This window comes from Tamandua tetradactyla, chromosome 1, assembly GCF_023851605.1.
Source record: "Tamandua tetradactyla isolate mTamTet1 chromosome 1, mTamTet1.pri, whole genome shotgun sequence".
NCBI classification, from domain to species: Eukaryota; Metazoa; Chordata; class Mammalia; order Pilosa; family Myrmecophagidae; genus Tamandua; species Tamandua tetradactyla.
The window spans coordinates 23,886,469-24,030,647 of record NC_135327.1 but is presented as its reverse complement, the minus strand read 5'-3'; the positions used below and the strand labels follow the sequence as shown (position 1 = coordinate 24,030,647).

General features: G+C 42.8%; 1 protein-coding gene across 2 annotated transcripts; it reads right to left on the bottom strand.

Moving 5' to 3' along the window:
- Positions 1-70,367: 70,367 nt before the first annotated feature.
- STK35 (serine/threonine kinase 35) lies at positions 70,368-129,508 on the bottom strand. 2 transcript variants are annotated; one of them, XM_077112294.1, is made up of 4 exons: positions 129,167-129,508; positions 127,989-128,589; positions 114,766-115,515; positions 70,368-72,299 (listed from the first exon to the last, which is right to left on the bottom strand). In XM_077112294.1, the coding sequence occupies exons 1-3, from the start codon at positions 129,470-129,472 to the stop codon at positions 114,803-114,805; spliced, it is 1,620 nt and encodes a 539-aa protein (XP_076968409.1). In that variant the 5' UTR covers positions 129,473-129,508; the 3' UTR covers positions 70,368-72,299; positions 114,766-114,802. The 2 variants fall into 2 exon arrangements, with proteins under 2 accessions (XP_076968409.1, XP_076968408.1); XM_077112293.1 differs by lacking the exon at positions 70,368-72,299 and adding an exon at positions 90,852-92,414.
- Between the last annotated feature and the right edge of the window lie 14,671 nt (positions 129,509-144,179).

Here is a 144,179-nt window from a genome sequence, read left to right as displayed (position 1 = left end):
TGCTGTTAGGTACATACATATTTTAATTGTTACATCTTCCTGTTGACTTGTCCCCTTTCAGTATATAATGACCATCTTTGTCCCTTGTAACTTTTTAAATTAAAGTCTGTTTTATCCAACATTAGTATAGCTACCCCAGCTCTCTTTTGGTTACCACTTGCATGTTATATATTTTTTCCATCCTTTCACTCTCAATCTATTTGTATCTTTGAATTTAAGGTGAATCTCTTGCAGACAGCATATAGTTGGTTATACTTTTTTATCCATTCTGCCAATCTCTGCCTTTTGACCACAGATTTTAATCAATTTATATTTAAAATCACCACACTATAATACAGGATTTTCTTAAGCCATTTTGCTATTTAGCTTTTGTAAATATTATACCTTTTCTTTTTTCCTCATTTTCATTAATGCCTAATTCATATTTATTAACTGTTTTGTGTGTTGTACCATGCTGAGTGACTTCTCATTTCTAGCTGGATATATTTTTCTTCTATTTTCCTTGTGATTATTATGGGGTTAAAATTAAACATCCTAAATATATAACAATCATATTTGGTTTGACATCAACTTAACTTCAACAGCATGCACATATACTTCTTCTCTATCCCTCTGTTCCCCATGATTTTTTATACTTGTTACCACTTATATCTTTGTATACTGTACATTGTGTTTCCCAAAACATAGATTTATCAGTACTTTTCATGCATTTTCATTTGAGCACCATAGCAAGTAAGAAGTGGATTTATATACCAAAGAATACAACAGACATCCCTAAATCTTAATTTTTTGATAGAATTGTCTGAATCTAGCCTTACCTAATCTGGGTCTTTCCCTTGACAATCCACTAGGAAATCGTAGTTCTACCCAAATTGGAATATTTCCCTTACTTTTCACTATCCTGAAGAAACAATGATAATTTCCTGAGTTGTTAAGAATGGGACTTTCGAGGCAGACTTTTGACAGATTACCCAATCTCTCTGAGCTTCAGTTTCCTAGGCTGTAAAACAGGGTGGCTGTGAGAAGTAAAGATAATAATACACATGACATACTTAATCTGTGCTTTTCACATAGCAAACACTGAATAAAATGTAGCTATTATTATTATTATATTTCTCATCACAGCTAAGGCTTTCTGAGCCTCTAGTTCTCCTTAATCTCTAAACTCAAGATTTAGAGGTTCCCACACCAATAGTAGTTATAAATTTCTCCCCCATTTCCTTCTTGTCTTTTATTAACTTGCTACTTGTTTTCCCTTTTCCTCTTAGAGATCATTCTCTAAGATATCTAGTCTTATAGGTCATTTTGCCTTTGGTTGAATAACCTTGATCCTAAATACATTCTTCATAATTCCTCCTCACCCACGTACTCTTAACACTTCTATTTTAGTCAATCAGGACATGCATGTGGAAGATTTTACAGTCTATAAACAGTATTTTCATGTCAGATAGGACACATTGAATTTTTTTTCATATGACACTAGAAGTTAATGAGAGCTTCCAGAAAAATAGCTCATTTCTTGTTTTAGTGCTGAGCTTTGTAACAACTCTAATTAGGGTATATGGTTAGTTGAGATATCTAAACAACCAATTATCTTTTTTGGATATGAGTCACATGCATTCTAGATGCTTCATTCATTCTGAGATTCTGCTTGGATCCTACCCCTCCTGCCAGAACAAAAAATGGTCATACAGCAAAATTCCTAGTTGTGTGGATTTCTGGAATTTGCAGAGAAAAAATTAAGTATGAGACCCCTATCACAATTCCAGCCACAGTAATTCTAAAAAGAGGCAAAAGAAGGCACTTATATGTTAGATTTAAGAAGCAATATAGGTGTAGCCATCAGGGAAATGCAAATCAAAACCAAATGAGCTATCCTTTCACATGACTAGGAGGGTTATAATTAAATTGTCGAGGGTGTGGAGAAACTGGAGCTCTCATACACTGCTGATGGAAATGTAAAATGGTGTAACCACTTTGGAGAATAATTGGGTATATCTTCAAAAGGTTAAACATAGAGTTACTACATGTATAAACCCAGGTATATACCCTTGAAAACTAAAAGCATATGTTCAGACAAAAATGTGCACATGAATGTTCACAGCAGCATTATTCATAATAGACAAAAAGGGGGGGGGAACCCAAATGTCCATCAACTGATGAATGGACAAACAAAATACTGGGTGTCCATACAGTGGAATATTATTCATCAATAAAAAGAAATGGAATACTGATACAGGCTTCAAAATGGATGAGCCCTAAAAATATGGTTAAGCAAAAGAAGCCAGTCACAAAAGCTCACATATTCTATTATTTCATTTACATGAATGTCAAAAAAATATAAATCTATAGAAAAAGAAAGTAAGTAAATGGTTGACTAAGGCTGGGTGGCGGGTGGGGGGAGGATTTGGGTAGTAAATGAGGAATGACCTCTAATGAGTGTGGGGTTTATTCCGGAGTTTGTTCTAATTTGCTAGCTGCCGGAATGCAATATACCAGAATCAGAATGGCTTTTAAAAAGGGGAATTTAATAGGTTGCTAGTTTATAGTTCTAAGGCCGAGAAAATATTCCAATTACAACAAGTCTATAGAAATGTCCAATCAAAGGCATCCAAGGAAAGACACCTTGGTTCAACAAGGCCGATGGAGTTCAGGGTTTCTCTCTCAAGTGAGAAGGTACAAGGCAAACACAGTCACAGTTTCTCTTTCATCTGGAAAGGCACATGGCAGACATAACATCATCTGCTAGCTTCTTCTCCTGGCTTCCTATTTCATGAAGCTCCCTGGGAGACATTTTCCTTCTTCATCTCCAAAGGTCACTGGCTGGTGGACTCTGCTTCTCGTGGCTAAGTCATTCTGCTTTGCTCTCTCTGAATCTCCTTCATTCTCCAAAATGTTTCCTCTTTTATAGAACTCCAGAAACTTATCGAGATCCACCCAAATGGGTGGAGACGTGCCGTCACCTAATCCAGCTTAACAACCACTCTTGATTAAATTACATCTCCAGGGAGATGATCTGATTACAGTTTCAAACATACAGTATTGAATAGGGATTATTCTGCCTTTACAAAATGGGATTTTAATTAAAACATGGCTTTTCTAGGGTCCATACATCCTTTCAAACCAGTACAGAGGTGAACAAGTTCTAAAATTGATTGTAGTGATGGTTGCAGGACATTGTGAATATACTAAAAACTATTGAATTGTACACTTTAAGTGGGTGAATTGTATGGTATGTGAATTATATCTTAATTTTTTCAATGTTTTCCATTGTAAAATATAACATGTATACAAAGTAAAGAAAAAAAAAAGCAATAATTCTCAAAGTACACTCCAACAAGTAATTATAGAACAGATTTCAGAGTTTGTTATGGGTTACTATTCCACTAGGTCAGATTTTTCCTTCTAACTGTTCCAAAACACTGGAACCTAGAAGGAATATTAATTATTAATACAATGATTCAGCAGTCATACTCGTTTGTAAGTCCTAATTTCTCTGTTATACCTCCTCCTTCTCCTTTGATCCTTCTCCCAATCTACAGGGATCTTTAGGCAATGCCTGAACCGACTTCTTCATGTTGAGAAGGGGTGTTGACACTAAAGGATAAAGGAATGTAACCAAATGACAATCTTGGAGAGGCTGGTTCCTCTGGGCTTCAAGAACCCTCTGGGAATTACAGGTTCCAGGAAAGCAAACTTAGTGCATGAAACTTCCATAGAGTCTCAGTTTGAGCCCTAGGTGTTCTTAAGTGTTAACGGGAGTGATGTTGGTTGGGGCTTAGTACACCATGGCAACTAGCACTATCCAACTGAAGCTTGCACACAAGTACCCTCCAGAATAGCCTCTTGACTCCATTTGAACTCTATGATGCCTTACTTTATTACAGTTCTTTTCCCCTCTTTAGGTCCAGAAGGTGTTGTCAATCCCATAGCATCAGTGCCAGACTCATCCCTGGGAGACACACCCCAAGTTTTCAGGGAAATTTTCACCCCTGAATGTCATGTCCCAATGTAAGGGGGGAGGATAATGATTTTCCTTGCAGAGTTAGGCTGAGAGAGAGAGAGAGAGAGAGAGAGAGAGAGAGAGAGATCACATCTGAGCAACAAAAGAGGTTTCCTGGAAGCAAGTCTTAGGCTTCTTTATGGGTAGTCTTAGGTTTGCCCCCACAGAAATAAGTTTCATAAGGGCAAGTCTCAAAATCAAGGGATTGGCCTATTTTCTTGGGAGTCCCCAGTGGCTGAAAGGGTACCCAGGCTTTCCGAATGGGAAAGTTTAATAGTTCCATAAATATTTTTTTCCCTTCAGACTCTCAAGGGACTCTACCAGTACTTTTGAATTATCAGACCACCATAGTCTAAAATGTACACTGGTATTACATTAAGCTATACAGAATTACAAGGCCTTGTACTGTTCTGGACTCCAGGAGTTTAGGTGTGTGAGCTATCCAGACAGGTTGATTTAGATTATGTGTTACAGAAAATTTGGATTCTAGATATAATAAACCTCTCTGCTTTTGGTCTTATGCGGTAGGTAAAGGTCTAGAGTACATATACTATCATCTTTTACCCTAAATTCTGATTTATCTCAGTCCCAGCCAGACTGGCTTCATTTTTGGTTACTTTAACTGTGATTATATATATAGCTATGCTAACTTTCAGGGCTGCAGCATTGCATTTCTGGGTCTTAGGTATCATAGTTACTCAAAGTTTCAGGGAAATACCAGCTGATAGGCATATAGTTCAGTGTCTCAGAATCTAGAAATATACTCACAACTTCAGTATAAATGTGGCTGCTATAAGGCTTACAATCTAGGCTCCAATTTTCTTACATGTATTTTCTGAAAGAAAATTGTTCTTTTGTTTCTGGCTTAATTTGCACAACACATTATTACCAGGGTTTATTTAATTTGTTGTGCACCTCTCCACATGTTTCCTTTTGCAGCCATGCCATATGCCATCATATAAATGTATTACAGCTCACCATTCTGCTTCTCAGTCACTGTACCCTTCGTATCGTTCCATCTATTGGGCATCATGGATAACGTCCATAATAAACAAACCATGTCTTAGAGTATCCTCACTTGGTTGCACAATCAGCAGCACAAAATTGAGATAATTTTGGACAATTTTCATTGGTCTGCAGCAACAAAGAATTAACAGTGTCACCAACTATCAAATCAAAACTATCCCTTATCACAGCTTAATTGAACACCATACGTACATGAAACCTTGAGTAGGGCATGAGATTTTGTAGGTTTGTCCAGAGTAATGCCCCAATAAATCACAGAGTGATTTGAACAGTGAATAAAAAAAGTATTTGCAGACTTTCGGAGAAGATGGCGGCTTAGTAAGACGCGCGGGTCTTAGTTCCTCCTCCAGAACAGCAACTAAAGAAACAGAAACAATACGAAACAGTTCCCGGAGCCACGACAGAGACCAAAAAGACAGCGTACCCCATTCTGGAACGGCTGAACGGGCAGGGAGAATCCGCTGCGGTGAGATACCCGAGGGGCGTGCGCTTTCCCGGCCGGGGTGGCTGGCGACTGGGGTCCCCTCCACGCACGTGGCTCCCCGGTCTGACTGGGAACGTTGGATAGCGGGGCCCTCCTGCCACGCTTGGCGTCTCGGGCCAACTGGGCAATTTGGACCGGCACTCCCCCAAGCCGTGGCGGCCGGCGACCCCCCCTCCACGCGCAGTTTCCCGGGCCGACTGCGAGATTCGGATTGGCAAGTTAAAGGAGCCACAGCATCTTTTACTGGTGGGACCCGCAGACAGACGAGCGCCACAAGCGCCACCTACTGGGCAGGAAAAGAAAAACAGAGCCCAGAGATTTCACAGAAAAACCTTTCAACCAGTCGGGTCCCACACCCAGGGAAATCTGATCAAATGCCCAGACACCAGCAGAAAATAATGGATGCCGCTCGGAAAATTGAAGATATGGCCCAGTCAAAGGAACAAACCAACAGTTCAAATGAGATACAGGAGCTGAGACAACTAATGCTGAACAGAAATGGAAAAACTCTTCAAAAACCAAATCAATAAATTGAGGGAAGACATGAAGAAGACATGGGCTGAACAAAAAGAAGAAATAGAAAATCTGAAAAAACAAATCACAGAACTTATGGGAGTGAAGGACAAAGAAGAAAAAATGGAAAAAACAATGGATACCTACAATGGTAGATCTAAAGAGACAGAAGCTACAATTAGTGAACTGGAGGATGGAACATCTGAATTCCAAAAAGAAACAGAAACTATAGGGAAAAGAATGGAAAAACTTGAGCAGGGGATCAGGGAACTGAATGACAATATGAAGCGCACAAATATATGTGTTGTGGGTGTCCCAGAAGGAGAAGAGAAGGGAAAAGGAAGAGAAAAACTAATGGAAGAAATTATCACTGAAAATTTCCCAACTCTTATGAAAGACTTAAATTTACAGATCCAAGAAGTGCAGCGCACCCCAAAGAGAATAGACCCAAATAGGTGTTCTCCAAGACACTTACTAGTTAGAATGTCAGAGGTCAAAGAGAAAGAGAGGATCTTGAAAGCAGCAAGAGAAAAACAATCTGTCACATACAAGGGAAACCCAATAAGACTATGTGTAGATTTCTCAGCAGAAACCATGGAAGTTAGAAGACAGTGGGATGATATATTTAAATTACTAAAAGAGAAAAACTGCCAACCAAGACTTCTATATCCAGCAAAATTGTCCTTCAAAAATGAAGGAGAAATTAAAACATTTATAGACAAAAAGTCACTGAGAGAATTTGTGACCAAGAGACCAGCTTTGCAAGAAATACTAAAGGGAGCACTAGAGTCAGATACGAAAAGACAGAAGAGAGAGGTATGGAGTAAAGTGTAGAAAGAAGGAAAATCAGATATGATATATATAATACAAAAGCCAAAATGGTAGAGGAAAATATTATCCAAACAGTAATAACACTAAAAGTTAATGGACTGAATTCCCCAATCAAAAGACATAGACTGGCAGAATGGATTACGACCCAGCAATACCACTGCTAGGTATCTACTCAAAGGACTTAAGGGCAAAGACACAGACGGACATTTGCACACCAGTGTTTATGGCAGCATTATCTACAATTGCAAAGAGATAGAAACAGCCAAAATGTCCATCAACAGACGAGTGGCTAAACAAACTGTGGCGTATACCTACGATGGAATATTATGCAGCTTTAAGACAGACTAAACTTATGAAGCATGTAATAACATGGATGGACCTAGAGAACAGTATGCTGAGTGAGTCCAGCCAAAAACTAAAGGACAAATACTGTATGGTCCCACTGATGTGAACCGACATTCGAGAATCAACTTGGAATATATCATTGGTAACAGAGACCAGCAGGAGTTAGAAACAGGGTAAGATAATGGGTAATTGGAGCTGAAGGGATACAGACTGTGCAACCGGACTAGATACAAAAACTCAAAAATGGACAGCACAATAATACCTAAGTGTAATGTAACTATGTTAAAACACTGAATGAAGCTGCACCTGAAATATAGTTTTTTGTTTGTTTGTTGTTTGTATCTTTTGTTTTTGTTTTTTCTTTTTCCTTTATATATATATTTTTATTATTATTATTATTATTATTTTAATTCTCTTCTCTATATTAACATTCTATATCTTTTTCCGCTGTTTTGCTAGTTCTTTTCCTAAATCGATGCAAATGTACTAAGAAATGATGATCATACATCTATGTGATGATACTAAGAATTACTGAGTGCATATGTAGAATGGAATGATTTCTAAATGTTGTGTTAATTTCTTTTCTTTTTTTTGATTAATAAAAAAAAAATTAAAAAAAAAAAAAGTATTTGCAAAGCCCCCTTGGGGGAATGGCAAGAAAGGAGGAAAACTCAACTTCCCCAAGTGGAAAATTCTTGATACTCTCACAAGCAATGGGGACAACCAAAGCAATACACAGAGTCCTCAATCTGGGGGTTGTTATATGAAACTTACTCCTGCAAAAAACAGGCTAAGCCTACTTAAAATTAGGCCTAAGAGTCACCCCCAGAGAACCTCTTTTGTTGCTCAGATGTGGCTTCTCTCTCAGCCAACACAACAAGCAAACTCACTGCCCTCCCCATCTCTACATGGTACCAGACTCTCAGGGGTGAGGACCTTCCTGGCAATGTGGGACAGAAATCCCAGAATGAGCTGGGACTCAGCACCAAGCATCTGAGAAAACCTTCTCAACCAAAAGGGGGAAGAGAGAAATGAGACAAAATAAAGGGTCAATGGCCGAGAGCCTTCAAACAGAGTTAAGAAGTTATCCTAGAGGTTATTCTTATGCATTATACAGATATCCCATTTTTAGTTTAAGGTGTATTAGAGAGGCTGAAGGGAACTGCCTGAAAATGTAGAGTTGTGTTCCAGTAGCCATGTTTCTTGAAGATGATCGTATAATGACATAGCTTTCACAATGTGACCGTGTGATTGTGAAAACCTTGTGTCTGATGCTCCTTTTATCTACCTTATCAACAGACGAGTAAAACATATGAATTAAAAATAAATAAATAATAGGGGGAACAAATGTTAAAATAAATTTAGTAGATTGAAATGCTAGTGATCAACAAAAGGGAAGGGTAAGGGGTATGGTATGTATGAATTTTTTGTTTTCCTTTTATTTGTTTTTCTGAATTGATGCAAATGTTCTAAGAAATGATCATGATGATGATAAATAACTACGTGATGATATTGTGAGTTACTGATTATATATCAAGAATAGAATGATCATATGGTAAGAATGTTTGTGTTTGCATATTTTTATGTTGAATTAAAAAAAAATTATCCCTTATCACTTGACCTCCCCCCAGTTAGTTGCCCCTGGTAGTGCTGTGGCACTGTTAATGTCTCCCTGTTAACTATTGGCCATTGCATGCATTTTTAGTTTTCCCCTATACCCCTCTACTATTGACTCTTTGTCCAAAGTCAAACCTTTGAAATAGTTCATGTGAGAATTTATTTATAATTGTAGATTTAATCAGTGGGATACATGACACTATACATCCCCTTTCAGTCATATTCACCTTCAGTATGGCAATGTTACTTATAACCCCACTACTTAGTAACCATCATTTCTATCTGTTCCCTTGCATTTAAATTCAACCTCATTGGGTAGTCTTTCCCCATCTCTGGCTTTTGTGTACCTCTAAGTCTGCTAAATTCTAGAGTAACCTATGAGATTACCTTTACCAAGGTCCTAATAGCGAAATCATAAAATATCTGTCCTTTCGTGTCTGACTTATTTCACTCAGCATTATGTCCTCAAGGTTCATCCACATTATCATATGCTTCGAGACCTCATTTCATCTTACTGCTGCATAATATTACATCATATGTGTGTATCACATTTTGTTTATCCACTTGTCTTTTGATGGGCACTTGGACTGTTTCCATCTTTTGGCAATTGTGAATAGTGCTGCTATGAACATCGGTGTGCAAATGTCTGTTTGTGTCACTGGTTTTAGCTCTTCTGGGTATATACTGAGTAGTGGTATTGCCAAGTTATAGGGCAATTCAATATATAGTTTTCTGAGGAATTGCTAAACTATTTTCCACAGCAACTGCACCATTATACATTCCCACCAACAGTGAATAAGTACTCCAATTTCACCATATCCTCTCTAATAGTTGTAGTTTTCTGTTTAATAGCAGTCATTCTTATAGGTATGAGGTGATAGCTCATTGTTACCTTAATTTGGATTTTGCTTATAGCTAATGAAAATGAGCATATCTTCAAGTGATTTTCAGTCTTCTGTATTTGCTCTTCATAAAAGTCTATTCATATCCTCTGTCCATTTTATAATTGGGTTGCTTGTTCATTTGTTGTTGAGCTGTATGATTTCTTTATGTTCAGGATATCAAGCCTTTATTCGATATGTGGTTTCCAATTATTTTCTCTCATTGAGTTGGCTGCCTCCTCACCTTTTTGACAAAGTCCTTTGAGGCACAGAAGCTCTTGATCTTAAGGAGTTCCCATTAATCTATTTTTTTTCACTGCTTGTGCTTTAGGTGTAAAGTTTAAGAAGCCACTTTTTATTACTAGATCTTGAAGATGTTTCCCTGCATTTTCTTCTAGAAGTTTTATGGCAGTAGCTCTTACATTTAGGTCTCCAATCCATTTGGAATCAATTTTACTATCGGGTGTAAAGTAGGAGTTCTCTTTTATTCTTTTGGCTATTGACATCCAAGTCTCCTATGTCCTTATATTGAAAAGACTATTCTGTCCCATTCTGGTGGATTTGTAGGCCTTATCAAAGATCAACTGTTCATAGATTTCATGGTCTATCTGTACACCCTAGAGTCAATGCCATTGGTTAATACTTCTATCTTTGCACTACTACCATGCTGTTTTGACCACTGTGGCTTTATAGAAAGCTTTAAAGTCAGAAAGTGATAGTTTTCCCACTTTGTTCTCCTTTTTTAGGATATCTTTAGCTATTCAGGGTCTCTTTCCCTTCCAAACAAATTTGATAACTAGTTTTCCAAGTCTTCAAAGTAGATTGCTGTGATTTAATTGGTATTGCATTGAAGCTGTAAATCAATTTGGGTAGAACTGACATCTTGACAACTTTCAACCTTCCTCTCCATGAGCATGGAATGTCTTTCCATCTATGTAGGTCATTTTTTATTTCTTTTAGCAATGTTTTGTAGTCTTTGTGTACAAGTCCTTGAAATCCCTTAAAATGGTTAGGCTTATTCCTAGATACCTGATTCTTTTGGTCACTATTTTGAGTGGAATTTTTTCCTTAATTGTTTCCTCAGATAGGTCATTGCTTGTGTATAGAAATATACTGATTTTAGTACATTCATCTTTTATTCTGCCACTTTGCTGAATTTGTTTATTAGCTCAAGTAGCTTTAGCATAGATTTCTCAGGGTTTTCTAAGTATGGGATCAAATGACAGTTTTACTTCTTCCTTTCCTATTTGGATGCCTTGTCTTTCTTTTTCCTGTCTAATAATTCCAGTTAGGACTTCTAGTACAATGTTGAATAACAGTGGTGACAATGGGCATCCTTGTCTCAACCCTGATCTTAGTGGGAATGCTTTCAATCTCTCACCATTATATGATGCTGGCCATGGGTTTTTATAGATGCCCTTTATGATACTGAGGAAGTTTCTTTTGATTCCTACCTTCTGAAGTGGTTTTATCAGGAAAGGATGCTGAATTTTGTTAAATGCTTTTTCAGCATGAATCGATATGATCATGTGGTTTTTCCCTTTTGATTTGTTAATGTGCTGTATTACACTGACTGATTATCTTGCATTGAACCACCCTTGCATTCCTGGTATAAAGCTCACTTGGTCATGATGCATAATATTTTAAATGTTATTAGAGTCTATTTGTTCATATTTTGTTGAGAATTTTGTTGAGAAACATCTATGTTTGTGCTGGTTTGAAAAGGTGTATGTACCCTAGAAAAGCCATGTCTTATTCCTAATCTCATTTTGTAAAGGCAGTCATTTCTTCTAATTCCTATTCAGTATTAATGTTTGAAACTGTAATTAGATCATCTCCCTGGAGATGTGATTTAATCAAGAGTGGTTGTTAAGCTGGATTAGGTGGAGGTGTGTCTCCACTTATTTGGGTGGGTCTTGATTAGTTTCTGAAGTCCTATAAAAGAGGAAGCATTTTGGAGAAAGTGAGAGATTCGGAGAAAGCAGAAAATGCTGTAGCACCACGAAGCAGAGTCCACCAGCCAGAGACCTTTGGAAATAAAGAAGGAAAACGCCTCCTAGAGAGCTTCATGAAAGGAAGCCAGGAGAGAAAGCTAACAGATGACAACATGTTCACCATATGCCTTTTCAGATAAGAGAGAGAAACCTGACCATGTTCACCATGTGCCTTTCCAGATGAGAGAGAAACGCTGACCATATTCACCATGTGCCTTCTCACTTGAGAGAAAAACCCTGAATTTCATCGGCCTTCTTGAACCAAGGTATCTTTCCCTGGATGCCTTAGATTGGACATTTCTATAGACTTGTTTTAACTGGGACATTTTCTCGGACTTAGAACTGTAAACGAGCAACTTATTAAATTCCCCTTTTAAAAAGCCATTCTGTTTCTGGTATATTGCATTCCAGCAGTTAGCAAACTAGAACAATGTTCATTAGGGAGATTGGCCTGTAGTTTTCTTTTCTTGCAATGTCTTTATCTGGTTTGGGTATTAGAGTGATGTTAGCTTCATAAAATGATTAGATGGCATTCCCTTTTCCTCAAATTTTTTTGAAGAATTTGAGCAAAATTGGTGTTAGTTCTTTTTGGAATGTTGGATATAATTTCCCTGTGAAGCCATGTGGTCCTGGGCTTTTCTCTGTGGGAAAATTTTTGATGAGTGGTTGAGTCTCTTTACTTATTATTGGTTTGTTGAGATCTTCTATTTCTTCTTGAGTAGGTAGTTTGCATGTTTCTAGGAATTTGTCCATTTCATCTAAGTTGTCTAGTTTGGTGGCATATAACTGTTCATAACATTATCTTATGATTTTTAAAATTTCTTCAGGATCCATGATAATGATCCCCCCCCCAATTTTTTATTTTGTTTGTGTCAGCTCTCTCTTTTTTATTTGTTAATCTAGTTAGGGTTCCATCAATTTTATTGATTTTCTCAATGAACCAACTTTTGGTTTTGTTGATTTTTTAATCGTTTTATTGTTCTCCTGTTTCTTTATTTCTGTTTTAATCTTTATTATTTCTCTTCTTTTATTTGCTTTGGGGTTAGTGTGCTGTTCTTTCTTTAAATTCTCCAGGTGAGCAGTAAAGTCCTTGATTTTTGCTTGTTCTTGTTTTTTAATATAGGTATTTAGGGCAATAAATTTTCCTCTCCACACTGCCTTTGCTGCATCCCATCAGTTGTTGTATTCTCATCATCATTCATCTCCAGATATTTACCAAACTCTCTAGCACTTTCTTCTCTGACCCAGTGATTGTTTAAGAATGTTATTTAATCTCCATATATTTGTGAAAGCTCTGGTCCTTTGGTGATTATTAATTTCCAACTTTATTCCATTATGGCCAGAGAAAATACTTGAATAATTTCAATGTTATTAAATTTATAAAGACTCATTTTATGTCCCAGCATATGATCTATCCTGGAGAACATTCCATATGCACTAAGGAAGAATGTATATCCTAGTTTTGGGGGTGTAATTATCTATATATGTCTATTAGGTCTATCCCATTGTTTAGTTCTCTATTTCCTTGTTGATCCTCTCTGTCTGGTTGTTCTATCTATAGTGCAAAATGGTGTACTGAAGTCTTCCACTACTATTGTTGAAACATCTATAACTGCTTTCTGTTTTGTCAATGTTTGCCTTGTACTTTAGAGCTCCTTGATTGGGAGCATAAACATTTATGATTAGTATTTCCTCTTAGTGAATTGTTCCTTTTATTACTATGTAGTGTCCTTCTTTGTCTCTTATGATGCCTTTATAGTTAGAGTCTACTTTATCTGATATTAGTATAGCTACTTCTGCTTTCTTTTGGTTACAGCTTGCATAGAACATCTTTTTCCATCCTTTCACTTTCAGTCTATTTGTGTCCTTGGGTCTAAGATGAGTCTCTTGTAAACAGCATGTAGATGGATAATATATTTTAATCCATTCTGTCAATCTGTATCTTTTAATTGGTGAGTTTAGTTCATTAACATTCAAAGTAATTACTGTAAAAGCAGTTTTTTAATCTACCATCTTGTCCTTTGGTTTTGTATTGGTCAGATCTATATACTCTTTTTTCTCACTCTCTTTTTATCCTTTAAATTAGCTTTATTGGTTTTCTTCAATTCTGGCCCTTCTCCAGACCTTCTTCTTCTTTTTTTCTTTTTAGCTGGAAGGACTCCTTGCAGTATTTCTTGTAGGGCAGGTCTACTGTTGACTAGTGTTCTCAGTCTTTGTCTGTCTTTGAAGATTTTAATCTCTCTCTCAATTTTGAAGGACAACTTGGCTGGATAAAGAATTCTTGGCTGGAAGTCTTTTTTGTTCAAGATCTTAATTATATTAGACCACTGCCTTCTTGCTTTCATGGTGCCTGCTGAGTAGTTCAAACTCAGGCTTATGTGTTTTCCCTTGTATGTAGTAGTTCGCTTTTCTCATGCTTTTATCAGGACTTTCTGTTTCTCTTCAACCCCTGGAAGTTTGGTTAGTATGTGTCTTGCAGTAGGGCTATTTGAATTTATTCTGTTTGGAGTCCATTGGGCCTTGCTGATTTACATATCTACGTCTTCTACAAAGGTTGAGAAATTTTCCCTCATTATATCTTCAACTAACCTTCCCAGCCCTTTACTCTTCTCTTCTCCTATGGGACACTATTGATTCTTTAATTTGTACACACTCTTGTTGGCTATCATTTCCCTAAGATCCAGTACCATTTTTTTCCATCTTTCTTGCCATTGTTATTTTATGCACTCTAGTTCAATTGCTCTTTCTTCAAGCTCACATATCTTCCTTCTGCTTCTTCAAATCTGCTATTGTGTCTAATATATTTCTAATTTGGTATCCTTCCTCTCTACAAGATCTGCCATTTTTCTATTTAATCTTTTGAATTTTTCTTTATGCTCTTCCAGTGTCTTCCTAATATCCTTTATTTCTTTATAAATATTCTTGAGTAGTTGTTCCATATTATTCCCTCTGGAGTTTTGCTTTGGTCATTTGGCTGGGCCATTTCTGCTTGGATTTTCATGTGCTTTGTGATTTTGTTGTGTTTAAGGTATTTGATTATCTTAGTAAAGTTATTGCGCATGTTGGTTTCCTTCACTCATCTAAAGTTTTGTATTTACTTGGTTTTGCATTGAAGGTTCCCTTTTGCCCTTTGTCAGTAATTCCCTGCCAAACCAAGACCTGGATCTCATGTAGGGGGTACAATTCTATTTGAGGGTCTATTAAAAGCTAGGCAGGGGTGAACGGGTACTTCAGTGGCAGAAAACCCACCCACCATGAGGGAGACCTGGGCTCAATTCCTGGCCCATGCACACAAAATAATAATAATAATAATAACAATAATATAATAAAACAAAAAATATATACAATAAAAATATGAAAAAATATACCTCAACAGTAGTAGGCCCTAAAGTGAGGAGACACCCCAAGACGTATTGGGAATGAATTCAGACTAGTGTCCACAGAAGGGAGAGAAAATTTTAAAAATAAACAAATAAATAGTAAAAATAAAAAATAAAATCAATATATAAAATATATAAATAAAAATAATAAAAAATATAAAAATTTAAAAATAATATAAATAAAAAAATAGTATTGCTAGTAATAAAAAATAGAGAGAGAAAAATATTTTTTAAAAAGAAAGCGGTAAGATGGCTGATCCCGGTGAATGTGCTGGGGGAGCTGACCATAGTAGCTGGCAGAGCAGCCAATCTGCAGCACCCGGCACCCAGCGGATCTGCCACTTACCACACCCACTGGGATGGTCATCCATGGCACCCAACGGGTGACCACCCCCAGCACCTTGGGGCACGGCTCTTTGCAGTGGACAGCCAGGCCTCTGGGCTCCCTGCAGGTACTGCTGGCTGTAGAACTGTTTGGAGAGGTTTCCCTAGCTAGCAGTCAGGGCATCCTGGAGTGGGGGGGTAGTCAGTTCCCTCCAATCTGTACCTCCCTGTCCACCACCCTCCACTACCAGTGGAGATCAGTGCCGATCTGACCCACCCTGCTCTCCTCATCCTGATCTCCCCTGCCTCTCTCCTCCTCACAAAACAGTGAAGACCCTCTTCAATTACTCACTCCCCCTATGTCCCAGTCATTCTCTCCCCATCCCCTATCCTGCACCACGGAGAAGAACTGAATTCACCCCACTCTGCCATCTTCCTGGAAGCTGTGAATTATATCTTAATAAAACAGTTATATTAAAAATAATAAATGAATTAATAGAAGCATTACAGGATCTTATATTGAAAATAGAGACCAAAAGTAAAAAATTGTTTGAGTAATGACAAATCCCTAGTAAAACTGGTAATGCAGGCTGTAAGAAAGGCATTCTAAGGAAATTAAACATTAACAATAAAGAGATAAAAATGGATTATTCAAGAAGATAATTCAGTACCACCTTCTTTATGTGCTCTTAAATGACTGTGTAAGCCAACCTGCATTGTTCAGGAATAAGATTCATGAAGTAAAAGATAAACCTGTATCCAAAGTTTTATAGCAAACAAATCAAGTAAAGATGTTATTGACAAATTATGTACTCCGCACCCTGTGCAAAGCCCCAAGGTCATTCTGATCCCTGCCCAGCACTTGTTTACTGAGTCTTATTTAACACTCTGCCTGTAACATGGCAACTAAAATCTGTTCAGCCTTCTGTCTTAGACATTCTCACTTCACCTTTTATCACGAGTAGCAAAAGTGAAAGATGGTGCTCCCATATACAGCAATAACCAACTAATCAACAACTTAAATATAAGAGCTGAAACTATAAACCTCTTAGAAGAAAGCATAAGGAAATATCTGCAGGACCTCGTATTAAATAATGGATTCTTAGACTCTGTACTGAAAGCATGAGCAACTAAAGAAAAATAGATAAAATTGACTTTATCAAAATTAAACACTTTTGTGCACAAAAAGGACAACAAGAATGGGAGAAAATATTTGGAAACTATATATTTGATAAGGATTTAATATCCAGAATATGTAAAGAACTCCTACAACTCAACAACGCAAAGACAAACAACCCAATTTAAAAATGGGCAAGGAATTTGTATAGACATTTCTCCAAAGAAAATATACAAACAGCCAATAGCACATGAAGAGATGCTCAACATCATTAGCCATTGGGAAATGCAAATAAAAAATCAATGAGGGGGGGCCAAGATGGCGGCTTAGTAAGGTACATGCGTCTTAGTTCCTCCTCCTCCAGAGCAACTACTAGGTGAACGGAAACAGTGCAGAACAGCTCCCGGGGCCACGGCAGGGAATGGACACACAGCATACCCCAGTCTGGACTGGCTAATCTGACTGCGAGACTCTGCTGTGGTGAGATCCCCGAGCGGCGCGCGATCCCCCGAGCCGCGGCAGCTGTGGCGGCCGGAGCTCCTCCCTCCCTCCTTTCCAGGCTGGCTGAGAGTCTCAGAGAGGCAAGTTTCCCAAGCCGCGGCGGCCGGTGCCCCTCTTTTGCGGGTGGCTTACTGGACCGGCTATGAGTCTCGGATCAGAGGGCTACCCAAGCCGCAGCGCCTGGCGCCCCTCTTTTGCAGGCGGCTTCCTGGTCAGGCTACGAGTCTCGGATCAGAGGGCTACCCAAGCCGCGGCGGCCGGCGCCCCTCTTTTGCGGGCGGCTTCCTGGACCGGCTACAAGTCTTGGATCAGAGGGCTACCCAAGCCGCGGCGCCCGGCGCCCCTCTTTTGCGGGCAGCTTCCTGGCTGGCGCCCCTCTTTTGCGGGCGGCTTCCTGGTCCGGCTACGAGTCTTCGATCAGAGGGCTACCCAAGCCGCGGCAGCCGGCGACCGACGCCCCTCCCCCGCGGGTGGCTTCCTGGTCCGGTGGCGAATTCCCCGGACCGCTGCGGCCAGCGACCGACACCCCTCCAGGGAGAGGAGGGAATTTCTGACAGTGGCAGGGACTGGGTCCAACCAAACACCAATAGGGGAATTAATAAAGGAGACACAGGGTCCCCTCAAGCCGGGGCGGCTGACGCCCCCACCACGCGCGGCCCCCTGAACCAACTGAGAGAATTAGATCGGAAACCCCCAGGCCGCGGAGAACGGTGACTGGAGGGATCCCTTCCAAACACGTGAGACAAACATGTGCCACGAGCGCCACCTACTGGGCAGGATAAGAAAAACAGAACCCAGAGATTTCACAGAAAAATCTTACAACCTTGTTGGGTCCGACACCCAGGGAAATCTGACTGACTAAGTGCCCAGACGCCAACAGAAGATAACGGTCCATGCTCAGAAGACTGAGAATATGGCCCAGTCAAAGGAACAAACCAATAGTTCAAATGAGATACAGGATCTGAGACAACTAATGCTGAATATACGAACAGAAATGGAAAACCTCTTCAAAAATGAAATCGATAAATTGAGGGAGGACATGAAGAAGACATGGGCCGAACAAAAAGAAGAAATAGAAAAACTGAAAAAACAAATCACAGAACTTATGGAAGTGAAGGATAAAGTAAAAAAGATGGAAAAAACAATGGATACCTACAATGATAGATTTAAAGAGACAGAAGATAGAATTAGTGATTTGGAGGATGGAACATCTGAATTCCAAAAAGAAACAGAAACTATCGGGAAAAGAATGGAAAAATTTGAACAGGGTATCAGGGAACTCAAGGACAATATGAACCGCACAAATATAGATGTTGTGGGTGTCCCAGAAGGAGAAGAGAAGGGAAAAGGAGGAGAAAAACTAATGGAAGAAATTATCACTGAAAATTTCCCAACTCTTACGAAAGACCTAAAATTACAGATCCAAGAAGTGCAGCGCACCCCAAAGAGATTAGACCCAAATAGGCGTTCTCCAAGACACTTACTAGTTAGAATGTCAGAGGTCAAAGAGAAAGAGAGGATCTTGAAAGCAGCAAGAGAAAAACAATCCATCACATACAAGGGAAACCCAATAAGACTATGTGTAGATTTCTCAGCAGAAACCATGGAAGCTAGAAGACAGTGGGATGATATATTTAAATTACTAAAAGAGAAAAACTGCCAACCAAGACTCCTATATCCAGCAAAATTATCCTTCAAAAATGAGGGAGAAATTAAAACATTCTCAGACAAAAAGTCACTGAAAGAATTTGTGACCAAGAGACCAGCTCTGCAAGAAATACTAAAGGGAGCACTAGAGTCAGATACAAAAAGACAGAAGAGAGAGATATGGAAAAGAGTGTAGAAAGAAGGAAAATCAGATATGATATATATAATACAAAAGGCAAAATGTTAGAGGAAAATATTATCGAAACAGTAATAACACTAAATGTCAATGGACTGAATTCCCCAATCAAAAGACATAGATTGGCAGAATGGATTAAAAAACAGGATTCTTCTATATGCTGTCTACAGGAAATACATCTTAGACCCAAAGATAAACATAGGTTGAAAGTGAAAGGTTGGGAAAAGATATTTCATGCAAATAACAACCAGAAAAGAGCAGGAGTGGCTATACTAATATCCAACAAATTAGACTTCAAATGTAAAACAGTTAAAAGAGACAAAGAAGGACACTATATACTAATAAAAGGAACAATTAAACAAGAAGACATAACAATCATAAATATTTATGCACCGAACCAGAATGCCCCAAAATACATGAGGAATACACTGCAAACACTGAAAAGGGAAATAGATTCATATACCATAATAGTTGGAGACTTCAATTCACCACTCTCATCAATGGACAGAACATCTAGACAGAGGATCAATAAAGAAATAGAGAATCTGAATATTACTATAAATGAGCTAGACTTAACAGACATTTATAGGACATTACATCCCACAACAGCAGGATACACCTTTTTCTCAAGTGCTCATGGATCATTCTCAAAGATAGACCATATGCTGGGTCACAAAGCAAGTCTTAACAAATTTAAAAAGATTGAAATCATACACAACACTTTCTTGGATCATAAAGGAATGAAGTTGGAAATCAATAATAGGCAGAGTGCCAGAAAATTCACAAATACATGGAGGCTCAACAACACACTCTTAAACAACGAGTGGGTCAAAGAAGAAATTGCAAGAGAAATTAGCAAATACCTCGAGGCGAATGAAAATGAAAACACAACATATCAAAACTTATGGGACGCAGCAAAGGCAGTGCTAAGAGGGAAATTTATTGCCCTAAATGCCTTTATCAGAAAAGAAGAAAAGGCAAAAATGCAGGAATTAACTGTCCACTTGGAAGAACTGGAGAAAGAACAGCAAACTAATCCCAAAGCAAGCAAAAGGAAAGAAATAACAAAGATCAGAGCAGAAATAAATGAAATCGAAAACATGAAAACAATAGAGAAAACCAATAAGGCCAGAAGTTGGTTCTATGAGAAAATCAATAAGATTGATGGGCCCTTAGCAAGATTGACAAAAAGAAGAAGACAGAGGATGCAAATAAATAAGATCAGAAATGGAAGAGGAGACATAACTACTGATCTCACAGAAATAAAGGAGGTAATAACAGGATACTATGAACAACTTTACGTTAATAAATACAACAATTTAGATGAAATGGACGGGTTCCTGGAAAGACATGAACAACCAACTTTGACTCAAGAAGACATAGATGACCTCAACAAACCAATCACAAGTAAAGAAATTGAATTAGTCATTCAAAAACTTCCTAAAAAAAAAAATTCCAGGACCAGACGGCTTCACATGCGAATTCTATCAAACATTCCAGAAAGAATTAGTGCCAACTCTCCTCAAACTGTTCAAAAAAATTGAAGCGGAGGGAAAACTACCTAATTCATTCTATGAAGCCAACATCACCCTCATACCAAAACCAGGCAAAGATATCACAAAAAAAGAAAACTACAGACCAATCTCTCTAATGAATACAGATGCAAAAATCCTCAATAAAATTCTAGCAAATTGTATCCAACAACACATTAAAAGAATTATACATCATGACCAAGTAGGATTCATCCCAGGTATGCAAGGATGGTTCAACATAAGAAAATCAATTAATGTAATACACCATATCAACAAATCAAAGCAGAAAAATCACATGATCATCTCAATTGATGCAGAGAAGGCATTTGACAAGATTCAACATCCTTTCCTGTTGAAAACACTTCAAAAGATAGGAATACAAGGGAACTTCCTTAAAATGATAGAGGGAATATATGAAAAACCCACAGCTAATATCATCCTCAATGGGGAAAAATTGAAAACTTTCCCCCTAAGATCAGGAACAAGACAAGGATGTCCACTATCACCACTATTATTCAACATTGTGTTGGAGGTTCTAGTCAGAGCAATTAGACAAGAAAAAAAATACAAGGCATCAAAATTGAAAAGGAAGAAGTAAAACTATCACTGTTTGCAGACGATATGATACTATACGTCGAAAACCCGGAAAAATCCACAACAAAACTACTAGAGCTAATAAATGAGTACAGCAAAGTAGCAGGTTACAAGATCAACATTCAAAAATCTGTAGCATTTCTATACACTAGTAATGAACAAGCTGAGGGGGAAATCAAGAAACGAATCCCATTTACAATTGCAACTAAAAGAATAAAATACCTAGGAATAAATTTAACTAAAGAGACAAAAAACCTATATAAAGAAAACTACAAAAAACTGCTAAAAGAAATCACAGAAGACCTAAATAGATGGAAGGGCATACCGTGTTCATGGATTGGAAGACTAAATATAGTTAAGATGTCAATCCTACCTAAATTGATTTACAGATTCAATGCAATACCAATCAAAATCCCAACAACTTATTTTTCAGAAATAGAAAAACCAATAAGCAAATTTATCTGGAAGGGCAGGGTGCCCCGAATTGCTAAAAACATCTTGAGGAAAAAAAACGAAGCTGGAGGTCTCGCGTTGCCTGACTTTAAGGCATATTATGAAGCCACAGTGGTCAAAACAGCATGGTATTGGCATAAAGATAGATATATTGACCAATGGAATCGAATAGAGTGCTCAGATATAGACCCTCTCATCTATGGACATTTGATCTTTGATAAGGCAGTCAAGCCAACTCACCTGGGACAGAACAGTCTCTTCAATAAATGGTGCCTAGAGAACTGGATATCCATATGCAAAAGAATGAAAGAAGACCCATATCTCACACCCTATACAAAAGTTAACTCAAAATGGATCAAAGATCGAAACATTAGGTCTAAGACCATAAAACAGTTAGAGGAAAATGTAGGGAGATATCTTATGAATCTTACAATTGGAGGCGGTTTTATGGACCTTAAACCTAAAGCAAGAGCACTGAAGAAGGAAATAAATAAACGAGAACTCCTCAAAATTAAACACTTTTGTGCATCAAAGAACTTCATCAAGAAAGTAGAAAGACAGCCTACACAATGGGAGACAATATTTGGAAATGACATATCAGATAAAGGTCTAGTATCCAGAATTTATAAAGAGATTGTTCAACTCAACAACAAAAAGACAGCCAACCCAATTACAAAATGGGAAAAAGACTTGAATAGACACCTCTCAGAGGAGGAAATACAAATGGCCAAAAGGCACATGAAGAAATGCTCAATGTCCCTGGCCATTAGAGAAATGCAAATCAAAACCACAATGAGATATCATCTCATACCCACCAGAATGGCCATTATCAACAAAACAGAAAATGACAAGTGCTGAAGAGGATGCGGTGAAAGAGGCACACTTATCCACTGTTGGTGGGAATGTCAAATGGTACAACCACTGTGGAAGGCAGTTTGGCGGTTCCTCAAAAAGCTGAATATAGAATTGCCATACGACCCAGCAATACCACTGCTGGGAATCTACTCAAAGGAATTAAGGGCAAAAATTCAAACGGACATTTGCACAGCAATGTTTATAGCAGCGTTATTTACAATTGCAAAGAGATGGAAACAGCCAAAATGTCCATCATCAGACGAGTGGCTAAACAAACTGTGGTATATACATACGATGGAATATTATGCAGCTTTAAGGCAGGATAAACTTATGAAGCATGTAATAACATGGATGGACCTAGAGAACATTATGCTGAGTGAGTCTAGCCAAAAACTAAAGGACAAATACTGTATGGTCCCACTGATGTGAACCGACATTCGAGAATCAACTTGGAATATGTCATTGGTAACAGAGTTCAGCAGGAGTTAGAAACAGGGTAAGATAATGGGTAATTGGAGCTGATGGGATACAGACTGTGCAATAGGACTAGATACAAAAACTCAAAAATGGACAGCACAATAATACCTAATTGTAAAGTAATCATGTTAAAGCAATGAATGAAGCTGCATCCGAGCTATAGGTTTTTTTGTTTTGTTTTGTTTTGTTTTGTTCTTACTATTATTACTTTTATTTTTTTCTCTATATTAACATTCTATATCTTTTTCGGTTATATTGCTAGTTCTTCTAAACCGATGCAAATGTACTAAGAAACGATGATCATGCATCTATGTGATGATGTTAAGAATTACTGATTACATTTGTAGAATGGTATGATTTCTAAAAAAAAAAAAAATGGACAGCACAATACTACCTAATTGTAATGTAATTATGTTAAAACACTGAATGAAGCTGCATCTGAGCTATAGTTGTTTTTTTCTTATATATTTTTGTATTTTTATTTTTATTTTTATTTTTTCTCTATATTATCATTTTATTTCTTTTTCTGTTGTCTTGCTATTTCTTTTTCTAAATCGATGCATATGTACTAAGAAATGATGATCATACATCTATGTGATGATATTTAGAATTACTGATTGCATATGTAGAATGGAATGATTTCTAAATGTTGTGTTAGTTAATTTTTTTTAATTAATAAAAAAAAAAATCAGGGGCGGGCCGCGGTGGCTCAGCGGGCAAAGTGCTTGCCTGCTATGCCGGAGGACCTCGGTTCGATTCCCGGCCCCAGCCCATGTAACAAAAAACGGAAAAACAAAATACAATAAAACAAGAAAATGTTTAAAGATGTTTCCCTTTCTTCCTTCCTTCCTTCCTTCTATCCTTCCTTCCTTCTCTCTGTCTTTCCTTTAAAAAAAAAAAAAAAAAAAAAAAAAATCAATGAGATACCACCTCACATCCACTTGGATAGCTATTATTTTAAAAACAGAAAACAAAAAGCACTGACAAGGACATAGAGAAATAGTAACCCTTGTATATTGTAAAATGGTTCGGCCTTTATGGAAAACAAAATTAGGCATAGAACTACTATATACCAAGTAATCTCACTTCTAGGTACATATCCAAAGAACCGAAAGCAGGGATTCAGACAGTTATTTGTACACCAATGTTCATAATAGCATTATTCACAAGCCTTAAAAAGTCGAAGCAACCCAAGTGTCTATGAATAGATGAATGGATAAATAAAATGTGATATATCCCTTAAATGGAATATTATTCATTCTTAAAAAGGAACGAAGTTCTGATAAATGCTAGTGCATGGGAAAACCTTGAAGACTGTATGTTGAGTGAGACGTCAGACACAATGAGCAAGATATATGATTTTACTTATATGAAATAGCTAGAATATGTAAATTCATAGAGAAAGTAGAACATAGGTTACCAGGGATGTGGGAGATGGGAAATGGGAAGTTAATGAACTATGGATGTAGGGTTTCTACTTATGAGGTGATGGGAAATTTCTGGTAACAGATGATGGTGAGGAGAGCACAACATTGCGAAAATGACTCATCCCACTGAATGGTATGCTTGGGAATGGTTGAGATAGAAAAATTTATGTTGTATATATGTTTTTACAATTTATAAAAAGAGAGAGAGCAACTAAAGAGACAGTGACAAATCAATGCAATATATAATCCTGGATGGGATCTAATAATGGAGGAGAAAAGACCCAAAAGGACATTATTGAGACATATGAAAAGAACTGAATATAGACTGTTAAGTATTATATTATACTACACTATACTAGTATATAATATTATATTATATTCTTGAACATGATGACTGCACTTAAGGTGGTTATATAAGTGAATATCCTTGCTCCTAGGAAAGATACATGGAAGCATTATGTATTCAAGAAGCATGATACATACAACCTATGCTCAAATGTTTAGAAAATAGAAAGAGAAAACAATAGGCAGAAAGACAGGCAGATAGAATAATACAGCAAATTTGGCAAAATGTTAAAATTGGTGGCTCTCGGTATCTGAGATGGGGTGTGTGTTGAAGTTCTCTGTATAGGTTTTATATTATTTTTGCAACAGCTCTGTAAGTTTGAAATTATTTTAAAATTAAAGGTTTAAGAAACGGGTTGTAGGTGTGGGGGGGAACGGAAAAGAGACTTTTCCTTTCAATAATTATTCTTTTAACTCAAATAATTTACATTCAGCCACAGTATAGCTGATCATCTTCTGAATTATTCTTCGGAAGTTAAAAATGAAACTTAGAAATTACACATACACACACACACACAAAAGAACCAACTGAACAAATAGGACTCCATTGACGATGGCAATAAGGAATAAACATGTGTGAGACCTATATACAAGAATTATGAAACTTTACTGAAGAACATAAGAGAAAAGACCTGAATGAAAGGAATAATATTCCTTGCTCTAGGATGGGAAGACTTGTTATTGGAAAGTAAGTCTCCAGAGTATTCCATAGATTCAATATAATTCCAATAAAATCCCAGGGGAAGTGTGCATATGAGAGTGTGTATGTGTGTGCATGGTGCACATGTACGCAGATAAGCAGAAAGCAGAGGTTGGGGCACAGTTTGGACAAGTTGATTCTCAGGCTTTCTTGTATGAGATTATAGTAAGAAAAATTTTGAAAAACAAAAATAACAAGGGTGGAATGAGAGAACATTTCTTAAAGACCTAGAGGAACAGAGTTCAGAAATTGTCACAAATTTATAAGAAATTAGAAAATGGTTTGGGGACAACTGGCTAGTGTGAGAGGCCATGGCCAGGTCTGCTGCTGTGAAGGCCCTAGACTGGAAAGCTTCTCCACTGCATGGCAAGTCATGATGTTAAATTGAAAAGCCCTGTGCCTATGGCGTAGCTAAAATCCTGATAACAAGAACTCAGACAATAAGTCTAGACTAGAAGGTACTTACAGAGCAAACCGTTGTGGTAAGGCAGAGATGGGAGCTATTGTATTTATGACAGGACCCTCCACATTATTGGTAATAAAATCTCAAGCATGGGGAGATACTGATCCCTCAGATTCAGTCCGTACTGCTTAATCCCTGCAACCCAAAGTGAGCCCCAGGGGCATAAAGTGGTCAAAAGGGAGCTGAGACAACTTTCCATCAGGGTCTCCTCTAATGGAGTTAAAGGAATGCTTGCCACCTCTGAACACATGCCCAAGTGTCTAATTGCTGCAGATCCTGAAACCAACAGGATGTCAGCCTCCCTAAACCCTTCATTTTAAAAAGCACAAAATTAGATGCCTCCATCACACTATACACAAAAATTATTTACAAATAAATTAGCCTTCTGATGCAACAATTCAATTTTTAGGAATCTGACCTATCTAAATGTGTATGAAAGAGTATCAAAATAATCATTACAGCAGTATTTCTATGAACCAAAAAAAACACAGAAAATGTTAGTCATAATAACAGCTTATATATGTTGAGGATTTACTATAGTCTGGCTTTGTTTGAAGCTCTTCATACAGAGTACTTCATTTGATCGTCATAACAACACTATGAGATAGGAAGTATTATCATTCCCATTTTATGGAGAGGGAAACAGAGACACAGAAAGCATCCAAGGTCAAAGAGCTCAGTTCAAATCCTGGATGACTGGCTCCAAAGCTCACGCTCTTAACCAGTACTCTTTATTGCATCAATTTTAGTGTCCATTATTCATTCATTCATCCAAAACATATCAATTGAGCAGTTATCATGTTCTAGGCACTGTGCCAAGCACCTGAGACACAGTAAGAAAAATTAGACATGGTCTCTGCCCTCCTTGAGATCACAGCTTAATGGAGAGCAAAGATACCCAAAATGTGTAACCCTAAACTGTGGTGAGTACAATGAAGAAAAGGTATACAGTACTTTGCTATGAAAATATTTACCAGGCAACATGACAGAATACACGGTAAAGGGAAGACTTACCTGAAGTAATAATATTTGAATTGAGATCTGATGGGATAGAATGAGGCAGGGGTGTGTATGTGAGAGAGAGAGAAATGCATCAGGGAAGGAACAGCTTGGGTAAGGACTCTGTGAGTAGGGAGTATGGTGTAATCACTTCTGCCAGTAACTCCACACATGATCTTAAGGACCTGGCTTCTGAGAAACCCACATGTGTCATCCTTTTTGCAATCTCCCAGCCAGAGAATCCTGGAGCTTGGTAGGGTGGAGGGTGGAGGATTATGGCAGTTTTGGACAAGTGAGAAGCGCATGCCTCTAGGGCTTGCGAGGGAAGAAGGAGACAATACATCCTAGTTGTTGGGCGGGGATTTAGCACTCTTCTCATGCAAAGAGCTCCTTTGGTCAGTATTCATCTGCAGTATGGAATGAGTCTGAACTGGTCTAGAGGGAAGCCACTCCTTGTGACCAGGCCTTCAAACATGTTCCCTTCCAGAAAGGAGAGAAAAAGACAGATGATTATGAACAAACCACTAAAGACATAACTAAGTTACAAAGGCACTATGCCACCAAGACAGCTGGGAGGTACTAGCTGTTTCCTAGTCAGATACAATCATGGAGCCATCAGGCCTCCACTGGGAAGCCAGCTTCCCCAGGCTTGCTCATTCACTCCATCAGCACTTAGTAGGAGTAAGATACAATCCTGCATGCTGGAGGCAACTTGCAATCATATATCCCACAGGGCTTCTGATCCTGCACATAAAAAGATCAAATTCTACACAAAATATATTGTGAACCTAACCATATAAAACAAAGCATCCAGAATACCATAAATAATAAAAAGACTGGGAGGAACTACAAAAAGCAAACAAAAAATGTAAATTGTGTTTTGCCTCTCAAATGTAGAATTATGTAAGCTCTTTTTTATTCTACTTTATATTCCCCAAAGTTCTAAAATAAACAGAATACATTTTGATGGCAACATAATAGATTTTATTTAGATTCATTTATTAATTTAATAAACATTCAGTGAGCGCCTATTAGGCCAGGCACTCTTCTAGGCCCTAGAGATTCAATAGTGCATGTGCTTGGCATCTTAAGGGCAGGAAAGGACAATATGATTGAGGTGGAGGAAAGGAAGGAGTATAGGAGATCAGAAGGTAGCAGGTCTCACGGGGCCTTGTAGAGCATGACAAATATTTTAGATTTTAATCTAAATGGAGTTAAATAAAACACTAAGCAATAATTAAATGCCCTGCAGGAGAGAGGCCAACACAGCATATAATTGCATGATTCAGATATTACAGTTAGGACTGGAGAAAGGCAAGAATGCTGGGCAGGAGCAGTTAGGGATGGCTTCAAAGGAGCAGAAACATGGAGGTTGGACCAGAAGGATGGGGAGAATTCAAAGAAGGAAGGCTATAGTAGGCAGGGGATGCCTGTTCGGCCACAACACTTTCTCAAAGTCAAAACCAAATCTTCGCCTTAAAAGTACATTAAAAAAATTATTATTTTTAATTGTAGTGAATATATATAACATAAAAATCATTTTAGGTAGACAGTCCTTTGACATTAAGTACATTGACAATACTGTGTAACTTCTACCACCAGCTATTTCCAGACTAAGTTTAATCCCAAACCAACACTCATACTCACTTAGCAGTAACTCTCCATTTCCCCCTCCCTTCCCCATCCCTGGTAGCCACTTTTCTGTATTCTGTCTTTATGAGTCTACTTATTCTAAGAATTTCACATAAGAAAATAGTATGATATTTTTGTCTTTGTGTCTGGCTTATTTCACCCACCATGACATCTTCAAGGTCTGTCCATATTGTAGCGTGTACCAGCAGTGCACTCCTTTTTACAGCTGAGTAATATTCCACTGTATGAATATACCACATTTTCTTTATCTAGTCATCCATTAAGGGACACCTGGATTATAAAAGTAAGTATTTTTACGGGGAAGAACCTCTATGTTGATACCAAAGGAAAATAATGGGCAACTAGACCTTTTATTTGAGATAAAAATATGTTAAAAATCATGGCAGGAATCTGTCAAGATGTTGTGTGACACACCCCTATTTACTTCCATAAGAAGCCAGAATATTCTTAAGAAACATTCACACTCGGGAGAAAAAGGGGATCCCACTCAGAGAGCTGCTCAGAATTTTTGTGAACCTAGGGGATGATGAGGAAGAAGCTTTCAGTCACAATTTTTTTCTGCTTTTTTGCTATGCTTTCAAGTGGGAACTGCCTAGCTATCAAATACAGGCTTTTGACTGAACACAGCACAACCATCAGCCACGAGTTCTGAAAAGAGTAATGGGGCTTGGCTCTCCAACCCATCATAAGAAAGTGCAGTTGACAGTACACAAAGGAAAGGTAAAGTGCTAGACACAATATCAAGTCAACTGTGAGGGTCACTTAGGAAGCAATTACCACACAAGGGGCAACGAAAGGGAAGAGGGACAAGGCCAGGGCATTATTACAAAAAGTAACAAGACATGGATGAACCTTGAGGACATTATGTTAGGTGAAATAAGTCAGACACAAAAGGACAAATATTGTATGATCTCACTAATACGAACTACCTATAATCTGTAAACTCATAGACATAAAATATAGAATATAGGTTACCAGGATATAGAATGAGGCTAAATAATGGGGATTATTTACTTATATGTGCAGTATGTTTAACTAGCTCTAACTTAACACATTTGGAAATGGATGGGGGTGATGGTGGCACATTATTGTGAGAATAATTAACAGAACTAATTTATGGGCGAATGTGGTGGAAAGGGGAAAATTTTAATTATATAGGTCACCAGAAGGAAAATTGGAGGTTAAAACATGGGAATGTATAACATAATCAATCTTGTGGTGGATGATGACTGTGATTAACTGTACAGATAAAAAAAAGTTATCTTATGAACTAGAATAAATGCACAACACTATTATAAGGAGTTAATGGTAAAGTGGTATATGGTAAAAAATGTACCTATTGTAAACTATGGACTATATTTAACAGTAATATCTTAATATTCTCTAATCAACAACAGTAACTATACCACACTAATACTATGGGTCAATAATAGTGGGGGATAAGAGGTATGGGATGTTCTGGGTTTTCTTTTTTATTTTTATTTCTTTTCCAAATAATGAAAATGTTCTAAAATTGATCATGGTGATGTATGCACAACTATATGATGATACCGTGAGCCACTGGCTGTATACTTCAGATGGTTTGTAGTTGTATGACTATATCTCAATAATACTGCATAAAAAAAAAGTAACTGAAGAGAGCTCTTGTTTTAAGTCCATCTACCACACAGAAGGTGGCACAGGCACAGTGCTTCCTGACCCCCAGCCTAGTAGAGAAGGCAGCCCAAGTAGCCTCAGTTGTCTTCTGGATCTGCGAGCCTGGCAGTACAGCAAGGGGGATCTCTTGGGAGCCTACTAAAAATAAGCAGCAAGGGAACATGCTCGCCTTATTCAGTAGGCCTGAGACTTCCTTTCCCACAAAGAGATTCTAGGGTAACAGGGTGGGGCACTGGTAAGCAGGACCCCGACATAACAAGCCACCTGGCCCAGGAAGCCTGTTTGTACCCATGGTCCTGAGACTCCCTCAGGAAACACCAGCAGAGACCTGTGCTGCCTTAAAAGCATCAGCTAAACCCAACAGAGCAATATAACAATACAAAGCTCTGGAAATTAGAGAGTCATTGAAACTGCAGCCCACAAGAAAAATAAGCGACAGGGTATGTGCTAAACCTAAGTACCATTATGAAGTCCTGCTAAAAGAAAAGATTTAGGTAGGACTTGATTCTCCTAAAGTAATAGACAAAATGTCCAGAATACAATTTAAAAACCACCCATCATAACAAGAACCAAGAAAATCACAACTTGAATTATAAAGGACAAACCAACTGACACCAACACAAAGATAAATTAGATATTGGAATATCTGACATAATAATTTTAAACCAGTTCTCAAAATTGTTTCAACAATCATTTATGAAAATTCTCTTGAAACAAATTTTGAAAATTAGAAAAATCTTAGCAAATGAATGGAAGTTATTTTAAAAAGAAGCAATGGAAATTACAGAACTGAAAAATAAAATAATAAAAATGAAAACTTGCTGGTGGGCTTAAAATTAGAATAACAGGATAGAGTCAGTGAACTTGAGAACAGATCAAAAAAATTTAATGGATTTAAACAACAGAGAAATTAGACTGCGAAAAAAAAAAAGAAGAGAGCCTCAGGGACTTACGGGAAAATAAAAAAAAAATCCAATAATCATAGCATCAGAGTCTTAGTAGGAGAGGAGAGAATGGGACTGAAAGAGTATTCAAAGAAATAATGGCTGAAAAGTTCCCAAATTTGGTCAAAGACACAAATGTGCAGTTAAAGAAGGTAAGCAAACCCCAAACAAGATAAACTCAAAGAAATCCATGCCAACACATACATCATAATTAAGCTTCTGAAATATAGAAATGAACACAAAATCTTGAAAGCAGCCAAGGAGGAACCATGAATTACCTTATGGGACACAGTAATTTGAATGGTAGAAGATTTCTCATCTGCAGCCATGGAGGCCAGAAGAAAGTGGCACAACATTTTTCAAGTACTGAAAGAAAAGAACTGTCAAGCACATCTATATTTGACAAAATTACCCTTCATCAATAAACAGGAATAAAGTTATTCTCAGACAAAAAGAAAACTAAAAAAATTTGACATGAGCAGACCTACCCTTAAAGACTGGCTAAAAGAAGTTCTCCAAATAGAAAAGAAATGATAAAAGAAGGAAACTTGGCAAATTAAGATAAATGTACCTACATAGAAGGAAGTTTTAACACCTGAAGTGGTAAAGTCACATGTATGTAGGGTAATGCCAACAATAATCACTAAGAACACTATTCAAAGAAATACACATAAAAAACACTACAAAAAAATCAAGATGGAAGGCTTAAATATGTTCAAGTAACCCAAAGGAAGGGAAGAAAGGAGAAACAAAGGAATGAGAAACAACAGAAAAAAATAATAAAATATCAGGCTTAAGCTCTAAAATAACTGCTTTAAATGCAAATGGTCAAAATATAACAAAGGGCAAAAATTGGAAGAACAGATTTTTTAAAAAAAAAATCATTCTCCAAATATCTAACGCTTATAAGAAACTCACTTCCAATTCAATGACGTAAGCAAGCTGAAAGTAAAAGGTGTAAAAAGATATTCCATGTAAATGGTAATCAAAAAAAAGCAGAAGTGGCTATATTGCTATCATATAAACTAGACTTCAGAGCAGTGAAAATTACTAGACACACAGAGGGACAATACATGATGAATAAAAGGATCAGTCCATCAAGCCAACATAATGATCCTAAATGTGTATACACCAAACCACAGAGCCTCATAATACACAAAGAAGATCTAAACGACATGATGCTGATTTTAGCATACAACTTCCATCCTTTGGAAGAAATTCTTCTACCTCAAAAGGATTCATACCTCGGGAAAAGCTCTCAAGGGAATCACCATATCCATTTTTCTCTTGACAGCACACGCAAGCAAAATATAGACTACATTTTAGAACCAGCACAGTAACTTCATATGGACAACTGCTCTGAAAATGAAAAGTATCATACATAGGTCCTTAGAATTGAAAGAAACCTTAAAGGTCATTTACCCCAGTCCTGACCCCAATACAGTATCTCTTTCTACAGAATTTCCTCCACCAAAAAAAAAAAAACTAGCTCTGTGATTGTCCAGCCAGGAGACAAGAGCCACTTGTCCCTTTTACTTTTTATAAGCCACTGTAATTGCTACTGAGTGTTGGTGAGGAAAAGAACTGAGATCACTGTTTTAGTCTGTGCTCCAACAGGCCTTAGGATGGAGAATCCATTGCCTCCTATTCTTTATTTGGGTGACCCCATTAGAAAGTTCTTTTTCCCAAAATGAGCACTGCACTGTCATTAGTACTAACAATTAGTACAAACTCTCTAGGTGATAATAGGCATTGATTGCCTTAAAAAAGCAATATGCCCTAAACTATAAAATAAGAAATGTGCACCAAGATTTATGTACAGATATTAAAGTAACATTGTCTATAAACACCAAACTTTACAACCTAAATGGCCAAGACTAGGGGACTGGTTAAATCAAATTATGATACAGTCATACAATGGAACTAGGCAATCATAATTATTAAGTATCCTTTTTTAGAAGAATATTTAATGATATAGGGAAGAGTACATATTTTAAAATGAAAATAGGTTATAAAATATTATACAAAGAATGATTTTGATTTGTTTCAAAACTACATTTATAGGTGTTTATGTATGTGTATATATGTGTAAGGATGGAAAAGTTAACAAAATAAAATCTATTAACAGGAGATATCTCTGGCATTATGAGTACCTTTTATTTTGGATGCTCTGGCTTTCCTCGTTTTCTATAAAAATTTTATTTCTGCAATCAGAAAAAAAGAGTTTTGACTTTCCCTTGGGAGTTTTCCTATCCACCACTCTAGCAATCAGCCTATTTCTTGCTGTGCCTTTCCTCCTATCCATCCATGATATCCTCCCCTGGGTTCTCAACATACGAATTCCATTGCTCTCACCTTTGCCTGGCCCCAAGATGTTTCTGCCCCCACTTTACTACCCTAGCCCTAACACGAATTGAAATCCCCTTTTCTTGTTTTTCTTCAGCAGGCTGAGACAAGGAAGTATTTTCCAAATTCATTGGGAGAATAAGACAAAAATTACAGAAAACACTAAAAGCAACAAAGTAGCTGCAGCAAGGCATTGTGGGCTAGCTCACCCCACATGCTGTCTACCCTTGGACTGTCTAATTCGGCAGCTCTGAGCAACATGTGGCGACTGAGCATTTGAAATTTGACTGGTCCAAACTGAGATGTGCTCTATGTGTAAACACACATCGGATTCTGATGACTTTATACCAGAACAAAAGTAAAATATTAACAACTTTATACTGATTACATGCTCCAGTAATTTTTAGATGTATTGGGTTAAACAAAATACATCAAACATTAATATCACCAGTTTCTTTCTACATATTTTTTAATGTGGCTACTAGAAAATGTAAAATTACACACACGGTTCACATTACATTTCTATTGGACAGAGCTGCCCTACCCTTTTCTCCCTTATCTGCCTCCACTGGAGAGATTGTGCTCTCTCCTTCAACTAGGGATGGTCATGGGATACAGTTCTGAACAAGTTGAAGGCTGCTGGGGGTGGGATGAGGGTGGGGGTTCTATGAAAGTTTTTGCTCCCCTGATAAAAAAAGAGACCCAGCTGGCACTGACCATTTCCCCCTTCCCTTTCCTCCTGTCTTGAATAAAGGTTCCTTGGCAGGAGCTGAAGCAGATGCTTTGTGGTTACGAGAACCTGCCAAGGAAGAAGAGAAAGGATGTAAGGACCTGAGTTCCTGATGGTATTACGTAGTAGCTGAATTAATAGCAGCAAAGACCTAATTCAAATCTCTTGTCATGCGAGAAAAATAAACCTTTGATTAAAAAAAAAAAAAGGCATCTTAGGTAGTCTTCTATTACCTGCAGCTATATATGTTGCTAACTGACAGAACCATCCAAAGGACAGATGTTGCCCTAAGCCACACCAAGCATGGGGTCTCCGTAGTTGGCATAAGCTTTCTAAGCACCTCATCTAGCTCTCTTCCCTCTCAACTCTTCTCCAAGCCCTGCAAGATCCCCCGTCTTATTTTATGCTCACATGGGAACAATCTCATCCCCTGGTAAGTCAAGTCCCAAAACACCCAGCTTAAAACTTTTTGATTTTCAAGTTTCGATTTTCAGTCTGGGAACCTATCAATCAGATACTGGTAAAACTGTGGGAAGAAGGAATGTTGACCTCATCCCAGGTCAGATGCCTCCCTCCTCCAAAGGGAAATAATCAAACCCCTCAAGAGCCACAGGATAATACTTTAATTATAGGGCAACCACAAATCCTATGTAATTGGAACTGGCAGACACAGCACCAGGAAGATATTCTCACAGAGCCCTTCAGTCATCAGAGGACAACACTCAAGTCCCACCTGAGCTTTTCCAGGTAAACACCCCCAGTTCTATCCACTGTCTCTGTTTAAGGTATTATTTTCAGTTCCCTGGACATTCTGAGCATCCTCTTCCAAACAGACTCCAGTGTCTAATTCTGCTTCCAGTATGCTACTGGCATAAAAGGAAAAGCTCACTCACTTGCTCATCTGCATGGCACAAACTCTCCTCACAGCATTAGAACCACCTGGGCATCAAAGAACACTACTGGCAGTCCAGTGTCTCTGGCCACAGCTAACTGGATCTAAAGAGGGGACAAAAGAAATGAAAGACAGTTGAAGTTTGCAGGCACTAGGGGGTTCATGGCACTGGAGATCTGTTGATCTAGATTTGAGATTCAGCTTGTGTGACCTTGGACAAATCACCATTATAGGAAAATTTCAGCTGTAATACCCTTCCAGTCTCAGACCCTCCAACATCATCATTATCAATTCCTCCTCTCCTGAAAAGTAGATGGTCTGGCAAACTGACTAATATCTGCTGCTGCTCCTCTCACCTTCCCTATCTCAGTAAATAGCATCTTTCATCCAGGTGCTCAGGCCCTAAACCTTAGTGCTATTTTTGATTCCTCTTTCTCTCCCAGCCAGTATGGAACCCTGTAGCAAAACTTCTAAGTACAGAGAAATTTACCCCAAACCCAACTGCTTCTTTTACTCAACCATCTCAGTCCAAGCTATTGTCATCTTATACCTGGACTCTTTCAACAGCTCTTGATTGGTCTCTGCTGCCGCTCTTGCTCCCCCAAATCTGTTCTCTACCCCGTAGCCAGAATGTTCTATCAGTCAGGTCATGCCATTCTGCTCATACTGCTCCGATGTCTTCCCAACTCACTCAGAACAAAATCTACAATCCTTAACAGGCTTTTAAGATCCTATTAATCTAGTTCCCACCACCTCTTCTCTGCATCCTCTGACTCCATCGTTTCTTCCTCTCTAGTCTACTCTCTTGACAACTCCCTCTGCATAGAAAGCCCTTCCATCATTTATTGCCCACTTCCTCCAGGTCCCTGCCAAATGTCACCTTCTCAGAGAGGCACTATACGGTTTGTGTTTTTTACTGTCGACAGTAAAATAGAATGTAAGCTGCTTCTGTGTGCTCTTCTTTTGTTCATTGCTGTATCCCAGTGCCTAGTACAGTGTCAGGGAATATGCTGAATGAGTGAGTGAACAAATAAGTGTATAAATGTCTTCCTCAAAACCTCTGTCTGAAGATCATGTTAACTTGCTTTCAAAGTTTCTACTGTAGAAGAGAAAGAAACATGCCCATTGGCATTCCAAAGATGTTCCAGAGTGTACTGGTTGAGCCAGAGGTAGGATGCTCCAAGTTTTCCCTGTTCAGGTACTTCTCCCCAAATAGTGCCCTTGGGGTTTGCTTTGAATCCTAAAATCCCCATAGAACAGTATGAAAAACACTAGATTAGATGACCCTTACAGGCTTCTTTAGCCCAAACCTCAAATACAGTGAAGGGATCAGAAGCAACAAAAAGATCTTCCCTGGCCTGTGTCTTGCCTAGAGCTGCTGAACTCCTCTGAAAGTGGCCATAGAGAGAGAAGAAGGAATCCAGTGTGACATTATCACTATGATAAACGGGGCCTTTTCAAACTGTGGGGCTGCAGCACTAAACTCTCATTTAGCCCTGCTATCTCTGGAATGTAATGTCAAGCAATCCACTAATAAGGGATGAGGAAATTGCATCAAAGAAGCCAGCTCATCCTTGGGGAGTTAAGAGCACAGGGCCTGACGTCAACATGACACTAGACTCTCATCTTTTAGCAGAGGCTACAGAAATGACGCTGCTGTCATCCTAATTATGGAAATAAGATGTAAATTTGCAGCAGGCACCACTCTCAGCTATTGGACTGTGAATCTGTGACACCAATGCTTCAGAAATCAAATCCAATCAGACTTGAGTATTATACGAGGTAATGAGACAGCATACAATTTCCGGCACATGGTAAGTGTTCAATAAATGTTAGCTGCTATTAGTCAGGTCAATATGAAATTCACTTTTACTCTGTTTCCTGCACGGAGTCATTCATTCATTCAACATATATTTTCTGGGTGCCTAGATGTGCCAGATAACACAGAGAAGATAAAATTACAAAAGATTACCCTGCTTTCAGTGAGCTAATAGTATGATATCAGCAATGATGATAAAAAAACCGAACTGCTAACATTTCTGGAGCACTTTCTGTGCACCAAGTGCTGCTGAACCCTTTGCATACATTTCACATAATCCTCACAATGGCCATGGGTATTACTAACCTTTTTCAAAGATGAGGAAACTGAGGCTTTGAGACTTATTCAAGGTCACACAGAGGTTCAAATCCCCTCTTTCAGAGCAAATGCTTGTAATCTCCATGAAATACTGCTCCCCTTGAACCTAGTGGATTAACACACTGGAGGATAAGAAGGGACCTCATCCACTGCTGAGTTAGGGGTGGGTTTCTGGAAACAAAGTAAAATGAAAATGACTATTACCAGATGCTCCTGCTCCAGCTGGTGGAAGAAGTCAGTCCAGGAGTCCAGGTCTGGGAATCCGTAGCAGCAGCCAGCAATGCATTTAGCTGCATGCCATCCACCTAGAAAAAGGAAGGCAAATTTCATCTTTCCGGACTTTTTGTTAGAAGGGAAGGGTTGTAACTATTCTTATTTCACCTCCAAACTTCTTGGCAATTCTACCTATTACAAACATAAAATATAAGTGAGAAAACTTCCTCTACTTTCTCAGAATCCCTATAGCATCTCATCTATAACTTCCTCACAGCATATGTCATTATCTCTTACTATTTCAGAGACTTGTTGACATAGTCAGTACTAATTAACTTTTACTGAATACATTACTAGGAAAGGCTAAACATATATAAATAGATAACTATACCAGGCAGCCTTTGTTAAAAGAGCCCTAAAGATAGGTGAAGGAGGTGGTGCAAGGGTGTTCAGGGACAGAATTCTCACATGCCATGCGGGACACCCAGGTATGATTCCCGGCCCATGCACTTCTCCAAAAAACAAACAAACAAACAAACAAAAATCCAACCAAACAAAAATTCAACAAATGGTGCTGCAATAACAGGATACTCACGTAGAAAAAAATGAAATGTGACCCCACCATACAAAAAAGAAAGATAGATGAGGGAACTGAGTGACTTGCCCAAGGTCACACAAAGAACTAGTAGCATACCCAAGACCAAAAGCTTCCGCATCCCAACCCAGTGATCTTGTAAGTAAACCATGCTGCCTCTTTTAACGACGTGAAAAGCTGAAAAACTTTTCAGGGAGAGGGAGCCATGTGCAAACATACCTGCAATCCAGTCAGAGGCTAAAAGTCCTTGCGGTAGCAGGACAAAAGCAATCCTCTCCAATCTCACAAGCAAGAGGTGATAATAGTGATAACAGAATCATGATCACAAGAGAAAGCACTTAAATCCTAAGTGGCCAACACCTTTCTAGGTCCTTTACAGATATTAATTCCTATAATCCCAACAACTGTGTTAAGTGGGTGTTATGCCTATCTCCATTTTCAATGAAGAAACTGAGGCACTGGGATGTTTAAGTAACTTGCCCAAGGTCTTCTAATAGCAGCTAACATTTATTGAGCACTTACCATACACCAGAAACTTAGTCCAAAAACTGAACTAAGTCCATTACCTCGTTGAATATTCAAACGAACCTAAAACAATGACTATAATTACGGCCATTTTCAGATGAGGCCGGTGAAGCTTGGAGCGGGGTAACTTGCCCAAGAAGTCTGAACCCAGCGCCCGTGTTCTTCCGCAGTACTACGCGGCCACGTTCAGGGTTTGCTGAAACAGCCTGGGTGTGAGGTGGACCAGAACCTGGGCGCTGATACTTTCGCAAGGAGTGTCACGGCGGAGCACTCAGAAAGGGTCGCTCCGGACACCAGATCTACCGCGTGCAAGACCCTTCGCCTCTCCACACGTCGGCGCCCCAGCCCGGGGTTTCCGCGCCAGGATCCCCCACGCAACACGAGCCGCTACTGCCCCCTGCTGCCGGCGGGACAGAGAGCCCGACCTCGCGTCCGGCCCGGTCCTCTCCAGGGAAGGGCTCTGCCCCAGCTGAGGGCGCTCGGCCGCCAGGGCCAGCCCCACACAGCCGCGACCACCACACACGCGTCCCCATCAAACCCCCACCGCTAGAGAAAACAGAGGTTGTCCTCACAGTACTTCCTCTTCTCTCAGCCTTTACTTCCCTCCTCACACCTCTGGCATTGCACATCCCACCTCCCGTGGTTGCCATGGTGAAGGACCCGGGGAGGGGTGCGACAAGCGCCGGAAGGGGCGGGGTCCTGCTGCTGTCGGCGTGCGTCGTGCGCCCAGAGAGCGGGCCTCTAGCCACCAGGTTGCTATGGTAATACCGCGCCAAGGGAAGCGCGGGAAAAGGAGGCTGAGTGGGTCTTTACCTTGGCCAAAGAACTTCCGGTCTCGTAGGACTCCCGAGAAAAGACCTTGCAGCCTGCGCCGCGGGTTTGTGGCCACGGACCAGCAAATGGAGCGGGGCCTCGGGAAGGCGAACGCCCCTGGGCGCTCCGACTTGCAAGAGTGGACTGGGCAGAAGCTGCTCAGCTCCTGTCTCCATTTTCTTTCCACAGGTGCGGGGTAGCCCCTGGTTGCCATGGTGATGCCAAACGCAGAGGAGGGCCAGGGAACGAGTGTGTAGACTGCGACGAAGGAGTTACACCAGGGCGCTAGGAGACTTAGGGCAGTCGGAGTGGGGGACCGCTTTCGGCAATGGGCACGCTTCTTGGGGCCCCTTATGATTTCACCCTGCTGTCCTCGTTGAAGCAGTGAGGGTGTTCGAGGGTCACTGAGGGTCTTTTCTCCATAGCCGCCTAGTTTTCGGTAGCATGGGCATGCCATAATATGCCGTACTGTATTTAACCAGTCCTCTTCTGGAAAACATTATTTTTGCTCCCAATCTTTTGGTATTACAAACAATGCTGTCTTAATAGTAATAACCTTATATATACCCCTATGTACTTGTGCAGTTTTCCTTATAGAATAAATCCCTAAAAATAAAATTGCTGAGTCAAAAGCCAAATGCAATTTTAATTTTCATGGATGTGACCAAATTGTCCTCCAGAGACACCAGTAATTTGTGTCCCCAGCAAAGCTGGACTCCAATCATTTTAATTAGGATTCTATCAACAGCGATGAATAGCTGCAAAAGAATTTTCCAGAGCAAATGCCATTAAGCCAGTTTAATTCTTTCATCAATTTTAAAATAAACTTTATAAAATAAAAATTTTTATTTCATGGAAATTATTTTCTTTGAGTGTTTCTTTGACATGTAAATTTCATAATAAAATTTGACTTATTTAATTTTTTTATGTTGAATTTTACTTTGGTTTCTGTTGTGAGGTTTCTTAGATCAGCATTTTACTGAAAAAGAAAAAAATCAGCCTCTGACATCTAGAAGCTGGCCTAGCACTCAAGACAAGGCCATGTTATTCTCTGACATAATCTCACAGAATCTCTCTGAGAGCATTATAAAATGAGACAAAGCCAGCCTATTTCTTAATTTTATCTAAAACAAAGAGAAGGTCATTGTGTCACCCACAAAATCTCTATCTCTTGACTAAAATGAGTGACTGCTACTTTACCATTTACAGTTTTATCCTCATTCTAGTCTGCCCTCCCTATAGATTAGATTTAATAAGATGTCCAATCATAGACTTGCCCTGACAGCAGTCCAAACAGGGTGAACACTTGCTTCCATAGACCCTCCCCAAACCACCAAACCAAAGCTCAAATCTTGTAGGAACGGGTTCTTTCCAACACCCTCTTACTGAAACACCCTGGTTCCCTCATGGTGTGTGTTCTTCCTTTGCTGCAATGAATAATAAACCAGCGTGTTCCAATTACAGAGGTGGTCCTGGGGGTATTTTACTGGAGGAACTTGACACTACCAAGTTCAATTCTGTTTGGTAAAGTTTTGCAGATCTAACATTTACCAGTTGCAGTCCTCCATAAATGATTTTTAAGAAAGAAAAAAAATTATATGGACAATGTGTTTCAGTTTGTATTGTTTATTTCATCCACATCTGATGAGTCCTACCTAGTTCTTGCAGTTTTCAATGTTACCCTTAAGATGTGCTTCTTCTGTTTTTTTTTTATTGTTTGTTTGTTTGTGTGTTTGTTTTGTTTTGTTCTTGTCATGGGCAGGCTCCAGGAATTGAACCTGGATCTCCGGGCATGGCAGGCGAGAATTCTGCCACTAAAGCCACCATTTCCCACTCCTGATTTTTTTTTGAAATAGCAAATTTAGAAGGTGCCATCTTAACTATCATCAGTTTTATTTGTATTACTTGTTTCTATAGTAATAGTCATTATGCATGGACAGAAGATTGATAATTTGTATCTATTTCTTACTCAAGAACCATAGGGCAACAAGGTAGAACTTGGATACGTGGCAAAGCAAAAATGTGCTGCTTCAAACAGTAGATTTGTGATATGCTTGTGGTGTGCTTGTGTCCTTGTTGTGTCCTTTACTGAGCACTGGGAAGATAAGCCCTGCCATTAAGGTATTCATGGTCTAATCAGAGAGATCTGGGAGCTGGATGGCTTCAATCTGACAGATGGACGAGAATGAAAAAAGATCTTCCAGATGGAGGGAACAGCCAAATGCAAGGTGTTTATTCGTTCAGTAATTGTTTATTGAGCGCCAACTCTGTGCCACGGACTGGGCTGGGCATTGGGGGTGCAGGGGTGAATAAATTCCACTTGGCCCCTTCCTGGAGCTCTCGAGCTAAGGGGAGGATGCATATAAGACGATGACACCAATGACTACAATGAGTGATGACCACTGAAAAGAAAACCCCAGCGTTCTGCTTGGACAACGCGTGGGAATCATGGAGGAGGGCTTCTTTGAGAGAATGATTTCTAGTCTGAGATGTGAAGGATGAATTGGAGGTTGCCAGGCCAAGAGGAGGAAAGGTGTTCCTGGCAGATACATCAATCCATGCTTGGAAGTGAGAAAAGGCTTGGCCTCTTGTGAGGGAATGAAAGCAGGCCAGTATGCCTGGAATCAAGTGGCTTATGGGAGAATGTTGGTGGATGTATGAGGCAGGCAGATGCCTGGTCCTGCAAGGCCTTGCTGTCTATGCTAAGGAGTTTGCTTTGTAACTTAGAAGTAACAAGCCAGGGAAGAGTACTAAGATAAGCAGGAAATGATTAGATTAGAAATATACCTTACAGGGTCTGCATGGAGAATGGATTGGAGGGGGGATTATGAATGCCAAGAAACCAGTTAAAGGCTATCACAGGTGACCAAGGAGCAAAGATCATGTTGAAATTCAGAGGAAGAAAAGCCTTGAGTGCTGAAGGTGGAAATGAGATGGGTGTGGATGGAGGAGTATGCAAGAAAATATCTAGCAAAAAATGTGGAAGAAATCAATTGCCCAAATAATGGGGCAGTTGGAAAATAAATTATAATACATCCATATTGTGGAAAGGAGAGTTACCCCAAGACATGCTCAAACAAGTTCAAGATTTTGACTTTATGAAGAGTTGCATTTAATGCCCTTTCTTTGGTTTCCAAGGAATTCCATTGCATTGACAAGGAGCAGTTTTGAGCCTTGGAGCAGCCATCACAGTCATCTCCACAGAGGTGTAGTTGATGCGGGTTGCAGTTAAGTTTCTAGTTGATAGCAGAGACATCCCAGGCAAATCTCTTGCATTCAGGTTCCTTTCTCTCTCTTCTGTTTTTTTCTTTCATTTAAAACTGTTTCGTGACTTTGAGAGTCTTAGATATGTTTTGTGTGTTAACTCTTGCAGTAACTGTGAATCCCCATTTAAATAATAGTTTTTTCATTTATGAAAATTCACCCTGTGAATTTTTTAGGAACAAATTACTTTTAAAACATTTCTATGCAGGTATTTAAAAGAATAGGTAGGAAAAATGAGGTAGAGCGCTATACTCTAGCACGAAAAGGTGTACAAACCATATGGTTAAGTGAAAAAAAATAGTGTATGTAGATTATAAACTTATTCTTGTTTTTTAATATACCCACTTGATAGTGGATAGTAGTGATGCTTTGGGAAAAAAATGGACGCATAAACAGCCAACTTTTAAAGGATGGCAAAAAAATATTCTGCCATTTAAATATCTAAGTTCCACCAAATTAACTCTGTTGATGGGGGTCTAGAATAGGAAACTGTAATACCTGACAATATGTTGAAGATCAAGAAATAGATGAGAGGGAGCTCTCCATTTATTGCACATGACATGTGACTTCGGGTCAAGCCACCTAGAAAATATTAGCAAAGCTTAATGTCTGTCTTATTTTCACGTAAACATAACCATAAATATAAATCCTAATATTCTCCTCTCCCACCCAGTGGATCATCTGCATACCCCACGTACCCTACTTTAGAGAACACTGATATTTGTATGATTATACAGGCAGAGCACTCTACAAATGGAGTAGATGAGTCATTAGAACAGTATGCTTATGCAATTAGCATACAACTTTATGTATAATATGCAACATGCATGAGTCAAGGAGCATAACTGTCCTGAGAAGGGAGACGCTGTGCCAACACTGTGGGTGTTTGTCTTCTTATCTGGCAAAGGAGGAAGATGGATTTTGATGCGCTCTAAGATGTCTTCCTCCTGACACCACATCTGAACAACCCTTGGCTGTTGATAAGGAGTTGAAGTGGCAGTACTGAAATGCAATGGTATTCATTTTATTCTGTGAAACTATCCAACATTTGATATGTGGTAGTTTTTAAAGTCACTTAGTGTGGTTCTGCGTAGTTCTTCCACGTCAAAGAGGATCTGTTTTTAAAAACATGAATTTGATAAAAGAATTTAATTTTTAACTATCCCCTTAGAATACATTGAAAAATTGTTTTTCAGCCTTTTAGCTACCTCTGCTGGAGGTAGAGTCTGCATGCTATCACAAAATGGAGAAATAAAGATGACATATCACCAAAGCGATCGTGTACACTTGGAGGGAATTATTTCGTTTATCAAAATGAAGTTTGTGGCACTTTTCTCGTAAATGACATTGAATTAGAAAAAGTTATTGAGTCAATCAGGCAATCTCTATTGAAACCCTCTGTGAAGGAAATAAAATAAAAGTGGCTGACATTTATCATGACATTTATTGTGTGTGTGCCAAGCAGAATCAGATCAAAGCAGTAATCTATAAGTGGATTAAAACAGCAAGGGAAAAAATGGAAACTATGGTGCCAATTGCTTCAGAATATCATGCAGGACTGATTGCCTCAGAGTTGGCAAACTGTAGAGTGGCCCACTCCCACCAGTGTAGGAGGCATATTTGAGTGATGTGACAGAGCGTATGGGGGTCAGAGGGGAAGCTTTAAATCAAGTTGAGACTACCTGAAGGTTAAGAATGAGCCAGCCATGTGAGGAGCTAAGAGAAGCGCCTTCCAGGCAGAGGAAACAACAAGTGCAAACACCCCAGGACAGGGACCCAGTAACATTTTTGGGAAAGGAAAGGGAGGTCCCTGTGGCTGGAGCACAGAGAGCCCAGGAGAGAGATGTTAATGCATTGGGAGGTGGTTAGGAGCCATAAGAAAGACTTTTAATAGCATTTGAGCTGTGATGGGAAGACGTTGAAGCTTTCACCAGGAAAGTGGCTTGAGCTGTTGTAACTTAGAAAAGACCCATTTGGTTGATGCGTGCAGAGTAGCTCAAGGAAGGCAAGAAAGATGGCAGAGAGAGAAGCTAAGAGGCTATTGGGGTAGCCTCATCCAACAAGAAGTGATTGAGATTTGGAATAGGTATGGACAGTGAGGCTGAAGAGAGATGGCTGGATTTGAGATGATACTTCTAGTGAGAACTAACAGGATTTGCTGAAGAGAAGGAGGGAGAGCAAACGTGTTACCTAGGATTGCAGTGTGCAGTTGGGTGGATGGTGGCTGGGGTTGCCATTTACTGACATTCAGCAGACCCAGGAAAGACAGACTTGTGAGTGGAGGAACATGTTAAGTGCGAGATGTCCATTAAACATCCAAGTGATGAATCGAGTTGGATGTAGAAGTCTCCAGCGAGACCTCACGGAAGAGGTCTGGCTGAAGATGGGAATCTGTGGCTCAGCAAATAGATGCATTGAAAACCACAGGGCCCGGTGATGGTAGCCTAACACTGTGAATGTAATGAACATGACTCAATCAAGTACTAGAAAGTGGTTAAAATGGGAAATGTCATGCTGTAGATAAATTACCACAATAAGAATTTTAAAACAGCCACCACAACAATAAAAAACCACAGAGCAGAATGAGAACCCCCCCCCCCCCCCGGAGACACTGTGGGTGGGGAGGACCAGGGGTTCAGGGCTGATTCCTGAGAATATGGGTGTTCAGACTTCAGGTAGAGGAAGCCCTGCAAAGGAGACTGAGAAAGAGCAGCTGGTGAGATCCGAGGAAACTCCTAGTCAGTATGAGGGACTGACTCCATTCAAAATTCCAAATAAGTGTTGTATTTACTGCATATATTGCAGTTGTCGTCGTCTTTGTTGTTATTATTATTTTGGCCACATAAAGGAAGAGTCTCATGCAATGGATCCACATTTTACTGCTGTTTCCTTGCCTTTACCAATTGCTCTGTTTGCAGAAGTCAGACATGAAATGCTATTGAGAGAATAAGGGATTCTCACCATCCCCCCAATAGCTGAAGCCCAAATGTTGTCCTCAATCTCATTTTAACTCCCCATATGCAATCCATCAGCTAGTACTGTTGGTTCTACCTTCTAAACATCCCACATCCACTCACTTCTCAAACCCTCACTGCCATCAGCCTGCTTCAAACCAGTCTTCCCTCTCTTGAACAAAGGCAGTCACTTCCTAACTGGCTTCTGCTTTCACTTTGCTCTCCTCCAGTAGTAGGACAACTTCCTAAAATATAGTCAAAACGTTACTTCTTTTAAAACCCTCAAAAAAAAAAAAATAACCTAAATGACTATCAGTAGGGGACTGGTTAAATAAACAGAACACCATGCAATGCAATATTATGCAGACATACAAAAAAGATTGTAATGAGACATTCTCCCAGTACAGATGGAAATGATCTCCAGGAAAGGCAGAGAAAAAGCAAAGCGTAGAGCAGTTTTGAATATCATGCTGCCATTTATAAAAGAAAAGAGGGAGGAAGTATGTGTGCATGCCTGTGTGTGTGTCTGTGTGTGTGTAAGATGGTATATGCATGCAATGTTTCAAGAAAACAAAAGAAACGAGTAACTAGAGCGAGAGGAGCTGGGCAGGTGGGGGATAGGATGGCAAGGAGGCAGTACACCTTTCAGTACTTCTGAATTTTGAATTGTATGATTATATTATCTCTTCAACAACAAATCAATTAAACTTTAGAATTCACATGATATAAAGAGTTAACCCTCTCACTCCTGACCTCCCTTAGCAGAAATGTAGTCTGCTCACCCAGCCCTGAAAGACCTCACACCTAGCCCTCCCTCCAAATCTGCTCTCTCTCCATCTCCTGCTCTCTAAGGTCCAACCACGCTGGCCTCCTCTTGTCCTCAGCAAGCCAAGTGTAGTCCCTTCTTGGAGGTTTTGCTCTTGCTGTGCCTTGACCGCTCCAGAGAGGCCTGCTTGGTTCATTCCCTGAGACGCTACTCAGAAGTCACTTCCTCAGACAGGTCTTTCCTGGCCTCAGTTGAAATTTGCTCCCCCTCACTCCCATCACTGAAAATTCATGGTTTACCTTCTTCATAGCAACCACCCCTCTCTAAAATGGTTTTATTTACTTGCTTAGTGTACATCTCCTCCACTCTGCTCATATTTCACCATGATCCTGATGCCTAGAACAGTGGCCGGCTCGTACTATACAAGAAAGATTTATTAATGAGTGAATTAAAAATATGTTTCTCTTTTTCACTCCAACCTCATGATAGCCACCTACGGCCATGATATTTATACTATTCTGTTTCTTTGCAGTTCATGGTGACAGCACGGAGACTAGAATTCTTATCCTGGCTTCATTTTTCCTTAGCTTTGTGGCCTTGGGCAAGTCACAAACTCCACTGGGGTTTATGGAGATTAAACAGGCCCACTCCCCTCGATAGGACCCTTGCCACAAGAGAAGAATGACTGCTCCCCATTTAGGGATGAGGAGATGGGCCCGGGCAGGCGAGGAGACCGGCCCTAGGGCGTGCAACAAGTGGGCGGTGGAAGCGGGTCTTGACATCGGGGCTTTTGAGTTCATGTTCAGCATCTGAGCAGAAGAGGCTTTTCTCTTTAGGGTTCTCTTTGGGTTCTGCGCCCTTCTCCACTGGGAACGGAAACTGTGCTTATAATCAACCACCACCATAGCATCCTTCTTTCCTGGCAACTGGTAGTTTGTCTTTTGGTTTGCTTCTCATAAACGGGTGATATGTTTTGGCTCCTGACACAGCACGCAGAGTCTCTAAGCAACATCATCAAATTCAGTGCTGGGCCACACTGAATTAGGGAGGCTATTTGTGTCGTCGTTTCTTAAAAGGAATGAAACGGTCGATCAGCTCTTGTCTCAGCATGTTTATTTGTTATCACTGATGGAAACACCAGCATTTAAAGCCAGAGAATCGAACCCACATTCTGAGTGCCTTAATACAAAGTCATTTTCCAGACATCGTGATCATAATTTATTTTCTCAATTTAGAGCGCAGACTGCAGGAACAAAGCCTAGATTTATAATGACCTGGAGGAACTGGCGAGCCTGAAATTTGACAGCAGATGTCACCAGTGCTGCGTTGCTCCCCAAGCCACTGGCATTAGTTGGTATTTCAGTGCTCGGGCATTTTCTCTGGTGTGATAAAAATGCTTGTGAGAATGCAGGGGGTTATTGTGAAAAAATTCTGCCTCCAAAGGCAGCCACTGTTGTAGATACTGCACACACCTGACCTTGTTTATACCTGCAATGGCCTTAGGAAATTACAGGCATAATCCCCATTTTATAGGCAGGAAGACTGAAGCTTGGAGTGGCCCATGTTGCCCAAGATCATGCAAAGAATGACCCATGCCTGCCTATCTCTAAAACTGTACTCCTTCTATACTATCCCTGATTCACGTCCAGAGTCATAAACAGTCCCCAAACCATGCTTGAAGAGTTTCTACCTTGCACCCATCCATCTGAGCCAATTAGAGCTACTGGGATTAGGAATGACAGGCTGAAGCAGATCAATAAAGGCACAGTGTGTTGAAATGCAGGATTTAAGTGAGCAAAATGACAGCACAGAAGCTCCCAGAAGCAGACTCCCAATAGGCCTCCTACCCTGCAGCTCCATGACGCTAAGTCATCCCGGCACTAACATTCAAAGAGCCTTTTCCTTAACAAAATTAAGTCCCATTTTTCCTTTTCTGCTCCTCTCAGTCAAGTAGCAATCAGCTTTGTCATTCATTGTGCAGGAAATCAGCCAGGGCATGCCAGGGAGCCTGCAACTGAGAAATTAAGATGTCTCTTGCAAAATTTAGAGAACAAAGAAGCTGTATTATGCTCTTTGATTCCTGTCACTGTCTTCAATATGGTGTAGAGACTATGTTCATTGCACCACCAAAGCCCAGGTGAGGTTGGCGAGGGCAGGGATGAGGCTCGGAGGATGTCCTTGGTCTCTTGGGGGGGGGGGCACTAACATGTACCAGCTCCTATTGCAGGCCAAAGGCTTTATATATGTGGTCTCGTCTAATCCAAATGGCCCTGCTTGTTAGCTATGATACCACTACCCCCCACCTCCACACACACACACTTTACATATGGGTAATGAGAAGCATAGAGGTTCCATGGCTTAGCTGGAGGCCAGAGCCTGGATTTAATGCAAGTCCCCTGACTAAAACCATCTCATTCTACTGCAAAGCCCCACTTTTTGGGTTCCCAGTGCCAGTCCCCAGCTCCACACCCTTTTCCAGGGTGGGTCATCAGCGATACAACTTCCACATTCACTTTCTGACCTAGACTATGCCAGGGTCTGGCTGGGCAACCTTGGACAAGCCCCTTTTATCTCTCCATCTTCAGTTTCCGACTATAAAAGTAGGATGACAGTCATCGTTACAGGCTCCCTTCCCACCATGTTCCATCTAGCACCAGCAGAGCCTTCCTTGTTCTGGGTGGGTGCTGAGTGAGCCAGGGCTCTCACACTGGTGCATAGGTTTCTAATCTATAAAGCACAATTCAAAGGTCAGTGAGTATAATTATCTCACCAAAACGTGGCAAGCCCTCTTTTTAGAATAGCCTGAGACTATGTTGCAATGTTTGCTATAAAGCATCAACTCAAATTAAAGAACAAAAATCATTTCCAAAACAACACAGAAATAAGAGGGCTTATCAGAGGCAGATTTTGGTTCCCATCTTTTAAAGGCCTTTAAGCCTGGTAGACAGTTAGGTGGCCGATGGGTCAGTGAACACAGGCGAAAGAGAGCTTTTATCCCCATCACTGGTCCAGGGGGGCTTCTGGGTCACTGCAGACCCCTTAGAAGCACTTCCACCTCTTCCTCCACCAACATTATCCAATACTTCACTCGCTCATTCCAACCATTTCTTTTATACCCAGCACTTGTGTTCAAATAGGAAGAAAGCATGCTTTCTCTTCAGAAGGCACTTAAAATGGGAGGTTACATGTGCTAAACTTCGGTGTGATTCAGTGTCCTGCACTTGACCAGCTCTGTCCCCCCATTTGGTCCCCATCCCAGCTCCTCCCATGAGGCCTCACACACAGGGTGCTCAATTACCTGAGCTGAGGGAAGGAAGGGAGGGAACAGAGCCACAGGACACAGAAGGGAAGCAAAACATGGGGAGCCAGCCCATTGGAGTCTGGGCAAAGCTGACCCAGTTCTGATTGAACAGAGGAGGTTTCTGGTGCCAACAGGCTGGGGGCTCAGCCTTTGGGCGGAGGGGACACAGAGTAGCAACGCACACAGCACAGCCACTGTCACTGAGCACTCAGGAGGTGCCAGGTCCTGGGCTCTGGGCTTTGGACACCACCTTTATCGGGGTGGCACCACAGGCTCCTTTGCTTGAGGTTTTGCTGGAACCGAGTGCTTCAGGTGGATTTGCACTCAGGATCTCCTGACTCCAAAGTGCCTGCTCTCCAGCTTTCCTGTGCCTTCGGAGTCACACGGGTGATGGTGGTGATGGCAGCACAACATGGTGAATGCAGCTACACACCACTGAATTGTATACTTGAAAGTGGCTAAAATTGGAAATTTTAGGTTGTATATATGTTACCGCCATAATAAAAAAAAGAAAGAAAACTGAAACAACATCGAACTGTACAACACAAAGAATTAACACAAATGTAAACCTAGTGTTTAGTTAATAACATAATAATATGGGTTCATCCATTGTAACAAATGAATCACACTAATGCAAAATGCTAATAATAAGAAAAACCAGTGGAGGGGGGCACATATATAGGAATCGTATTTTCTGCATGACGTTTCTGTAAATCTACAACTGCTCTAAAATGTTTTAAAAATCACCCGGGGACATGAGTGGAAAATGGGGTTTCTGGAGCCTCACCTGCACCCTCAGACGGTGGTCCAGGAGGTCTGGGGTGGGGAGCAGAAATCCTCCCTTGTATCAGCTGTCCCGTGCTGCGGGAGGCTTAGAACTCTTGAGCAAGCCCCAGAGTGATTCCCCAGCAAGCAAAGCCGAGACTGATTCAACGTCTCTTCTGTATGGGGCACAGGTCTCACTGCAGATTAACTCATGGAACCCTCCTAGGCAGTCACCCAGGTGGGAGCTATCAATACCTACATATTAGAAACAAGGAAACCAGGCCCTAGAGAGGATGCATAACTTGCCCAATGCTGCAGTGGTTTTTCAGGGGTGAAGTCTGGCTCTGGACCTCTGGAACCAGGCCTCTTAGAGTGTACTGAAGGCAGCGAAATGTGCTGCCTGGGGGTCCAGCTCAGGAGGGGAGGAGGTGGTCAGAAAGAGCTTCGGGAAGAAAGATGAGTCAGGACTCCCAAGGGCAGGCGGCTCCATAGAGGAGGTGGACAGGCCTTGCAGTAGTAGCAATACTAGACGGGTGTGCAAGTGCACTTGGGAGTGAGCTGTGGGAGTGGCTGCAGGAGGGGCTGGAGAAGAGGGCTGGGGCCTGGGTGGCCAGGCCCCAGGTCTGTGCTGGGCGGTGTGCTAGCCAAAGTGACAACTACACATAGTTGCTGTGAGTTCAGATTCTCTGAAAAGAGGCTTTGGGGAAATCAGGCCCAGCTACCTTGTTTTTCCCATGAAAACTCTAAGGTCTGGAGAAAAGTGGCTCATTGGAGCCCATACCAATGCTGAATCCCAGTTCAGTCCTTTCCATCCATGAAACAAGGGGAAAAGGAATTAATATTTAGTGAGCCAGGCCCTGAATCAAACATCTGACTCCTGTATTCTCGTCTCTCTGCTTTAATCCAACGTGGAAAGGAAGAAACTCCTGAAAACTGGTCCAAAGTGCTGAGGCATGCCCAGGAAAGGAAACCGGCTCCAGTGAAGGGTCCAGGAAGACCCTGCTGGAGGCAGCCATTTGCAGTAGAATAGCACTTTTCAAAGCATGGCACTGGCCTTACCTGGTCACTTATAAGAAATGCAGTGTCCCAGTGCAGAGTCAGACACTCTGGCGGGTGGGGCCCAACAATCTGTGTTTCAGCAAGTCAGCCAGGTGATGCTAGCCCTGGCTCAGGCTTGAGAGCCACTGAGCTAGAGCATCCCAAGGGTAGGTGTAGAGACCTGGAACACCCAGCGCAGACTCCACCATGTCCATTTGACCTCAAGGTTTCTGGGGAATCTTCTTCATCTGCTAGTTGAGTTCTCCAGTTCATCCCAACCACACAATCAACGGGTTGGCATAGGGCAGTGGAGGAGGAGAAAGGCTGGATTCAAAAAGTGCTTCTGTTTTGAAAACAATGATTCTGAAGCCAGAAGCGTTTCCAAAGAGATGAGTCCTAAGTGAGGATGCTGTGGGTCTGCTTGACCCATCCTGAGGGTGCTGATGAGTGGGCGCACGTGGCCTCTTAAACACACTCATTTCCATCCCCTTTGTCTTCAAGTGCAGGCTTCTGGCAGTACCTTAAAGGGATGGACTCCAAACCAATTTACGTGCGGGGACAAAGGCGTACAGCTGTCAACCTCCTGGTCCTCAGCAGCCCTCACCTTCTCTGCCACCCCCTACCCTCTGCTCCAGCCACACAACCCTTCCTGCCCCGCTCCCGGCTCAGGGCCAGAGCAGCAGCTTCCCTCTGCCCAGAGCGCTCGTCCTCAAGGCTTTGTAAGGGCTTGTTCTGTCACTTTATACGGGGCTCTGCTCAAAGGCCACCCCATCAGAGAAGCCCCCCTGGCCACTCTAGCTGAAGTGGCTGCCCACCCCCACCCCATTCAACTCTTATCCAGTTTTAATTTCCTTCCATTTGACATTATTCAACACACTTATCTATTTATTATATGCTCCTAACCAAACAGAATATAAGTTCCAGGAAGCAAAGACCCTGTTTTGTTTGCCACTGAATTCCCAGCTGCTAAAACAATGCCAAGCACATGGGAGGAGCTAAATAAATCTTTATTGAATTAATCCAATGAATGAGGGCTTCATGACATATTTGGCTGAAGAAACCAGCTGCATTGGGTAGGTCTAGACACAGCTTTGGGATTCTTGCCATTAGGCCAAGGATGACGTCTGGGACTATAGTCTAGGTCAGAAGCATTTACTAATCATTCATTCAAAAAAAAAAAAAAGGTTAAGTGGGTCCCTACTAGGTGCCAAGGCTCTAAATTGGCTGCTAGGGTTACAATGATTAGCCAAAACAAGCAATGTCCCTTATCTATCCTGGAGCTTAAAGTCCAAGTACTACCAAATCACACAAACAAAATAATGTGTGAAAAGGAGAGCTACCTGATGCTCCAAATTCCTCTAATGGAGGGACATGATCTAGTCTGGGGTGGTGGGGAGAGCCTCCCCGAGGAAGTGAAGAATGAGCAGGAGTTAAATGGAGGAAGGGAGGAAAGATGATGGGGGAGAACATTCTAGAGAGGGGGAATGGCATGTGCAAAGGTTCTGTGGGAGGCCAGAGAAGCCTGGTGATGACAACAGAAGGGAAGAAGGTAAGAGAGCTTAGAGCAGGGAGAGAAAAACAGGGAATGTGACCTGAGAGAGCCTGGCAGGTGGGGGGACTTGATCTTAAGAGCAGAGTAGAAAAACCAAGGCATTTTAAAACAAGTGGTTAGGTGACACGGTCAGATTTTGTTTCAGAAATGTCTCTCTATCAAACCATTTTGGAGTGCATATATAGAACTAAAATTTTATATGTATGTAAAATTGTGGTGGATAAGAATTCTAGAGCTGGAATGCCTATGTTCAAATCTTGACTCTACCATTTAGCTCCTGTGTGACCTCAGGAAAATTGCATCACCACTCTATGCCTCAGTAAGATGAGGCTAATGGCAGTGCTTACCTCATAGAGTTGCTGTAAGGATTAAAGTGGTTAATTCATGTAAAGAACTTAAAGCAGTGTCTGACTCGCAGTATGTATTCAATAATGTTAGCTATTATTATTATTATTATAAAATTTAAGGTATTGGTAATCCCTCATTAAACTAATAAAAAACTAAAGTACAGAGAAATTATGCCTGTGCCAACGGTTATTAGGCAAACTGGGGAAAAAAAAGATTCAAAAAAAAGAAGAAAAATTTAACCCCTATATTATCAGACATAAGTAAGACTGGCTGGGTAGGTCAGTTTTTGGTGTAAAGTTCCAAAATGAGTCTGGGAAGTTTGTGGAAGACAGGCTAAAGGATGTATAGTCCTTATGTATTTAAACTGCCCTGACAATAGCCATTCATTCATTTGCTAAATTTCCATGCCTATATTAAGCACCAGGCTCAGTGCCGGATAATAGAAATGCAAAAATAAATTAGATATGGATCCTGTCTTAAAGAGATCACAATCTAGTGGAAAAGATTTGCCAGTAAACAGAAAAAAAGAAGTGTTATAGGCGTGGTGTTCACTGCCTCTGCAGTTAGGCATTGCTTGTTGTTTGTTACCTTTCTATATGGAAATAAGCTCTGCTAACCTTGGTTTAAGCTTCAAGTTCAGGGAAATCAGAATGCTGTTGGCGACAAGTAATAGAAGCATACAGCATTAAGGATTTTTTTTTTTAACCTCACATAAAAGAAGTCAAGGAAGTTGGGAAGGGGGGAAGGGAGAAAAGGGGAGAAAAACAAACAAAAAAAGGCACTGAAATCTCTTTCTAGGGCTTCTAGAAGGAGGAGGGGGAGGAGAAGAGAAGGAAGGAGAGTAGGATAGTCCTAAGAAGGGAATCTCCAGGGTTGACTAATTAAAAAATCCATGTTCCATCTTGGGTGGTATGAGGAGTTTTGCAGACCTTCTCCCCAGTGAAACAACTGTAATGGGCAACAATTATTTTTCATAAACCAACCATTTAAAGACTGTGTAAACTGTCTTATGGACATACAGCAAATGAAGAAACATTTCATGGGAAGGGAAGGACCGTGAAAGCCCCCAGTCTTGGGGCCATGGCCCACTCTGTCCCCACTTCCCAGCTCAGCACAATGAAGCTTTGCCCCAGATGGGTGCAGCCAAGAACACAGGGCTCCTTCTTCCCACAGATTACAGCTTAGGACCACAGAATCTCCCAGGAAAGGCAGTGCACTACCTTTTCACACCCAACCCACCCCCACAAGCTCCATATTGTAGAGGCTAAATTCCAGGCAAGAGCAGCTGAGAGGACTGGCTGACTCTTTGGTTACATGGTCCTGTAAATCCTCTTTTCTTCTGAAGCCACTTTCAATCTATTTTTTGAACGTGTCCGGACAAGTAGAAGGAGTCAGTGTAGAGTTGTGGATTGAGCCTGGATTGGGATTCAGAACTACCTGGGTTCAAATCCTGACTTAGCACTCTTGTGAAGCTTTGGGCAATACTTCCCCTCTCTGGGTCTCAGTCCTTGTCCGGAAAATGGTATTAACCTCCCTACCCAGACACCAAACAGGCCCAACACAGTGCTTCTCAGACACCGTCGGTGCCTAATAAATGTTAGTTGGTAACACATTCTAGGTTTGGGTTCACCTCATAGTGCCCCCAAATAATTGCCAAAGTGAATTGAATCATTTCCTCCCATCCTTTGGAAGTGCAAAGTCAAAGTTACTATTTTCCCCAAGAATCCTGAGCAGTTTGTTCCTCTATCAAGGCTGCCAGAATCCCTTTGGCTTATTTTGTAGTTATTTGCATCCATGGTTCATTGTCCTCACTCGACTCAGAGCATCTCACTGGCAACAAGCATGGCACTGGGTACACAGTAGGTACTTAGTAGTATTTGATGAATGAATCAATTAATTTAAGCACAAGTAAAGCCCTTAGAACTCTCCTCCTGTGCATTTTCTCATAGATAAAATAAGAACAATACTCTTCAGCTCTTGGTTAATTTTTCTTGCTTGTGAATGCCTGCTCCTGTTTCTACAAGCAAGAGGCAGCACACCCTTTCCTGTGCTCTCATCTCTTGTTTGATGGTCCATGTCTCCAGTGGGGTTCCGAAGCTGCTGGTGATTAAGGGACTAAAACCATAGCAAGCAACAGCTGATGTGGTGGCATCCATCACTGGCTTCATCTTGCTGCCTTGGCTGTGCTGGTGGATGAGACTGAGACACACCATTAACTTTGATGCTTCACTGGAGGGTTGTTCTGTGCCTTTGGTAATGAGATTTGGCAGTTCCATCCTATTCTCCACCAGGACCGGAGCTGAACCTGTTGGTTCCAGGCATCTGATTAAATTGTCCTCTGAATTTGTCTTTAATTCTCAAACATGAGTGAAACCAAGTCATTTGAGGAGTAGTTTTCTTCATCCACCTGTGTACCAGTTAGAAATGTGTTCAGTTGCAAGAAAGAGAATCTGACCATAGTGGCTATAAACCAAATAAGAGTTTAGATTTCTAATATAATAAGACCAGAGATAGGCAGTTGCTGGTTTTGGTTCAGTAGCTCAATGGTGTCAGGAGACAGGACTCTGTGATTCTTTCGACTTTTCCCTCATGGTACTAGGATGGCTGCACCACACCATCCAGCATATTGTGTTAATGGCAGAAGAAAGGAGAAAAGAAATTCTCTCAGAACCCCCACTCCCACCCTACACCCAACTCAACAGGTTTTTGTTAGAGCTCATTAGCCAGCACTGGGTTGCAAGGCCTCCATTAGCCGGGCAAGTGGGATAAGAGAACTATTGAGATTGGCTAAGTCGAACTGTGATCTGTGCCATGGGTCTGGGCACACAGGCTTCCCAGGTGTGCTGGTTTGAAATGGTGTATGTACTCTAGAAAAGTCATGTCTTAATTCGAATCCCATTTTGTAAAGGCAGCCATTTCTTCTAATCCCTATTCAGTTTCGTATGTTTGAAACTGTAGTTAGATCATCTTCCTGGAGATGTGATTTAATCAAGAGTGATTGTTAAACCAGATTAGGTGGAGGCGTGTCTCCACCTATTTGGGTGGGTCTTGATTAGTTTACTGGAATCTTATAAAAGAGGAAACATTTTGGAGAAAAGAGATTCAGAGAGAGCTGAGCAGAATGACATAGCCACGAGAAGCAGAGAGTCCACCAGTCAGAGACCTTTGGAGATGAAGAAGGAAAATGCCTCCTGGGGAGCTTCATGGAACAGGAAGCCAGGAGAAGAAGCTAGCAGATGATGTTATGTCTGCCATGTGCCCTTGCAGATGAGAGAGGCACCCTGACTGTGTTCACCATGTGCCTTTGCAGATGCGAGAGAAACTGTAACTGTGTTCACCAGGTGCCCTTCCACTTGCAAGAGAACCCCTGAACTTCATCAGCCTTCCTGAACCAAGGTATCTGTCCCTGGATGCCTTAGATTGGACATTTCTATAGACTTGTTTTAAGTGGGACATTTTCTTAGCCTTAGAACTGTAAACTAGCAATTTATTAAATTCTCCTTTTTAAAAAGCCATTCTTTTTCTGGTATATTGCATTCCAGCAGCTAGCAAGCTAGAACACTGGGCATTTGTACCCCAACCTTCTTCCAGATGCTACAGCTGTTTTGTTTGGAGAATGGGGCTTGGAGTTGTTATTTATGTTTTTATTCAACTCCTATGTCAGCTGGGGCCTCCCTGTTTCTTCAGACCTAAATAAGGTTGACTAGAACCCTTGACTCCAAGCCCTATTAAAGATTTCCTTAAGGAATCTGTGATTTTCCAGGGCAGGGCAAGGGGATGGCCAGAGCCCTCAAAGTCAATTCTGGCTTAGCTCTCCTATTCCCCCAAGTGGTATCCCTGCTATGCATGAATCCTCTCAAATAGGACATGCAGCCTCTTCCTCTTCTAATGCTCCCCCCACCCCCGACTGCTCTGTCCTCTCCATCACCACCACCATCACCCCCTGCCAAAGAAAAGAAAATCAATTCGCTCAAAGCCTTTGTGGAATGGCAGACTTACCTGAAGTGTGGGAGTCTCTGGGAGGAGTTGCCATGTATGCCATCTTGCAGGCAACATCAAATTACATAACTCCTCCCTGCTCTTAAAATCCAGCAGCCTCACAGCACCAGGGGTTTCCTACAAGCCCTCTGCCTCATACTGTCCAGGCCCACCATCTCTCTGCCCCCACATTCCCTTCCCATCTCTGCTTTCTTCCCCCTTCTCTCCTGCCCCTTCCCTGGAGCAAAGCAAAATTCCCAGCAAAATGAATGTGTAAGACAGAGCCCATTTGGGTTTTTCTCTTTGGTGCTCTGACCCTTGTTAACACTGGAGCCCTCATCTTCCACCCTTAAAGACTCTGCAAGGTATTTTTCCCAAGAGAGAGTTCGCCACTTCTACTTCCCATTGGAGAAATCCTGGTGCCAAATAGTAATACAATATGTTCTCACCTTAAGTGCACATTTGGTTGTGGATTGATGGAGGTCTTGATTAATTCTTGAGTTTGGGTACTTGATTGGGGGTGCAGTGAGGATAGACTATAATATAATAATTTAAGGCTATTTAATCCTGACTAGCCTGAGAGAAAAGTAGCTCAGTATGGTCCAACATCACTTACCAGATTGTCTGCATTGATATTTGGTGCTAAGCCCAGCCAACTGTGAAATCTTGCCATGCCTCCTCTTTGTCAATCCCTTCTTTTATGTATATACCTACTCAGGGTGAGAGTGCAGATGATTTTCATCTTCGTTTTGCTTATCTATAACAAGCATACATAAATGAGTACATTTATTTGAAAAAATATATATATTATTTAACTTCACACCAGCTTCCATGTCTGTCCTCTCACTGGATTGCCCAATAATCCCATGAAGTAGGTATGAGAAGTTTCTCTCTGCATCCAGATCTGCCTGCCTCTGAGTCTCTCCTCTATGAAAACCTCTCAATCGCTCACACTTTGGGACAAATGACCTGCTTTTCAACCCAGCCCCCACTCACTATATGACTTTTGCCATTTCACCTCTCTGAGTCTCAGTTTCCTCTTCACCAAATTGAAGACTAATCCATAACCATCAAGGCTGGATTAATGTGGTGGTTCCATACGATGTCAACCTCATTTCCCAGCATTTCCTTCCCTTCACAGTTGTAGGGTTAAGATTGGCCACAGTTAGTGCGAGATCTCAAGGGTGGACATGAAGCCATGGCCAAGTTCATGCTTGAGAGGTTGGTATAAGCTTGGGTGCTGTGCAGCTCACGCTGGGTGAGTGGATCTGCCAGCTGCCGTTTTGGTGGGGTACCAGCTGGGTCCACTTCCACTGGATCTCCTTGGGAAGTAGCCAAGCCTGCAGCTCTTCTTGGATCTCCTCCTTCGGTTTCTGTGAATCCAGGGTTAGGTTCTTGGGCAGCTCTGTGGCAAAGTGACTAGTTTCTCCTGTGGATTGCCTGCATCACTGAAGTTGGAGGCCTGGAGATGATGAGAGACTGATGTGGACTCCAACTCATCCTTGTGCATTACAGTTTTTCCTTGTTCTCCTCCCCACTTCATGATTATCTTTCCTTCCCAACTGCCTACCCTGCTCACTTCAGGCCCAATATTGGAAGCAAAAGGAACAATTATATAGAAGCTGGGCCAACTTCCACAATTGTGTAAGGTCAACTCCTTATAGTAAATCCCTGTTGTGTATCATTTCTAGTAGATCTATTTTCACCTTGAACTCTGACTGATAAATTAATATGATAACAAATGTGAAAGTGCTCAGCAGCCCTTTGGCTTCAACAAAAAGTTCTTGTCCTTTCTCTCTCTGCCATGATTCTCATTTGCATTTAATTCTAATATCTGAATAAGGAAGGTGATGAGGGTGGTTTGGGAGTCCCATATGCATTTGAGTTGCAAACCCTCTGTCTTACAGTTTCTCATTACAATAGTTGAGATTCTTGGTTGCAAATAACAGAGACCCCTCACAAAGTAGCTTAAAGGAGAAAGGAATTATAGGGATACAAATGTTTCGTCTGTATGTCTCTGCCAGTCTACTTCTGTCCTCTTCTTTCTCTGCAGATAGGCTTTCTCTGATTCTCTGCCATGGCCCACCCAGTGCTATAAAGTTTTTCTATAGCTCCTTTATTTGAGAGACAAGCCCAAACTAAATTCTCAGTCCCAAGTCAATATCCCCAGGAAAGAATTTGATTGGTTCATCCAGGATAAGGTGGTCCAAACAGCTGTGGGGGGTGGGATGGGGTCACATTGCTTAAACATAACAACCTGAGTCCACCACACCCAAGAAACAGGCCCTTCAACACATCAGACAGGTTAGCTTCTGGAGTTGTGAATGGATAGATATAGGGAACCGGTACTGGTCCAGGAAGCCACAGACATGCCTCTGGCTTGTCCCCTTCTCCCTCTGTATCTTGCTTGGCAGCTGACCTAGTTTGTTCCAAACCTGTGAAAACCATCCAGCATCTCTCAGCAGTGAGGAGAACATAGTTTACTCCTGTGTAGTGGACACAGGCGATTGGATTGATTACAGTCTTGACTAGCTAACAAATTAAACGATTTAGACAGAATGAACAAAGTCCTTGGAGAATACAATTTTCCAAATTGACATAAGGTGAAACAGAAAATTTGAATAGTGCTCTATCTATTGAAGACTTTGAATTTGTTATTAAAAACCTCTATCAGTGTCTAGTTGAACATACTTCCAGTGTGCCTTTCTGTACTACAGAGAATGGAGAGATAGAAACACATTTTCCAGACTTCCCTGCAGCAAGGAATTTGAATGCAATTTTCCTGTGAGCAATCAGACGCACTTGGCCAGACACAGTTAATACTAAGTGGGGAGAGGGGCAGGACACAGTATTCACTTTGCCCTTGCAGGTCACAGCAGAGGCAAGTAGAGCAGCTGCTTTTCACTTTGGCAGACATCCTAATTGTGGTCGAGACGGTAACCAATTTATTCAGTGGTTTGGCTTTGAGAGCTGTTCCTGGAAGGTGAGTTTAGAGGCAGTTTTTTCAACTCTTCTAACAATCTGTGCACCACTTAATACTCTGGGATATGTACATTTCTCTGGAAGTAAGCAAGAGTAATTCTGTTCTCTGAAACTGACCAATACATAGTCTTTCAGACTCAGAACCTGAGGCTGCCTCCTCCAGAAGGTTTTCTAGATTACTCATCTCCTCACAGAGCCCCTCTTCTCTGAGCTCCTGTAGGCTTGTCCAGCTGGGTCCCTCATTTGGCATTTGCAAGACTCCTTGTTTGGTTAGCTTGCTTTGCTGAGACTGAGTTCCCTGAGGACAGGACCTGCAACCACACTTCACCATATTTCCCATGGGGCTCTAACTCACCAACTGAGTCCTGTGGCTTATCGTGCCCTTGGTTCTGGGGTGCCCCGTAAGGAAGCTTCACTCCAGAAACAGGGTGCACTAGGGGGGCAGGGACCTTGAGATCATCACACCTATTTTGTGCTTCTACCCTGATTAGATGCACAGACTTATGGAACAAAAACAGAGAGAGCAAAGAGCACTGGCGTTGGGGTCAGACAGACTTGGGTTCAAATCCTAGGACTGCTAATGCCACACTGGAGACCAGGAGATGTTGTGTTACCTCTAAGACCTTCAGTGTCCTCATCTAAATGAGTGCTCCTATGGGGATTAAAGCAGATAGTGTGTGCGTAGCTCCTGGTATAGTGTGTAATGCTCAGGAAATGGTGGCCATTATTTTTTATCATTCCATGGTAAAGAATTGGGAGGGACTTTGAAACCATCCCAAACATCCAGTCCTCTATTTGGTAGTTGGGGAAACCAAGGCCCAGGGAAGCTGAAGAACTTCCTAGTGATCACATAATTCTCCAGCAGCTGTTCAGCAGTGACTCAGGACTCCTGACTCCCTGTGCAGTGCTCATTCTTCCATCCATGGGTCCAAACCACCCCAGGAGCACAAACTTTCCTCCATTTTTTATAAAATGCTCCATAAATACTGGTTGGTAAAGAAACTATGTAACCAACACTTAAGAACATCCCACCCTTTCAGTCCTCTTGAATCCCTTATATCCTAATTCCTTCTCAGAGGAGACAGTGTGGAGGCCAAAGACAGGGGGGTTGGTCCTGCCTCAGCTATTGACTTGTTCAGTGAATGTCTAAAGAGTGCTGGTTGGGAGCCTACGTGAGCCGAGCACTGTACTAGGCTCTGTGTTTACAACAGTGAACGTGGGAGAGGTGGTCCTTCCTCTCCCGGGTCTCAGGGTCCACTGAGGGAGATAAATGCTCATCAGATAATATCTCAAACACATCATTACAAACGGATGACTTCCAGGCAAAGTGCATTGAGGATGCATTATCAAGGAGACCTGATCTTACCTGGGTGACTTTGGTTAAGTCCTTTCTCTTAGTCTCTCCAGCCACTGTTTTTTTGTTCTTTGTTTTTTATCTCTTTTTAGGCCCGGAACTTCTTCTCCAAACCAAATGTTCCATAGGATCCCCACTATGTATACTAAATCAGGGCAGAACTTCTCATGGGGGCCCTGAGGTGCCACCATAGAACCCAGGGCTCCATGAAGCAGAGTGTGAAGCCCTCAGAAATAGATGGTCTCTGAAGAATCTTCTGGAACTGTCATTTTCCAACACTATGAACAGGTGATTAAGAAACTGAACCCTAAAGGCAGAGAGTCTTGGGTTCAAATCTCACCCTGCTATGCACCAGCTGTGCGACATTAAGTCATAGCACCTCTCTGAGCCTCAGTTTCCTCCACCTGTAAAATGGGTATGACAGACATCATTGGTCACCCACCCCATGCTCTTCTCCCCCTCTTCTTTGTCCTTACTAGCAGAGCCCAGCCTTGCTTGGGTTTGGGACAGGCAGCAGTATGTTCGGGGACAGTGAGCCCCTCTGAGATGGTCATGGTGTTGGTAGCTATCATGATGCTTTGCCCCTTCGCCAATGATTGGTGAGTGGTGAGCTTATGACCTGTTTCTAATGAGGTGTCTGGTGAATGTGAGGGCTGTTGAGTAAGATTTTGTCCTTGAAAAAAGAGAAGAGCAATGTTAGAAAATGGTCCCTTCATGATCTAGTCCCTTCGTCCTGCCCTGACTCTGGTTCTATGATACTACAGCAACTGTTTTGTAACCATGAGACAAATGACAAATCTAAAAACAAAAAGCCAACCTAATTGTATTAGCATTTGCTGACTAACAAAACACCCCCAATTTAGTGGCTTAAAACAACACTCACTTATTTGCTTGGGATTCTGTGGTTCTGAAATTTGGTCTGGGCTCAGTGGGAATAGCTCATCTCTGCTCTGCATGGTACTGCCTGGGCTCATTCTTATATCTGGGGCTTCTGCGGGAGGACTGAGTATCTCTCCATGAGGTGTCTCATCCTTAAGGAGTTGAATTCAGGCTTGTTTACAGAGCAGCAGCATTTCAGGAGGATGAGAGAGAAAGTTCAAGGTCCTTTGAGACTAGGTTTGTAATTCTCATACCCTCACTTCCTCTGCATTCTATTGATCAGAGACAGCCAAAAGGTTAGCCCAGATTCAAGGGGTGGAGAAATAGACTCCATCTCTTGGCAGGAAGAGCTGCAAAATAATTGGGGCCATTTGCAATTGGTCACAACAGCTCAAGGATGGTTGCCAGAGAAAGTGTGGTCACAGGTGACATCTTAAGCTGCTGTAAAGATGTAGAACTGCCTTCCTCAGACTTTATTACATCATACAGTCAAATTCCTTTTTTAAATCAGGAATTATTTTACTTGCAAACAAAGGGATCCCTAACTTATACATCAGGTATAAGAAGAATACCTACTCATTGAACTGTTGAGAGATGAAATGAGATATGCTGAGCTCCTAGGATTCAGTCGGCACTCAGTAAAGGTTAGCAGGTATTGGTGATTGTGAGGGTTGGCCCAGCCCTAGAAGGGGTTCTCCTCTGAAATATGACTCACCCTTATTATGGACTTCTGTTAGCAACTGCCAAAGGGACACACATAGGCTGAGTCTGGGCCCCTCAAAGGCCATCCAAATCAATGACCAGGGGTCAGTATGGAATGTGGTCAGGCCACCAGCTGCTGCGGAGAACCTGAAACCAAGGATGCCGACCCCAGCAGGCCCACGGAGAGGGGTTCCAGCTCTGGTTCCAAGCAGAGAGGTCTGAGGAAATCAGAGGTTTTCAGATGGATAAATAGAGGTCCCAGGAAGAGAGGTGACATACCCAAAGTCACCCAGTGAGATTGGAACCAAGTCAAAACCAGACCCCAATTCTCCTGAACTCCAGGAAAATCACTAAACTATGATAACATGTGGTGTTTTTTGTTTGTTGGTTTCAAGAATGAAAACTCTAGGAGGGTTATTCTCTGAGGCTAAAGATATGACCATGGATAATGAATGGGTTCAGGCACAAGGTTTGGGACTGATGGGGGAAATGTTCTGTTCCTTGACCTGGACATTGGAATATATGTGTGTTCATTCTGTGAAATTCACTGAGCTGAAAACTTAGGATTTGTGTATTTTTAAAAAATCTATATTATACTTCAATTTTTAAAAATCCAAAAAAAAAAAAAAAAAAGCTTCCAAGATTGTATCCCCACAAAAAGGCTCATGGAAAACAGGTATATCTTGACATGATGGAGAAAGCACTGGACCTAAAGCTTAGGACATTTGGACTTTAGACCAGCTAATCGCTAGCTGGGTAACCTTGACGTAACCTCCATGAACGTCCAGTTCTTTATTTCTGAAAGAGGAATGTTACTACTTCTCCTGTCAAACTTGCAGGATTGTTTTGGGGGCAAAAGAGACCATGGGTGCGATGGGGCTTTGAAAACCACCAGGTGTGAGTGCTAATGCTCTGCGTAGTCCTTTGTGAACTGCTGGTTTGGGGCCTGCTGTGTGGGGGCAGGGGAGGGGGCACACTGCTGACTCAAATGGAGTTGGTGACTCAGTCCCTTCCGGGGCTTCAGAAGCAAGTGAGAACCCTGGTCTTGTGCGTCACATGTGACAAACCTCAGAAACCTGCTTCTGCCCAGGGCTGGGAATCCAGGCGAAATCAAGACAAAGTGGGATTTTGCACAAGTGGCCAGTTTTCACAGTCCTGGGGGCCGTGTTCCCTATGGACACTGAAAGCTGTTGCGATAATGTCACAGGGTTAATCATCCTCCCTCTGTCACCTGCTGGGGCCGCCAAGAGGAGCATGTGATGCCAGGTCACCGGGCATCAGAGATGGGGTGTGCCTCCTGCCTCCTCTCTTCAATAGCATCTCCTCCCAGAAGATGGGGGACAGCCCCCAGAGCCGAGGGAGAAGTAGAAAGTGTTCTCCAAGAAATCAGCAGGGCCAGTGGAAGAAGTGTCAGAAGCTGAATTAAAAGTCTCTGGCAATTTCAGTCTTGATTTCTCATGTCATTGGTGCCTATGAAATTGTAATTTATTGCCAAAATGAAAGGTTAAAGGAAAACACTGTGACGTGGGACCATGGGGCTGAGACGTGGGTGGTAGGAGCTGCAGTTTTAGGTTAGTGGATTGAATTCTGCAACCCACACCCACCCCCACGCCGATCCCCTGCTCAGCTTACCCCCTTCTCACACATGCCACGCTTGCTATGTTCACTGTGCATTGCACAGCATGCCCAGAGGGCCTCAGCATCCTCCTATATCTGCTCCTGCTTTCCCCCTACTTCTCTGCCTGTAGACTCCATCTGCTGCAGGGGTGGGCTCGGCCAGGCCAAAGCGTTTGCAAGGGACCCTTACCCCTGGCAGTGGGTAAGTACCCCATGCTCCGTGGCCCTCAGGTGGGACGCCACCCTCCCCCGAGCTCCCCCAGGAGTTGAGCCTCGGTTGCTCACTGTGGTAATTTGTTCTGTTTCACACCCTTGTATGGTTCTTTTCCCTTTCTGGTCTCACTTCCCAAGCCCCTGCCGGTGCTTCCTGTCACTCCCAAGTGATCCACTTGCACTCACACAGCCTAGGGCCTTTATTGTGTTTCTCTGCACCGAGGGTGTAAGCTCAACAAGCGCAAGGATCTTCGGTTCCCTGATGTGGCCCAAGGGCCCAGAATCATGCTGGGCACATCAGAAGCTCTGGAAAAATATTTGTTGAGCAGGTCACTGTTTATGATTGAATGACAATTCAGCAAGCATTTATATAGTGCCTGCTCTGCCAAGCTCTGTGCCAGGCATCTGGGATTCTCAGGGAACATGACAGACGCAGGCCCTGCCTCCCGATGCTCACGGCCTAGCGGGGGCAGAAAACAGAGCATCCAGCACAGAGGCTCGGGTGGGAGACAGAGGGACATGCAGAGGACCGCGGGGCACAGAGGAGACCTGGGTGGAGACACTGTGGGGACAGCCTGGGCTGAGCCTGGGCCCAGAAGGGCCTGATACTTGGTTTAACACGCTGCCCTTGCCCTCCTGAAAGTCTCCAGGATACCCCAACGAGGGTCTGTGTGTTCATTTTGCACTGGGTCTCAGAGCTCCTGTAACGAGTTCCACCAGAGGCGACCTGCATACCGAGACCTGGAGCGACTGCAGGGAGGGGGACCGAAAGTGCCGTGCTCCATGGTGAGGGCACTGGAACACGCAGACTAGTTCTTTGGTTCAACTGCAGTGCAGAGGGCACAAGGATGCCACAGAAGGTGGCAGAGGCCAGACGGCGAAAGGCCTTGTGGGTCTTCCATGCTCAGGAGTTTAGCTTTTATCCAAAGGCCACATCAGGTGTTAACAGCAGGGCAGAAGGGCGTGCGAGCAGGACTGGACACAGAGAGAGAACAGGAAGAGTCTGTTCCAAGAGACAGGGAGAATTTGGCAGATTCGAATGACATTTAGGAGGTGGAGGCCGGTACTTGGTGACTGACTGATTGAATATCCAGGCAGCAATTGTGTTTTCCCAACACCTTCAGACTCAGAAACCCCGGGAGTACTCCCCGCCCCTGGGCAATTCTCAGATGCCCACTTGGGATGCACCCCAGCTCTAGCCAGGGGCGACAAAACCCCTGCAGGGAGAGCTTTGGCTCTGGCACCTCTCCTTGCAGCACAAAGGCTCCAAATGAGGTTTCTGCTCCAAACTTTAATATGTTAAAAATGATCTTGGAGCCTGCCTCTGCTCCCGGTGCCTGATGCTGAGGCCTCCGAGGGTATGAGAGAGGGAGTGAGAGCAGATGACAGCATGGAAGCAGCAGACCTGACTTGATGCTGTCAGAGTCCCCAAGGGCAGATCATTCTGTGCCAGAGAATTGGGTAGTCTCATCTGACCTCTTTCCCATTTTACAGATGGGGAAACGGACCCTGCAAGGAGGAATGAAATGCTCAAGGTCACCAAGGGAGGGAGAGAGAAGCTTGGTCTCCTGATTCCTGTTCTGCTCTTTCCACTGTCCTGTGTGGTCTCTCTGACCCCATGCCTCCCGGCGTCCCCTTCCCTGGTGGATTTGGGAGGCACCTGCAGCTCAAGGTCACAGGATGCATCAGGATGCTTTGGTCTTCGAGGAACCAAACTCCTAACTCCAAATGCCTTAAACCAGTGGTTCTCAAATGTGGTCCCTAAGCCAGCCACCATAGGCATCACCTGGGAACTTGTTAGAAATGCAAATTCTTGGCTTTGCCTATGGAATCAGAAATTCTGGGGGTGGGACCCAGCAATCAGTGTTTTAACAGATGATGCTGATGCCTGCCCAAGTTTCAGAGCACTGCCTCTACTGCCTCAAGCAGTAAAGATATTTACTGTTTCACAAAACAAAAGGGAGCGTGGCACCAGGGTTGGTGAATTTAATTGCTTTGACTTTGTAAGGACCCAGGGTCCCTCTGAACTGGGTCCTGTCCCTTCTTGATTCAACTACTGGCCAGGAGAAGAGTTACTATGTTTGGTTAAGAGTAATCTCCAGTTTTAGAGAGGAAATACAGCACAGGGATAAAAAGCACAGATTTTTGAAGCCCCTCCCCCTTCATATCTCGACTCTGCCACTCACCAGCTGCGTGACCTTGGTCTAGGTACTTAGGCTGTCTGTGCCTCGGTTCTCTCGTCTGTAAAACGGGCATCGTAATAATGACTATCTCCTAGGATTGTTTGGAAGACAATGAGAATTCACATTTGTCAAGCGCCCAGGACCATTTTTGACTATGTTTTCTAAACAAGCATCAAGTACACTGTTATTTATCCTGCTTTTTAAAAACTTTTTAACTTAACTACAGGGTTTGGATGTTATTCCATAACAGTACAGAGAGCGCTTCCTTGTTTCTCTATTTATTTATCTATTCTTTTGGCGTGGTATTCCGTTATATGAATGTACATAATTTATTTAACAATTAGTTCACTTTAATTTATTTGGTATTACAAACAGTGCTGTGATGGATAAATGTGTACATATGCTGTTTCACGTGTGTATGAGCATATCTGTGGAATAAAATCTATAAATAAAAGTGCCGGGTGGACAGATCCATGTGTGTACATTTCAGAGATACTGCCGCTAGATGTTATGCCAGTTTATATTTCCCCCAGCAGGGTGTAAAGATGCCTACCTCCCTGTAGCCTCCCTGGGAACAGCTACCATTTCTCAATCCTTTGTACCTTCAGGGCAATCCACCTGTATGGTGGCACTTATTTGCCCAGGAATTTGCCCAAGAAGAGAGGTGAAATGATTTGCTTGCGTGATCAGCTAGCTCAGGAGAGAGTCCTGATGAGGCCCTGGCCCGGGTCAGCACTTCACAGTTTACAAAGCATGCCACCACCTGTAGCAGATGATCCTTGGATCCCATTTTGTCCCCAGCATCTCCCAGGCTGTATACCCTCCCAGCAGCCAGCACCTGCATCTCTGTTGGAGGGACGCTCTCAGCCAGCTGGATTCTGCTTTACCTGCGTGGAGAGCTGGAAGTGCTTGGAAATTCTCCAGGAGCGGGGATGGGGGGTAGAGGGGAGAATTTACTTCCTCCATTGACTGGTGGTTGCAGGAGTATAAATACCCCAGCTTCCCCCCGCCCCCAAATGGGACATGCTGAGGTGTGATCTACACTGTCTCCCGTGCACCCCCACGGGATGGACACAGACTGGGACTTTGGAAGCACACTGTGCTTGGCTTCCCTCTGTTCCCTGTCCTGTTTCCACATCCTGTTCTAGCTGCTCCTAGAAAACACTTTACAGAAAGTGATTTTCACAAGAATCCTTGTCTCAGGGTCTGCTTCTGGGGAAGCCAAACCAAGACACATCATCTCCCTGTCATGTACAAGGTGAGAAGGCAGCTTGGGAAAGTGACGAGGTAGAAGAAGTAACACAGCTACCAAATGGCCCAGGCTGGGACTAGTACTTCCAACGAGGGTTTCTAACTTCTCATCCTTGTTCCTCCAAAAGAAGGACTGACACTCCAGCTCTGGCTGAGAATAGGATCTTCCCTTTCCTCTTTTTGTAGTGAATCTTCTGAACGCAGTGAATCTTCTACAAACACCTGCCTGTGTTCACATCTCCCCATACGGTGTGTCTGGGTCCCTGGGCCTTGCCTCTTCTCGTCTCTGAAGTGATTATGTTGTCTAATAGTAAAATCAGTTCAGGATTTCATGTCGGTTACATCCTAAATGCTGAGTTTGACCATAATTGCAGCAGGCATACCATAATATATTTATTTAACATACCCTGAGTTAGGACCTTTTGCATACATTTGCATGCTATTTGCATCTATTTTATTGGACTCAAAAAGAAAATAATCAACAGATGCAGCTCCTGAGACAGGCGGGTTGGCCTCTCGATACCTGGAAATGGGGCTGAGGACCACCAAGCTTGCCCAGTCCCAAGGCCTGGACTCACATCACTGGCTGAGCAGGCTCTCACCTCTGCTCTGCCTAGAGGCTTATTTGGGTAGAAGCTGAGGGTCTTATGTGGAGCCCCAGGACTCACCTTACTCAGGACTGGGGTGAGGTCCTCTGCCCAATTCTCCCTCTTACCCATATTACCCCACACCATGAGTATTATGGCCAAATCACTTCCTTCTGGTCACTGCTGTATTCCCAGGCCCTACCCCCAACCCCAGCCTTGAAAAGATGCTTAAAGCACTATTAGTCAGAAGGAGGGATGGATGGATGGTTGGAGGGATGGACGGACACGTTCTGGTTAATAAGTATTTCCAAAGCACTGTTCTGAGCCTCTCTCCCTTGCTCAAAAACCCTTCATGGCTTCCTATGAATTACAGGATAAAATCAAGGGCTTCTTTAGGCATGTAAAGCCTTACACACCTGACTTCAAACCTGTGAGTGCACAAACATTTATTGTATACTTACCGTACCAGCCTTATGACAATGATCCTGAAACCGAGGCTGGGAGAAGGAAAGGGGTGAAGTGTCTGTCTTACTTGCTGGAGTCACACAGCTTCCTCCTCCCTCCCTCGCCCCTCCCTTCCTCCCTTCCTCTCCACATCTGGTTAGCACATCCTGAGGTCCAGGCCCTGGGCCAAATACCAGGGTGGGGAGCACAGACTCAGGAATGGACAGTGGATGGGAATCACCCGGGTTCTCTGGAGGAAGGAGGGTTAATCTTTGACTGCGATTAGCCTCACAGCTGTTTCCTGTCAAAGTCCTGGCTGCACTTCACCAGATAGGCCAGCAGAGGGCAGCAGCCTCTCTGGTTACAAGTCGCAGAGCATCTCGAAGCTCCTGGCGGAACCTGTCCCCGAGAGCCCAAAGGTGTGAGCCAGGCAGGTATGTGTCCGTGTGTTTGCAAGTGTGGGAGAGTGTCCGGACATGGGATTGAGTGTACAAAGGTCAGAATGTGCATCTATGGACCTGGTTACTTCTTCAACTCTCTTACCATTCTACAAGTGTTTATTAAGTTTCTACTCTGTGCCAAGCCCTGTTCTGATGCTTGGGATTCAGCAGTGAACAAGACAGATGTGGTCCCTGCTCTCAAGAGACCAGAGCTGGGTAGAAGAGAGACCATTTAAAAGAAAGCCAACAAATTAAGTGATGTAATGGGACGATAACAATGATCTAAGGTGGGGGTCGTCTTAGTGTCCTAGGGCTACTGTAATTATCACAGACTGGATGGCTTAAAATATCAGAAATTTATTGTCTCAGAGTTCTGGAGGCTCTGAGTCCAAAATCAAGGTGTGGGCAGGGCTACGCTTCCTCTGAAGTCTGCAGGGTTCTGGCGATGGTTTGATGACCATCTATGGCATCACTCAATCTTTGCCGCCATCACATGGCCATTTCTCCTTCTGTCCACAACTCAGTCATATTGGATGACACCAGTCATATTGGATGATGGCTCTCCCCTAATCCAATTCGGCCTCATCTTAAATAATATCTTCAGTGATCCCATTTACAAATAGGAGTGCATTCATGAGACCAGGGGCTAGGAATTGAACATATCTTTTTGTAGGACATAATTCAATCCATTACAGGAATGGAGACTAATTTAGACCAGGTGGTCAGAGACAGCCTCTTGAAGGAGGTGACAGTGGAGCTAGGACCAGAAGACCAGAAGGAATCAGCCAAGCAAAGATGTGAGAGGTCCTTCCATGCAGAGGGAAGAAAGAGTGCAAAAGTCTTTGAGGAGTTTTAATTCTATTTGAAGAATAGCAAGCCCTCGGAGGTTTTTGAAAAGGGGGGGTGATGGAATGTTTAACGGATTTACAAATTGTCTAGCGGCTGGGTGGGAAATGTTTTAGAACTGGGCCAAGGTAGTTAGTGAGAAGGCAAGAGCGCATGGCGACTGGGACCAGGATGCAGAACTGGGGAGAGGAGGATGGCTTAGATACATTCTGGAGATGGGGTGGCAATGGGGGTGAGGAGAGGAAGCAAAGGCAGCTCGTGGGTTCTTGGTTTAAACGGGGCTAGAATAACAATAATGATACTCATTATGAAGATTAGAAATCCTCGTAGCATCCAGAAAAGTGGACTAATTTGTAAAGGGCCATACAGACAGAAAACAGAGGAGGTTTGTGCAATATATGATCCAGGGGCCTTTGCCCAATACCCTGAAACACAAAGGAAGCTTCACAATCCATTGTGGGTTGGCCAAGCAAGGTAGCTAAAGAAATGGGTCAGTACCCAGAGGCTCAAAGCTTCTCAGTCCATGTCCCTGAGTGTGCCCACAAGGGACTGCCTTCCAGACCCTGGCCCCACATACCATTCAGGTCCCAAGGAGCTCAAGACCTTGACACTGCACCCCTGCATTGGAGTGGGGGGTTTCCACTGAAATAACGCTCCGGACCTCAGCATCACTAGTCCTTGGGGCTTATCAGACTCACAGGACCATCTCTCTTCACCTTCTCCTTACTTTTCACTTCTCCAGCCAACCACTTTTGCAACCTGCCCAAGCCCTCTGGACCCTCCACCCTTCCCTCTCTCCAGGCGTAGCTGAGAGTTACTGCTGCTGACCCACCACCTAATCTTGGGCAAGACGCTTCACTGGGCTGAGTCTCAGCTTCTTTACCAAAGTGAGGATATGGTCCCTATTTGCTGTTTCTTGCCCAAACTAAGGACTACCTAATACTGGCTTTTCTAGTAAGTGTTAGAAGGCTGAAGGTGGGGAGGACCATATACAAATACCCCACAGATGGAAGCTTTGCTGTCCAAGGCTTCAAGGACATTCTACCAGCCCTCTCCAGTGCCCAGGCAGATCTGGGCTGGGAAAATGGCCACCTCCAGAGCTCTTGACCACCCACAGCTTATGATGATGGCTATTGCCAGGCAAGAGGCCTCAGCTCAGGCTGGAGCCCCAAGGTCAGTTGACCACCAGCTGACCTGCTATTTCTAGGCTGTGGGGGTTGCTAGTGGCCTCCTGGATTTCTCACCTCGATTTGAGCCTGGGAGACAGGAGCAGGGTAGGCCTGTGCTTTGGGACCCCATAAATTGTCATGCCTCTGGAGAGGCAGCCCCAGGAAAGCACAGAATGGGAATCCTAATCTGACATCAAGTTTGGGACCCAAGCAAGTCTGGCAGAGCTTGGCCTCTCATACCCAGACCTATTTCCTCATTCCCATCACCACTAAGAATGATGCAGGGGTTCAGGGAGGTCAAGTGACTGACCCAAGTTCACACAACAAGGAAATGGCAAAGCTAGAATTTCAGCCATGCCTGTCTCTTCCAAGATGACGGTACCAGCATTCATTTACCCTTGTGATTTGCAGATGGGATTCCTTGGAGCCTCAGGTTTCAGTGGAGGTGTCTCAGGGGCCTGGGAGGGGAGGAGAAAGAGAAGCTGAGCTCTCAAGTGGGACTCTGCTATTCCCCTCTTGCATCTATTTCATTTGGGTCTCACAAGGAAAACAGAAAGACTAAAATGTTTTCAAAAAATAGCTGGCCCATTCGATAATTGCATAAATGTGAGGCTTACAGGGGGCAGGAAATTGTCCAAGGTGCCCAGCAAGGACTAGAAGCCAAGGGCCCTGGCCCCTACCCTCTCACTGCTCCCCTGTGTCCCAGGAGGAGGATGTGAAATAGCATCTATCTAGTGCCCCAGGGGGGCTGGCTCCTTGTTAGGGACTTTGCATACACTAAGCAGCAGCTAATAAAAGTGCTAATTTGCTCCCCCCAAACCAGCACCGTAAGCATTTTTCATCCCAAACACACTACCTAGGTAACACCCAATCCTTTTGTTTTCCATTCATCTTGACACTTGGTGCTCTCAGAAGTAATCATGTTATTTATTGATTTATGTGTTAATTATCAACTTCCCCCAAGCTAGAAAGTCAGCTCCAGGGGAGCAGGGACCAGGACCAAGTCTGCACTGCTGACTGCTGTCCCCCACCACACTGGGCACAAGGCGTGACCCGCAAAATGTGCTCAGTTGCAGGAATGATGGAGTCAAAATCCTCACACCTCTAGAAGGGCACTGGTCATTTTGGCTCACCCAGTATCCATCCCTCCTTCTCAACAGTGCTCTGATTTCCTTTTGAGGAAATCCTTTAGTCCACTAAAGGATTAATGAGCCTTAATGATTTGATAAATCTCCTAAGATAAATTCTGTTTTTCTCTCTTTATATAAAATTTTATTATTATTATTAGAATGCTGACTAATGTTTGAGTGCTCTCTGGATGCCAGGTACTGTTCTAAAAACTTTACACATCTCACCTCATTTAATCTTCATAGTAAACCCAGGATAGAGATGCTCCTCCCAACCCATTCACAGAGGGCAAAAGCAAGGCTCAGAGAAAGATCAGCTTTCCGGTGGCTGCCAGGACGGGGATAGGAACCAGGGTAGGCTGGCACCGGAGGCGCCACCACGGGGAAACAGGGCACTATGGTGTCCCTTCCTTGTGCCCTGTTTCCCACCACCTTGATGCAATCAAGGGCCGGACTTGTACCTCCAATGGCCAAATGGGATTTTAGCTCTGAGTGGAATGATGCAAGAATGGAGGAATTGGTGGAGTTACCTGTCAGGTGGGCCCTGACAGGTGGCTACTATTTCTGGCTCCTGCCCGATTCCAGGCCTGGCACTCTAGTTGGCACCTCAATTCCGGGATCCCCAAGTATCTCCAAATAAATTCTCCTTTTTCACTAGTGAGCAGGGCTTGGCATCTGTTACTTGCTACCAAAGAACCTAACAGATACAAAACCAAGAGGTGAGATATCAGCTTCTGCTGTGGAAAAAAACACCCCAGGACTTAGTGTGTGAAAATTACAAGCAATTATTTCTCCAGTTCTATGGATGTCTTCTGGCTCATCTAGGACTAGTACGTCTCAGTTGGCCTCACTCTGGCAGTCGCCAGGCTGGATGGCCTGGAGTTGGGGGTGGTGCTCAGCTGGGATGGATCATGTCTGTCTCATGTGGCCTCTCATCCTCCGAGAGGCTCTTTTACAAGGTGGATTCAATTTCTAAGAGAAGCTAGAGAAGACGAGACCCAAGGCATGAGTGCTTTTCTGGCCTCTGCTTGCATCACATTTGCTATTGTCCCATTGGCCAAAGCAAGCTGCATGGCCAAGTCCAGAGTCAGGGTGGGAGAGGATCACCAGAGAGCATGGACAGAGGGAGAGCCATTTTTACCCTTTACCACTGGTGGAAAATGTTCGGGGGTGGGCGCTGCTATTGGACAGATGGAGAAACTGAGGTGCAGAAGGGGAAAGGGGCTAGCCCACTGACACACTGGGAATGACAGGCAGGGCAGGGATTTCCCAAACCCTATGGAATCTCTGGCCTCCATCCACTGTTTAAAGCCAGAGCCTGGTTTTTCTCGCGCGCTGATGTGAAACAAGCTGAGATAATAATCTCTCTTGCAATAAGGAAAATGCTACAGTGAGACATTTGTTGTGCAAAATTAGCGAGTCCCATTTCCTGTGTGGCAGGCTGACCTGGGATAATTGCCTTTACGCACAGAAAAATAAGAAAGGGACCTGAAAGCGCTTTCCACAGCCCAGAAAGGCCGTCTTCTTTAAAAAATCAATTACCTATTCCCACTTCAGCGAAAACACTTCATAGACTCATTTTACATTCTAAGTAGAAAGCTGTGCTGTCAGCTGAAATCTACCTGAAAATCTTTCGCAGGGACAGAGTGGCCAGATAGAGGTTCCCAATTACCTCGGCTATCTATCGATGTTTCAGGTGGCAGGACACAGTGGCCATCTCCATAATGAATTGCTCTTTTCATCCGAAAGAAACCTCCAAAGTGCCAAATAAGCCCCGGGTTTGGCTCCGCGCCCCACCCCCGCGAAGGCCTGGTCTGCTGTCGGTTGGGGTTTACTGCCCACCACCCCCGACTTAATGGTCATATAGGAAAGGCATTGCAGAAACTGTCTTCCTCCTGCGAGCACAGGCAGCAGACAGACCCAAGTTCAAGTCCTTGTTCAGCTGCTTTCTAATTGTGGGAAAACGGCCGATGACTCACCAGCTCTTGGCCTTGGTTTTTCTCATCTGTGGAACAGGGACAGTAACGGTGCATTCCTGCGTAGGGGGCGGCAGCATCCTGAAGGAGCTGTCCCTAGAGCAGAGCTGGGTGCCAAGGCAAGGGTGACGGAGTTCACACCGCCACGTGCCTCTGAGGACCCGCTGGCCTCTGCCTCCCCACACACCTGCGTGGTGGGCTCCAGAATGCGGCTGCCTGGGCCCAAATCCGGGCTCCACCGCTCACCAGCTGGGTGAGTTTAGGCAAGTCCCTCAACTTCTCGTTAGCACAGTGGGCTTCCCCCTGGTGCTGACCTCAGAGGGTGGATGTGAAGTATCAGCTAATGTGGATCAAGTGCTGAGAATGGCCTGTGGTGTCTTTGCCATCAGGGGATGGAGTAGTGGAGGAGAAGGGGAGGCAAGTTCAGTTTTCAAGCTGTTGCATTTGAAGGGCTCTTGGGACATCAGAATGAAGATTTGGGCATGTTCAGATGAAGAGGCACACGTGTATCTAAGTCAGGGAATGCTACCAACCTTGTGGGGCGGGGGATGGTATCAGAAGCATCTTTTCTCAAAGGAAAGTCCTGTGTGTATTCAGAACTGCTGGGGTACAGGGTGAGCACTGGCCTTGGCCATTACTTTTTGTAAGGGACAGCTTTGAGAAGTGAGTGGTGACCCTCCGAGCCTGTGCCAAGACAAAGGCACACAGCCCATTGGCCACGATGACCCCAGGGAGCCCAGTCCTCCATGTGTAAACTGAGGACTGGAATGACCATCTTGCAGGGGTGTTGTGGAGATTGGAGAGCTCTCCTGCATGCAAGGCATCACCCAGAGAAGGTGCTAGGGATCAGCAGCTACTGTCATTGCATCTTGTCATCCTGACACCTCCCCGCCACCTCCACTCTCCCACGTCCAACCTATCACCAATCTTCCTTCAGAATCTATACAGACCAGCCACTTCTCACACTTTCACCTCTACTGGCCTGGCCCATGTACTACCACCCCTACCAGGGTTATGGCAATGGACCCCTGACCCACTTCCCTGCTTCTACAACATCGCCCCACCAAATCTATTCCTAACATGGAAACCAAAGGACCCTTAAGAAATGGAAGCCAGATGCTGTCACTGTGCTCAAGATCTTCCAAACAGCCCCATCTCATTCTGTGGAAAAGCCCACCAGGCCCTGCATGCTCCAATGCCTTCTGTTGCATCTCCTTTCTTTGCTTCCTCCCACTCAGGGCTTCTGCACCTGCTCTTCCTTCCTCTCAGCTTTCTGGTCACTGCTCAGATGTCACCTTTGCAGGGAAGCCTACTCTGACCACCCTGACCTTTATCCCATTACCCTAATTTCTCTTTCTTCAAAGAGCTCACTGCCTGATATATATTTCTATTTGCTTGGTTTTATTTGAATCCCTGCACTGGGCTCTGAATGCATAAATGGATCAGAATCCCCAGCGACTGGCATGGGTTTGGCTGAGAGAAGGCCCTCGGTGACTGTGTAATAATGATGGTGACCACGTGGTGAACTCTGAGGAGTCTGGCCCCTGACATGCATGCTTCCCCATGACACTGTGAGATAAGTTACCAGTAGGTCCCCTGGTTTACAGAGGAGGACGCCAAGGCTGGCACAAGCCACATGGCCTGCCCTGGGTCACTGTGAGTAAGGGAAGGCTGGAGGCTCTGGGTTGCACCTATTGAGGTAGCTCAGGCAGTGAGTGAGCTCAGTGGGCAAATAGACAGTAACCCTCAAGGGAGCCTCTGGAGCTTTGGGTGTGTGTGGGCAAGAAGACAGGTGGGGCTTGGCTTCCCAGGGTCACCTGGGTCATACCAGGCCTGAGCTCCACCCAGGCCTCGAGCAATTGTACAGCTCTTTCTTTTAGAGCCAGTGGGCTGGGAGAATGGGTGGTGGGCCCTGTCAGCACGATTAGGGAGCACAAAGCTGAAGGGCTGGCAGCGTGGGATGTGACCCAGGGAAGCTTCTCCCGGCGAACATAGACTAAAGCCCTGCCTGCCCCTCTCACCCCCAGCCAGTGCCAGGTTATGTAACGTGTTGAAGCTGCGAGTGGAATCCATCCAACCCTCTGCGAACCCTGCCTACACCCCAGGAAATGAGTCTCGGGAGACAGACTGAGCTGGCTCACCAACCCCTGGCCTGACCAGCACACGCACATGTATGCACACCTGCTGGGGTCCAAGGGAGAGCAGAAACCCAGCTTTGGAGCCATTCACTCACCCAGTCTTTATGGGGCACCTACCCGACAGCAGGCACTATTGTAAGAGCTGGGAATCAGCCATGAGCAAGGCGGGCAGAAGTGACCACCCTCGAGGACCATAGACGGCATGTTATATGTAGCTACGTGCTCAAGAGGAAATGAAAATGAAGCCAGCAAGGAAGACAGGAGGAGAGGGAGAGAGTAGGGCATCTCAGCACAGTGGACAAGATCAAAGCTCTGGGGTGGGTGTGTGTGGGCCCAGGGTGGCCGCAAAATAACACAAAAATGGGTGGGTGGGGCTGGCACAGCATGAGGGAGGGAGAAGGAAAGTAGTCACGCCAGGGTGGTGGCAGTGGCGGACCACAGAGGGCCTTATATGCTGTGGTCAGGACTTGAGCATTTACCCTCAGCGAGATGGATGCCGTTGTTGCAGGTTTTGAGCAAAACAGATCTGAGGGTTAATTGGGTCCTGCAAATCCAGCAGTGCATGGGTGAAGATGCTGGCTTCCATCCTCCAGCTCTGCAGATGGAGCTGGTACCTCCACGTCTCCAGCAGCCACTGTGGCGAATAAATAGGACACCTGCTGCCTGCCCCATTGTGCTACTTCTCCATGTTTTCTCCTTTCCCCGGCCACTGTGCCCCACTCCAGGTGGCTTTGTGAGAAGGGGCCCTGGAGGGGGACCCAGGCAGGCAGATGGTTGCTGAGAGGAGGGAAATCTTTTTGAAAGACCAGTCCAGTTGTCTTATAGGATGTTCCTCATTTGTGTGAAATGGATTGTCCCCTCCTCATTAGATTCAGATTAAACATTTGGGCAATAACACTTCCTGGTGAGGTTGCATCCTGCCTGTTAAATTACATAAGGAGGGGCATCATGTCTGTTTGTCTCATCACTGGAGATACTAAATTTGATCACTTGATTATGGTGGTTCTAATAGATCTCTTTATTTGTAAAGGTGATCCTCCTCTTCGTAAATAAGTCATCTGTGTAATGATATTTGAGACTGTGTGGATAGCCTGTTCCCAGAAGTTGTCACCCAGAGATGTTAGCAGGCATTAATATCCTTGCCTGAAATGATTTTTGCATTGGTGGCTGCAAAATGGAGATTTTTCTAATTCTATTATCCTTTCTACATTCTTCTGTAAAGAAAAGTTTTCCTTTGCTTCTGCTCTCATATTCTGTAGATATTCATAGATTATTCATTATTATTACTCAATGTATTAAAAACCCATTATCATCATGGTTCTTTTTGATGCTCCAATTCTCCAAGTTTGGCCTGTGGACGTCCTTTCAACCTGGTTTTTTTTTTTAAGGGAGTTTCAGTGAACAATAATTTACATACAATAAACTGTACATATTTAATAAGTTTTGACACATGTGTGCATCATGAAATCATCATCACAATCAAGGTACTGAACCCAAAATTTCCTCTTGTGTCTTTGGCGCTCCCCTCACAGTTCTCCCTTCTCTCCTCTCCCAAAGCAATCATTTGATCTGCTTTCAGTCGCTACAGATGTTTGCATTTTCCAGAATTTTATATAAATGGAATCATACAATATGTATTCTTTTGTGCCTGGCTCCTTTCACTCAGCATAATTATTTTGAGATTCATCCATGTTTTGTGTGTATCAATAGCTCTTTACTTTTTAAATGTTGCACAGCATTCCATTGTATGGCTATATCAAAAACGTTTAGTCCACCCAGCTCTTGATGGACATTTGGGTTGTTTCCAAGTAAACAAATAAGATTGCTGTGAACATTCATGCAAGTCTTTGCAAGGACATGTATTTCCTTTTCTTTGGGGTAAATTCCTAGGAGTGGAATGACTGGATCAAATGGCAGGTGTATGTTAATTTTTAAGAAACTGCCAAAGTGTTTCCAAAGTGTTATACCATTTTACATTCCTACCAGCAGCGTATGAGAGCGTATGTTCAGCGTATGGTCAGTCTTTTAAATTCTAAGCCATTCTAATAGGTGGCACCTCATTGGGGTTCTCACTGCATTTCTTTAATGCATCAGGGGCTTGCTCCTGGAAACTGGGCCTGTGGTGGGCAGCGTGCCCACAAGCTGCCATCTTTGTGCTTATTTGCCATATGTTTATCTCCTCTAGTGATATGTCTGTTAAAATCTTTTGCCATTCTTAAATTTCGTTGTTTATTTTCCTATTGCTGAGTTTTTAGAGTTCTTTATATATTCTGGATCCAAGTTCTTTATCTGATGTATGCTTTGTAAAGATTCTCCCAGTCTGTGACTTATCTTTTCATTGTCTTAAGAGCATTTTCTGAAGAGCAGAGTTTGTAAATTTTGATGTATTTCAATTTGTCTATTTGTTCTTTTACAAATTATGCTTTTGGTGTTGTACCTAAGAAATCTTTGCCTAATCCAAGGTGACAAAAAATTTCCCCTATCTTTTCTTCTAGAAGTTTTAGTATTTTATTTATTTATTTTTAACATGGGCAGGCACCGGGAATCAAACCCGGGTCCTTGGGCAAGGCAGGCAAGCACTCTTACCTGCTGAGCCACCGTGGCCTGCCCAAGTTTTAGTATTTTAGATTACATGGTTAGGTCTATGATCCATTAAATTTTTTTTTTATTGTGGCAACATAAACACAACATAACTTTTCTCATCATACTACTTTCAGGATACCATTCAGTGGTATTAATTACATTCACAATATTGTGCTACCCTCACCCCATCCATTACCAATACTTTGCCATCACCTCAAACAGAAACTCTGTGTGTACCTGTTAAGTTTTAACTCATCCCTCATCCCCTCCCCCAGTAACCTGTAGTATACTTTCCAGCTCTATGAATCTGTGTACTCTAACTTTTTCACATAAGAGGAATCAAAACATATTGATCCTTTTGTATCTGGCTTATTTCACTCAACATGATGTCTTCAAGGCTCATCCATGTTATAGCATATAAAAGGAACTTCCTTCCTTTTTACAGCTGGATATTATGATTCACTTTGATTTAACTTTTGTATATGGAATAAAGTATAGATTGAGTGGATGGAAGTTCTTTTTTTTTAATATATGGATATCCAGTTGCTCCAACACCATTTTTAAAAAAGGGCCCTTCTTTCTCCACAGAATTGCCTTTATACCTTTATCAAAAATCAGTTGTTCTAATATGAGTAGGTCTATCTCAGGACTTTCTATTTTCTGTTCCATTGATCTATTCATCTATATTTATGCCAGTATCATGCTCTGTTGATTACTGTTGCTTTTTAATAATCCTTGATAGCTTTGTTCTTTTTCAGAATTGTTGTGACTCTTCCAGGTCCTTTGTATTTCCACGTGAATTTTGGAATCAGCTTGTCAAGTTCTACAACAAGTCCCCTCCTGGGATTTTGATTGGGAATGCACTGAACACATAGATAATTCATGAAGAACTGTCATCTTAACAATGTTGAGTTTTCCAACCCAAGATCAAAGTGTCTCTTTTCATTTATTTATTCTTTCTTAATTCCTCTCAGCCATGTTTGGTAGTTTTTGCTCGGAAAGGGAGCAGGCATCCAGCAACGAGTGGCATGGGCATGCAGTGGAAGTCTGGGCACTGGCAGGGGCCGGAGGCCTTTAGAGACCCTGGGCTGCACATGGGCTTATGGAGGAAGCAGCAGATCTGGGTGTACCCTCCAGTTCATGGGCAACTGTGCGCAGACCATGCAGGGGCTTTGGTTTCAAGAGGGTTGCAGAAAGGTTACTGCCAGGCTGAGAGATCGCATTCTGGACCTGGGGCTGCGGTAGGCATCCACCACGGACTCCCTCACCCGCACTGGAAATTGCAGGAAGCCTCTTCCTGCATTGTCCTTTCAGCATCCTTTGAGCTTCAAGTTGTGCTCACTTTAGAAGAGAAATGCTTAAAGAAATTCTGCTGCTTGTCATACTGAACACATATTGAAGGAGCATTCAGAGCTGAGAGGCAGTAAATTAATAACTGATACAGATGGACAGAGCTTACTATTTGAACCTGTCTCTGAAGTTGGTTGAAATGTGGGTGGGAAGGTCTCAAGAACAGGATAGTGGTGGGAGTGAGGTCAAAGGAGTAGCTCTGGGAAGCAAGTTGGGGCCTTAAGAGCTGAGAACTGGCTGGCTCTGGATGAGAGCAACTGGCTCAAGTCTGCAGCCATCCATTGCTAATCATCTTTTGTTCCCAGATTACTGCTCATTTTTGATGACCAGGAAAATAAAGCCCTGCTTTTCTGTGCTGGAATTGGGTAGTCTCCTCTCCTACAACCTGTCCACAGCTGTGGCCTAGCTGCCTGACAGATGCATCCCGGTGACAGAGCTAGGACCAGACTCCAAGTCTTTTAGCTCTTCAGATCCATCTTGCCTGAAGCAAAAACTCTTAGGATGTGTTTTCATATATCCCACACCTATCCCTTGGACTCTGCGTAGCCTGTTTCAGTATTTTCATCTGTAACACAGAGCCTGGCACACAGTAGGGGCTCAGGAAACAGTCCCATGAGGGAAAACAGGTCCAGAAGAATTTCACCTGCATGAATCATCACCATGTCTAGCGGACCAGGTGCTCAGCAGATGCTCAAGGCAGATAGAAAGAAAGGAAAATAGGGATCAAGCAGCTCTGTTGGTCCAGTGAAGGCACCCAGATGTGGACATGACTAAACTCTAGCCAATGAGATGTGGAAGTGTTGTGTGGGACTTCAGGGAAGGTTCCTTAAAAGGGGTGGGGGAGGGGGTAGAGGGAGAGACCAGCTCTCTTCCTTCCTCCCTCTTTGCTGCTACCTGGAATGAGGATGAATGCCTGAAGCTCCAACAGCCATCCTGGACCAAGAGGTGACTGCTGAAGATGGTGGAGGCTCGATGGCTCCATGTCACTGTATTGAGTACCCATACCTCCAGACTTCTTTTTTATGAGGGAGAAACCAATACATTTCTTGTTTAAACTTTTGCTATTTGGGGTTTCCTGTTTGTGCAGCGGTACCTAATCCTCACAGACAAAGATGCAGTTATTATCCCCAGTTTCCATACGAGGAAACTGAATCTCTAAGATGCAGAGCCATTTGACTTGAATCCTGCAGAGCCTGTGTGTGGAACCACTGAAGTACAGGTGCCTCCCAGCACGATGCTGAGGGCACATATTAGGCTCTGGGTAAACGCTAGCTGGAGGGTAGCCAGGCTCCGCCAACATGGGAACCAGGTATGTGAGTGTGTTTTGGCAGTGTCCGTGGCCTGCTGGCTTGGGGAGCTGCTCTCTGTGTACTCACAACATTCGAGTTGTCTGGATCTGGGCCCTGCAGCATTTTGGCAGGGGACCCAGACCAAGGATATTAAATTCCTCATATTCTGGTCTGCCCTCAAGGAACCAATAGACCAAGCACAGGCAATTACTGGAGGCTTTTTCAAGGGGAAGTGATTCCAGGCCCATGTGAAACAGGATGGACAACTAAAGCTCTCTGGAAGGGAATTAGTGTCTTAGAATTGCAAAGATGACCTTGTTCAGCATCTTTCAAGGTGGGTTCCAAAGCATTTCACTCAAAATCCAAGTATCAGGAGATGTTAACAGGTGTTCAGTGAAGAAGCACGGTGATCTGAGAAGCTTGGGAAATGCAACGAAAAAAGTGCACTGGGGCCACTCCAGGAGGGAATAAGGATATAGCATTCCTTTTTCAACACTCTTTGAATTTGGAACCCCTTCTTTGAGTATCTCATAGAATGTTTTATCCCTTTTAAAAAATGTTATCAGTAGATACCATTTATGGATAATGTACTGCATGCCAGGTACTCTGCTATGTATTATATATGCATTGTCTCATTAATTTTCAGAAAAAGTCAGTGGAGTGGATACTGGTATTGTTGCCATTTTATAGGTGAGAAAACAGGGAGGCAAAGTCACAAGCTTGTAAGCAGCAAAGCAGTAATTCAGACTTTCTTATTTCAGAATTCACTAGACTATTAAGCTAGAGAGAGGAGAGAGCTTGCTGTACCCCATACTGGCAGGAGGCAATTGCTGGACCTGGATTCAGGTTTCTTGGCTTCTACTGCAATTGCCTTTTCTTCATACTTTGCTGCCTCTAGATTCAAGATCAGATGGTGGGTGATATCCATTTCCCTAAACTGTAATGCCCTCCCACATACCCAGAGCTGTAGCTAGTCGCCAACTCTGGGCCTGGTTCTTGCTCCATCCCAACATGCTGGATGAGCTGTCACCATCTCTCTGGGCCTGACACATGGACTAATCCTTGAGAAGGACCAAGAGTCGTGGGGCATGCTGCCCACCATAGGCCCAGCACAAGGAAATAAGTCCATGACTGTTCTGGGTATGTGGGTTTTATGTCTTTAAATGGTTGAAGAAAAACAAAAAGAATATTTTGTGACACTTTGGTGAAAATTATATGAAATTCAAATTCGATTGCCCTTAAACTTTTATTGGGTAATAGCCACCTGCATCTGTTTACAATGACTATGGCTGCTTGTGTACTACAACGGCAGAGTTGAGTAGTTGTGACAGAGATACTAGGGCCTTTATTTTTTTTTTGGTCCTTTACTGGAAAAGTTTGCTGACCCTGTTCTACATTAAAGAAATCAAAGCCCATTAGTATCATTAACCACATCTGGTGATTCCTTCTTAAGCAGCTTGTTCCATTCTCACGGCTCAGGGGTGGACAGATGCAGACTATGAATAAGCCTCAGGAACAGAGAGAAGTTGCAGGCCAGATAGAGGAGGGTGGGCCAGGTACAGGAGTCCTGGATTCTTGTGCCCACTCTACCCGCTGTTCTGTAGGCTCTGGATCAAGTTCCTTCCACTGGGAGCATCTGTTTATTTACTCAGTAAGCATGTAACGAATGCCTACTACACGTTTATATATATTATACAGAATATATAGTTTCCTGCGGGTGATAAGCATTATGTAGAAACATAAGGCATGTCAAGGAGATGGAGCAGTAGTGGGGAGGTATTTCTTTAAATGAGGGAGCCAACAAAGATCTCTCAGTGACATAAGAGACCCGGATGAAGCTATGTTGTAACACATTCAGGTAGAGGGTACAGTTAGAGCCCAAAGCCTGAGACGCAAATGTCCTCTGTGCTTGAGGATGAGCAGTAAGGCCAAGGTAGCTGGAGGGGAGAGCCTGAAGGGGTGCAAGTCGGTCTGAGAAGCAGGAGGTAGATGGAGAACCTTACAGGCCAAGGGAAGGGGTCTGGATAATATTGAGTGCAACAAAAGCCAACAGTTTTGAGACTATTCTCATGATTTAAAAGGAAGTCTATTGTGTGAGGAGAGGGACTCAAGGCCAAAGGATATCCTTTGACCTCAGGGTGGGACATGATGAGGCAAAGACCTCCTGGGAGGCAAGGAGATGCTACAACTCTCCAAGTCAAGAGGAAGCACTAAAAAAGGCTGAGGGGCTGCACCACGGCCTGGACACAGGCAAGGGCTCAGGTCAGGCAGCAGTTTGGAGGAGTATGGTCACTTGGCCCTCATGTTCTACAGGCCTCCCCTGTGCCCTCTGGGTTTTCCATGGCCCAGGGTCCCTGATGCTTCCTTCTCTCAGAGCACAGCAGGCTATGATGATATATCTATCTTCCAGGAGTCCTTCTCCCTCTGGACGAGGAGCTTCTTGTTGGCAGGTGGGGGAGCCGGTAGAGAAGAAACCAAGGAGGACCCCTTCCCTTGGCCTGTAAGGTTCTCCATCTACCTCCTGCTTCTCAGACCGACTTGCACCCCTTCAGGCTCTCCCCTCCAGCTGCCTTGGCCTTACTGCTCATCCTCAAGCACAGAGGACTTTTGCGTCTCAGGCTTTGGGCTCTAACTGTACCCTCTACCTAGAATGTGTTACTACATAGCTTCATCCGGGTCTCTTACTTCAAGGAGGACCCAGAAGTCACTGCTACCGGAGTGAACACTGGCCTGGCTTAAGTACACCTGACCCTTCCATGCAGACTATAACCCACTGCAGTCAGGTCTGAGTGACTCACCTCTTAGTGTAGAACTGGGTGCTCAGCAGACCTTTGTGTGAGCAGGAGGTCTCACATTCCTCATCACCCAGGCCCAAACACAAAAACTGAGGGATCCTCAAAGCCCCTTCATTTCTGATGCCTGCCCAAACTCCATGGTCCCTAGGACACAGATGGCACCAAAGGAGTCCCCACCATGTGTTCTGCACAATTCTTTAGTTCTTCTAACCGTCTAAGTAAGTATTTACTACTTTGTAGATGGAAAAATGGAGTCAGAAAGGTGATATGTCTTAAGGTCAAAGAGATAGTAAATGGGCAAGCAAATGTGTTAACTCTGGTAGGCAGACACCTAACATGTGCCTACTCAGTCAGTGACTGAATCAAGCATCTGAAACATCTGTTTGACATCCTTCAACTGCCATTATTATTACAGTGGTGTAGAAACCTATAATTGAAAACTTATAATCACTTCATACCCACTAGGATGGCTATAATAGAAGGGACAGACAGTAACAAGTGTTGGAATGGGTGTTGACAAACTAGAACTCTTTCACATTGCTGGTGGGAATGTTAAATAGTACAGCTGCTTTGGAAAACAGTCTGCAATTCTTCAAAAGATTAAACATGGTGTTAGCAAGCATATCACTCAACAATTCCACTCCTAGGCATATACGTAGAGAGAATTAAAAATCTATGTCCACACAAAAACTTGCACATCAATGTTCACAGCAACACTGGTATTAACTGAAAGCTGGAAACAACTCGAATGTCCATTAACTGATAAATGGATAAACAAAATATGGCATAGCCATACAGTGAAATACTATTCATCAATAAAAAGCAATGAAGCACTGATATATGCCATGAGATGGATAAGTCTTGAAAACATTATGCAGGTGAAAGAAGCTAGACATAAAAAGCCACATACTATATTAGATGAAATGTCTAGAATAGTAAGATCCATACAGACAGAAAGTAGATTAGTAGTTGCCAAGGGCTGGGAGGGGGTGGGGGACAGGGAATGACTGCTAATGGGTCTGGATTTCTTTTTAAGGTGATAAAAATATTCTGGTATTACTGGTGATGGTTGTACAACTCTGAATCGACTAGAAACCACCGCATTGTATGTTTCAAAAGGATGAAACTTATCTCAATAAAGTTATTTTGAAAAGAAAATGTGTGCATTGTCCTTCAAGCTTCAGGTCATAGTCCAGTGTGGGCACATAAGTATCTTCCCTGCAAGGAGGTGCTTCAACACCAGCAGCCGCAGAACACCAAATCCTGGGCCTAGAATGCAGCTTGTTCACTATCAGGTTAGGCAGGATGCCACAGTGACTTCTGCCTTATCTTTTCCTTGAACTCCACATTCCAAAGTCCTGACTCTCCTCCTGTAGGAGTTTTATTATTACTGGGTTCCCCAGGTCTCCTCAGGAAAAGGACCCTGAGTGGTGGGCTCCATGTAACACATCAACCCTGACTTGACTGATAAGCAAAGCTGCAGTGCCAGGAAAGTCAAGCTTAAGAATCCAGATTTCAGGGCAGCCCCAGCCATGTCCCTTTTGGAAAAGGAAACAATAGAACCATTTGAGACCTTATGTGTCAGACCCAATATTATTTATTTAACCTTCAACTGCTCTGAAGGTAGCTACCGTCATCGCCATTTAAAAAGAAGAAATGGAGGTTCTGGGAGACTAAGTTACTTGACCCAGCTGGCCAGCAGCAGCAGTTTTTCTCAGGGGCACCAAGCATTCACCCAGTGATCCTGATTTCTCTGGGCTTCAATCTTCCCGTTAGGAGTGGAGCACCCACCACACCTACTATACAGAATGGTCGAGGCTATCCGAAGTGCCTGGAACACAAATAGGCCTTCCTTATAAATGCCAGTCCCCATTCTTCATGGAACATGAGTTTAGTGGGCCCAGAGTGGGAGATGGGCTCTATGCCACCTTCTCATTCTCAACCCAACCACTATGGTTTGGCTTGATTAGACCCCTAAGCTCTCAGGCCACAGATGCTACCAACTCAGTCTGTACTGCTCACCTCCAGCCTTCTGCTCTGACAGGGCCTGGCTCTTCAAGTCAGCGCCTATTAGTGTGGTTCCGAAACCTTGTCTTCTCTTTATATTAAAAATATCTAGAGGATAGAACTTGCAGGATCGCAGTGCTGGGGTTGAAAGGGCCTCAGAGGTTCTCTGAAGGAGTGACTCCAAACTTCTTAGACCTGGATCCCTTTGAGGAGCACACCAGGCCTGATTTGGATTTCTGCTTTCCTAAGTACGAGATTTTTTCATGTCCAAGGGCCTGTTTCCTCAGGTGTGAAATAGGAATGCCAGCTGAAAGACTGAAGGCCATTTCTCCTGTGAGCACAGGGGCTGATGAGGTAGCTGAGCACCTTCCCCTCACCCCTCTCCCCCAACCTCCACGCGGACTGGAGTGCTGTGGCATGTGCTGTTTGTCCCTCCTGAACAGGTGCCAACAAAACCACAAAACACCCATTTTCAAATCACATATGGCTTCTTTGACCCCATCAAATAACTTTATTCACACAAACGTCCCTTAATTTACAAAGCCTCAGTCATTCATACACATTAAGGGGATCCACAGTGTTTAAGGAACTTAAATATAATGTATCATACCAACCCAAGTAAACCAAGTACAAAAAATATTCATATAAAGTTGTTCACACATAGGTCCTAGATTACCAGCTTCTGTGCAAAAAAAAAAAAAAAACAGAAAAAGAAAAATAGATTTAACTAGCATTTGAAACTAACTCTGTGCCTGGGTTAAAACTCCTCACACCCTAACTCTGTCCCACGTGAGTGTTAAGCCACTGAATCAGACTCTGCTGCTCTACCACAAAGAGTCCACTGGGCACAAAAGACTTCTCTAATGTTCCTAAATCAAACTCCCTTCCTCTTGTGGCCTCCCTCCTACTACTCCTGCAGTCTTAGGGGCCTTGAGTGACCGGTGGCCATGTCAGTGCTCAGGAGCTGCTTCTGCCAGGTGCTAGGGAGGCTGATGGCAGTGGATTAATATCTTGATAATGGCCAACCCTAATGTCACACCTACTGGCTACTCTTTGGAGGAGGCATCTCTGCAGATATGCGCCCCACCACCCCACTCCATTACCCCTGGCTCTCAAAGCCTTGGTGGGGCAGGATTCTGATCCTGTGTTGTACTAAATACTGTGCTACAACGTAGAATGGGAGATTGGCAGATGTAACACCTCTAGGCCTCAACTTCCCCACACCCAGTGGCCTGAAGAACTGAGCAATGCAAGCGTGGCTGCTCTGAGGTTGTCAACTCCTACGAGACTCCCAGTATCTGAGTCTGTCTGGGAACTGCCAGACAGGCCTAGGAAGGGAAACAAGTCAAGAGAGTGATAATCCAGGAGACCCACTTACAGTAAAAGCCATCAGTGCCCCCCAGGTTGGGGAGGAGGAAGGATGTATGAGCAAAAACAAAGGTGGAAGGTGCACTTGGTGGGCAGGGCTGGAAGCTTAGGCAGAGCAAGGTGAGGGCAGTTAGGGTCCCTCCTTAAGTGGCAGAAGCCAAAATCCTGCTTTTCCAGCCTCCAAAAGATATCCTGAAGTTAAAACCCAGACATCTATTCTACTAAGATCTGTCTTCTAAAAAAGTAAATAGCCAAGACAGATTCCACAATGCCAGCTCCTTCCTTTTAGAAAGAAACTCAAGCAAAAGTAATAAATTTATTGCTCCAAACACTAGTTTTCTAGCAGATGACCGATATGCCAAGGGGTAGAGAATCTTAGAGGAAGGGAATGATAGTGGTAAGGAATGTCCAGGGGCAAGAAGGCTGCGACAAAGGTGGTGAGTAGTCCTTAGCACCACAGGGTCAGCGAGCAGAGGCTGTGAAGTATGCCCCTGCCCTTCGCATCTCTGCCTTCATTCACTCAGGGGCCACCACCGGCAGCCCCATAAAGAAGGCTCCACCCTGTCCAAAGGGTCGAACTTTAGTTTACAGTACATCCATCTCCAACTAGCACTGGGCACGTTTCTCCTCCAGCTGTAAACAAGGTATTTCTTAAGTAAACATTTAATACACTCCCTCAGAAAGGCAGCCATTGAGGGGCAAACCACATCTGGGTGGGAAGAAAGAATTCCCATTCTCCTATCTTAATGTCTCTGGGATGAAAGGAAGCTAAGGCCCACAACCTTGGCCCCCAATGCCCACAGGTCAGATGGAGCCAGTTTTAAATGAATAGGCTAGAAGTAACAGGCAGGGGGCCTGCTGGGTGTTAAGAGGCAGACAGCACACCTGTCAGAAGTTGTTCTGTTCTAGGCTAAAGCTGCTAGTGAGTGCCCTGGTGGTGGGACCCCAGGAAGGTATGGGGTAGGGGGTGAGGGGGTAATCCTTCCCAAGTGGCTATCTGCAAGTGGGAGAGTGAGAGTGTAAGTGACAGACAGACACAGATAGGGAGAAAGAGGCCACACATTTCCAGCTGAGCCAGGAAGTCTGGGCAGGGCAGGGCAATGGTCTAAGGCACTATGATCCATCCTGCTAATTCCTCTCAAACTGATGCCAAGAACTTCCCTCCACCAGGCCATCCTTTCCACAGAGCCAAGATGACAACAACTGACTGAGGTTTAAAGGTTTGGAAACTTCTAGGACTAGAACAGGCCCAACAAACTTGGTGGCATGGAGATGATGAACTGCAGAGCTGCTGGTAGGCCTAAGTCCTTGGTGGAAAGGCCAAAGAAGCAGGAAGAGGCAGGGAACAAGACAACGACCCACAATGGGAATAAGTGAAAGAGGTCAAGAAAGACTATAGGTGCCACCTGGGGCCAACCCCAAGGCTCGTCCACTGATTGCAGGCAGAACCAGCATTTACCTGGGGCTGACTTTCTCCCAGTTGGCTGGGAGGGGAGGGAAGGAAAAGAGAAGAGGGAGAGACAGGCACTTGGGCTAAAGAGTCGGCCCTCATTTGAACTAGGGAAGGAGGTACCACCACCAAACAAGAACTGGCTGGTCATCCAGGGACATGAAGGTGCATGAGGCTGCCCCCCTCACCCCAAAGGTACAGACATCCTGTGCCATACAGAGAATACTGTGACACCTAGAAAAACAACAAAAGAGGAGCACTGAAGCTCCTAGAGCTTATTTGGACAGAGATTAAGAGACCTGGGGAGGGCAGAAGAAAAAGGTAAGCTAAAAGGTAAATAACTTGTTAGGTTTAAGCCCTCATTAGGGATTTTAGAGCATGGGGCTGCAGCCAGAGAGTTGGGGGTGCTGAGTTTGGGGACTGTTTTTCCCATGTGCTCATGTACAGAGACAGCTGCCCCCAAGGGAAGACATAGTGGTAGGGCAGAAGAGGAACCTGCACTGCAATTAGGGAACACCACTATTTCAATTCTCCCAGTAGTAACTCTCAGAGTACACTCAGGAGGCTGCCCAAGAAATCAGAGAATAAGAGATGAGACAGGCACACTGGAGTTCAGCCAAAGAAGGGAAGGGCCTGGCTACCACCTGCAGTCTTGCTGGGTACTGCAAACCACAGCCAACAGCCTGCCTGTGAGAAGGAAGAAAGCTTGGTATTTGAGGGGTTTGAGAGAAAGTCTAAATGAACATGGGGCAACAGAGTGCCAAGACTGGCCTGCTGGTGTGCTGGCCTCCCCCAAATTAAACTCCCAGGGCCAAAGGACTGCTGCTTTCAGGGGAAAGACCCCCTTGGTCACAAGTCAAGTTAAATGTCCTCCCATTCTCTCCCCTATCAATCCTATGCTCAGTTTAGGTAAAACTCAAAAAAAAAAAAAAAAAAACCAAAGAAAAATTCCTCTCCCCTTCCCCAGAGACCCTTTCCTTTTTGGCCCTAATGGGGTAAAAAACCTTCAGAGTTGCCAAAGTAGTGTCCAGACAGAGAGGGAAATCGCAGGAACATTTCCCCTTCTCCTTGCACAGGGAGCGGATACTCAGACAGAGAGAAGAAGCCTGAGGAGGGAGACCTCCCTTAGGGAGGCGGCACAGACAGACACTGGTAGTGGGGTCGAAGTGGTTGTGGCTGGGGAAGCTTGAAGGCGGCAAGTCCAGAAATGGGAACCAAAGAGCTGCAGGGGTTCTACTCAGTCACACCAGAAACCTCACTGCTCTTGGCAAGTCTGTTCTTTCCTCATCAGACACCTCCACACTGAGGGCAGGCACCTAACAGTAAGGGATATGGCGCTTGACATTATGTCTACAGGCTGAGACCTTGGGCCCTAGCACAAGGGCACACCCTTCTCTGCACGGAGGTGGTGGTGGCCGCCTTTTCAGGACACCCTGTTATTATGGCCAACGGTCATAACTGTATCTTAAAGATTGGGCAGTCTCTGTGACAACTTGGGTGGGCCCATCTAGAAGGAAGGCAATCCAAGAGGCAGTCAGTGACGGCGCTGACTTCACAAGCTGTAGCAGATGTCCATGGAAGACTCAGCTGTGTCCCAGGCAGAGATTTGGCACAAGTTGTTTCCTGGGTATCTTCCTCAGGGGAGGAAGAACATTTAGAGAAAGGCAGATTTGTAGAGCTGGGGTGGGGAGGTCACATGACTGCCAAGGAAGTGGGAGGTGATCACCCTCCACTCTCCTCCCCTCTGAGTTCCCAGTTATCAAGGACAGAGGAGGGAACTGACCCCACCACTGTGAAGTCCTGGTTGTGGCCTGTGGCTGCCAACAACTTAAAGGAAACAAACCCTGCAGTTTAGACCTTCTCTCTTGAGCTCTCCTGGCCTTCTTCCAGGTGGTTCTTCACCTCTGAGCATTTCGACAGTTCCTGCATTGGGTTGGGGATAGCCCAGAGGCCTCCTTATGTTTTTATGTCCCATTCTGGGAGAAATCCCCTAATTCTCTCTGGAGGGATAGGGCATCTCTAGGGAGGTGAGGTGTTATATTTAAGATAATAGGCAGAACTGAGAGATGTATAAAAAAAGAGGACAAAAGGAACGTGAAGGACAAAAACAAAAAAGCTCCCCAATTCCTTATAAAAATTAAAATATAAAATTCATATATATGCTTTGTCCATATTGAATTTCTTTAAAGAAATTGTTGCCTGTCCATAGCATAGTTTCCTGCTCTTCTGAAGTCTCAATTGGTTAAAAAAAAAAAAGGGCATGGGTGGGGGTAGAGACCAGAAAGATAAAAAAGTAAAAATATAAGACAAAAAAAAAAAAAAAAAAAAAAAAATTAAGCAAAATAAAAGAAGGGGGCAAAACCCAAACAAAAGCTTCACATTGCCGGAGATCCAGCTGTCGGGAGATCGTCAACCAGACAAGCCACCACCTGTACCCTCTGTCATCCTCTGTGCGAGACATGATGAGCCTTTGGGTCCCGAGAGATCAACCTGGAAGACAGAAGGCAGGGAGGAGTGGACATTGGGGTCAGCAGGCTTGGGCGTCTCCAAGCTTCCAGTTCTCTCTCAGAATACTGGACCAAACCCAGATGAAATCAGAAGCTGTGTGGGTGTTGAGGGTGGGGTGGTGGCAGTGGAACAAGGAGTTTTCTAAGTACTTTATGTGGCTTTAATCTAGCTTCACTACAACCACTCTGATCCAGAGGCACATTATTCTTCATTTTCCAGATAAGGAAGCCAAGGCTAATTTACCTACCTGCCTAAGGTCACACCACTAAGGGGTAGACCTTGGCTGGGAGTCCAAGCATGACAAATCCAATCACGAAGCCCAACCCTCTCTAGCACTGTCCTGTACTGTCAGGACAAAGACGTCATCAACCCTGCCTGGTCTGTCCCCACAGCCCTTGCTAGCCTTAGTTCCACTCATATTTCCCTCCCCACCCTCCAGGACTAATTGTGCTATATTCAAACTTCACAACAACGCTCTCAAGGTTTATTCATTCTGTTTTTAGAGACAAGAAAGTAAAATACCTCAGAGATGTCATACCAGGGCCTCCAAGAACCTGAACCAGGCTACCTGAAAAGGTCTCAGGAGGAACCAACTCACCCAGGGGCTATGCCAGACCCAAAGCAAGGTTTCTAAGAGTCATCTGCTTGGTCCCACTGTACCAAATTGCAATCCACCGCCATGGTTAAGACTGCGGGCTCAAGAGCAAGAATCCATGGCAAACAAGAGCTGCCACTGGACCGCAGGCAAATTTATGTCCTCTGTTCCTTGATCTCACCTCTGTACCTAACTCACAGGCTATTACTTGGACTAAATAAACTAGTACAGATAAAAATTTAAACTAGTGCGTGGTCATTTTATTATTAGCAATTATTTGAGAATTATCTCGGTACAAGGTCCTCAGGAATGAGACAAGATGCCTGCCCTTCAGGGACTTTATTGAGAGGCCTAGAATACAAGAGCCAATGACTGGCTTTGAGTCAGTCCCTTCTCTATTCAGTCTTCTGAGTCTGAGCCACCGAATCAGAGCTAAGGATACCCGTCCTAGGCAGTATGGAGCCATACAGAGCAGCAATGTTCCATTCTGGCCACACATGGGAATCAGCTGAGTTTTACAATGTCTGGTCCCACCCCAAAAGAAGGGAATCTGACAAGTCTTTTACTTTGTGCTTAAAATCCCACCATTAATATTAATGCTTTGTAAGAAGCTACTAAAAGCCTTTATCATCACCATCATCCCAGTCTCAGATGAACCAGGGGCCTAGGGAAGAGGATTCAATGGGAAAGGCCCACCATCCTGGAGACCTTGACTGAATCACAAAGACCAGCTGATATCCAAACAGCATTCCTCTCCCTAACCCTAGAGACCCTGGCCCTCAGAGCACTGGCTTCACATTTCATTGCTTCCAGCACTGATACAGATCAAGAAAAGGAATTGTTCTCCAGAAAAAGTCCAAGTAAAGCTGCTACAAGCGAAAATGGGGCCACAAGAAGACTTGGGATCAAGACTGACTACTATACTAGTCTTGGACAAATCACCTCTTTTAGAAAATGGCTAAGTGGAGTGCTTCTCAAACTTTAGAGTGTATACAGATCACCTGGGGAGCTCCAGAAAGGCAGGTCTGGAATGGGGCCAAGATCCAGCATTCTAACATACCTTCAGGGGATCCTGAGACTGCTGGTCTGTGGCTGGCATTTGGAGAGCCCAGGGGTGAGTCTAGACTTATACCTGCACCAGTGCTGTTGTTAGCAAGCTTGTTACTGATGGGGCCTTCATTTCCAATGCGACCACATCTGACTCAAAAGAATTCCATTTGCAGGGCTCTATCCCCAGCATGGAATGTGAATTTAATATAGGATTATTCACTGAAGGGTTTGTCAGAGTGAAAAGCCTGGACACTATCTCAAAGCTCAGTGGCGGGTGGTTAGATCAATCATGGCACCACTGCACTGTGGAATCCTATGCAGCCTTTAGAATGATGTTAATGAATATGCAATGATAAGAAAATTCTTCATGGATTGGACTAATTCATCTATTGGAAGCAGAAAAAAGTTATACAATAATTGATTCTCTATGATGCCTTTTTTAATACACATACGCATCATTTTCCCTATTTAGCAAAGAGGCAGAGCATATGGCATTTTCATGGGATACTGGAATCCAGTGCATTATGGGTAAGTCCACTCCAGAAGTGCCTGCTGGCTGACTCACTACCAACACAGCATCCAGGCTAGACCTGAGCCAGGTGGACAGTGGTCACAGACCTACCCAATAATGTACAGAACACCTTTTGTGCATCAGGCATTATTCTTATTAAGTAGCTACTGGTCACGAGTAGGTATTTAAATTAAAATTTAAAATCCAGCACCTTGGTCACACGAGCCACATTTCAAATGCTTAGCAGCCACAAAGTGGCTTGTGGCTACTCTGCTGGATACTGCAAGCATACAGTATTTCCATAATGCTACTGTACGGCATGGTTTCTAAGGTTTACAGATTTAATTCAGACAACAGCATGAGGTAGTAACCCAATTTTATAGATGAGAAGATGAAGTGCAGAAACATTACCCTCAGTCCTAAAGCTGCCTGGAATGTGAACCAAGACTGATTCCAAAGCACTCTTTCTACTGCACTATGATTCAAGGCAGTTAGGGACCAGAAGGGCAAAAGAACTTAACCCAGTCTAAAGATTTCATTTGACACAATGGAAACTGAGTCTTCAAAGAGGGAAAGTGATGTACTCAAAGTGACACAGATAAACAGTAGGCTTAGGACTTAAGACATTTTGTCCTACTACTCTACCGCTACTCCACTCACTCCCACTTGCTTTGCTTCTCTTCCCAGACTGTTCTCTGCAGTCTGAGAGGTGTGCACTGGCAGCCCAGCACCACTCCACTCCAACTCACTGCCTATGCAGCTGACAACACTGGCTTGATGTTCTCAGCTTCTGAGGGACTGGCTGATAGAGGCAGCGGGTACAGTGATACTGGACAATTTACTTCCTTTCCTCCTCTGAGAACTGGGGCTCTTTTGATCTTTGAGTGGAATGATACCTGTAAAGTACCCATAGCAGGTACTGTCATGCTTGATGAGCCTCCCTTATACTCCCCAGCCAATGGTTATGTGTTTAGATTTAAACAGGCTGTGAATCCCCAGCCATCAAAACGGTTTCAAGCTGGGTGAGGGAGAGGGCACCATGAAAGGGCACTCTCACGCACCACAGAAGGGTGAAAAAAGCCTTCAAAAAGAAATGTAGCCATTTTCAGGGCTTTAAATATGTTTAGACCTGAAGGCTCTGTAACTCTACGTTTGGAAATCTAGTTTAACCAGGAATCCTAAACAGGAGAAGGACTTTATGAATAAAGATGTTATTTGAGGTATTATTTAAATTATGAAGCAATAAACAGCCCATCCACAAGTTCAAACACAAAGAATCGGTAAACAAAGGAGCCATCTACTCAATAATATACAGCAGAGAAGAGATGGTGTGTGGCCTTTTGAACACTGTGGCAGAAACACTTCCCTGGGTTAAGTGGAAAAAAGTAGGCTACAAAAGTTGTGTGGTATACATAGTATGACCACAACAGTGTAAAATATAAAATCTACCATGTGTAGGAAAGTCTTCCAAGAAATACCTCAAAATGTTGTGCTCATCATGGTGGTTCTTCCCCACCCCTCCTTTGTATTTTGTATAATGAGCACACTTCACATCGTCATGCTTTACTTTTTAGTGGGAAAAATTATGTACTTTAATGAATAAGAAAAACTGGCAGCCCAGACAGAAGGGTCCTTCGAGCAGCAGTCCAAGAGCCTACGTGCACGGTTTAATCTGGGTTCCTCCACATGCTCGATGGACAAGGGAGAATTTCCCCTACCTGTCAAAGGAGAGGGCACAGGTGAGGAGTGATCCAGGGTCTATGTATGAAGTAAACAGGGTAGATGATAAAGGCCCTGGAAAGGAAATGCAGGTTTTCTCAAGCTCAGCTTTGTACTCTGCTGTTTCTCAATAAAAGTCCACTGATGGGTCTTGTGTCTCAGTTTTTGATTTGGAAAAATATAACCTTCATAGACATATCTCCTTAATGCGCCACCCATCTCGAATTCCAGTTTTATTTTGCATACCTATGGCTTTCTCCCCATGCATTCAGCAGACAAAGCAGATAACATAAAAGATGGGGAGGGCTAGGGGGCAACCTCAGCATCCAAGACACTAAGATATGAAATATGACAAAAAAAAGCCTGAGAAGTAGTAGGGTGACGTGTGATTTACTAGACAATCTTGAATTATGACCTTTTCAACACTTCTCTCCTCCTTTCCCAGACAGGACCCAAATAGAGTACCACCTCTGCAAAATCAGATCCACCAGCAGGAAGTTGGCACACAGCAGCTAAAAAGCAGTGTCTGCAAGGAAGCGGAGAGATTCTGAAGACAGAATTCGCTTTTTGCATAATAGTGGAACAGAATGTGATTGCAGAAGGTCAAACGAACAGCACAGCCCTCTGCAATAGCTCCTGAGACACCAGCTTGTAATGACTGCTGTAATCACCCTGCTCCCTGGACAGAAAATGAAACTGACATTTCCCATTGGTCCTCCACCCTTCAGCTTTGGCACCAGCTCTTCTAGTTGTAAGCCACAGGCCAGATCATAGGTCTGAGTCTGTTTCTCCCTTGTGGACAGAGAGAAGGAAAAGACAAAGAGCTTTCTGCCTGGAAAGGACCCTGACTTTATGGTTCCTCCCCAGTCTCCCAGCAGAGACGGTACACCTCCACAGGGAACCAATGACTCAGTACCTGCCCTGGAATATAGTGGATTTGTTTACAGAACCATAAATGGGAATGGCTCACACCACATAGTTCTGGGTTAAAGCAGCAGCAAACTCTCCCAGGAATATGTTGGAACAACAAATGCTGTACCTCAGCAAGTACTTGGGGGAGGTGTAAGGCTTGTGGCTCTTCACCCTAGCAGAATGTATCTCAGCTCCCTCATAGCCCATTGCTCTGGTCTGACTCCCTGGTTATCGGTTTCAACCAGGTCTTGCCGGGTGCCTTTCAGAAGAAGACCCCCTGCTTATTTCCCTAGGGAACCACAGAGCCCTCCTAGAGGACAAAGCCACACCCACCTACCAACTAAGCATAATAAAAAATGGTGATGTGGTAAATCTGCAACTGCCACCTGAAGTGTGTACCATCCTTCACTTCCATGATCACCTAGTCTTGTGAGGATAGTCACCCAGTTTTAATGAGGAAACAGGCCTGGAGAGATGGAGCAATGTGCCCACATTACAGACCTAGTGGGCAGAACCAGCACTTTTCAAACTTCACTGTCCAGACTCTGCACTCTGACAGTCTTCATTCAGTGCTTTCAGAGCCTAAAATACTAACTGTTCTAAAACACCTTAAAAGCCATCTCCTCACACATTATTTCTACATGTTCTTCACAGCATAGCATGCTGTGCGGCAGGCCAGGTATCTATCACAGGCCCCACAAAGGCACAGGGAAAAGGTAATCTGTGAAGGTCACAAAGGGCAGTCATTCCCCTCTCTTACATAGGATTAGCTCAAAAATGAATCATTCTTCTGTAGTTTAATCCACCAAAGCATTTGGCTCGTCATACTCGGAGAGCAACATGCCAGACCTTGGGGGTTCAGAGGCCCCAGGCACTACTGTCTATCCCAATCAGTCAGAAGGGCTGAGGCCAGGAAACTTCTGATGCATCATCACTCAAAGGCTTAGCCATCAACAGTGTTCTTAATGGAGGGTAAAACCAGGGTAAAACAGGGACTGGGTTGTGAGCAGCCCACAGTACAAAACAGGTACTGCTGTCTGGGTCAAAAGAATAAGGGTTTTCAATTTCCATGTCTACAGAAGGGGTGCAGTTAAGGAAAAGTAAATGAGAGGCCAGAGATTACAAAAGCATACAGAGATTACAAAAGTTTCAGTCATTCACACCAATCTAGAAGACAACTGGTGCCCCATCTTAGGATCTCTGCACCCTTGCCAAGAGACCAAAGTAGGACAGATCCCAAACATGGTTGTGGTATCATTCAGTGTACTTTACAGAGTAGAAAAGAGTGTTCTCTCAGGGGCATGGGCTCTGCAGTGGGACAGATATAAAACATTTATCCCAGCACTATCAATTATCAGATATATATTGTTTTACCCAGCTTTAGCAAGTCATAGTCCTCTGAACTTCAACTTTCTCAAGACGTGAGGCTGCCCACAGTGCAGGGGTGAAAACAAGTGATGGCATGCAGAAAGGGCACAGTGAGACACACAGTGGTACTTAATAAACTACAATAGCAGCTTGAAATACAGATCCAAAGTAACTCAAACCAAACACCTCCCAGTAATCATTCAGCTGGCAAGAATTCCAAACAAGATGACATGGTCTCAAATCAGTCTCCCAAGGTGATGGTCTTCCACTGGGCCTCAGCACCTGCTGCTTGGGTTGCCCACTTCACTCTCACCTACCTTCTTGCTCTGTGGGCTCAAATCACATTCACCCTCTAGGGCTCCCTCCATGTGCCTCTCTTGGGAAGCATTCCCAGAGCACTCGATCTACACGGACTCTTCTCTGTCCTCCCGTGAGCAGGCATCATTGACCATGGACCACCACTAGCCATCCTGTGTGCTCCCACCTTACCCAAGACTACAAGCTTTCATAAAGGTAGGGACAGTCCTGTGCTTTTCTTAAGCCTCTCAGATTGCCAAGCATGTTGTTTTTTTTTAATGGAGTGCAAACACTGCATGACTGATGGAAACGGGAGTTAGTACATGGCAGTAAGAAAATTAATTTAAGAACTTTACAGAACTATTCATTCACCATGACAGGGTTTTAACAGAAATATGATTATAAAAATTCCTGCCTTTTGCTGAGTTTCCATTTCCCTACCAAGTACTCTGTTCGGGTTCCCACTGAGCATCCCAAAAAGCCAGGTGCGGGGATGTTCACCATCACCTCAGAAAGCTGGGGCCACTTTCTCCAAGCTTAGCCAGGAAAAGATGGAGTGAGAACATGACCCAACCGTGAAGCCTGTGCTTTTTTCCTATCATGCTACACAGTGCCTCTCTCTCCCCTTCTCCCCACCTTCACAGCTAGGTGGGAGAAATTAGGCACATAGGGATTTAGGATTTTCCTGACATTATATGGCCTAATAAAGAACCAATCAGGAGGTTCCGGCCTCTTGATTTTACCTCTCTCCACTATTTCTTCTCCTGCTGATATTTCCACAGGAGGCATCCCCTCAAAGAAAAAAAAAGACAGCCAGTTGTGCAAATATAGTCTATTTCATCTGGAGAGGGGCCTTGAGATTCAGGGGTGGTGCTAGGTGGGAGCTGGCTATGCTTCAGAATAAGTCCTGTAAGTCGAAATTAATTATAGTAAGAGGTTAATGAGAAGAGTAGATTTAGGACTGGAAGGCTTGGATTTGACCCTAAACTCTGTAGACTTCCCCAGATCTTAAAGATCAACCATGACCACGTTCCAGGTCCAACCACCTGTAAAATGGCAAAAACGCCCCAAAAGTATTTTTAGCTAACCATGTAGCTCCACAAATTCTGGCTACAGTGCTGCCAGATATGGTGAAGGATACCCAAATTCTTCATTCAAATATAAATTCAGATTCCTCATTGTTGAAATGGGTGGATGGGGATGGCAGGTGGCCCTATGAGAATTAAGTATGGGCCCTCAAACAGCTGGCAGTCTATCCTTTGCCTGGAAAGCCACACCAATCCCATCCTCCATAATCTGCTCATCCATCCACGTTGAGTCACAAGGAAGCCAGTCCCATGAATTCTGAATAGTGAACTGTTACCCAGGCTGTAACAGTACAAGCTTAGTAATGTACTTCCAGGTGGCACCCCATTAAGAGACATATAAGTAAAATGCTGGAATAATGACAAAGGACATTGCCTGGTAGTCCAAACAGAAACACGAAGTCCTGGCTTCCGGTGGTCTCATCTAGCTCTCTGCCCTACAACTCTCAGAACTCTCCTCTGAAGACTTCATTTCTTCACATGCCAAATGACAAGGTTGGGTCCAGGCCAAGGGTTCTTAGCATAGGGCCCTTTTAACGCCAAAGACTGACAGGTTCTACAAATCTTTTGAAAATACTTGAAATATCGCAGTGCTGTCTAAGTCCATGTGCCTTTTTTCTGGGAAACTATCTCTAACATTCAGGTTCTGAGACGGGTCTGACCCATAGATGCTGAGAACCAAGGGGACCTTTGTGAACTCCTTATACATTAAGGCAAAAACTCTAGAGAGCAGCACCTGAGTATGAAGTGGGGCTTACCCAAGGCAAAGGTGAGCAGTATAGCCGATGTGGCAGGGAGTGAGGGGAATTAAATCAATGGAGAACGTTTTGGGGCAGGAAGACTTCTACCCAATAGACCAGAACTCTTTTGAAGGGTGGGGTGGTAAAAGCCCTATCCCTGCAGACCGCCATACAGCAGGTGAATGTCGTCAAGAGGAGCAAGCTCTCTGCATGTCAGTGACGCTGAGCTCGGATACACACTTTCACAGCTACAACAGGCAAGCCCGCCCGATGTACAGCGGGGCATGTCTTACTGAGAGAAAGAAGGGAAGGAGCAGAGACAGTGTGTTTACATAAGCCTGTGTTGGCTCCGTTTTGAGTATGTGAGAAAGGTCAGTTAGGGCAGTGAATGGTTCTATACAAACTACAGCCAGCAGTTACTGTAAATGCTCTTACAGACATGGAGTTGTGGCTATGCAGTAGCAATGACTGTGTGGTCACCACTGCTGACTTGCATAATATTGTGAGTAAGCTGTCAAAAATGCTAGTATTAAAGTTGGCATAAAAGGAAAGATCAATGGACAAGACCTAATGTCTCTGTGGTGATCAGCAATAGGGAGGACTCGCACCTGAATCGTCCTGTCTGAACCTGGTCTTTCTGGCTTTCAAAACTCACAAGGCTGTTAGGACACAAAGTGGGGAGTTTCTCCTGAACACCTGAGCTGGTGAACAGGTACTGGGAGAACTCAAGGCAAACTAAGGGAAATTTCCTGTTTCTAGAAACAGTCCTCGTAATTGGCAGTCAACTACATGAATACCCTAATTTCCTTCTTCAACTTATTAAGTGTGCAGATGAAATAAAAGCTGCCAACTGCCACAATTGGTCCCCGAAGAAATTGAAGTTCAGCTGTGGCTGCTGTGATTAGCAGAGAAAAGGCTGGGGGAAAGGCTGGGGTCCTGTGGGGGTTATCCTTAAGGGCCCTTTTGGATGTCTAAGGGGTTGTCACCAGCTAAGAAGGAGGGGTCACTCTTCCATATGGAAAGGACAATTTGTGGTTATAAACGGAAAATCTACAACAAGGTCTTGCCCGCAGGGTGGTATGGGCAAAAGGAGACCATATGGATCTCTAGTACTTTTGGTTAAGGCAATTGGCCCAAAGCCCAACATGCCAAGGGGAAGTCACTAGGAGCACGTGCTAAGGAAGTTGGAGATCTCTCAGGGGAAAGTAGGGGACTACAAATTGTTAGTGAGAAATGAAGTGAAAACAAATGATTAGCCTATGAAAATTTGGTAAAAATAAACAAAATGGCAGGATGAAATTAACACAGACAATACATAAAACTCTCCCCATATATTAGGAAATAAAACTGAATACATCATATTTCTTGAGCATTTAGTCTTCAAGATAGTTCACACTGAACTGCATCACCTGAACTTTATAGATGAGCAAATGGGATCCCAGAGATGTTAGGTGACTTGTCACCCAGCTAATAAGTGGCAGAGCTGAGATTTGAATCTAGGTCTATCAGTCTTTCAGGTTCAAAAGTAAGGTCTTCTTCCATTAATGTCCTGACACAAATATGGAACCACAGTGTTTCTAATCGCCCTATTTCACTGTTGCCATTTCTTTCTTTACATGCCCAGGAAGGAATCTGTGCAGTTTCATATCCTCTAAAGACGTGTACTGTGCGGCATCTTAGATCCCTCCCCTGGTGGCCAACAGTTTTCCCTGGTACCAGTTCATCTTCCTCCTCATTGCACTTGTTTTATAAAATGATGTTCATTCTCCTTAGGGTTAACACTCAATGCTCTGTGCAACTTAGCACTATTTAACTCTCCAACTTGCGACTCTGTGTGAATAACCCAATGACATGCTCTTTCTACATATTCTCATTATTCTGGCTTTGCTCATGCTATGTCCCCTGCTTAGAATACACTGCCCTCCTTTCAAGAACCATCTTAAGTCACATGTCCTACATGTTATTACTACTTCAACAAGCGAGAACTCTCTCCGGTAGCCTCTGCAGCATTCAGATGGTACTGTGGCATATGCTATCAGGCCCTATCACTGGAGCACAATGGAAAATACCATGGGCACCTGAGTTCTAGCCTGTTTTTGCCATGCAAGGGTGACATGAAGTGGCAATGGACAGGACAACAATAACCAGGGCACGTGAGAGGATTTAACAAGATAATAAATGCAGAATGGAGAGTGCTACACCTGGAAAACAGCATGTACTGAGTAAGTTTAGGTGAGAAAGAAAACCCTCCCTCTTTCTTATGCCTTATGATGACAAAGACTCCAGATTGCACAAGGCTTGCTCCTATCCAGAAAAAATATAATGAATGGAGGACATGCTCTTTCTACATATTCCCAGTAAGCCTTTGCTAAATAAGTAGAAAAAAAAAAAAAAAAAAGACCAGGGTTTCCTGGATTCCAAGAAAGGGGATCTAGTGAACAAGCAGATAGGGAGCCAGATGGGGCCAGCCCCTGCCCCACCAGCTGAGTGTGAAGTTAAGGCTACAGGGGGCCACCTCTCAGCTCTTGATTCTTGCACTGAGAAACCTAAGGCAATTGAGACCAGAGAACTTCTCCCTCCTTTCCTCTCCCTACCCTCTACTCCTTTCCTTAACCCAAATTAGAATATTTTCCAATTTACAAATTAAAGTGGCTCATAAAATCAATTTTATAGCTAGCAATCATGGTGCTGATGTTTATTAAAAAATAAAAGAATAAAATGCCAGTGCTAGAAAGCTGCTCTTTTATAGAACTACCAGCTTGTCCATGTGACAGAGGACACTGCATAAGTTTTCAGCCCTAAAAAATAAAACGTAATCATAAAAAAGAACAAAAATGTTATATTCTTGGTACACAATTATAAAAGAGTTCATATGCAAATAAAGACACAGTCAGAAGAATCAGATGCAGTCACTTAATGAGAAGTTGACTGCAAAGGGAGGGACAAAACAGCAGGGCCTAGCCATTAAGTAAGGGCTGTGAACACAGACCAGGGTCTAAAGACATCATTCCATGCCTGTGAAGGTACCCTGCAGCAACAAACTCCACTCTAAAGGATGTGCAGATTCTGGAAATATAAGGGAAGCTTGTGAGACAAGATGTTACAGTTCTCCAAGGAAACCCACTTAAAACTTACCACAGGCACCCCATATTAAGAGGATGGTTTTATGTCCTTTCATACAAGATATATTTCTCTATTCCCCACCCCTCAAAAAGAGCTCTCTTCCTCCAGTGCTCACTATTTCTAAAATGCCACCAACTGCCAATGACTCAAGCAACAGAAAAAGGAGTCTTCCTTGAGTTTTACCCCCATTCCTGTACCTCCTTAAGTCAACCACCTGCAAACTCTTTAGAAACCTCAAACTGTACCTTGAATTCATTTGCTTTTCTCCATCTCTAGTGCCAGACACACTAACCTGAACAACTGCAACAGCTTCTTAATAGGTGTCCCCACTCCCACCCTTGATTCTCTCCAATTTAACTGGCAGCACAGCAGCCAGAGTGATCTTCTAAGAATGTAAACTGGACTGATAAAGCCACCATTCAATGATGTACAATGACGTACAAAGCTTGGCATGACCAGGTTCCTGCTAGCTCTTTCCCCTATCGGGGCCTCTGCAAATTCCTCAACCTTCAGGTCTCAGTTTCAATGTTCCCTTAGAAAGACTTTTTTGGACCACCTGGGCAGGCCTCTTATTATCTATTCTTTCCTTCATAATAGACAACTGAAACTGTATCTGCAGTATTTCTGCAAACTAGAGTATAGAAGCCTCAAGGGTGGGGGCCATGTCTATTTGTTCACCAATGTACCATAAGAACCTAACACTGTGCCCAGAATATGGACAGGCAACCAATAAACAATGTGCTTTTTTGTGTACATGAGTTTCCCTTTATATTGATGGGTGGAAGGTGGAAAGCACATGAACCTGAAATACTAATTTTAGCTCTGTTACAACTTGGCCAAGAACTAATATGAAAGGACAACAGAACTTAACATCTGTAGAGTGTTCACTGCCTGTCTAGCATACACTTGCCAGCTTTACATTAATTTTCCATTGTATCAATGAGGGCTCCAAGGTTCAGATTAAAATGGTCTGAGGTTTAAATGAACTGAGATCAGGGGCTATCTTCAGTTCCATAATCCAAACCTGGTATACAGCAGAGGCTCAATAAATGCTTATGGAAGGAATAAATGATGTTTTCCAGCCAGGATTCAAAGTCATGTCTAAAGACCTCCATTTAGAGACCTCATCCTCTCTGAGCATCTCACTGCTTCCCAGTTCTCTAGCCCCATACTCAAGTTCCCCTTTCTCTAAGGGTGAACTCATCCTTTCAGTCACTCAGACTTCACATGGACCCCATTAGCACCCTGAGGCACTCACCTATAATCATCCTAAAACAGATTATTAAAATGGCTCAGCAGTCTGCTTCCCAGGGACAGGGAAGCCTCTAGCGAAGTTACATTGTTTTCCTTCTCCCAGGAGCAGGATGCTATGGGTTTCATCTCATCCTAAGGACAAATGCACTAAGGGAATCAAAACTGATCAAGAGTCAGTAGAGTCCTCAGAGTTAAAACCAGATCCTCTATGGAACTATAAGCAAGCCTAGGCTGGGGATGGTGCTGATCCTTTAGACATCTCCTTTTGTGGAAGAGGAAACCAAGGCTCAGAAGTGATCTGCCTGAAGTCACAATGCTAGGTAATTATAGAAGACAGTGCCAGGATAAGACCCTTTGACGACCATATTGTTAATGGACAAAGGTTGTGAGTTCTCTGTGCAATGCATTCACCGACCAATTTCTGACACTCCAGTGTTTCAAAGAGAGAAAGAGTTTACTGCTAGGTGCAAAGCAGGAGATCAGATGCCCTATCAGCCCAGAAGTCTGTTTCCCCAAATTGCTGCAATTCTGATAGTTTTTAGTATTAAAAGATGGGCAGGTTTTAGGATAATAAGCACAATGGCTCCAGATGATGTAATTAGAGGTGATCTCATTATTCAGCTTGTGCAGATCTATTACATGCTTAGCCACAGAACATATGTAAGAAAACGGTGGCCTTAATATGATGATGGGTATGATTTTTAGTATTATAATGAGGTATAGGTGACTTTTAGGTTAAAGTATAAGCTACTATGCATGTCAGACAGAACCATTTTGGCTAGTTTCAGCTTTGGTTATCAAGATAACTTTGGACTTGGAGTTGGTTAGTTCTGGACTGACCCAAGACCCTTCATTAATAAACATTAGGGGCTGTCTTTAGTGACTATAAAGACTCTAAAGTAAAAAAACTAGATAAAATGGGTACAAGTGAAGGTTAGCCACAAGGTTTTTACAATCACAAGGGACCATACAATGATTATCAAAGATCAAGGCAGCTGGATTACAGCTCAGAGATTTCAGGTATTTCCCTCTGTCTACTCTAATATACCAGAAAGTACAAAGGAATATCTATATAATGATTCAGTAATCATAATCATCCCTTAAATCCTAACTCTCAGTTACATTATGGCTTTTTGGCCTAGATTCAAGCTTTTTGAGGGTAAGGGGGCAGAAGACAAAGCAGATGATTGCATGTCTAAAAGATGGTAAAGTGGCTGATTATGCCTTTGCCCTCTTTTACTAGGCTGCTCTCAAACATGAGCCTGCATCAGCATCACCACTTCCCCAGTTTCCAATTCAGTGAGTCTGAGGTGGGGCCAGAAAATATGTATTTCTAGGAAGCTCCTAGATGCTACAACTGCTGGTCTAGGGCCCAGACCATGAGTGCCACTGTGCTAAGTTTTCCTTTAACACTATGTGTGTGTTGGAGGTAGGGCTGGGATCTATTGAGGAGGAGCAGGGAGAGTATGGTTGTTGCTTGGAGATATCTGCAAGATCGCAGAATAGACTCTTGATCCATTAAGTTGGAAACTCCTTACTTGTGACCCCCCCTCAGCTGTCACTGATGAAACTGATGTGATCCCTCTAGCCAAGGTTACACTTTCCTCTGGGTCATGTAATTAGGCTGCAGATCCTGAAGACTCACATGGGAGCCTGCCTACAGTACTAATAGTCTATGCTTGACTCTAATGAAATTCTAAGACTGGGTGGGAAACGCATTCTGGGACAGGACCTTCAAACAGTGGGATGGAACTACCTCATCTTCAAAGGCTGCTAGGGCCCAAAGATTACACCTGTTGGTGCCCACACCCTAAGATTCCCAGGATGGGAGAGGGAGGAGTACCTCTGGACCATGTCAGCAGCTACATCTGGATTTCAGTTCAGGCAGTTGACCTAAACCCTAAAATAATTCTTTCAACAGTAAAGTCAACCCTGTTGATTGTCTGGGGTGTGGTATTTTCACACTCATTTCTGCTGTCTCAGGCAAACTAAAGGTTCCTTCCAAACATTCAACAAATCCAAGTATGCAATCTGGTTACTAACAACAAATAAGTCTTTACTTGTAACTTCCTGTTCTCTTTATGTCTGGTACAAGGCTGGACTGGGCTAGTAATGCCCATGCAGTCTGCCAAATCTGACAGCACTCAGGCAATGCCTGAGATCTGCCCTAGACTTAAGCTTTCTGGAAGGACATGTCTTAGACATGTCTGAAAAAAGCAGAAAAGAAAAACTGAAGGGATGCTGTAAGTGAATTTTTAAGGGTTTCCTTTTTCTAAGAGGATGGAAGTAAATGAAGAATAAGTCAAAATAACTCATCATCTCTATGACTTTCCCACTGGAATAAATGATTAATTATAAAATCCAAAATAATAAAAAAAAAAGACTAAAACAATAAGAAAAACAAAAAGTCCAACATGATATACCAAAGTCAATCTACTTCCCATGACTGCTAAAACATCAGATTCTGAATTCAGAAAAACTAAAGCATTCATAAAATTATTTTCCCAAACCCCGTATCTTTTCTGCAGCCTGGGGAATAAAAGCATTTCCATCTTTCTCACTAAGCTCTATGGTGAGCCTCACTGGCTCTAATCCATCCTCCAAAGTCCCTAGGCATCACTTTCTTTTACAAAAAAACAAAACACAAAATTCTGACCTATGTTCAATGGGGGCTGAGTTATAGCCTTCCCCTGGCACCTCTAACTGAAAGTGAAATTCCTTTAAAGTTGAGAAATTCATTGCAGTGTTTTATGGTATTGATTTATTTTAAATCTGGCTGGCAGTTTTAAGGCCTCTGAATCTTAGAAATGCTGGAGAAGGTCTCCAATTCCTTTGATTTTGTAATACCACTGAGGACTTGCTAGTGGAATGAAAAGTGGGGTTGGGAGCTTGCATGCTGCTGCCCTAGTTTATCAAAACAGAACCTAAGCCATTTTCCCCAGGTTGTAGGTCTCAAATGATCTCTACTTGGGAGATTCCTTATTAGAACAGTACCCTTTCCCCTTGCCAATTAACAGCCCGGTATCCAACAAAGTATTGGACTGCCAAGGTGAGTTCCTGATAAACCTGAAATGGAACCTCCTCATTTCTTACCTGGCTTAAGGTATTTCTAAAGCTATCTTTAAAATCAGTCCTAAACATCATCTCCTCTGTGAAGCATTCCTCAACTGTTCCTTTCCTCTTTGAATTCCACTATGTTCAGTCTTCCTGTACCTTTCCTTAGCCACATCCTAATACAATTAAGTGTCCATGTCTTGGCCCCACTACTAAACTTAGCCCCATGTAAGCTCCCAGAGGAAAATATTGGGGGATCTAAATTTAGACTACCAACATCACCACTGCCCAGGTACCTGCTACATGCAGGAGGCCTCTTCCTCACTGAAGCTAACCTGGCCCCAGAATCCAATAAAGGGTTGCCTGTAGCCACACCAATCAGAGTAGGTACAAATGATGAAATCCCTGCTTTCATCAGGATTAAATGAATGAGATGGAAGATTTGTCAAGAACCACAGCAACCCTTGCCATGTTGCTTTGAGTCTTCATCAACCTCAAACCTCTAGGCTAATTCACTTGGAATGGGCTTCTGTCAGAGTACCTGGGAATAGAGACAACTAGGATTACCTTTGGGTCATGTCAGAGCCCTTTCCTTGTAGCTGGTGCTACTATCATCACCTACCCACCCCCACCAGTGACTGGTGTTTTCCTAGCTATCAGGAAAGGGTGTGCTTTGGGTCTCCCACTTTCAATCTTTTGGTAAGTTTGACCTATCTGCTAACATGGCTTTGCCTGGCCTGTTGCCCCAATCCTTGATTATGTGGGTGCTTTGCCTGCCAACACGAGAGGCTCTATCAGTGTGGCACAAGAGGAATATGAAGGGGTGGATGGTGGTCCCTGCTACAGTGTACATGTGCTAAGATCAAAATGTGGAAGGTACCCATCCATGGACAGCACTTGCACTTATACCTAAGGGGCACCTGTAGAGTGCCCACCATCTGCCTTAAAACATAAACCTACCCAAAAGTGTTTTTTAAGAGGCTGTAAGAGGCAGAATGAAACAACAGAATTTCCAGTCAGATATCTTGTTTCAAATCCTAGCTCTCAAAACTTTAGCAAAGTGGTCCTCAGTTTCTTCATCTACAAAACGAGGGCAAGAAATAGGCAGTTATGAAATGATGTGATAATATACTAAAGTGCTTAACTTAGGGCTGGGGATAAAAGAGAAAGAGGGCTCTCTCCCAAAGCAGGTTTTAATAAACAGTAGCTATTACTACTAGTGATGGGAGTGTCTTAGTGTCCCGGGGGTGAAAGGAAATGGGAGTTGGAAGGAGTCCTAAACAATCACATATCAGGCAGCTTTGCTCACAGCTGGATGATAACAAAAGCCATTTTGATTTGCCCAAAGGGATAGAATCTAGGCTAGGGGAGCCAAGGATGCCAGGGAAGAAGTAAAAATGAGCAGCAATTGGGCCTTGATGTCAACAGCCCCAGGGCAGGCCTGTCCCTTCATGGATGCTTTGATGTCCTGCAGAGCTTCAAGGGTTGGATCATCCCTGGGGCCCCCAGCCCCATTACATAACTGGCAGCTCAGCTTCCTCCCCTGGAAGCACTAGGAGCAATCAAGGGGTGGCAAGAGCAGAGGCAAGCAGCAGGCCACTGGGGAACTGCATGGGCCTTAACAAGTAACAGCCTTCCCCACATGAGGAGAAAGACTTCTTAGAAAAACCCCCAAATAAAGATGAGGCCCCTTTTTGTATACTGGTATCTAGGGTTGTCAGGATTTTCACAGTTGAAGGCTAAGCCTCAATTTCCTAAGGAAAAGAGAATCAAACATATAGACACCTTCACTCAGAAACCCTCCACTTATGTACAGCTCTGTGAAGTGTTAGTGAGAAAGGATAAAGCAAGAGTGTTATTCCCATCTCACAGAGACTTAAGAGGCTCAGGGAGAAAAAAAAAAGAAGAGACTCAGAAGTTCTAGATCTTCCTGGATCTAAGAGCTAATCAAGGGCTAAATATACCCTCCTCCATGATCACTCTACTTCAAATAAAACCCCATTCTTTCTTCCCCCCTAATGTTGGGCAGCTGCCAAGATCTCCTACGAAGCAAAGAATAGTCTCCATGATCCTCAGGTCACACCAACATCTGATTTTCTCCAGCAGGCCTTAGCTGCCCCCTCCAATTACATATCATTCAAGGGCCTTAACTACAAAAGACCCTAGTAATAGAGGTTTGCATAGTAGAGGCAATAGACTTGGCCATGAATGCAGATTCCCTCATCCCACAATACCCTCCCTGGTAATGTGAAGGTGGTGACACTGGATCATCAGTTTGGCTGGCTTCCTGACTTGGGGAAAGACTTATGGTTGGCTGGCAGGAACCACTGGAAATTAAACACCTTCAGAAAGTGGCAAATAAGGGAGAAAGGGGCCACATTGAGTAATCTTCAAAAATAGATACTTTTTTTTTTTAAACAAGCAGATAGTGTGGCCTTGAATAAAGCTTTTGTTTTTGATAATCCTCTAGCAAAACTATTAAAGATCATTTGCAGACGGGAATGGAAGACTAGTTGACACTGCCACCTCAGGCCAAAGTGCATATCTAAACCAATTCTAACGTACAAACATTTAGTTTACAGTTTAGATAGGGTACTTTCACTTTCGTGACCTCTTGTGATACCCTCAGCAACCTCAATAAAATAAATACGATCTACTCTATTTTATGGATAACAAAACAAAGGCCTTGTCTTTTCTTTATCTGGCTTCCAGGATACCATACCCAAGTTCTCTTACCTCTCTGGTTCAGCCCCTTCGCCTCAATCTCAATGTTGAAGTTCAGCATTTGGTCCTTTGACCTTTTCCGTTCTCTATACCCATTCTAGTCTCTTGCAATCTCAAAATTTCCATCTCTAAGCCCTGCCTTTCCTCTAAATTCCAGACTCATCCAACGGCCTACTCTACACCTATACTTGGATTCTAAATAGGTACTCCTACTTTCAGGTTGACAAAAACCTAACTTTCTACAGCCAAATCTATTCCTCCCCATCTCATTTGATATCAACTCCATGCTTCCAACTGCATAGGCCAAAACCCTGGAGTCATCCGAGACTCCTTTCTTTCCTCCATCACATCCGTTCTGCAGTGGGATTTCCCACTGGCAGACTAAAATACCCTCACCAGCGCCACTGTTTCAAGACACATTATCTCACCTGTGGTTCTATACCCAGACGTTCTCATATTTTCACTTCCTCCCTACTTTCCTATAGCTTATTCTTAACAGAAGAGTCAAAGTGATCCTTCCAAAAGATCAGATAACCACAGCTCCCCATATCACCCAAGAAAAAATGTCAGCATAAAAGCCACAATTCTTGCAACAGCCTGCAAGGCCCACTCTAGTTGATTCTAACTACCTCTCCAGCTTACTCTTCTCCTTATGCTCCAGCCTCCAGGCCTTTATACTGGCTCTTTCCTCTGTCTGGGATGCTCTTTCCCCAGAAATCCTCATGACTCACTCCCTCAACTTCTTCCAACATTTAAATGTCAGTCTCAGTGATACCCACCCTGTCTGATCTCTTCGGCTTAGAAGTGCAAAATCTCCAAGCCCAACTCCCCAGCATTCTGATCTCACCTATCCTACTCTACCTTTTATTCTCCATAGCACTTATTTCCTAACAATTTCAAAATTCTTAGTGTCTGTCTCCCCAGTAGAATATAAGCTCCATGAAGGCAAGAATGTTTGTCTGTTTTGTTCACAAATGTATCTTCTCAGCCTAAAATAGTACCTGTAAATAGTTTCCCACCAAAATTTGCTGAATGACTAAAGAGAATTAGCTCCTCCATCTGTAAAGTTTAGCAGGGATGGAGATGGGCATTGGAAGTCTGGACTTGATGATCCATCCCAATTTAAGCCTCTGATGCTGTAACTAGCCGGACAGTTCATTCACACCACAACTGGCTTGAAGCCTCTGGCAGTACTAGGCTTGGCTCCTTGCCACAGACTTGGGCACACAGGACCACAACCCTAAATGTTCAGCTATGATAGGCTATGGTTAAAGAGGCACCAACTGACCAAGTACTACACTGATTATCACTAGCAACCAAGTTCTTTTTCTTGCTCTTCTCAAAGTCATCCTGCTTCTCCCAGATGAAGGAATTACTCCTACGTAAGTAAAACTTCACCCTGAAAAGTATCTGAAACTGTTAAATTGTATTCCAGTTCCCTTGATTCTTGAAGGTAACTGTATAACTATTTAGCTTTTACAATGTGATTCTGTGGTTATGAAAACCTTGTAGCTGATGCTCCCTTTATCCAGGCTATGGACAAATGAGTAAAAACTAAGGACAAAAAATAAATAAATAATGGGGGGGAGGGGAACAAGGAGTAAAAAAATTGGGTAGACTGCAATACTAAGTGGTCAATGAAAGGGAGGGGTAAGGGGTATGGATGTATTGGTACTTTCTTTTTTCTTTTTATTGCCTTTTCTGTAGTGATGCAAATGTTCTAAAAATGATCATTGTGAGGAATATACACAACTATGTGATGATATCATGAGCCACTGACTGTGTACTTTGGATAGACAGTATGGTACATGAAGATACCTAAATAAAAATATTTAAAACAAACTCTACCCTTAATAATAGTACAAATTCCGAATGTGGAAGTCCAAATGGGAGCCCTGATCTCAACCACTTGTGATAATACCATAATACTAACTCAAAGTCAGGTCTCTTTTTCAATGGTTTTCTTCTTACCCCAAGGTAACCTTGAATTCTAGATCCTTCAAAAGTGGAAATGGAGGTGGAAATGGAAAGTGACATCATGAAATACAATTAAAATTGTTTAACCCACTCTTTTAGGTTTCTAACACAGTACTACCCCAAACCTAGTTTTGGGGAATGATACTCTCTTACTCATTGGGCAGTAGGACAACCTGGCCTGACACATGAAAGGTACTCAATAAATGTTTGTAGAATGGAATAATTAAACTAGTGACTCATTCTATAAGTCCACTGAAAATACTACAGATTAACCAATTCCACTTAGAAATTTAAGGGTGATGTAAGGAAATGAAGGGACTGTAAGAACCTGTTCCCAAACCTCCCCAGAGGTGACAGGTGGTTCCTGAGGCTCCTTCCCTGTGACTACTGGTATCAGTACCATCCTCCATCACTTCATCTCAGGCTTTAGCAGAATATAAAAGTAGCTATTTCCACCTAGCCATATTAAGAAAAAACGCAGGGTGGGGATGGGGAGGGAGATGGGGGACCTGGATCTTGAGTAAGTTACTTAACCCCTTGTAGGACTGTAATGATGAAACAAAATGGTACATGTGAAAATATCTAGTATATGTGGGAATCACTGTACTTTTCTTTTCCCTTCTCATATAACAAGGCTGGGGATCCCTTTAAGGATGACGGTGTATTAATATACTAGCCAACATGTATCAACTGTCTTTAGTCTCTCAATATTAATTACATTCCTTCCTCAATGTCCATATCCAGCCAGCCATCTTGCCAATTCCCTCTGCTGAAACAGGTACTCTTCTACTTAATCTCAAGTTCAACAACATCTCTTACTACTGTGAATAAAATAATTAGTCTAACTGGTTTCATTGTTCCGAGTCCTTCGTCTGTCCAATCCAGTTTATATCAACTGAAGAACCAACAGCTTTCTTAATACTCTAACAGGTGTCCTATCATCCTTTTGTTCTGGTTCGCAGATGACTCCCAAATGCGTATTAGGTCAAGATCAAATTCCACAATTCCATGTTCCACCTGATTCCTAATCACATCTCCCTTTCCCACACCTCAGAATCTGATCCAACTACACTACTGTTACTATTCCTAGTACACTTCTTTGGATTTCCTGCCTCAACCTTGGTCCACACTAGTCCCACAGCCTAGAAGGTTCCTGTCCCCCTAATTTCCACGTCTACATCCCGCAGTGCCCCAAATTCGTCTCGTCTCTCAAATGTGCAAGGCTCACTCTGGCTTCAGGTCCTCTGCAGAGGTTAATTCTCCTACCTGGAATACTCTTTTCTGCCCCCAATTCCCTCTTCTTGCCTCCAGGCAGCATTCCTGAAAGGTGAATTTTCTGAAATACCTCTTTTTTTTTTATTGCAAACTAACAATTATAAATTGTTTTCCCCATAAGCTGGAGAATTTTTGAGGATGGGGAAATCACCACTGTCACTCCAGAACATAGTACAATACTTGAGAAATGAAAGGCCACAAAAAAATCTGTCTAATAACATAGGGGAACGCTCAGGTTACTGCTGAGTGAAAAGAGCAGAAAATAAAACTGCACCTAACTACAGCATAGTCTCAACCATGCAGAACTGGGTAGTGAGTAGAGATAGATTAGGGACAGAGTTCATTCTCTGAAAAATCACCTGTATCTCTTCTGCACATTTTCTACAATAGAGTATCTATTCCTTGATGATCAGAAAAAACATTTCTAAAAAACGTAAAAGGCCCAGCTCAAAAGCAAACTCCTCTCAGAAGACTCCTCTAGACTTTCCAGCTTGTACTCAAGTAATTCCACATATCTCCTCATCGAGACTTAGGGGTCTTTGATAAAAAACACTGAGTCATTTTCTCCTCACTTCGCCAGGACCAGCCCAGGGACCAGGATGAAGAACTCCTTTCAGTTGTGCATGCAGACCAAAAAGGAAGTACTCACCTAGTTTAAAAATACCCAAGATGCTTTGCCCTGAATTTTAAGCAGCACATGTGACCTGGTCCATTCTGGTTTCAAGTTCAAAGGCATCAGGCCGGTCCTGTGGGTTAGCAGCTAACATATCTTTCAAGAGCTGCTTGATCCCCTCAGACATGGAAGTCCTGCGTTTCTGGGGGATGTGCAACTCCATCTTTGGGTTTTCTAGCAGTGCCTCACCAACAGGGACGATCTCAGTCCCTTGTTTGATGTAGGTCCCCAGGAGCTCCTTCTTGGTCTCAGAGTCAATGAAAGTGATTCTTTCTATCATTGCCCAGATTATAATGCCCAGGGCAAAGATGTCAGCCTTGGCTGTGTAGTGTCCCTCCCAGACTTCAGGGGCCATGTAGAAGTCCGAGCCGCAGGCTGAGGACAGCCAGTACTTATTCACATTCACATTTTTGTTGTCTTGATTGCCCTCTTTGCCTCGAGGGGCCAAACCAGCACAGACCTTGCTTAGTCCAAAGTCTGCCACCTTGAGGATGGGGGTGCCAGACCGCTCCGTGATGAGGATGTTGTCTGGCTTGAGGTCCCTGTGCACGATGTGGTTTTTGTGCAGAAAGGCAATGGCGCTTGTGAGCTGTAGCATGAAGCTTTTATTGGTGGCTGGGTCTGGCCTCCGGGACAGGACGTACTGATTCAGGTCTCCACCTTCACAGAACTCCATGACAAACCAGAGATAGCAGGGCTCCTCAGCATAACCCAGGATCCTTTCTCCTAAATCAAAGGAAGACAGGAAAGAGCTTGAGAGAGATGGACAGATGCACACCTTTAGACTAAAGAAATGCAGATTAATGGATGAGTGATGGAAGTGACAATCACTCCAAGAAGAACAGCATAGCTGGCACTGACTCAGCTCTACACATTTAGGCCCATCTGTCACTCACATGGGACAATTCGAGATTTAACTCTGGCATAGGCACCTGGGGTTTGAAATTAATAGAACTTGGGTGGGAACTCTGGTTTTACTGCTGACTGGATGAATAACCAGGAGGTAATTTAGTTCAACTTTGCAAGTATATATTTCTGTTTCACCTATAAATGGTCTACACTTAAACTTTACATTTAAGACTTACCACAACCTATGCGGTAGGAGGAAATATCTCTATGTTACAAATGGAGAACCTAAGGCTTAGAGACACATAGTCAACAGACTCAAATCTGCCTTTTTGTTTCCTTAGACTGTCTCCAAACAGGTAGCAAACCACCCATACCTCCCGGGCTAAGGGGAAGATGAGATAAGGGGAAGGATACAAGAAGGTTGTCACAGTGAAGCACTGTACAAATGTCTATTATTATTATCACCTACTCCATGCCAGGTCAGTGGCCTTCCCAACTTTCCCTCCTGGCCTATATAATAACTTTGTTAAAGCATCTAGAATGACACTAGAATTTTCTTTGTCTATTTCATATATACGCTCTAATTCATCAATATTCTCTGCTAATTCACCATGTCAAGTTAGGAACATAAACATTCCTGTCTCTATGAAGCTTAGTTTCAAGGAGATAAGAGAAATCAACATGAAACTGATGTGCAATCAAAAGGCTACATGTGGCATCAAGGTAAACTTCTACAAAGTGAAGGGTAAGCAGGAATTGCCAGACCTGAACTCTTTGCAGGAAAGGAAGCAGATTAGTAGAGAGAAATGAGAAGGGAATTCAAGGCTGAGAAGGAAAGGATAATGGAGTACAGGTACAAATGCACCAGAGAGGTATAAATAGGAGGGCTGATGAGAACAGTAGAAACCTAAGTAGGATGTATAAGGCAGAATCAAATTATGGGGGCTTAAAACCCCAGATCTGCCCTTCCAAAAAAATCCAAAAAACTGTTGACTGGTATCTCTAAAAAAATCCCAATATTCTTTCTAAAGCTCTCACACAAAAATTATTTGATAGGGCGGGCCACAGTGGCTCAGCAGGCAAGAATGCTTGCCTGCCATGCCAGAGGACTGGGGTTCGATTTCCGGTGCCTGCCCATGTAAAAAAAAAAAAAAAGAAAAAAAAATTATTTGATAACTACAATCAATGGCAAGGCAACTCTTAGTAGGCAGCTGTTTTATCTTGCTGATGAGAGATACTTGCTCCAGCTGGTCCTATGGATCAATCCTAACTAAAGACAAGTCTTCCAATCCCCAGTATGGTGTCTCTACTCTACCAAAAATAAGGGCTGCACCTCTTTGCAGAGACTCTGTCAGCTGTTTCCATTTACTAGCCATTTATTCTAATGTAATATAAAGAGAATTGGTGACTCTGATGACATCCCACTAACTCAAATGGCTCAAATCACACAGCCTATCAAAACCAGTAGTTTAGGAGCTGCAGGTTGAACCACGATGATGACTAGATGGACAAGGCAAAAGCATAAGGTTTCTGACTAAGATCCCAAAGACCTCACTTCCCCTGTAATTATATAATTTGTTTGTTTATATTACTAACAAGTAAAGTGATTCAAGTAGAACCAGTTCAGGGCAGATAGGGTTTTTTTTTTTTTAAATCAGTTGTTTCCCTCTCATAATCTTCTTTCTAGGTCATCAGCTCAGAGCTGATTCTATTATCTAAAACCATGCAAAATGAAGCAGCAATCTGAAGCCCAAGTCAATCTAGATTCTAAAGAAAAAAGGGAGCAAAAAATATTTATTGGTAGTAGAGCCAGAAAGGAAAAGATTAAAAAGCCATCAAATTCCTTCTGCAAAGGCCACATCAGAAAACAGTGAAACTTTTGGTGGGAGGGGAATGGTGAATATTTTATATACAAAGTTAGTAACTATGGCAACTGAAGTAAAAAGAAAACAAGCCTGCAAAACAGACTGTAGCTCTAAGTCTAGGTTATGAGATTCCAGGGAAAGAATAAAAGGATTGAAAACTGTCCCTGGCTAGTGAGTGGGTGGGTAGACATGATGCCTGGACCAAGGAGCTTGCTTTGGGGAAGTGAGCTAAACTCAGGAGATGCTAAGGGAGAGGGCTGTTTGTTAACAGGGAAACATTGGACAGGAAGAGAACATTCTCAGAATCAGATACAGCATCAGAGAGCATGAGAATGGAAAACTGGGGAACGCAGTACTTGTCATTCCAGAGACAAGTCTTTGCTGCACAGGCAAGGGCCATAGGCTTATTTCATTTAATCAATTTCATGAAGAAGCTGGAACATATGTTTTCATGCAGGGATCCCCAGCTGCTCACTAGAAAACATAAGAGGCTTGTTAGAATCTTTTACTCCAGCAAGACTGCGTACCTGGGCCTGCCAGAGACTTCTAAATAAGATGAAGGGAGGGGTTGTGGATGGGATGCAGCAGCAGGCATTTGACCCATGTTCACTGAGGAGCCAGCCAAGGTGAAGAGTGCAGACCAGAAGGCAAGAAGTCTGGGTTCAGACCCCAACTCTGCCTACTGATTTCCTGAGTCGTTTCTTAAACAAAAACACGAGGTGTGATGGAAAAATGGCTAGAATTCTGGGCAAGTCCCAGAACCTCTCTGAGCCTCAGTCTTCTCATCTATCAAATGAGATGACACCTACTCCACAAGATTACTATGAATTAAGTTAAATCTGTGAAATATGCTTTGCAGAACGCAAGATACTTTGGGGGAATCATCCACTGACTACTACTATCATCATCATTCTCCCCACACCGTCCCAACCTAGGAAGTCAGTGATTTCAATAGTCCCAGAATTGCAGGCCACAAAACAAACCTCTCATCTAAGGCAAAAGATGGATGCAACTGAAAAAATGCACAAACTGTGCAAGGGCCAGTGAAATTTAGAATGGAAAATGAAAAGCCAAAGATTCCATCTAAGACAGCACATTTCTCAGGCTGCAACAGCTAACATCCATGTTCTAGTCAAGCCAGGTGACTCTTTAATTTGGGTTGATCCCTCTACTTAATAAGTCCTCCCACTCCACACCACTCCCACCACCTCTACAGATGCAACTGAATGTATACCTTAAAGCCCCTGAATTAACTATGTGATTATACCAAGAGCCAGTGATTTTACACTTAGGATTGTATGGTGTGTGAATAAAATGGTTAAAAAAAAAAAAAAAGCCCGTGAATGCCACCTGCTTTACCCATCCTTTCCGATTTCCCACTTGACCAGCAAAGGCCCTAGTCTTATGTTTATTTTAGTTTTTATTAAATTATACCAGATATTCTGGTGAGTAGCCATGGCTTATGAGAATTCCTCCCAGCCTCCCCAGAGGGATCCTGTGGCCATTTATCAAGATGACTATACACTGGGGAAGGGAAAGACTTTTCTGGGTTTACTAGATACTTGCTCAGAACTGACACTAATTCCTGGAGACCCATAATGCCACTGTAGTTCACCAGTCAGTGTGGAGGTCGAGTGAGCAAGAGTTTCGGCTCAGGTCCATCTTGATTAGCCCTGTAGGTCCCTGAACCCACCCTGAGGTTATTTCCCCATTTGTGGGATGAAGAAGACATATTCAGCACTTAGCAGAACCACCACATGGAATTTACTATTTTTTGAACCAATACAAACAAACAAGTTATTTAAATTTTATAATTTCCTCATCTGGTATACTCTGATACTTCTATTAGATTACTATCTTCCCAGAACAGGAGATAAGAGTGAGATTTTTATTTGGAGGTAACAGGATTTAGGGCAAAATAACCGTTAAGGGCCCATTGGATTCCAAAGCACTATTTTATAGGCTTGCTACATGAACCATCTCATTTCGTTGGGCACTCTCTGTTTTTTCAGGTGGGGAAATTAAGGCTGAGAAAGGCTAACTAACTTGCTCAAGTCTACTGCCAGGCATGGTTGGGTGGGATATAAGTCTCCATAGACAAGTCCTTTACAGTACCACTTCCCAATTCACAGAGGCCTGAGAAATGCACTTTAATTAAAGAGGGAAGCCCACCTTTTGGATAGTTTTACTACTTTTCCCTCAAACCTGTCAGGTGAACAAAATAGATTCTGTCCTTCAAACATCCTGTGCCAGTTTCCAAGGAGAGAGAAAAAATACTGACAGAATCAAGCAAGGGTCTTAAGTCTGCTTATTCATGGAAATAAGTATATAATGTTGAAGTATTCCAATAAAACGTGGTCTGCTTTACTCAGAAACTTGAGGCCAGCAGGCCCAGCATAAGGACAAAATAGGGTGAGCTTTGGAAAGGCAAATACCTCCTGAAGAAAAAAGACACAGAATACCCTGGAATTTATAAGCCTATTCCAAGCCTTCTCCAGAAGTCAGATCTTCAGGTTTTAGTCAATTCCATTCAACTATTTCCTGAGCATACACTGTGAATGTAGACACCAGAGGTGAATTAAGGGGCAGTCCCTGCCCTTGTTAAATGCAGAATCACCACAGCAGTGCAAACAAGGAATAGGGCAAGCTCTGCCTGAAAGAGGGGAAAGAAAGTTCAGACTAGAGAAAGCAGGCTAAGAATAACTACAAGAGTGGTCCTGCAGCTGGGTCTCCCAGGATGAAGAGAGTGAGCACACAAGCACCGGACAAGTAGTCTGGCACAATCACAGAAGAGATGCAGTAGGAAATAGGAAGAGATGAGGCTAGAAGACGAAGCTGGGGTCAGGTCTATGGTGGACTCTAAGAAATGGGCAGTACTAAATTGTTGACATACTGTAGAAAGATGTATTGTTTGCTGAATCTAAGAAGACATCAATAGTAAGACATACCATTTAAGACACACAGGCTGTTGATAAAACCGTAACATATCACTGACTAAGTCCACCTCTAATTTCAGAGTTGTTAACGTGAAAAGAGCCTGTCTAAGAATTGATGAAAAAGTTTCCTTTGGAGCTATGAGGGGTTGGAAATGGAAGAAACTAACGGCCAGAAAACCATCCGGAGACTCTGAAACTCACAAAATAAAGACAAGCAAGGGTAGTACTGGCAAAGGAGTGAGGAGGGGATGGGAGAATGGTCTTGAAGCTTTAGAATCAATATAACTCAGTTAACTTATCACATGTCATGTGTGACGGAAACAAAAAATCCAACAGTGTACTCTAGTCAATCTCTTCTTACTCCAAATCTTATCCACTTAATTATTTTTAACAGGATTTAACAGTAAGTGCAAAGAAAAGTGCCTGACACTTTCCTAAGTGCTTGCAAGAATTCAGTAACTCAACCCTCACAACAATCCAATGAAGCAGGTACTAATATTCCCTTTTACAGATGAGGAAACTGAGACTCAAAAGGTGAAATGACTTGCCTACGGGTCTCACAGCTAGTTAAGGGCAGGACTCAATCTCTGGAGCCTGGATTCTAAATCAGGACACTCTACTCTTGCCTCTCAGCGCCAGCGGCAAAATTTTACACCTGGATGTTCTATTTCCCTCCTTTGTCACAATCTCCTTGTATGCATGCCCCAAGGAGTTTAACCTTCAAAGCCCTCTGCAGCCTCATTTTTCAGTTGAGGACTAATAATGATTCTGACTTAAATGATAATAGCACTTGTGCTGGTTTGGAACTGTTTGTACCCCAAAAGATCACGTTCTTAAAGCTAATCCATTCCTGTGGGTATGGACTCATTGTAAGTAAGATTTTTTGTTGAGGCTATTTCAGTTAAGCTGTGACCCAACTCATTCAAGGTGGGCTTTAATCCTTACTGGAGTCCTTTATAAACGGAATGAATACAGAGAGAACGCGGGAGCAAAATCCTGAAATCAGTGGAACGGGGAAGAGAAGGGAGAAACCAGATGCTGCCATGTGTCTCACCATGTGGCATAGGAGACAAGCATCAGCAGCAGCAGGTCTACACGAAGAAAGCGCCACCCTGACGCCCTGATTTGGACATTCTCATGGACTTTATTAGTTTCAGCTAATAAATTCCCATTGTTTAAAGCCAATCCAATTCATGGTACCTGCTTTGAGCAGCCTAAGCAACTAGAACAGCATAAAACAGAGTAACTCTTGTAAAGAAATCCAGCAATATGCATCACAGGTCTTAAAAATGCTCAATTCATTTGATACAAAAATCTCACTCTAGGAATTTATTCATAGGAAAGAGTACCAAAAAGACAAAACAAAACACAGAATGACAGCAAAACACATCGAATACCAAAAAAACCCCAAACTGGCATTCCACCCAGCATAGCAAAAACAAAGAATTAGAAACAAGTACTGCCACGTGGATGTATGTTTTAAAAGGCCATGTTATACCTTTCTGAAAAAATGCACTGAAATAGCCCAAAACAATAAAGGTCACATAATGTCATGAATATGATTTAATGTTTTGTGAAGACAAGTCAGAATATAAAATTAGAATTATGTCTAAGAAAAAGGACTAGAAAGAAACCAGAGAAATAAGTTCAAATAAGTTATGGCTGTCAATACCACAGGGTGTGTACAAAGTACCTCAAGAGTTTGGTCAACTGCGACTGTGCACGAGGGAATTAACCAATTACAACAGCAGACAGGACAAGATATAGGGTCCTGAAGGCAGAGCGAAAGGACAAGGCTTGGGGTCAATGGCAACCTCCACTCTCCCACTTAAGTGGCTATGTGACTGTGGGCAAACTTAAGACCTCATGAATCTGTTTTCTTTCCCATAAATTGGTACTAAACACCTACATCACTGGGCTGTTACAAGGTTCAATTGTGACATATGGAGCACCTTGCACAGTGCCTAGACAACACAGCAGACAATTACTGGGTGTTAATGTCTCTGGGCATCACTGGCAGCATCCAATATAAGGCAGTGAATCAAGAATCTGAAATTGGAAAGAGCATCTGAACGTAAATCTAGACTCATATTTCACAATTGAGTGTGGTAATGGACAAATTACTTGACTTTGACGATCTTGATTTTCTCACCTATAAGACCAGGTTATAAAAAATACTACCTTCACTGCTGAGAGGATTAAATGAGAGAACAAATGTGGAAATACAATCAAGTAGTAAGACTAGGTCTTGGGAATTACAGATATCTCGTTAAAATGCAGAGTGGAAGGAAACCATGGCAATCCCAGTTCAAATCTCTCTCTCCACATGTAGTGTGGCCTTGCCATGTACCTAACCCTTCCCTTTTCCCAGGATCTTTTCTGATTTACCCTTTTACAACTCATCCTTCCCTCCTCCATATTGGTCCACATTCCTAGCAGCTGGCTCCCCCTTGAGCACCTCTCCCAGGCTGAAGAAGGAACACCTGCTGTACTGGAACTAACTCCTACACTGGACACTGGGTACTGGGCGGTAGAGTGGAACTAGAGTCTGAGCAAAATTTGCTCCAAAATTGGTTGAAATGAATCAAGAAGAGCTTGTGAACTGGAAAGGCTTAAAAAAGAGAAACAAGGAAGGTCTTAATACTGGGGCATGCAGAGTGTGTAGATTTAAAAACCAGGCACAGGTAAGGAATCCAGCATTTGTGAATCACTAGAGGGCTCTGGCTCTAAGGATCCCATCAAAGGCTGAATTCAAGTTGCAAATGAAGCTAAGCTCTCCTCAAGAGCAATAAAAAGCCTTATCCAGTATGTTCCCAATTAACCAAAGTTCTCAGTTAAGTAAGAGTTGTTTCTATCTCCTGGGGCTGGTACCTAATATTACCAAAGCACACAGAAGGAAGGCAGTAGGCCAGTAGCAAGGGAGAAGTCTTTGTGACCGCCCCAAAGCATTTAAGAGTAGACTGGAAAAAAGGTATGGGGTCCCTGGTAGCTGAGATACAGGGAAGGCTTCAGCAGATATTGAAGTGCCACAACACAGCTTATTTTACTTAGTTTCCGAACTATCTTCCCCTCCAACACTCACCTTGAGTTTTTAACCATCCTGAGTAAAATATGACTATGCCCATTTTCCAACAAAGAAAAACAGAGGAACCCAGAACTTAAGCTACCTGTTAAGGAGCAACACAGTGGTTAAGAAAGCTGACTCAAGTTAGAATGCCTGAGCTTGGTAAGACACTAGTCTTACTCTGGCTCTGTTATTTGCTGAGCTGTTTACATTGGGCAATTTCATTAACCTTGGTGCGTCAGTTGCCTCATCTATGAAATAATTATAGTATGGACTTCAAGAGCAGTTAATGTCTGAATGAGTTCATAGGTATAAAGTCTTTAGAACAGCACCTGCACAGAGCGGCTTATTAAGAGGGTGAAACAGACTAGAATCCTCTGTCTCCAAGTCCAGTGTTCTACTGTATTCTGTTATTTAAAAGGGATATGGACGTGTTCTGAGGTGTGCTTTGCTAAGGCCTGGTCCTATCCCACTTGCTCAATGAAGCCTTCTTTGATTACCGTCCTCTGCTTCCCCAAACCTCTAAACTGCCAGAAACCCTCTACTACTTTCTAGGTTACCCACTACTCACTTGTGACCTTGCATTAGGGCACGTGTCTTCTGCACACCCCATGGGGGAAACTACAGGTAGCTCTTCTAATAAGAGTGCCTGGCTCACAGTGGTCCAGCGACCACCCAGCACGGGTGTGCAGGCAGACAAAACTCCCAATGGGCTAGGTTCCCATCCGCTTCAAGCCACCTAAAGGGTATCTTGAGTACAGTAAGCATGAAACAATTGTTAAAGCAGAACTAGTGTCTTACCAAGTCAGAGATAAGCTAGGCTCCCAGCTTTTCCAGGCTTCTAACAATGCAGTTTCATGGGTCTTGAGAATTTGTTCTGGATTTTTTTGTCCTCAATGGTTGCTACTTGTCAGAAATATCAGTATGAGTTCTACAGTGAGCACTAGAATTTTTGGCTTGACAATCAGCTCAGGTTCGCCTGCCGGCTTCTAAATGGCATTTATGAATATTGACCTAGGTGCATTCAGGACAGGATTCTTTAGCAATGAAACAAGGGAATAAAAACAGTTTCCTTTTTCTGTAAAAAAAGCGCCTAAAAGCTAAATACACAATCACCAACCAAATAATTTACAGGACTGTTAATGTGTTTTTTTTAAAAAGTGTAGGAAGCCAGTTTGAATGCTTGCTACTTATTTGGGGCAAGTTCCTGTACCTTTACTGGGGTTTAGTTTCCTTCCCTGAGAAACAGAAGGCCAGATCAGACTTCTCAAACCTCTTCTGACTATCTACAGCTTGCTAACGCTCTAATAACGCTTCTGAGCAGTACTTGTTTGGTCTATGTTCACACACAGGAAGGATAAAATACATAAAAGTATATCAAACAAAGTCAGAGAAGACCAAGAAAAGCATCTCAAGAAGTTTTCCTTTTCTTTCTTTTGATACTGGGTTATATGCACATCAAATAATTTGTTGAAACTACATAAATCTCTGCATATCCACTAGGGAGTTGAGATTGAAAAGGGAAGGAAAAAAAAGACATTCTCTATTTGGTCCTGTTGTGAACTAAATTTCATTTTCTTTCTTTATGTCTATGCACGGTCCTAGGCACTCTTCTTTCAAATCTACCTTCTCCACTAACTCCAGATTCTCTTTCCTCTTAATCCATACAACAGCCAACTTGCCATTTCCTCCAGTGAGCTTGATTAGCATAAAAGCCTTCAACTGATCCCTGAACTTTTCAAATGTAAGTTCCTTTGCAGCAAGGAGTGTTTCCTCCCCTGCATATACCATAGTTAGAATTCAGTAAATGTATGTGGATTCGGTTCAGCTGAGACTTTAAGGCACATCAGTACTTTTTAGTCTATTTAAAATCATTGTAAGTTGCAGGAGACTGTCCAGGAGACTGGACAATGGGTGCTTGCAAAGAACCTTTCTGTTTAATGAGTGATTTGAACTAGGTTACCTCTAAGATTCCCTCGATCTCTGACATTACTGATGATATCAACATGCTATAGATCCAGGCCCTCAGGAAAGATTAAGACCACTAAATTTTAGAAGCATTAGTCAGGAAAACTTAACCCGGAGGAATATGGGTCTTAGTTCTCCTTCAGTGATATTAATAAGAAAAAACGACTGCTTATTTACCACTTGCTAAATTAACACTTTACATGTAACATGGAATGTCAGTTCCATAAGTAGGGACAATGCCAATTCTCTTCACTGCTCTACCTCTCAGTCTAGAATATTACCTGACCCATAGTAGAGGCTTTTATTTTGAGAACATATTATATGACAGAAAGTATGTGGTTTAAACCTAAATACTTCATTTTCCTATACTTCAGTTTGAAACTGCAAAGGGAAGATGAAAATACGAGTGTTTCTGTCAACTTCTGGCTGACAGCATCGTGCAGGAAGCTGACAGGCATAACCACACAAAATAAGATGTGCTCCATGGTTAAACAAGTCTGGGAAATCTGAACAAGAATACCGTAAATCTCAAAGGGGGCAATGGCCCTAACTTATTGAGGCAGTGGATTCCTCCTTACCTGCAACACTTCCCAGTCTGCACAACAATCCTATGATCTAGGAATCCCTATCTTATGGATAAAGGTTATTCCTTAGAGGTTTTAAACAACTTGTCTCATGTCTCAGCCAGTCACTTCAAGACAAATCAGGACCGAAAATGAATCTAACCCCAGTGGTGGTATTAACCATGGGGTCATTATTTACTGTGGAGTTGACAATTCTACAGACAAGAAAAATTTGAACAGTTTTTCTCTGCAGGGAGAATAAACAACAGCTTTAAACTCAGGTTCAAGTTTCAAAACCAGTATCAATGAACTGTGGTTAAATAGGGACCATTTGGCAAAGCCAATTCCCACACATACATGCAATCCTGTAATGCTTAAGTCCAGATCACTTATAAGAGAGGAGGAAGAGAGTCTAAGAACGGATGGACTTAAGAAAAAGTCAAGAGTGCACAGAATATAGGTAGACTGAAAGAATCTCCTGGGGAGTTTTATTCCAAAACAAATACATTCACCCTAAGAGAGGGTGGGCTTTTAGAATGGATAGGTCAGGGATGGTCATAAGGATGGAAGTCTATTTTGAAAAAGGACCCCATGTGATACTAATCATGTTCCCAATTCCACTGTCAAACAACTGACTTGAAATGGGATGAGGGTTTTTCTTGGGATGGACTAATGGGATCTCAAAAAGTAAACCTGGGCCAAAATCTCGAACAAGATTTTAGGAAACCATTTCATCAAATCCCACCCCAAAACCTACTAATTCTCAAAAGATTAGTTCTAGTAAATCCTGGAATAGGGAGGGTACCATAATCCATCTGAAAGAATACAGGACGTGCATCAAGGGAGATCTGGGTTCTCGTCACTGAAGTCATGAGGAGGTCTGGAAGGCCAGGAGTGTACACCTTTGTCAGTTCTGACTCCCCTTACAAGTTGATTAAAAGTTATATTTTTTCACATCTAAGGCCTTCTCGATTTATAGAATGGGGACAACACTCATTTGTAAAGTTATTACCTAAAATCATTTCCTTAAGACATTTAGGATGGTGCTTAGACCATAGTTGGGACTCCCTCCCCCTGGATTCTCCGGCCTCAAGGAAGGCTCCTCCGACTTCTCTAGCCCACTGCTACTCTCCTCTCTGAAAAGATCCTCGGCCACCTGTAGTCTGAATAAGGTGAGTACTGAATACTCAGGATGAACACACTCCCTACATGCAGTTAAAACTCTCCAACTGAGATGATTAGCTCTGCCAAGACTACAACTACCCTTACCTAGCTTTGCTGAATTTTCCCTATAAGTAAAGTCAGCCTCAGGGGTGTGAAAGAATGAGTAAGAATGCAAAACGTAAGAAAAAGATGTTGGGTATTTTGTTATGTGACAGCTCTCGGCCCACCTGTGAGGCTGTTATTCTGCTTGCCCCAGAGGACTTAGCCAGAAACACCATTTTGCTTGACTACCCCAGGATGAAGGGCTGGAGGTCTCAGAGGAAAAAGACTAGAGAGCAAGAGGTTTAGGGGTGGAGCTGGAGAATGCCAGGGACATTCGAAGCTAGCCAAGGAGGAAGAGTTTTGTAAAGGTGCTTTTTTTCTTCTTGTTTGGGAAGGAAAGAGAAGAGGCCCTAGAGAGTGAGAAGGTTCTGCAATTCTTCCGCTAACTCTGAGCCCAAGCCCCTCCACTCCTAACCAAAAAGTGCTCACGCTTATTGGGCACTTACTAAGATAACAGCTAGCACTTAATGAGTGCTTGTTATGGAAATACCTGGTAACGTTTGTGCCAAGGGCTGATACTGGGTCACAAGAAGAGAGGACAGCCCCAAAGGAGGCCGAGGGTGGTTTTGGGCCCAGGGTGACAGACTGGAACCTGGGTCTAAGGGTGCCGAGGGCAGTTTGAGCCGAGAAGTCCTGGGAACTGAGGGTTCAGGCCCCGAGTGGGCGGGACGGCCCATGGCGCCCTTACCTTTGAGTGAGGTTTCCACCAGGCGTAGGTAAAGCTGCGAGCTCTTGTTGCCGTGGCTCATGCGCTGGGCTAGCCCGTTGCGCTGCAGGACACACTCCTCAAACTGCACGACGTTCTGGTGGCGCCGCTTGAGGCTGGTCAGGGCCCAGAATTCCGCCAGCGCCAGCTCCACGTTCTCAGGGGCGTCGCAGCGGATCTTCTTGACCGCCACTCGGGCCCCACTGCGCCCGGCCACCGCCTCGTAAACCACGCCGTAGCTGCCGCGCCCGATCTCCGCCAACAGACTGTAACGCGGCCTCGCCGACCCGCAGCCGACCTCCGGCCGCAGCCGCGCCGGGTAGGCCTCGCCCGGGGCCTCGGCCACCGCGGAATCCATGGCCTGGGCCGCAGCCGCCGGCCTCAGCTTCGCGCTGGGCGCCCGCGGCAGTGGGCTTCGCCTTTTCCGCTCCGGGCTTTGTGTACCTCTGCGGGCGCCGTCCTCCTCCCCCGTTTCCATGGCTGCGATCGGCGGGGGGAGCAGCAACGGCGCTGCCCGAGACCCCCCTGCCTCATCCCTCCGTCCGATCACGGGACGCGGAGGAACGGGACCTTGGATTGCGATCTACGAGAAAAATAATCGGTTAGGCAACTAGGCCGTGGCGGGGAAGCGAGAGACGCGGGCCCTTCTCCTCCGGCGGTCACGGCCCCTTTAAGACTGAAGCCACCGCTGCTGATAGAAAGGGGGATGGGAAGGGAAAGCGGGAAAGACAGAACCATACGACAGCAGCTCAGAGGGAGAACCGGAAAGGAAAACAAACACTCCCGGCTTTCTCGGCCAATTTATCGTGTAGGAATAAGAGAAACGAAAGATCACCAGTCTTCACGACTTACGAAAATAGGCTCAAGGCGTGACTCTGGCTGCTAAAATATTTTCCCCTTCCTGGACCCCTGTAAAATTCCCCTAACCGCGTCCCGCCTTGTATTCTCCCGGGTGTAAACAGTCCACTGAATTAAGCCAGAGCGTCGCCCAGCGGACCGACCCAAGTCCCCACGGGCAGCAGGGTGAGGGGTTTGGCTTTCAAGCCAGGCGTCCCTGGGCGCGCCAAGCTAGGGGCCCGCTTGCCCTCCCCAAGCGCCCGAAGCAGCGGGAGTAGTTTCCGCTTAGGCGCTTGTCTTTACTTCGCGGAGGGTGCCCTTACCTGGCCGGCGCCCCTCCATTTCCGGACGGCCCGTTTTCCCCCTAGAGTCGCCGGCTGGGGATGGTCCGCTCCGGGCCGGGGCCGCCTCCGGGACTTAGCTGAACGAGAATCGGTGGCCAGGGCCGGGCGTGCGAAGACTCCTGCCGCTGCACCGGTGGTGGCAGCGGCGTTTTCAGAGAAAGACCGGACGCCCGAGCTCCCGCGGGTCTCCACGTGTTCGCGCTGCCTGAGCCCTTTACATAACCCTTTTATATAAGCCGCACCTCCCGCCGGCGTTCGGGCCAGCGGGGACTCCTGGTGGCCCATCCCTCGGAAGGCCGGCCGAACGCTGAACGGCCGGGTCCCGCGGAGGTCGACGCAGCGGCCGCAGTCGAGCGCGCCCGGAACGCTGCGCGGGGGCCCAATCACGGGCGAGAACACTCAGCAACACCTAACCAACAAAAATTAGGCGCCAAATTCCCGCTTTCCGCCGCGGCCTCAGGATCTCGGTGACAGCCTGCGCACGGTACCCCCTCTCTCCTTGCTTGCGCAGAGTGAATAGGCATCGCACTCAGTAGGCGCCTAATAAATACTAATTGGGTGATTGGATTGGCCGGTTTGATTGATTTATAGCTCGGGCCTGGGAACCGCCTGGACAAGGTTGGAATTCCGGCTCTGCCTCCTACCTCCCTGACCTTGGGCAGATTATTACCTTTCTCTGAACCTCTGCAAAATGGGTAGAATCGGCCTTCCCTCCCAGAGTTGTTAGGACTTAGGGAAATATATGATGTGATTAATCGGGGGTGGGGTGGGGTCTGAGAGTTAGTGCTAAATATAAGCTTCGTTTAGGCATGGGCTTTTAAATACTTTATTAACTACTTTGTATCCCAGTGCCTAGTAGGTACCAGATAAATATTTGTTGACAGAATCTACAGATATTTGTTGATCGCCTGTAATGTGCTAGGCACCATTCTGGGTCGCTGGGGAAGGAGCAGTGGACAAAGTCTGGGCCTTAGTTGAGATTAATTGCCTCTGGTGGAGACAAAACATACCTGGGTGACCTTGAGCAAGTTAATCAACCTTGTGTCTCTGTTCCCCATCTTGTAAAGGATTCATTGAGGTTATACGGTTAAAGCACTTGGAACAGCACAGGGCCTAGCACACAATAAATCTTAGTTCTTACTAAGTAAACAGTAGAATAATTTTCAACAAATGTAATGGAAGAAAAGAATGAGATAGAGAATACTTGGGAGGTGGGGGACAGGCCATTTCTGATAGAATTTAGATAAAATTTTAAATTCACACATAGATTGCAAGAATAGTAATGAACATTCATATACTTTTCAATCAGATGAGCAAATTTTTGCTACATTTACATTGTGTGTATATATTGTGTATAGAGAGAGCATGTATCTATGGGCTTTTTTCTTAAACCACTTTAGAGTAAGTTTTACATGTCACACCCCTTTATTCCTAAATATGTCTGTATTTCCTAAGAGCAAAGACATTCTCTTGCATACAATTATTATAATCAAGAATTTTAATAATGATGCAATTCTTTTATTTAATTCACTGTCCATATTTAAATTTTGCGAGTTGTCTCAATAATGTTCTTTATTGCTGTTCTCCAGGACCCAACTCAAAGTCACATGTTTCATTTAGTTGTCATGTCTCTTTAGTATCCTTTAATCTGGAAAGACAGTTACTTCCTCTTTTTCTTCCATGACCTTGTCATTTTTGTATTGGCCAGTTATTTTGTAGAATGTTCCTAAATTTGGATTTAATGCTATTTCCTCATGATTGGATTCAGGTATATATTTTGGACATGAATACCACTGAAAGAAAGTTCCCTCAGTGCTTCTTCTCAGGACAACAGTTTGTCCCAATATCAGTGATGTTAACTTTGCTCATTGGTTTAAGGTGGTGCCTGCTAAGTTACCCCACTGTAAAGCCACTATTTTTTTTTTTACCTTTGTAATCAAGAAGTATCTTGAGGGGAGAGATTTTGGGAGTATTACATTTCCTGTTCTTCCTCAGATCTTCACTTTCTGGGTTTGCCATTAATTGATGATTCTTGCCTGAATTTGTTATTAACAAAGCATGCAAAATGGTGATTGGAGGACCTCTTTGGAATTAGACATTTGGACTGAGATATGAATGTCAGGAAGCCAGCCAGGCTAAAACTAGTGGAAAGGCCTTCCAGAAGAGAGAACAGCAAGTACATAAGCCTTGAGACTGGAACGAGTTTGATGCCAAATTTCAGTCAATCGGTGAGAGCGTGAAATGATACAATCACTTTGGAAAAACAATTTGGCAATTTTTAATAGAGTTAAATATACATCTATCCTATGATCCAGCCATTCCCTGCCTAGGCTTTTACCCAAGATAAATGAAAACATATTCACAAATAGACTTGCTTAGGAGTGTTCATAGGGGCTTTTTCCATGATAGCCCCAAACTGGAAAACACTCCAATGTTCATCAGCAAATGAATGGGTAAAACAAATTGTGGTTTTCCCATTCAATGAAATGCTATGCAGCCAAAAAAAAAGAAGGAAAAAGAAAGAAAGATAAAGAAAAAGAGGGTGCAGGATGAAGTGCTGAAACTTGCAGAAACATGGATAAATCAAAATAGTTCATCTAAGCCGGGGAGAAAAGAGTACATACTGGCTAATTCTGTATAAAATTCCAGAAAATGCAATCTGATTATGGCAGACCAGTGGTTGCGGTGGGGAGGAAGGGGTGGAGTACAAAGTGGGCTGAGGAGACTTTTGGGTGATAGATATGTTCATTCTCCCGATGGTGGTGGTGGTTTCAGTGTGTGTCTGTGGAGGGGGGAATATGTCAAAACTCTTCAAATTTTACACTTTAAATATGTGCAGTTTATTGTTCATCAATTTTACCTTATGAAGTTATTGAAAAAAAAAGGAGTGAAGAGTTCACTCTGTACGGTCCTATTTATATGAAGTCAAGCAAGACTGATTGATGGTGGTAGAAATCATGTCAGTTGTCATCCTTGAGGCTGGGAGTTGACTGCTAAGGGGTACCAGGACATTTTCAGGGTGATGGGATTTTATCCAAGACAAATTAAACCACATTAAAGTTGATTGAAAAGATGAAACAACAAAACAAAGCCCTGCAACCAGGAAAACCTGTCTCATTACTTGAAGGCTCCTGAGGACAGAGGCTGCGGCATTGCCCCTTGTGCCAGGCAGGGCTCTGCTCCTAGGTCTGCATCAGCAGGCTCTGTGCACTGAGCAAGGCCAGGGCGTCCCTCTTCCAGCTCGTTTCCCCAATGGATTTTGAGAGAGATTAAATCAAAAGTTTTGAGAGGGCCACAGAGAGTGTGAATCTTTTTGTGTGCTTGTGAGAAGTGTCTGACTACTTGATAGATAGTTGATGACTTGACTAATCATTTTGGTTTTGCTTAAATTACAGAAGTTACCTACACTTACTATTACAACTAATAGCCACCAACACTTACAGGTGGTAATTACTGCCAGGGACAGGGATTACTAAAGAATTCTCAGGACAATGTGAGGAAGTTAGGGTCATTAGCCCCATTTTACAGATAAAGGGTCTGAGAGTGGAGGCTGCACAGCTGGAGTGCAACTGAGGCCCCAGACTCAGCCCGTTGAACACTTGCAGCAAGCCTTGTTGCCTATCTTTCTCTGTTGGCAAATGTGCCTGCCTCGGTATCCTTGGAGAGTCAGTGTCAGACACATGACTGGAGCTCGGTCAGTATTGAGTGACAGAGTAGTGATGGAAAAGGGAAGGGCAGCAGTGAGATTTTATCCATCCTGCCGGTAGGCCTGGGCTGCAGAAAGGAAATGGGTCATTTGCTAATGCCCATTGGCTGCGTGCAGACAGCCATGAAGGATGTGGGTGCCTCAGTCATGCCCCTGTGCACAAGGAGCTCTAGGTTTAGTAAAACCCTCTCAGATACTGGTTGAATAAGACAAGGGCCACACTTAGCATAAGAAATCTCTCATTCAACCTTTTTTTGTTTGTTTGCTTTTTCAGCCCCTACTATGTGCTAGGCATCATTTTAGCTGGGGTATAGGGTGAACAAGACAAAACTTTTCAAGGACTAACAGAGAAAATAAGACAATGAGATGATGTGATTCCAAATAAAATTTAGTTCTACAAAGGCTGATAAAATAGTTAAAGGGATAACAAGGGATGGGGTGGGTGCTATTTTAGAATGGTTGGTTTGGGAAAAACTCTCCAAGGAGGTGACCGAGAGTCACCTTTCTGTGACTGAGCACAGAAACCTGGTTTAATGAAAGAACAAGCCAAATACATATATACTGGAAAAGCAAGGCTGTCAGAGGGAAGAGCAAGTGCAAAGGCCCTGAGGTGGGAGCCTGCAAGGGGGCCAATGTGGCTGGATCTGAGTGGAGGGGAGGAAGAGTGGTGGGAAATGAGGGGAGAGAGGTGATGGGGCCCTGACATGTGGCAGGGAATTGTGGGTCATGGTAAGGACTTTGGATTTATTGAGCTCTTGCTATATACCAAGCACTATGGTCCGTGATAGAGCTGTACACAACGGTTACTCCTTTCGCAGATGAGAGAGCTGAGGCTCAGACAGCTTATTCTGAAGAACTGTTCCCGGAGCGAGAAGGCAGTGCAGTGAGGGTGTGGCTGGTAGAGGTGAAAGATGCTGAAGGGCAGAAGAGTGAGGTGGGTGCCACGATGGAGGGGCCACACAGGGAGCAGGGGACACCAGGAAGGGCTGGGGGGAGGCATGCAGCAGGCTCCCCTTCCATATTGGAGCTAGAGTTCTGAGGGCTCCAAGAGGCCTGTCTAAGAAAACCCAGAGCTTGTCAGGAGTGCTAACACCAAGTCACTCACTGTGGGGGAGAGTGTTTTTGTCTTCCTTTTGTGAAAGGGGAGGCTTTGAAGCTATATTATGAGTGAAGAGCATGACTGGGATTTGAACCCAGGCAGCTTTAAGTTTGTGGACCCACATTCTTAATCACCGCACCAGTGGTTCCCAAGCTTGAGTCTGCATCAGCATCACCTGGAAGGCTGGTTACAGGGCCTCATTTCCAGAGTGGCTGATTCAGTAGGTATGGGGTAGGGGCCAATAATTTCTAGTAAAGCCTCAGGTGATGCTGCTGCTGCTGCTGCGGATTTGGGAGCACACTTTAAGAACCACTGCATTACACCATGCTGCACTGTGCTGGTTTGAATCGGTTATAAACTCCAGAAAAGCCTATGTTCTTTTAACCTATCCCTGTGGGTTCAGACCTCTTGTGGATGGAACCTTTTGATTAGGCTGTTTCCATGGAGATGTGACCCTACCCATTCAAGGTGGGTCTTAATCCTTTCCTGGAGTCCTTTAAGAGAGCTCAGGGAGAGAGAGAACTTAGAAAGAAAACGCACCAGGAGAAGCTGAGAAACGCCCAGACATTTTGGAGAAAGTAATTGAAATCAAAACCAGGAGAGAAGGGCCAGCACCTTCCCATGTGACGGAGGAACCCCAGATGGCAGCAGCCTTCCCTCCAAGAAGGTATCTTCCTCATAATGCCTTAATTTGGACATTTTCATGGCTGTAGAACTGTAAATTTGTAACCTAATAAAGCTCCATTGAAAAAGCCAACCCATGGGCGGGCCATAGCAGACAGAGTTCTTGCGTGCTATGCCGGAGACCCGGTGCCTGCCCATGTAAATTAAATTAATTAATGAATTAAATTTTAAAAAAAAGAAAAGAAAAAGCCAACCCATTTCTGGTCTATTTCATTCCTGCAGCTTTAGCAAACTGAAACACTGCACCTAGACTGAGCACAAAGATGAGGCAACTGCAGAGGATTAGTGTTCTGACAAAGAATTTGGGGATGGATTGGGAGCTATTATATAGAAAGCTAAGCAAATAAGATATGAAGTGATTGTTAAGCCCAAGAAAAACAAAAGCGATTTACAAGAAAAATATTATAATCATTGTAAACTACAACACTCAGCTGGAAATAATATTACATTTTCATTATAACATAAAAACTGCACATCGATTTAACCAAAAATTATGATGTAATTATTTTGGGAAGATTAGGCAGGAAAGTGTATATGCATGTGTGTGAGAGAGAGGGAAAGAGAAGAAAATTAAATCCTAGAAAACTAAATCTTATATTGCTATAAGGTAACAGAAAAGGCCTAAAGCTGAACAATCAAGAAGGGATTGGAGGAAAACACAGCCTCGAATTTCTTGCTCCATGCGATGGGATTTGAAGGTGAAACTGGGGGTCTTTGTCATAAGATTTATAAAAATATCTAACTCTTGAACATTATATGTATTTATTAATTGGATTAAAGCTGAAATTAAAAATAGAAGTGGGCATGGCATCGGTCACTGTTGAAGCTGCCTGTCAGCTTGGTGGCGCTGTTCAGCTTCTGTCTGAAGAGGTCCACCTATCGTCCCTGCATTACTTAGAAGCACCCAGAGGGTGGTTCAGTGGTCGAATGCTCTCGCTTTCCATGTGGGAGACCCGGGTGCGATTCCCAGACCATGCAACCAAAAGAGGCCTTCCAGCAGCACTCTCCCCACGCTTGCGGGAATTCTGAACTAGAGACAATGTACCCAGCAAGAGTCAACAGAGAGGGCGGGCCCCAATTCACAGAAAACAAAGATCAGTGCGCTCTGTTTCCAAAACTGAATGGATGTTCCAACTTCAAATGTTCAAATTCCAACATTTCTTCCTCTCCCATATGGGAATGCATAAAATTCTTTGTCAGGCTATGTTTCCGAATATTTTGGTACAGAAAATTGGTTGTTAAATTCTTATCAGTTGTTGATGACTTTTGGAAAGATAAAGAATACAATGCCATCAGCAAGGCAGAGTCCTTGATTCTGTCTCTACCAGGACATCCAAAATAAACTATTGGGGAATCTTGTTGAAACAAACACAATCATAGGCAACAACGTACCCTCCCTCATCAAAGTGTTAAGCGATACAATCTTTTTGGAAGGCAATTTGATAATAATTCATTGTTTATTAATACATGTAAAAACTCATACACTGCCATCCAGCAATTCTATTTCTAAGAGTTTATCCTAAAGAAATTCTGAACCAAGTGCGGGAGAATATATGTGCAACAAAGGTTTTTACTGTGCCCATTTGTAATGATAACCTGTTAGAAAAACACTCAGGTGCTAACAGCAGGGGATTGGTTTAATTCAGCCATCCGTTTGAATATAATATGGCCATCAGAAAGAAAGAATTAGATCTGTATGCACTCCCACAGAACAAATGTTCACAGTATATTGTTACAAAAAAGACAAAATGTAAAATAGAATCTACCGTATCATCTCTTTTGTTTAAATATGTATACATACTTGCTAACCTTTCTTGAGTTATTTCTCTGTATACGGGGCTGGCCTATGTCTATATGTTCTAATATATTATCTCAGTAAGCCTGCAGGGTAAGTTGATTATTATCTACATTTTACACTCAAACCCAGGCAAAGCTGATACCAAAGCTCATGATCTTGAGTGAGTACATGATATGGTCTCTTTATTTAAATGTTAGTTTATGCATAAAGGAAACACTTGGATATATAACACTCTACATGCCAAAAAGGATTCTTTCTAGGGCTCCAGATTCTGGCAGTTCTTTCCATTTCAGCATCATTTTGTATCATTTCAACTTCTTATGTATATATTTTTTATGTGAATTTGTAATGGAGTTGAAAGTCACATAGCATAAAGTTATCCATTCGAAAGTGAACAATTCAGTGGCATTTAGTACATCCACAATGTTGAGCAATCACTACTCTAATCTAGTTACAAAATATTTTCATCACCCAAAAATGAAATCCAATATCAGTTAAGCAGCTACTCCCCATTCCCTCCTCCCACAAGCCCCTGGCAACCACCATTCCACTTTCCATCTCTATGGATTTACCTATCTATTCTGGATATTTCATATAAATGGAGTCATATAATATGTAACCTTTTGTATCAGGCTTCATTCACTAAGCATAATGTTTTAGAGGTTCATCCACATTGTGTCAAATATCAGTACTTCATTCCTTGTTATGGCTGAGTAATATTTCATTGTATGTTTATACCACAGTTTGTTTATTCATTCACTGGTGGACATTTGGGTTGTTTCTACTGTTTGGCTATTGTATATCAAATGCTGCTATGAACATTGGTGTATAAATAATCTGTTTGAGTATGTTTTCAGTTCTTTTGAGTATATGCTTAGAAGTGGGTTTGCTGGGTCATAAGGTAGTTCTATGTTTAACTCTTTGAGGAACTGATAAAGTGTATTCCATAGTAATTGCACCATTTTACATTCCCACCATGTACAAGGGTTTCAGTTTCTCTACAACCTTGCCAACAATTGTTGTTTTCCCTTTTTAAAAAAATATAGCCATCCAAGTGGGTGTGAAGTGGTCTCTCATTATAGTTTTGATTTGCATTTCCCTAATAACTAATGATATTGAACATCTTTTCATATGCTTGTTGGCCATTTGTATGTCTTTCTTGGAGAAATGTCTATTCAAGCCCTTTGTCAATATTTAAATTGGGTTATGTTTTGGTTTGATAAAGCTGCCAGAATGCAATATACAAGAAATAGGTTGGCTTTTACAAAGGGTATTTATTAAGCTAGAAATTTTACAGTTCTAAGGCCATGAAAATGTTCAAATTATGGCATCCAAAGAAAGATACCTTGACTCTGAAGAAAGGCAGATGATATCTGGGGTTCTTCTGTCACATGGGAAGGCACATGGTGATGTCTGCTGTCCCTTCTCTCCACTATGTCTCTGGGCTTTTGTGTGTCCTTGCTTGTTCCTCCTGGGGCATTGCTGTCTCTCCTTTAAAGGACTCCAACAAGCAGATTAAGACCCACCTTGAATGGGCAGGGTCATATCTCCTTGGAAACAACCTAATCAGAAAAGTCCTGCCCAACAATAGGTCTGCCCCATAAAATTGGATTAAAAGAACTTTTAATCCAATTAAAAGTTTAATTGGCTTTTCTGGGGGTACATAACAAAAGTTTAAAAGGCTTTTCTGGGGGTACATAACAGCTCCAAACCAGCACAGGTTGTTTATCTTTTTATTACTGAATTGTAAGAGTTCTTTATATATTATGGATACTAGACCCTTATCAGATATTTGCAAATATTTTCTCCCATCTGTAGGTTGACTTTCACTATCTTGAAAATGTCCTTGATGCAAAAAATATTTTAATATTGATGAAATCCAACTCGTATATTTATCTGTTGTTGTTGTTGGTCATTCTTTGGTGTCATATCTAGAATCCATTGCAAAATCCAAGGCCATGATGATTTATCCCTATGTTTTCTTCTAAGAATTTTATGGTTTTAGCTCTTGTATTTGGGTTGTTGATTCATTTTGAGTTCATTTCATATAGTGTGCAGGATAGAGGTCCAATTCATTCTTTTGCATGCAGTTATCCAGTGGACCTGGCATTATTTGCTGAAGAGACTATTCTTTCCGCATTGAATGGTCTCAACACTTTTAACCAAAATAACTGGATATATATGGGTTTATTTCTGAACTTTCAATTCTATTCCATTGATCCGTATGTCTATGTTTATGCCAGTACCACCCTGTTTTGATCATTGTAGCTGCTTTGAAATAATCTTTTTTCTTTTATAGAATCTTTACTATGAATGGTCAATGTTAAAAATGTGAAACATATGGAAGCTGTTGCTTGTGAAGTCATTTGCATACTCTAGCTGCAGAGATGCAACATTGAGTTCATTTCTATATGTGAATACAGATTTTCTCCTTGGGCCGTATGATTTGGAGTTTGCTCTCTTTACCAAAGTCATAATAGTGAAATCATACTATATCTATCCTTTTATTTCTGGCTGATTTCACTCAGCATTATATCCTCTAGGTTCACCCAGGTTGTCACATCCTTCAGAACCTCATTTCATCTTCCTGCTACATAATATTTTCTCATATGTATATACTATATGTTGTCTATCCACTCTTCGGTTGATGGACACTTGGATTGTTTCCATCTTTTGGCAATTGTGAATAGTGCTGCTACGAACATCGGTGTACACGTCTGTTTGTGTTACTGCTTTCAACTCTTCTGAGTATATACCTAATATTAGTATTTCCTGGTCATATGGTAACTTTATAATTAGTCTTCTAAGGAATTGCCAAACTGTCTTCCACAGTGGTCGTACCATTATACATTTCCCACAAGCAGTGAATAATTGTTCTAATTCCTCCACATCCTCTCCAACATTTGTAGTTCTCTGTTTGTTTAATGGCAGCCATTCTTATAGGTGTGAAATGATATCTCATTATAGATTTGATTTGCATTTCCCTTATAGCTAATGAAAATGAGCATCTCTTCATATGCTTTTTAACCATCTGTATTTGCTCTTTGGAAATAAAGTCTATTCATATCTTTAGCCCATTTTATAATTGGGTTGTTTGTTTTGTTGTTATTGAGTTGTCTAATTTCTTTATATACACAGGATATCAAACTTTCATCTGATATATGGTTACCAAATATTTTCTCCAGTTGAGTTGGCTGCCTCTTCACCTTTTTGACAAACTCCTTTGAGGCACAAAAACTTTTGATTCTGAGGAGTTCCCTTCTATTTTTTTCCTTTCATAACTTGTGCTTTGGGTGTAAAGTGCAAGAAGCTACTTCTTATCACTAGATTTGAAGATGTTTCCCTTTATTTTCTTCCCTATATTATCACTAGATCTTGAAGATGTTCATGGTATTGTTGCAAGTTTTGAAATTAGGAAGTGTGAGTCCTCCGCCTTATTCTTCTTTTTCAGTATTATTTTGTCTATTTGAGTCCCTTGTAATTCCATATGAGAATTGAGGATTGGCTTTTCCATTTCTGCAGAAATGGAAAAACTGGAATTTTGAGAGGGGCTGCATTGAATTTATAGTTCCCTTTGGGTAGTATCATCATCTTAACAATATTAAGGTTTCTAGTCCATGTAATATATTCCTGTGAAATGTCTTCCTATTTATTTAGATCTTCTTTAATTTCTTCTTTAATTTCAGCAATATTTTATAATTTTCATTGTACAAGCCTTCATCTCCTTCATTAAAATTATTATGTATTTTACTCTTATAGATGCTACTGTAAGCAGCATTATTTTATTAATTTCCTTTTCAGATTGTTCATTGCTGATACATAAAAACACAGCTGATTTTTCATGTTGATCTTGGGCCCTACAACTTTGCTGAATTTTCTTATTAGTTGTAGTCAGTTTTTTTGTGTGTAGATTCTTTGGGATTTTCCATGTAGGATCATGTCATTTACAAACAGAGCTATTTTTACTATTTCCTTTCTAATTTGGATACCTTTTATTTCTTTTTATTGCCCAGTTGCTCTGACTATAACTTCTACTACAATGCTGAACAGCAGTGGTGAAAGTGAGCATCCTTGTTTTGGCCCTTTGTATGAATTTTTAAGTACTTTTATGTAGACATGAAAAAGCAATGACATGCAATTTAGAAAAAAATGAATTATATAGAATGTACCTCATAGTTCAATAAATACTTACTCAGCTCTGACTGTTTGGTATTTAGAGGCCTGAGATGCATAAACCCAATTCCCTTCATAAAGGAACTTAATAAGGACACAAAAAGAAATAACCAGTCCGTAGTCCTTTCCAGCTATACTACACTGTGAGTTTGCTTTAGATTTTGATTGTGAAACAATGACTATAGAAAATGAGGCTGAGACATACGTATCATCACTCAAATTAGTGCCTCTTTCAACTAAGGGGAACCAAGCGCTGGGGTGGGCTTTGAAAATTAAACTGTGCCTTCTGGTCTTTTTCTATAAAACATCTTCATGGTTCAACAAACTTTAACTTGGTATTATGCCCTACGTGTGAACTGGAGATTCCAGGGTGAATCATAAAGTATCTCAGCTGGTAGAAGCTCACTATCTTTTGAGGAAAACTGACAGGTTTACAAACAGTTACAATTCTTCCTTGGCAAAAAATGAATGATAATGATAGTAACTGCATTTAAAAAGTGTTGTCCAGCATTTTTTACATATACTAATTTATTGAATCCTTAAACACCCTGTGAGGTATTATTATCGTTCTATTTTACAGGTAGTTGAGGCACAGAGAGGTTAGGCAACTTGCCCAAGATCACACAGCTAGGAAGCCAAGGGCATGGAATTCCAGTCCAGGTAAGTACACAGAAGAGCTCAACCAAAGAACTCAGCTTGTGGTAGAGCAATCATAATTAAAATGACGTTACCAATTATAACAACCTGTCACAATTAATTAATACAGAACATTGTGTGTTTTAAAATACTTGCACCTACTAGACATGATTCAGTATAAGGTGGTCTCAAAAAGTAAAGTGAAAAAAAAAAAAGTAAGATGACCCTCCCATTTTTCACAATGAGAAGATCCCCAAAATGAAAATTTGGGGGGGGGAACCAACTTGAGTATATAAATTCTTAGGGCTGTAGAAGAAATAATTAACTGTCTATATATAATATTTAAGTTTTCATTTAGACAGATTTTTTAAAGACACTTTAAAAATCTTATATTATTTAAATAATAATTTTGAAATACTGGATTTTTTTACCATGCTCACATTTCACAAAACAATTTTATTCCATTTTCTCCCATGCATCTTTGACCTCAGAGTCTTTATTATCAAAGGGGATGATTTCTGCATCACCCAACTTGCTTTCCTGATCAAATCATCTTCTCTCCTGTCTAAATTGTTTGTGACCCAGCACTTTTTGAACCTTTATATGGTACTGCCACTGAAAAAATTTATCCTACAAGCCTCTATTCAATTAATCTTAGGATATTTTTTCCATTTGCCCTATAGGTTTATATTCATAATCATGACATTCTAACACTTAATGTATTCCTTTAAAAATTCATCTTTGTTAGGCTTATATCTTTACAAGGAGTCTGAGGTCAACTCCCAATATAATGACTACATCTGTGTCAAAATTTTTTTACTTTTTTTTTTTTTAATAAGTCCTCTAGGTCTTCTCCAAACTAATACTTTTGTTTTGAGAGAGTCTAGAGAATATGAAAGATCCTGTGAGCATTTGTAAGAATATAAATATGAGACAACTCTTTCTTCTGTTGGAAAATTCTGAAGGGGGGAAATACATGGCCTTATTTTCATGTGTATGCGGTACATTAACCTCATTTATTCAATAAGGCAAACCTGCTTGTACAAATCTGTATATGGTATCACCATTTAACACATGAGTAAATTGATACTCACCTGAGGTGACTTACCCAAGGTCACTTGGCAAGGAAATGGCAGAGGTGGAACACAGCTCAAATTCAGATCTGATTCTCTCAACCCCTCTTCCCCCATTAGACTGCTGAGAATGTTTCTAAACCACATTCCTAATTTAGATTGCTTGCTATGGTAAAATATGGGGCTATGTTGACAGAATGCAAACATTGATTATTTTCTTATTCTTTTATTGCCTTATGGTTGTGTAGCTGTGTGCAGTTTTTCAAAATGAGAATGGCAAAACAATTTGCAAATATAAAACCCAGATACTTAATTTTAATTTTGGGGTCTCTGTTTTCAACTACATTGTAAGACGAGATAGGTAGTTTACACTATAAATACCACCCACCCACCCCCAAAAAATGTATCTATAAAGACCCCAAGAAGCAGCTCTCAGGTCCTGAAATGGTATATTTGCTTTCATGTGTTTTGTTCTTGAAAAGCAACTCTATAAGATATGAAGTTGGAGGAGCCAATGGTTCCTTCTGCAGGAGTGCACTGTCCCTTGCAGTGGCATGCTGGAGCTGCCCTGAGAGCCAATTATGGGTAACCATGCCCAATTCTGTGCTTGGTGATAGCAGGTTGGTAGCTTGAAATCACCCATGGTGGGAGTATTTACAGCATGAAAATTGGCAAACCCCAAAAATAAAGGCTCCTCCCACCTCCTATCTGAATCCTCCCTGAAAATTATTTAATCTTAGAATACACCCACACCCCACACACAATGGGAACAGCAAGAGTACTTGCTTCTAGGTTATTGGAAAGATTTAATGAGATAAAGCATGTAAAGCACCTGGCACAGCTTATATGTCCATGCTTAGGGCTGAAAAAAAGTCAAACCAAGAACAAAACAACAGCAACAACAACAAAAAACCCATACCAGATTATAGTGAAAAGTATGATTCCTTCTCACCCCAGACTTCCATTCCAATTCCTATCCTGAAAGGCAACCTGTTTTACTAAACACTTCCAGGGTTGTGCCCTGCACATGTAAGCACATGTTCATGCAAATACATTTACCTTTTTTAAAAAGAAAATATTTCAGAGATCGTTCCAAACCAGCTCATATCAATTTAACTTGCTTCTTTTAAGGACTGCCTGCTATTCCATTTTAGATGCACCATGGTTTATTTTTCCAGCCCTCCATGAATGACATTTAGTTTGCTTCATATTTCTCGCCAGTACGAACAGTAGTCATTGAGTGAATAACCTTGTTTTTTTTGCACGTAAATATGAGTGGATCTGTGGGGTCAACTCCAGAAAGTGAAACTATTGGGTCAAAGGTAATTCTGATTTGACTGTCCAGTTACCCTCCAGGGATTGTGCCAATTTGCTCTGCCACCCCAATATAGCAGAATGCCTGAATCCCTACAGCTAGAGGCCTTGTCTAACGTTTTGATCCGAGTCATTTGATAGTCCATGGTGCCTCAAACAAGTAAATAGTCCTCCATGATGGAGAAACCAGGGTCCTGGGTGGAAAGGAACTTGCCCAAGACCACCCAAATCCAGGCTTCTGCACACACTGAAAAGGCCAGGGTTGAGGCTCTGCCAGGAGGAGGGGAGTGACCCTCTGGCACTGGAATTCTAGGAGCCTGTTTTGCAAGGTTTAATGTCTCTGTTTTTCATGAGTGAAACTTCTCAGGAACGTTAAGGAACAAGAGGGTGCAAAGCTCTAATACTCTGGGAAGCTTCCGTACAGCTCATTCTCTGTCTCCGTACCAGCATCAGCTTTCCGAAATACAGACCCCATCATCTCACTCTCCTGTTTTCAAAATTTTTTGCAA

Bases quoted from the DNA above. Each gene is read 5' to 3' on its own strand.
- STK35 (XM_077112294.1), bottom strand. From the start codon at position 129,472: ATGGGCCACCAGGAGTCCCCGCTGGCCCGAACGCCGGCGGGAGGTGCG. The intron at 128,590-129,166 runs GTAAGGGCACCC...TTTTTCTCGTAG, and splicing joins AATGGAGGGGCGCCGGCCAG to ATCGCAATCCAAGGTCCCGT. The intron at 115,516-127,988 runs GTAAGGGCGCCA...CCTTTGATTTAG, and splicing joins GGTGGAAACCTCACTCAAAG to GAGAAAGGATCCTGGGTTAT.